The sequence below is a fragment of the Neltuma alba genome, unplaced genomic scaffold (genome assembly GCF_004799145.2).
Source record: "Neltuma alba isolate B1F8T4 unplaced genomic scaffold, ASM479914v2 tig00011337_pilon, whole genome shotgun sequence".
NCBI classification, from domain to species: domain Eukaryota; kingdom Viridiplantae; phylum Streptophyta; class Magnoliopsida; order Fabales; family Fabaceae; genus Neltuma; species Neltuma alba.
The window spans coordinates 324,829-454,802 of NW_021636039.1; the positions used below are offsets into that span (position 1 = coordinate 324,829).

At 33.0% G+C, this 129,974-nt stretch overlaps 5 protein-coding genes and 2 pseudogenes across 8 annotated transcripts; 2 read left to right on the top strand and 5 right to left on the bottom strand.

Annotated features, from left to right (window-relative positions):
* Positions 1-4,125: 4,125 nt before the first annotated feature.
* LOC114712135 (probable LRR receptor-like serine/threonine-protein kinase At1g56130) lies at positions 4,126-20,366 on the bottom strand. Its single transcript, XM_028896605.1, has 21 exons — positions 20,240-20,366; positions 19,953-20,133; positions 19,767-19,838; positions 19,548-19,619; positions 18,484-18,555; positions 17,733-17,804; positions 16,372-16,443; positions 16,225-16,296; positions 16,012-16,083; positions 15,652-15,726; positions 15,398-15,469; positions 15,222-15,290; positions 9,128-9,192; positions 8,575-8,939; positions 8,232-8,430; positions 8,006-8,137; positions 7,050-7,168; positions 6,725-6,935; positions 6,400-6,628; positions 5,846-5,996; positions 4,126-4,494 (listed from the first exon to the last, which is right to left on the bottom strand). The coding sequence occupies exons 1-21, from the start codon at positions 20,364-20,366 to the stop codon at positions 4,126-4,128; spliced, it is 2,868 nt and encodes a 955-aa protein (XP_028752438.1).
* Positions 20,367-29,392: 9,026 nt separating this feature from the next.
* LOC114712157 (multiple organellar RNA editing factor 2, chloroplastic-like) lies at positions 29,393-31,687 on the top strand. Of its 2 annotated transcripts, none has more exons than XM_028896622.1 (4): positions 29,393-29,706; positions 29,808-29,905; positions 30,012-30,077; positions 31,417-31,687. In XM_028896622.1, the coding sequence occupies exons 1-4, from the start codon at positions 29,624-29,626 to the stop codon at positions 31,581-31,583; spliced, it is 414 nt and encodes a 137-aa protein (XP_028752455.1). In that variant the 5' UTR covers positions 29,393-29,623; the 3' UTR covers positions 31,584-31,687. The 2 variants fall into 2 exon arrangements, with proteins under 2 accessions (XP_028752455.1, XP_028752456.1); XM_028896623.1 differs by having other exon boundaries at positions 31,398-31,498.
* Positions 31,688-34,611: 2,924 nt separating this feature from the next.
* On the bottom strand, positions 34,612-35,927 carry LOC114712136 (probable LRR receptor-like serine/threonine-protein kinase At1g56140). The gene is made up of 3 exons (XM_028896607.1): positions 35,743-35,927; positions 35,480-35,630; positions 34,612-35,030 (listed from the first exon to the last, which is right to left on the bottom strand). The coding sequence occupies exons 1-3, from the start codon at positions 35,925-35,927 to the stop codon at positions 34,638-34,640; spliced, it is 729 nt and encodes a 242-aa protein (XP_028752440.1). The 3' UTR covers positions 34,612-34,637.
* A 1,548-nt stretch (positions 35,928-37,475) lies between these two features.
* LOC114712154 (metacaspase-5-like) lies at positions 37,476-40,132 on the bottom strand. Of its 2 annotated transcripts, none has more exons than XM_028896618.1 (4): positions 39,623-40,132; positions 38,317-38,778; positions 37,915-38,051; positions 37,476-37,760 (listed from the first exon to the last, which is right to left on the bottom strand). In XM_028896618.1, exons 1-4 carry the CDS (start codon positions 39,966-39,968, stop codon positions 37,476-37,478), a joined length of 1,230 nt encoding a protein of 409 aa, XP_028752451.1. In that variant the 5' UTR covers positions 39,969-40,132. The 2 variants fall into 2 exon arrangements, with proteins under 2 accessions (XP_028752451.1, XP_028752452.1); XM_028896619.1 differs by having other exon boundaries at positions 37,915-38,044; positions 38,313-38,778.
* A 7,167-nt stretch (positions 40,133-47,299) lies between these two features.
* On the bottom strand, positions 47,300-115,723 carry LOC114712150 (probable LRR receptor-like serine/threonine-protein kinase At1g56140). Of its 2 annotated transcripts, XM_028896614.1 has the most exons (24): positions 61,748-62,059; positions 59,686-59,860; positions 59,516-59,587; positions 59,284-59,355; positions 58,896-58,967; positions 58,484-58,555; positions 57,807-57,878; positions 57,647-57,718; positions 57,007-57,078; positions 56,864-56,935; positions 56,672-56,743; positions 55,846-55,917; positions 55,687-55,752; positions 55,195-55,260; positions 52,984-53,028; positions 52,224-52,288; positions 51,220-51,596; positions 50,423-50,621; positions 50,152-50,313; positions 49,621-49,739; positions 49,201-49,411; positions 48,853-49,081; positions 48,589-48,739; positions 47,300-48,036 (listed from the first exon to the last, which is right to left on the bottom strand). In XM_028896614.1, the coding sequence occupies exons 1-24, from the start codon at positions 61,893-61,895 to the stop codon at positions 47,644-47,646; spliced, it is 3,126 nt and encodes a 1,041-aa protein (XP_028752447.1). In that variant the 5' UTR covers positions 61,896-62,059; the 3' UTR covers positions 47,300-47,643. The 2 variants fall into 2 exon arrangements, with proteins under 2 accessions (XP_028752447.1, XP_028752448.1); XM_028896615.1 differs by lacking the exons at positions 59,686-59,860; positions 61,748-62,059 and adding an exon at positions 115,679-115,723.
* LOC114712137 (multiple organellar RNA editing factor 5, chloroplastic/mitochondrial-like) lies at positions 69,363-71,675 on the top strand (annotated as a pseudogene).
* LOC114712138 (probable LRR receptor-like serine/threonine-protein kinase At1g56140) lies at positions 72,350-89,210 on the bottom strand (annotated as a pseudogene).
* Positions 115,724-129,974: the final 14,251 nt, after the last annotated feature.

A 129,974-nucleotide genomic window follows, 5' to 3' on the forward strand; every position in this document is an offset into this window, starting at 1 on the left:
TTTATTATGTTTAGTGACGTTATATATTAATTTTATAAAAAAATTTTTATTGAATATGATAAATTATGAACATTGATGGATATAATTTCAATTATTTAAATTTAAAATATATTTAAATGAAATTGTTCTCATTTTTTATATATTAATTATTTGATTATATACTTTTAATACCAATTTATTAATAAAAGTAAACTCTTACGAGTTCACGATTCGAGTTTATATCATTATCACGAGTTTGTTTAAACTCATGAGTTTGACGACCTTACTTCCCTTCTCTCCCTCCCATGCCCTTGCCCTCAAACCAAACAAGTTCTTATAGAAACCAAATAATAGATCACCTTAGTCCTTCATTGACAATTTTTTGTTTTTGCTAATTATTTCTGAATTCTAAATATGAGCTCACTCTGATGATTTACATTGGCTTCCATTAAAACGAGAAGAATGTCTTCACTAACTTCTCTCTCCATTTCCTCTCCATTTAATTTTTTCATCATTGGATTAACTTCCAATAGTTGAGATTTATAATTGAGTTAAAAATATTATTATAATATTAAATATAATAAAAATTTATCATGTTAAACTATTTATATCAAATTTTAACACTTAACAGTATAAATTTATTTATATTTTTTTATTTATTATTTAATATTTTAATAACATTCTTATAAAATATATCTTAGCTGTTGAAATTTGATCTAATGATGAAAATATTAAGTGGAGAGGAAATGGAGAGAAGAGTTAGTGGAAACATTCATCTCCCTCCATTAAAGAGGATTTTATCCTATATCAAGATTTTACTGGACATATTATAACCAAATTTTGGTATATAGTAGGCTCGTTGGAATTTGGAAAAAAAAATAGAATACTAAATATTGCTGAAAAAGTATTTTAAAATAATAAATGCACCAACAAGTACTTTAAGATATTGATATTGGATGCTATTAGAAAAAAAAATTGTAAGGAATTGAAAGTAACTTAATTTTTTTTAGAAAAGGACAAAATGAACAAACAATGAAAAATATAGAAGCTCGAGACATTATGGGCCACATTCTTCTTTGTCTTTGTATCTCAGCCCAGCACAAAGCCCAGACATTATCATATGATAATAAATATTTTTCTGTTTCGTATTTTGTGACAAATTATGTGTCACTTAGTCAGCGTCTACACTAGTCATGATTAATGGATCATGATTTGCAAGTGTAGGAACTAATAACTGGGGGAAAACTGAAAAGGATTAGCAAATTATTACTATTTTTAAATAAAATCAATTATCTAAGAGAATCGAAACAAATTTTTTGAATTATTAGTTCCAGTTTATTTTTTAAAAGTATTAGCTTGAAAGTGCAATATGTTGTAACCCAGTCTTCCCGTTTATCTTTTCTTTAACTCTTTTGTGATTAGGCTACTTTAGGCTTATACTTCGGTAATCATGTAAAGTGGCTTATTTGTACTTGTGTTTTAATGAACTCGTCTTTTTATTAAAAGAAATTGTCAACAAGTTAGTTCAATTAGTAAAAAATTGGTTCATAACTTATAAGATCATTATTTCGAATCCCGCTACCAATGCAATGACCTTATTGGCAAGCAACTGTAAGCATATCTCTAAGCGCACTTGTCTTAACCTTGTGAGTCTTAGACCCAACTCACCTAAACTTTTTTAGCAAAAAAAGGGGGAAAATACCCCATAAAGAAAAGAAAGGGAGACAAGCCAAATGCAAGACCACAAAACCCTATCTGATCATCCTCTCTCTCTGGAAATGGCACGCGCCCTAGCTTGAGCTTCTTGCTCTTTTCCTGCTTCCTTATCTACCTTCCTTCCCAGACACCTTACCTCCACAAATTAAATGTCCATCACCTGATCCCCTCTTATCCCAACCACTCTCCCTACTTGCAGATCTGTCAACCCACTTTCTCAAGCATTACGCTTGCTTACTCTAGTTTGTTTCATTAAGGCCGTGCAAAAAAACCTAAAACTCAGTCTATCCAGTCGACCTACAATAAGTTGGTCCAACCTGGTATGAAAAAAGCTGCCTGTAAAAAAGGCTGGACCAATCGGTTCAAACTAGAAAATTGGGCAAGAACGGGTTTAGGATTAATGCTTTGGACCATTTGGTTTGGCCTCGTCCAGGTAGATTTTTTTTTTTTGCCCTCCTCATTTTTTCATCTATGTCGTGACTCTTTCCTATCCTCCTCTTCCTTCAGCTTGCCACTGCTACTCCTTTCGACTCGTCATCTTCCCCCTACTCTCATCTCTCCATATTCACTCAAGCTTCGATGTTAGCTTCAACTGCACCTCTTTTGTACTCTTCATCTCCACTCAAGCTTTAGTGTTGCTACTTGTTAGTCTTTCCCTCTCCACTTAAGTTTTGGCCTTTCAGCTTCTTCACTCTCCTGGTAATAATTGACCCCATCCTTTTCACTTATAAGTTTTTCACAAAGATTTCATATTTATTTTTAGTTTATCAAACTTTGATCATATCTTGGATGATTTTCATGCTCTTCCATGATGGGTCTGTAGGGGTGATTGTTGGGGCTAAACTCCATTATTGGTAGTGGTGGAAGAGAGTGAGTGTTGGGAGAAGGAAGGGGAGATGAAGATGGGTTTGGAATAGTTTGATGATTGTTGTTTTGTGAACTTGAAGATGGGTTCTTGAGTATTCACTATTCACCATTCAAATTCAGAAATCAGAGGGAAGAAGGGTGAGGGCGTAAGGCTAATGAGCAGAGAGAGAAGGAATAAAATGCATTTTAAAATATAAAAAATATTTTTATCAAACTATTTTATTCTAAAGGAAATGGGTCTATGTCCTTGTGTGTATTAAGAGAAAAAATGACAGCTCAAATCCAAAGGTTTTTTTTTGTATAATCCTTTTTTTTTAAAGGAAGGAGCAAGGTTTGGTGGACTAGTCCAGTAACCTAGCAAACCAAGTCCAACGTAAGCTGGTCTTGGTCTCGAGTTCAATCAGATTGGACAAGACCTCAAACCAAATATTTCAACCTGGTTTTTTTCAACCAAACTTCATACTAATGTTAAACCTGGTCCAACCCAATCTTTGTGTAGCCTTGCATTTCACTATTGTTTGATGCCAGGTCAACTGATCTAGCAACTTGGCCTACTCACCTCTCAACTCGGGTTCTAACTTCAATGACCGACTGACCACAAAGATGGCCCCACTATTTCCTGGTTGAGACTATGAGCACTGGCTTATTGTCATGGACAAGCCAAGTGGAGAGGGTGCTATCAAACAACAGATGATTGATTATTGTATACAAACTCTTGCTAAGGTTGTCAGAAAGTATACTAATTTTTGTTGCTACGTTGATTGAGAAAATGAAAATTTCCCTCCTAGCTTTTTGTTATTCATTGTACTTGATTTTCAGTTCTTCTCACTTTTCAGTGAAGAGGAAGCTAGGAAGAGGATTTATAATGTTTCTTGTGAGAGGTACTTCAGATTAGGTGTGAGATTGACAAGGAGATATCTAATAATCTAGAAGGTTTGTTGTTGTTTGTATGCATGTTCAGAACCTTAGTTTTTCTTCTTTTCTCACGTTTGTACATATCATTGTCCTTTTGGGTCAATGGGGCTGACTGACGTACTGTTTGTCCTCCCCGGTTCATACGTTGACCCAGAGTCAAAGGATCATAGCAACAAAGGTTTTAAAAGAATAAAAGTGATGTTCAGTTTCATAATTCTATATCTGGTTCATTTTCTTCTCTTATTGATAATCTAGGAAAAATAATAACTATGATAAATAAAATAAATTGGGATCTTACATGTGATAGCAAAACAAAAATATATTGATGATGAGTATATAAGTAGGAGCTTGAAACTCATTTGGGGGTTTAGGAAGGTGGAAGAAAATGAATTGAATGGCCCAATGCTCCTACCATGTTCTATAATTATATATGTTACTCTAAAATTACGTAGTTGGTTTTCTTATAACACTATAACATAGTTTAAAATTACATCATTTCATAGTCATAAGATATCAAAAGTTTACTCATTTTATGTAGAATTTAATGATAAAAAAAAAATATTTGAGCAATTAGGGCATTAGAGGGCCTTTGCTGCCATTAGATAAGAAAACATGATCAATCAATGCTTAACAACCTTCAAAGAGAGTTTACTGAAGGATGGGTTTAGAAGCATCAACAGGTGATTGGTTTGGGTGGCGGCTGACACTGCTAGCACTTGTTGCTAAGTCGTATTGAGTTGCTTCTGATTGCTTTGCCACTCGACTAGTCATGAAGCTGCTCACATCATCAAATTTCCAGTCCGTCAGGTATCCAGGCTTTGAAGTTACAGTGCTCACTTCTATATCTCCAGAAAGCATCGCCACCACACGGGACATTGCCGGCCTTAACGATGGTGATGCCTGCGTGCACAGAAGAGATATCCCTACCATTCTCTTAACTTCTTCCTCATTGAAATCTGATAATAGTCTCAGATCTACCACTTCAACTGTACGATTCTCTTCATGCAGTTGCCAAACCTGTTGATGACTAGGAAATCATATATATATATATTGCTCAAAATCGCAAAGGAACATCAAAGAGACCATGGTTTCGAAAACCCAGCTTGAGGAGGGTGCTAAAGATCAACATATCTAAACATGATCATATTTGACATTATGACATTAGCTATTTATTTTTATTTTATATTTTCAGTTCTGCTCTGTGTATTTTAGCTGACTAAAATAGCCTTCTTTGCAGTGCATGAGAGGATTTAGTTTTCAAAAACACTACTTAGATTATAATAAATAAATAGTTACATGTTCATAGTTTATATACCTAACTAGAAGTCACTTCCTATGCTGCAGGGGAATCTGTCATTTTATGCAATTTATTACTTGTTAAAAATGACGTGAACAACGGTTTATCAGTAACTATTGATTCTGTTTATATATACATAAATTAATGATAATTTTTTAGGTTGATGATGAGAAAAGATTTTTTTTTTAATTAAAGATAGAAGTCCTAGTCCAAGATAACATAGGATTTGTTTGATTTCATTCTCTATTTTTATGTTTTTAGAACAATTTTGTAGAGTAATTTTTTAGAATAAGTATCGCAAGCAAAAAATTTTAAGCAATCTATTTGAATCATTATTTTGAAAAACATGAAAAAAAAATGGTGAAGAGAAGATGGAAAGAATTGTTTGCTTTATTAAAATTATTAGCATTAATAAAAATATAATGGTCTCCGCCTCTTCTTTAATTTTGTGGAACAAAAAGTAACAAAACGCCATAAAGATGTTTTTTTTTTTGTTTTTATAAAAGATTTAACTTTTTTAATTTTTCAGAACACATAACCAAAAACACATTTTCAAGCATATTTTTTATTTTGTTTTTCAAATTAAAATAAAAAACTGTGATTCAATAGGAAAACAAACCTGCCCTCATATTTCTCCATGTTTCATCATTAACTTTAATTCAGACTTCAACAATTCTCAAAATTTGAGTGGCAAAGTTTGTTGCATTCTTTTTACATGCCTATATTTTAGGTTCCACTATTTTCATTTGATAAAGCAAGTTCAATAAAACATGAATAAAAATGTGATATGCAGAATTTAGAAGAAAATATTTTCCATAAAATGAGTGGCGGCATTTTGTAATTTTGTCAAAAAAATTTTATGCTAATTTTCAATAAAGGTTCATGTTGTTAGCTAGAAATAGTAATAGGAACTTGTTGAAAGGTTTACGGTCGTTTAAGTCTCGTTCATAACAAAGAAAGCATATTTTTAACTAAACAATAAAATTTTACATGTCTAAATAAAGAATGAAAACTCAAAATAATAGAAACCAAACACATCCTAAGTCTACGAAACAGAAAGGTAATACATACCCATTCTAGAAGATACACCTTGTCTTCTTCCAAACTTGGCTCAGAATTTCGCCTCCCACTAACTATCTCTAAGGCCAAAACACCAAAGGAAAACACATCTGCTTTCTCTGTAAGGTGACCACGCAGGGCATACTCCGGAGCAAGATAGCCACTACTCATAATTCATGAGTGCTTATCAAGACAAACTTCAACGTACGTATATAAATTTTAGGAAGAATGATATATAGTTAGGTCTTAAAAGATTGATTTAATGATAGTTAGGTTCCCAGTAAAATTTTCGAAAAAAATGAGCTGCAAATATTGATTCAGACATAAACAAATTTAGAAGTATTATAGGAGGCAGTTAAATTTTAAATGTAATTCTCAGTTTACAACTATTATACTTCACTTTATAATTATCTGAGTCAATATTTGCAACTCATTCTTTAGAAATTTTTTTTCATGGACTTAACTATCACTAAATCTATCTTTTAGGACCTAAATATATGTTCCCCCTAAATTTTGTGCTGATATATTGAGTAAAAAAGCAAGAAAAATAGGTCTTAATGACTTACATTGTCCCAGCTACACCAGTGCTTATATGGGTCATTTTATCATCATACAACTTAGCCAAACCAAAATCTGATATTTTAGGGAGAAGGCCATGATCAAGCAGAACATTACTAGCCTTTATATCACGATGCACAATGCGGAGCCGGGACTCTTCATGAAGGTATGCTAAGCCTCTTGCTACGCCAATGCAGATATCATAACGAGTGGGCCAGTTGAGAGTAAAATTATTTCCTGTAACAAACAGGTGAATATACCCAGGGTATAATTAAGAGGAATAAAAGCAAGGCAGGAGAACATTGACATGTGCATAGCAGAAAATGATCTTACTAAATAAGGCGTTATCAAGACTCCCATTTTCTAGATACTGATAGACAAGTAGTCTTTTATTTCCTTCAATACAACATCCATATAATGTGACAAGATTACGATGTTGCACAGCTGATATAGTAGCAATCTCTGCTTTGAACTGATTGTTTCCTTGATGAGATTTTACAGATAGTCTTTTCACAGCAATTACTCTTCCATCATTAAGTGTTCCCTGGAATACAAAATAAAAACCTTTTATTCTCTATATAAAGGTTGCAGCTTTGGTTTTAGGACATCTGTAAATAAAACTTTATTCTTCAACAAAGTAAGAGCCTTATGTTTTCACCTTATATACAGGTCCAAAACCTCCCTCTCCCAGCTTCTTGCTAGGATTGAAGTCATTTGTAGCATTTTTTAACTCAGAATAGTTGAAAGTATACAGCTTGGTATCAATACCTAAAAGATCTGTAAATTGAACAAGAACAAGGTTATGGATTGTGCAAAGAAATTATTGCTAGAGCGTATTTGGTGCCCCTGTTTGCTGTTAAATTCAAAAGGAAAACTTGCACTCTTATTTGTACCTTGCCTTTATTTAAGATTGAAGAAAAGAAATAAGGTGACAAAACTCTACACTTGGCTTTGAATTTGTTTGGAGGAAAAGAGAAAATGGGAAAAAAGAGAGTGGAAGAGAAAAAATGAGGAGAAAATATTTTCTTTCATTAACTCTAGATGAACAAAAGAAAATATAGAAAAAAGAAAAATGACTAATTTGACAATGATAATAATATCTAATATCCATAATGAATAAATGAATTTTGAACTCTAAATTGTTGGAAAGATTTTCAAAGGCATGTTATTTTTAAAATTATCTCTACTTTTAAAGAGTGAACTTGAAGGAGAGACATGCATGTAGCTAGGTTCAAGTCTCTCTTTTCCACCACTTTGCGTTCATTCTTATTTTTTCTCACTGTATAAACAACAATATTTTTCTGTCATATTTTCTCTCCTCTAAATTTTATCCTCTTACTACTTCTCTTCCATCTAAACGTATGGTTAATCTTTTGGTTATCTCTAGTTGCAAAGCCCATAATTGGATTAAAAAAATGCCATCATGAAATTGGCAAATGTCTTGTCATTGTGGACAAACAGAACTGAAGTAACAAATTACTGTTTGAAAAAGGAACTGACTGCAATATTAAATTATTTTTTCCTTTTTTTTCTTTTACATGAAATGACATTTTTGAATATGCACGCTTAAAATTCAAAGGGATATATATAAACTTTTTCCCCCAGTTTCCTTACCATCATCGCCATCTCCATGATTCTTTCTTCTCCGAATATATAAAACCACAAGAATAGACAAAAAGCTTACAGCAGCTACGGTGGCAACAATAATTCCCACAGTTAGGTGGGTTCTGTTAGGAGGTCTGAAATCTATACAACACATAAGCAGAACATATCAGTCATATATATATGAAAAATCATTAATTGAACTTCTGGATTGTTGTCTATTTTTGTATAGTTTAACCTTTGGTTGCTTTGATGGCTGATATCAGAGGACCACAAGTATCAACTTCTGGTATGTTGCGAGTTCCCTTTGCAGCCCAATTAAGATGGACCTCAATATAGTTTTCTGTCACTTGAACCTGAAATTCCTTTCTTACAGGCCTAAATGAGGCCCCTCCTGCTTCCCTTCTTATGTCAAAATCCTTCAAAACATGGCTTCCCTAAAACGTGAAAAAAGAAAAAGAAACAAACAAAAGAAAAGGAAACCTCAGGGAATGTCAAATATGGATAATTTCAAATATCCATGCATCTTCCTTCTATTAAAAAACAGCAACATCCCTCCAAATTAAATCACATTTATATACCTGAAGATATATATCAAATACTCGTCTTCCTAGACTTTTCCATGTCTTATCATTGGGAAAAGATGTTTCTACAAAATCAAGGGTGACTTGGTAATCCCCATTTTGCAGCCCCAGGCCATAATATCTTAATGAATCAGTAGACCCACGGGCAGTGTGGAAGAGATCTGGGTCTATAGTAGCAGTGAACTGGCTAGGCAAAGAATTAGAGGCCGATAGAGTACGGGGGAACCCCACATTGCTAACTGCCCATGTTGAGTCAGTGACAACAGAAGTAGTAAGATCAAGTTCCTCGTCTTCACCTTGATATTTAGTTCCATCTGATAATGTAATTGAAGGACCACCACACTTGATTGCAAAATTGGAATCTACTTGGAAACAGTTAAAAGGACTATCTCAATAGATTTATGTAGAGGTTTTATGTCAACTAAAGAAAAGAGAATAAATTTAGAAGTTCCTCTCCTTGGAGTTTCAAAGGTTATGTAAGATTACTCTTTCTTTATGTACAGTTTTAATTCCTGTCATAGCAAACTAATCCTTAGTGTACGTTACTTACACCTTCCAGGACCACGATAACAGGGAAAATTTTTCTGCAGGCATTCGTGTCCAAAAGGAAGACCACTGCATGAGAAAAGAGCATAAATCAAACCATAAATGTGCATGTAACCTCCAATTATGTATGGTTCACTATTATTCAAGTATGTAAAAACTAAGGAATTAACTTGAAGTTTGTTTAACGAAAAGAAGCCTAGGATTCTCGATTGATGACAAGCAACAAATGGACCAAAATGAGATCAAGAGTTGCAAATTTTTGTGCAAAGTGGAGTGATATACAATAGGCTAATATGTATACATACATATGTGTGTGTATAAATATATATATTTGTGGTAATCATTCAATAAAAAGCATATAATCACCTGCTATTTGAATCCTGTATTGTGAAGTTGTTAGCAACCAAATTGCTGCATATCATACCCCATAAAGATCACCATGTTGGTTTTCTCATAATATATAAATATACATATGTATATAAAGAAGTACTATATACAACATATAAAGAGCTAAACCTCACTCCAATTATTATCTAATTTTGGGAAAATTAGGGACAGGACCTAATGGCAACAACACTTATAAGGAAAGATCTTAAAAATTGTATTTATTCAGAAGGACGAAATACTAAAATATAAATTTAAAATTACCAATTTGCCCTTAACAAAATCCCTTATATTATGTCTCACCACATCCTACAAATATCTTTTTTTTTAACAAAATCATAATTTTATTCAACTTAATTCAAACTAATTGGAATCACAAAGTTACTAAACAATTCTAACTAATTAAATTCAGTTAATACGTAATATTAATTAATTTATTTGTCCAGCATTTTAAAAAGAAAAAATCTCTTTTTTGAGGTCCTAAATAATGAGCCAATCAAAATCATATGGTTGAATTAAAAATTAAAAAAAGTTATATAATAATAAATACTATGTAACTTATTCATAATTAATAAGAATAAAAATATCATGTAGGTTTAAACTTGAATTTTCTTACTCAAACTATTACAGCTACTTTTATTATGACAAATATTTATTGCTATAATGAATTTCTTATGTGACTTTTTCTTTTTAATTTTTAATTTTATTAATTAAGGATTCAACTTATTCAGGTAAAATAATAATATGAAATGGATAACTAAAAATACGGAATAACTTTTTGTTCCTATGAATGGTAGAAATTTATTGTTATGCTCATTTTTCAAAAAGCCTGCACAAATTATTAATTAAAAATAATAGAAAAATAAATTAACTAGTGTTGGCTATTAATTTAATTAATTAGAATCAGTGTATAACTTAAAACTTTGAATTAGTTTGAATTAATTCAAATAAATTGTAATTATTCTACTAAATGATATGAAAATCATAGGAGGTGGTGAGAGAATATAGGAGTTATGGTGCGAATGGGGTGATTTCAGTCTTTTTAAGTTTATATTTTAATATCTAGTATTTTTAGGTAATTAAGGTTTTTTAAAATCCTTTCTAATAAATATCATTTCCACCTGGTCCCTCTCTTTAATTTTCCCTCTAATTTTTCAACAGTGACAAGAAAGCATGAACTCAGTTGTAATTTGCTTCAACAGTGATAATGAGACATGAATGTTTTATGCACTTCAGGAAAAAGTATTAAGGGAGAATGAAACTTTTTATAATCATAAAATTAATTAGTGAAAAAACTAAATAAATTCTATGGTGATAAATTACAAACCTCGTTTGGAGTTTGCTTGACGATGTCTTTCAGTTTGTAAATCTCATTCCAATTCTACAATGCACTTCATCTCGCATTTGTTTCATTAACTGTCTTGGTATTCATGTTATGAAAGTGATAAGTGTATCGGCTTAAGGATTCTGGACTCTTTATGGGGTACGATCAATTAAGGTTTAAAAATTTTCAAATTTTTCACGGTTTTTTGTATAATCAATTTTATTTATTGCTCCTTAATTTTAGTTAATGATCTTAATGTCATTGATTATATAGTGTTAGCGTGTTACATTCTCGGCTTACAATTTATATAGTTAATATTCTTAATGTCATCTTGTCTCTTGGTCCAAAAAAAAAATGTCATCTTGTCTTGTTAAATTTATATCGTTGCTTTTACTCTGTGAATGAGAGTTCTTTAAGTGGAAAAGAAATTATAGGAAATTAAGAAAGATTTGTTAATTTTTTAAGTGATTTGTTTTTGTGACTTTATTTTGTTTTCAGTTAGGTTTTTCTAGGTCATTTCCTATTTTATGCTTTTTTTTGTACATATTTTATGCCTTCTTTTACTTAAAGTTTAAGATTAATTTTTCTTGTTCTTAAATATAATGTGCTGTAATTATATTTATGATAAAATTCAAGTATTATTGAGTTGAAAAATTAATTGTAATAGATATAAGCAAATTGACTTAAATTTTGTCATAGAGGGGAAAAAAACCTATATCTAGGGGGATCAACTATCAAGGCGATTATATTTAGTGAAATCTTATTATAATTTTATAATTTTTACCATAATGTATCTTTATTTTTAAATTATAACAAATTTTGTTTATAATATTTTATTTATTTCAAATATGATTTTTATTAGTCATTAAAGTAAAATATACTGACTTTCTTCTGTTTTGCTAAAATTACATAGACATCCTTTCTTTATTTTTAAACTTATCCTTTAGTCCAATTTTATTTGGCGAAAAAAAAAGGTCCCGTTTTGAGCATAATTACAAAATATTTTATTAAAGATTCAAAAATACTTAATTTTATTATTTGTAACTCTTTTTAAAATTATTAATTAGCCCTCATAATCTAATTATTTAGTTTCTCTCGCCAATTTATATAAACTCAAATAAAAATAAATAATTTATAAAACATTGTGTATTAAAATTAATAAAAGTTAAAGAAAGATAAACATAAATTATATTAACTAGTTTATCCCATATTATATTAAATCCTTATTTCATTACCTTTTTTCGTACATAGGTGTTTGAAATATTATTTTAATCTGTTATTGAAAAAAAAAAACAACTTATGAACTTAAATTTTAAAAAAAATTACTAATTACATAAGTTTTCAACACGACAAAATTTAAAATGTGAATAAAAATTTAAAATATATGCATTGACTTTTTAGGTAACCTAGATGAGTTTTAATGGGTTGAGATATATCTAGGATCTTAAAGTATTTTTATAAAATAACTGAACATCCTAAAGTAATTTGCAGTGTAGTTTTACCCTCAAGGTATTTTTTAAGTATAATTTTATTCTTAAAGTATTTTGTTTTCCTTAGATATAATTTCACCCCATTGTCAACTCCCAAAAAATTCCTTAAGTGAAAGTGCATCTAGGTCCCGTAGCCTAAAGTATTTTTTAGTGACATTCAACACTATAAAGTAATTTCTTGATACAATTTTACTATTAGAGTATTTTTCATAACTATTTTGTCATATTTTTAGTACTCATCTTTAATATTTTTCAATAATTAATTTTTCAATTTTTTTTCATTAGTCATAGATATTTTTTAGACTTATCTTTCATGTTTTCAACCTTAATGTTTAATTACTTTAAATACTGAAAATATTTAGGAAAAATATAAAAGATGTGTACTGAAAATATAGAATTTTTTCATGAAATAAAATTCTCTCATTAAAATGTTTTTATGTTATTTTTTCAGCACTCATATTTTATATTTGCAAGGCAAACCTTTAACATTTCTATTGCTTACCATTTTAACTTTTCAGTATTCATCTTAAATTATTTCAATACTTATCTTTCATGTTTTCATCATTGAAAATAATTAAAAATTAGGATTGACAACATGAAAGATAAGTCTAGAAAGTATATAAGATAACTATTGAAAAATTGATTATTGAAGATGTTAAAGATGAATATTAAAATATAAAAAAAATAGTTAATAAAAATACTATGATGTGAATTGCTGCTACTAAAGTATTAGATACACTTTAATAAACTTTTTAGGAGTTAATGATCAAGACAAAATTACATTTGAAGAAATACTTTTAAATGCACAATTGTACCTAGAAAAATATTTTAAAGATAAAATTGCATAACAAATTACTTTATAGAGATTTGTCAAATTTTAAAAATAAAAAGGAGGTATCTTATATCTAAGATAAAATAGAAAGAAAGTCAGTGTGTTTTAGAGGAATTATTATAGACTTTCGTTCCACCTCCTTTACATGCTCCTTTGGTCCGCCCTAGGCTCCCAACTATTCCATGTAGGCTTGTATTCCCTTTAGCATGATTTTAGTGCATTCTATTTTTTGTCAAATGAACTTTTATTTTTGCTTTTCATTTCTCTCTCTCTCTCAATTATAAAGAGTCACCTTAGGTAAGGATGTGTGAAGACTAGACCAAACAGGGTTATTCATCAATATGAGTACAGGTCTAGACAAGACCTTGGGCTATAAAACACACCCCATGGTTTGGATTGGTCTAGAAAGAACCTGAATTTGGGTGACCGATCTAGGTAGTCAACCTATTTGTTGTTTCTTTTTCTAAAATAATTCAACTAGTGAAACCCACTTAATAGGCAACCAAAAATGGACAATGAGGGAGGAGGAACAACATTGGGCTTGAGTATGTGAAGGGCAGATCAAAGATGAGGGAGAAAGAGGCATAAACTGATGGAGAGGATGAAAACGAATAAAAAATCGATGCGTAAGAGGAAGATGCATACCTGATCTAAAAGTTGCAAGGTGCGAAGTCGATTGAGAAGACAAGTTAAAGGCTAATCAATGCTGGCAAACTGAAGGGGAGAGATTGAGGATGGCATTGATGCTGGTAAATTGAAGAGGGAGAGATTGAGGATATGGCAATGCGAACGAAAGATAGAGGAAATAGATTCTAGTCATGGAGTCGTTGCCAATAGTCACACGTAACGGCGTGGTTGTCGGTGATGGAACAAAAAGATCTTTGCTAATGGAACAAAATGGAGACCAAGGAAAATCAAGAAGATGATAGGGGAAGAAGAGACAGGTGGGAGGCTGAAGAGTAGGGACTGAAATCCATGATGGGGAGACTAACTTCTTGCTTCTGATTCTGAGATTGGGATCATAGATGGCAGATGGAGAGTTGAAAGTGGAAAGAAGAGAGATGACGAAAGAAGAAAGCAAGACTAAGGTTGGTGAGGTATTGGGGTTGATGACGGTAGGAGTGTTTCTCAGTGAGTCTATGCAAGAAGTGTTAGGTTAGAATTATTTTAATAATATATATGTATATATAATATTTTGTTCAGACTAGACCAAACCAAATGGTCTAAATGGCTGGTCCTAGGTCCAGTCCAACCCAAAAGAGTCAGTTAGTCTTTTATTTCATCAGATCAGCTGTTTTCAGATTAGACAGGATGGGGTTCACTCTGACCTGAACAGGTTGTACTAGACCATGGGTTTTTTTTAACTGTTCTAACTTTAGGTGCCTTTCAATTTCAAGGATCATGAGTTGACTATTATTTCTAGCATCTAGGATCGCAAGGAGGGCTTTCCAGTTTTCAGTTATTCATGGAAAGCAAATAACTCTAGAAATTAACAAAAAAATGACAAATAATTGGTGGAATAAAAGAAATAATAATAACATACACCATCAAACTACTTACTATTTTTCGAAAAACTCACGAGGTAGGCTCCCAGATAGTTTGTTGTAGGATAAGTCTCTGAAAGTAGTATTCATTCAAGTACAAGACAGTTAAGTAAATGCCGTGATATTGATGACGGACAATGAATACATGGAAGAATTAAGTTGTAATGCAACTAATAACATAGTATCAGTAGTTTAAGTTTGAAATTTACATTGTTATATTGGAGCAACTTCTACATATGCTCACAAGCACTATGGCAATGATCTTGTAGATATATGGATATAGACTTAACATATTATAAGAATATAATGTGGATGCATAGGAAGACACGCACAGCTTCCATCTAAGTTTGAAAATAGTAAAAACGTTGGAGTCTATAAATTCATTGAGATATAAGATTTACTAAGCATTATAATGATACATGCAGATATATAATATTACACACACACACACACACACTCTACATTCCATTCTTAATGCATTGGAATATTAATTGCGGAGTTGCAAATATTTCAAGAATACTCACATGTTTTTAAGAGTAGGCAAGATTATATGGGTAGGGATAGTACCACTAAGAGCATTATTCCCTAGGCACCTGAAATTGGAGAAAAATGAACCATGCTTTAATCCAATAATGAAAACTTGCAATTAATAAGGAAATCCTTAATTTAATTACTTAGGCACAGGATATATATTAATTACAATATTTCTAGTTGAGGCATGCGAAAAAGTGAATTTGGAATCTGTCCCATGATATTGTTGAAGCGCCAATCCCTGAAAGAACCAACACATGCATATATAATTGGGAAAAAAAAACTCAAGAGCATTGAATAAAACAAACAAGTACTATTACTACTACAACTACTATCTTGATGCCAATGTGAAAGTGATATTCTTCTAAGCATGCTATTTGACATATATGCATCCGAAGAGCCACGTATATGGCTAATACTCACAAGTGGGTCAACATCGGAAATAATTCATCCATATTGGAGGGAAGTGAATCAGAAATATTGTTATTCTTCAAATATCTGCAAGATTTATAAACAAATTGTTGTTATATACTAGAAAGAAATTGGAGTTTTTTTTGGGGGGGGGGAATATCTCTATCTAGCAAGCAAACTGTGAATTATGAGGGGAGCCATTGCCTCACAACTTACATCGAGGTGGCAGACTTCAAACTCTTTATAAATGCCAACGAGGAACTCCCATTATGCATGCTAGTTATTTCCTACATTTGATGAGTTATGCATTATTCAACAATTTACTCCTACGTATCAATCTGCAGAGTGCAATCAAATAGTTATGGTGCTTACAGCTTCCTAAGAGAAGTCAAATTGCCCAATGATGATGGTATTGAGCCTTGGAAAGAATTACACTGGAGCCTCCTACCAAAGCAAGTCTATTCAGTGAGTACCCATTCACCTTGAGACATTGATAACTTTTCCTTAATGATGAAAGAAAATACTATAACAGAAGGAGTCCTCCTAAAGCCATATTTTAATACTAAAGACCCAGCGTAGTCTTACAAGTCTGTAAGGTTAGACAAACTTCCTATGAAGTCAGGTATACTTCCTGCGTGCTCCAAGTCTGTAACCCATCTGGACAAACAGGAAAAATTTTAGTTATTGAATGCCAGGGCAAAAAAAAAAAAAAAGGTAGTATGGATATCTTACAGCATTTCCAGGTTTTTAAGATTAGCCAGAGTTGAAGGAATCGGACCACTAAATCCCGTACTATCTAGGAGGCTGCAGAGAAATATTCATTGAAATTTATAAGATCTTTGGATCACACAAAATTAATGTTATATATATATATATATATATATATATAAGTTTATACTACTTTTCATATATATTAAATTTCATAATATTGTTATTTGTTAACATTATATGTTTAATTGATTTATACATATATTGTTAGTTTCATTAATTTTACATTTTTATTTATTCTTGTAAATGTATTTTTTTTGCTTTTACTAAATAATAAATATTTAGGTTAATATCATCAATTGCATCTGCTTAATGCCCATATTTTTTTTTTTAGCCGACAAAGGAAATTTTCTATAATATTCAATTTTAACAATTGTGTTAAATAATTATTTTAACTATGCTATTATTTTTTTGTTTTTGGAAATTTTAGCTTATTAAAAGAACATCTTTAAAACTGAAACCAGAGCACATCTTGTGCTCATCACTCATCTGGACAGTCCAATTGGACGGTCCAAATTTAATAATTTAATTAATATATGTAAAATTTAAAATAAAAAAAATCTTATAACTATCACTTTTCAAAAAAATAATCTATCATTTAAAAAATCACGAATAAAAAGTTTTTGAATTTGGACCGCTTAAATTAGATTTAAATGGTCTAAATCTCATCAAAGTTTTGGACAAAACTTACATCTATTCTATTATATCTAATCTGTCCAGTTTTCTAATTAACATGTGCCACCTGGATTTATTTGACAGCTCATAAATACCGTTTCTCTTCTTCATCTTTGTTAACGAGTCACAAGCGCTACACACTCACCCTATTTGCCACTAAGGAGGCTCGACGGCAATCAATTGATTCCATTCACATGAAATAAAAAACATGCTAAATTGAATGAATTTGACAGAATTGAATTGGAAACCAGCTTAGTGCCCGATTATGAATTGATAAGAGGACTAAGAACCAGTTTGAACTGGTTTATAACTAGTCAAACCGGTATAAAATCTGCATATTTTTACTGGTTTACTCAATTTAGGGTTCATTTGATATAAAGGAAAATGAGAAAAGGGGAGGAGAGGAAATATTTTAATAAGCTCGATTTAAACAATTAAAAAAAATGGGGTTAAAAGCTTTTAACTAATTTTTATTATTCGTTTGTATTACTTCTTCTCTTTATTAAAATTTTAAAACCCACTTCTTTAATTTCTTAAATAGAGCTTATTAATATTTTCCTTCCTTTTCTCTCCCCTCCATTTCCCTCGTGCCAAACATTATATTACCTTAAAAGACATAGATATGTGGATAAAAGACTAGTGGAACTTACAGTTCTTTCAATTTCACTAGATTGCCTAGTTTGGAAGGGATAGGACCTGAGAAGTTGTTTGTTCCAAGACTCCTGCATAATTAATTCGCAAAGAATAAAGTGGATGCTGATAGTATCATCGTTCATCAATATATATTTTCCATAAAAAACATTATCTTCTTAAACACGATGGTCTTTGATTAACTCCTAGTTATTACTTATTGTAATTCATTAATATCAAGAAAACAAATACTAGCTTCCTTCGATTTTGTTAGAGAAATTAAATATAAACTAGGAAGCACGTATCAGGTCGGATCTAGATCATTCCTTTAAAGCTCTACAAGTTGATCTACCGATTCACACAAAATTTAGACTACTAGAACCCAAATTTGAGTGGCACAGCAGAGTACTGCACAAAAGAGAATATTAGAGAAGAAGGAGAGATAGTCGGAGAACTCAACATATATATATTTCTCTAATATATATTTAATTTGAACAATATAAATTAATTTAACTTATATTATAAGACTAGATTTGCAATTCAAATTATTTAACCTAGTCAAACTAATTATAATCTTCCTTGAAATATTTGATTGGAATATTCTCTAACATCTAATCAAATAATCCGGCCTATCAAGAGCTAATCTAAGCCCAAAATCCAACAGATTTTAACATACAAACTAGATCTTATATTAAGTACTATTTGTAAATAAAATGATGCAATCATAATCTATGGAAAATTGTTATAATTAAGGGAAAGAGGATAACATACAATGATACTAACTCAGTAAGACTTCCCAGTTCCTTTGGAAGCTTCCCAGATAGAGCATTGTCACCCAAACCCCTAATTGCGAGAAATTCATATAAAAATGCAAGTAAGTTCCTGAGGATGTATCATGACTGACAACAAGCAAGTTCCGGATTCTATCTATTTAAGATAGGAACATGAGTCATTTTGAACAAGTCTTTCCATCATATTGATACCAACAGTCTAAGTTTTTTCTTAAGAAAATTAATTATTTGATTCTTATAATTTTGATTTGATTGAAATTCAGTTGCTTAATTTTTGTTTGTCTTAGTTAAAACTTATTGTCTGAACTTTACCTTAGTAGAACTTAGTCCCTAAATAATTTTAATCATTTAAAACAATAGTCCTACATTTCAAAAGATATATAACTTTAGTTTACTTTCAAAAATATGGGGCCAACATTTTAAATAGATAAAAGGCATAAGGTGCTTAACACCCCAAAAATATTCATAGAAGAGCACCAAGTACTTGAAATTTTTTTTGGCTGTTATATGCTCTAAAAGTTTATTTTCATAGCATTTTTGATATGTACCATTATCCGTTGTTAAGTTTAACTGTTAAAAGCATTAGTTAAACCGCATAATTTTACAATCAAATTCAAAGGTGAATAACAACCTGGATATTTTTGCAATGAAATAAAACTTCTAGGGCATATAAGAGGAAAAAAAAAAATTTCAGGCACTGGTGCTCCTTCGTAGATACTTCCAGAGTATTTAAGCATTTTATCTCGGGCTAAAATCATGATAAATGAGTTGCACCAAGTCAAAGTTCATAAATTAAGTTTTAATTGAGTTAAAATTGTAAAGACCAAGTTAGCTACAATTAAAATTTGATAAATGACTCATAAATATAGGAATTAGTTGATTTAATTTTTTAATTTAATATTATCAACACATTAAAACTGTAGGTATATCCAAATTCATTGAACATTAATAAATTTCCTCAAAATGACCATCTTTTCCCGAACGGAAACTGAGAGGATCCCTAGGCACAGGAAGCATTATAACTTTCTGACTAATTGGCCTTACAAGGACTGCAGCCGACTTAGATTTCCGATGGCTGGAGCTACAGAACCCGTCAAGTAATTCCTGCTTAGGTTCCTGATAATGGCCATTTAATTTGAGGAAACATTAGAATAAATATGAAGCATGTATCCAAAATAATAATAATAATAAATATGAAGCATATGGATGCTTTTAAGTTTCTGGAGAAGCCACTGAGGAGGAGATAATTAAAAAAAAACATACAAATAGGTGAGGTGAGTGAAAGTCCACAGCTCTGGTGGGATTTGGCCAACAACGTCCTGTTGATAAAGACTCCTGCCAGAACAAGATCAACAATATATATATATATATATATATATAGGCAATAAGTAATTAACAACATGATGAAGAAAAATCAAGCTAAGTAGAGAGACATCAAATTATACGGACAGTGCATAAATGTGGCAAGTGGTGCCACTGGAACAGTCGCATTTGATAAATGGACTGAAGAAATCATCAATGGAGGTAGCGTTGTTGACGGCTTGTCCGCTGCATATCTCGCCGCTTATATTCCATACAGTTTCTACTGGCGATATATTCCATTTGTTGAAGATTGAATTCAAAGCTTTCGCTACCCAAATTATTAATTAAATGTTAATAATAATTCACCGTCCACTGGATATATAGGAGACAGATTATTAAGAGAGAAGTATCTATTAGTGAAAGCACGTAGATACCTTCGGAAGGATCTGTAGGAGGGATTTGAGCTTGTACTACCCCAGCCAAGCACACATAAAAAGCGGAAGCAATTGCAAAAACCAAGACCGGTGAAGCAGAAGAAGGAGAAGGAGACGACAGAGACATGGATGTGTGTGCGCGCACGCAATTGTAAGATATATAGCTTGCTATAATTCAGAAGCACAACAAACTAATAGAGATTCAGAGATATCAAAATGGATATACATACGGGGATTGCTCTAAGGATTTTGCAGAATATCTATATGTTAGTACATGCGTATACATATACATCCACAGACCAGGAGCCGAGTCTCTGACCACGTTCTCAAAAGCACAAAAGCCACGTGGAATATTACAACACCATATATTGGCAGGATCATCAATGTGCAACCTCCTAAAGTCTGAAGTCTAATGGCGTGTTTTTCTATGCTAGTAAATATGATTCAAAAGGAAAAAATTCATATCAGGCAAAGTTAACAACTGAATAACCTTTTCTTAATTCTATTAGGTAATTAGATGGGACTTATAAATTGACATTCAGATGGCTTCTGAATTAATTTTTTTTTTTAGTTTCAAATTTATTAACTACTCATATTTAGTTTTACCATCAAAATTTAGAATAGTTACGATCAATTTAAATATATATTTTATTTGTAATCATTTGTATAATAATATATCTATCAAATTTCCGTAAATTTTATAGTAATTTTAATATTTGAAACTAGTTACAATTTTGTCAATAATTAAAAATCGCACAATTAATTGTCTTAAGTCTTTCAATATTCAATAAATAGTGTGCATAGTAATCACATGGTAAATGATTGGACTAAATTTTCATTTAAGGAAATAGAAATATTTTCACCAAGAGATAGAGACCGAAGCAATTGACTGTGATAACCTCCCAACCCAATTCGATTTATAATCACTTGGAACATTAATTCATGCTCCCTTTATATTGATTAAAGGGAAAGCATATTGAAGAATTTGAATGTTAAGTCGTAATTATTTTTAAGAATCAATAGTATGTCCAAGAATTTGAATGTTGAGTCGAAATTATTTTTGAGAATCAATGTTATTATTAAAGTTTGTGACATTTAGATATAAGATGCTGAAAAAATTAGCATGGAATCTTCTCAATGACAAACTCAACTTATTCTAATTTTAGGGAACTTGAAACTTTAATTCGTCGGTGAACAGCGACATTTACCTAGAAAAAATTACTGCTTTCTAATCAAAACAATTGCCTTCTCAATGGACCAAACTATTACAATAATAACGGAAGTTTGATGTCCTTTTCGATCAGTTTGTGACATCATGGGTCCCCTGATCCATTATGGCTTTGAATGATTTATTTATCAGAGATACGTGGAGTAAGGAGGGCGGTTGGAAAGAAAATGTTGATAGATTCATTTGCTACTAGCAGTAATCAAGTGGACCAAGGAAGACTGGGGACTTGTGGGTAAACGCTAGGGACAGCTGTTAACTAGAATTGATGGTTTGAACTTTGAACAAGGAAAGGAGAAGCAGAACATGTTGTGGAAGTTTGGTGCTTAAGGAGGTAATTCTATCATAGGAAGATGTTCTTCGGTCACAAAAACTTAATGCAATTGATGGCTGCATAATACTGTCTAACTAATTTGATTATATTAAGAAAGTTAAAAGTTAGTTAATTATAATAAATATACTACATATTTTTTTTGAATACCCTAATCATCTTCTTTAATATCCTCCATAATTCTCTCTTCTAGTTGATTATAGATGATAGAGTATCAATAAAGTAATTTAAAAAAATGATAAATAGGATAAATAAGTCTTAAATTTAAGACCAAAATCAATTCCATAATTAATCCTACATTAAGGATCAAAGGAGCACTAAATGAACCCTAAACGAGATTAGAGTGTTAGATGTATGTAAGAAATAACATCATGATATTAGATTCCTTTTTACTCTTTTTCTTTTTAGGGAAAACTAATTTGGAAATCTTTATAATTATCTTCAATTTTGAATTTTATTTTTCCTTTATTGAGTCCTTTAATTTTCTATTATTGGATCCGTTGGTCCCAACAGTTAAGTAAAATGAAACACCGTTAATTTTTTTTTTAGTTTCAAATTTATTAACTACTCATATTTAGTTTTACCATCAAAATTTAGAATAGTTACGATCAATTTAAATATTTTTTTATTTTAATCATTTGTATAATAATATATCTATCAAATTTCCGTAAATTTTATAGTAATTTTAATATTTGAAACTAGTTACAATTTTGTCAATAATTAAAAATCGCACAATTAATTGTCTTAAGTCTTTCAACATTCAATAAATGGTGTGCATAGTAATCACATGGTAAATGATTGGACTAAATTTTCATTTAAGGAAATAGAAAATTTTTTACCAAGAGGTAGAGACCGAAGCAATTGACTGTGATAACCTCCCAACCCAATTCGATTTATAATCACTTGGAACATTAATTCATGCTCCCTTTATATTGATTAAAGGGAAAGCATATTGAAGAATTTGAATGTTAAGTCGTAATTATTTTTAAGAATCAATAGTATGTCCAAGAATTTGAATGTTGAGTCGAAATTATTTTCAAGAATCAATGTTATTATTAAAGTTTGTGACATTTAGATATAAGATGCTGAAAAAATTAGCATGGAATCTTGTCAATGACAAACTCAACTTATTCTAATTTTATAGAACTTGAAACTTTAATTCATAGGTGAACAGTGACATTTACGTAGAAAAAATTTACTGCTTTCTAATCAAAACAATTGATTTCTCCATGGACCAAACTATTACAATAATAACGGAAGTTTGATGTCCTTTTCGATCAGTTTGTGACATCATGGGTCCCCTGATCCATTATGGCTTTGAATGATTTATTTATCAGAGATACGTGGAGTAAGGAGGGCGGTTGGAAAGAAAATGTTGATAGATTCATTTGCTACTAGCAGTAATCAAGTGGACCAAGGAAGACTGGGGACTTGTGGGTAAACGCTAGGGACAGCTGTTAACTAGAATTGATGGTTTGAACTTTGAACAAGGAAAGGAGAAGCAGAACATGTTGTGGAAGTTTGGTGCTTAAGGAGGTAATTCTATCATAGGAAGATGTTCTTCGGTCGCAAAAACTTCAATGCAATTGATGGCTGCATAATACTATCTAACTAATTTGATTATATTAAGAAAATTAAAAAGTTAGTTAATTATAATAAATATACTACATATTTTTTTTGAATACCCTAATCATCTTCTTTAATATCCTCCATAATTCTCTCTTCTAGTTGATTATAGATGATAGAGTATCAATAAAAGTAATTTAAAAAAATGATAAATAGGATAAATAAGTCTTAAATTTAAGACCAAAATCAATTCCATAATTAAATCCTACATTAAGGATCAAAGGAGTACTAAATGAACCCTAAACGAGATTAGAGTGTTAGATGTATGTAAGAAATAACATCATGATATTAGATGCCTTTTTACTCTTTTTCTTTTTAGGGAAAACTAATTTGGAAATCTTTATAATTATCTTCAATTTTGAATTTTATTTTTCCTTTATTGAGTCCTTTAATTTTCTATTATTGGATCCCTTAGTCCCAACAGTTAAGTAAAATGAAACACCGTTAATTTTTTTTTTAGTTTCAAATTTATTAACTACTCATATTTAGTTTTTACCATCAAAATTTAGAATAGTTACGATCAATTTAAATATTTTTTTTTATTTTTAATCATTTGTATAATAATATATCTATCAAATTTCCGTAAATTTTATAGTAATTTTAATATTTGAAACTAGTTACAATTTTGTCAATAATTAAAAATCGCACAATTAATTGTCTTAAGTCTTTCAACATTCAATAAATGGTGTGCATAGTAATCACATGGTAAATGATTGGACTAAATTTTCATTTAAGGAAATAGAAAATTTTTTACCAAGAGGTAGAGACCGAAGCAATTGACTGTGATAACCTCCCAACCCAATTCGATTTATAATCACTTGGAACATTAATTCATGCTCCCTTATATTGATTAAAGGGAAAGCATATTGAAGAATTTGAATGTTAAGTCGTAATTATTTTTAAGAATCAATAGTATGTCCAAGAATTTGAATGTTGAGTCGAAATTATTTTCAAGAATCAATGTTATTATTAAAGTTTGTGATATTTAGATATAAGATGCTGAAAAAATTAGCATGGAATCTTGTCAATGACAAACTCAACTTATTCTAATTTTATAGAACTTGAAACTTTAATTCATAGGTGAACAGTGACATTTACGTAGAAAAAATTTACTGCTTTCTAATCAAAACAATTGATTTCTCCATGGACCAAACTATTACAATAATAACGGAAGTTTGATGTCCTTTTCGATCAGTTTGTGACATCATGGGTCCCCTGATCCATTATGGCTTTGAATGATTTATTTATCAGAGATACGTGGAGTAAGGAGGGCGGTTGGAAAGAAAATGTTGATAGATTCATTTGCTACTAGCAGTAATCAAGTGGACCAAGGAAGACTGGGGACTTGTGGGTAAACGCTAGGGACAGCTGTTAACTAGAATTGATGGTTTGAACTTTGAACAAGGAAAGGAGAAGCAGAACATGTTGTGGAAGTTTGGTGCTTAAGGAGGTAATTCTATCATAGGAAGATGTTCTTCGGTCGCAAAAACTTCAATGCAATTGATGGCTATATAGTACCTATCTAACTAATTTGATTATATTAAGAAAGTTAGGAAGTTAGTTAATTATAATAAATATATTACATGTTTTTTTAAGAATACGTTAATCATCTTCTTCAATATTCTCCATAATTCCCTCTTCTACTTGATTATAGGTGAGAGAGTATCAATAAGAGTAATTCAAAAAATAATAAATATGAGAAGTAAGTCTTATATTTAAAACTAAAATCAACTGCATAATTAGGTCCTACATTAAAGATCATAATAGTACTAAATGAACCCTAAACGAGATTAGGGTGTTAGATGTGTGTAAAAAATAACATCATGATATTAGATGCCTTTTTGGTCTTTTTCTTTTTATTTCAATAATTTGAGATGTGATTCCAATGAACCATGCAAACCTACGGTTCCAAACAAGTCAATAACTTCTTAATTTAATGGCACGGTATATTTCCTTAAAAGGAAGAGATTGTGGAGAGATGATTAGTGAAACTTTCTTTGTTTTCAATACTCGTTAGTCAAGCAAGCATGGAAATGGGCAGGGCACAACGGAAAACTTTGGGTACGCAACTTGAATGGGATACAATGAGATCTTCCTCCTGTATTTAAATATAAAAATTACTTAATTAAATTGGCTAAATTTAAAAAAATTAGTTGAATTACTTAATTATAATAAATATTACTTGATCTTCTTAAAATACTTTTAAAATACAAATATGATTTTTTTTAAGGTTGTTTTATTCTCATTATGATGCCAATTGTTTTAGGACATGTTTGGTGGATTGGAGGAAAAATGAGTCCCTCCCTTCATTTAGTTAGAAATTTTAGAGGGTTCCTCCTTACCTCCATTTTATCTTCCCTCCAAATTGGGGATTTTTGGAGGGAAGTTAAATTTTTGGACTATTTTATCCCTATATTTTTTGTAATATTCTATTTGTACCCATAAAATATTATTATAAAATTTATTTCAAATAAAATATATTATTATAAGTAAAAAAGAAAAAAAAAAATATTATTATACTTTAAAAAATATATCATGACAAAATTTAATTTAAAATAAAAAATATTATTACAAAATATTATTAAATTTTAATTAATTTTTTAAAAATATATTATTTTATGAATTAAAATATGTTTAAATCTAGAAGAAAAAGCATAGTAAAAAAAACAAAAATTTCATTTTTAAAGCATATAAAATTTGTTAATTTGATTATTTAAATATATTATCATATTAATTAGAGTAAAAAATTATTGTGCTGATTTGTTAATACACATATTAATATGACAAGACTGGATTTTCATTAAATTATATAATGTTAATTAAGCTATAAATTAATTCTATATAACATATAAATAAAAATACAAACTAACACGTAAGGGTAAAAGGGTAAATTAATTATTATTATCCATTCCTTCTTTCTTGAACTAAATAAGGGATCATTAAATATTCCTCCCCTCTTTTTTTAATCAAACCAAATAAGATAAGGTTAAAACTTTTCCACCCTATCTTTTTTTTCTTTTTGTCCCTTCCTCGAAATCAAACAGGCCTTTGGGAAACCAAATAATAGATCATCTTAGTCCTTCATTGAGATTTTTTTTTTCTCGCTGGTTATTTTCAGAATTCTGAATATGAGCCCACGTTGATGATTTACAGTGGCTTCTCAAAGGGGGTGTTATTGTATTTCAAGATTTTACTAGACATATTGTAACTGAATTTTGGCATAGTTAAGTAGACTCGTTGGAATTTTGAAAAAAAAATTTAGGATGTTAAATACTGCTGAAAAAGTATTTTAAAGTAGGGAATGCACTAATACAAATTTTAGGATATTAGGTGCTACTAGAAAACACTATTATAACGAATTGAATGTGACTTAATTTTTTGGGTCAATACAAACTCCAGTCTCTTAAGTTTGCTGTTATTTTAGTTTTGGTATCTCAAATTTCAAATTATAGATTTTGGTCCCTCAAGTGTTTTTTATTAATAATATTAGTCCTATAATCCAATAAAAACTTAGACCATTTTGTCCCCTGAGGAACTAAAACCTATAGTCCGAAACTTGATAGAACAAAATCAAAATGAAGGCAAATATGAAGGACCAAAATTTGTATTAACCTTAATTTTTTTTAAAAAAATGGACAAAATAAATAAAAATGAAAAATATAGAAGCCCGAGACATTATGGGCCACGGTCCTCTTTGTCTTTGTATCTCAGCCCAGTAGAGAGCCCAATCAATAAAATCTCATCCACAGACTTGAAGGTAAGAGCGCACGACGTGTCCCTTTTTTTTTTAAATTCATGAGTATAATAATTTTTTATTATGATGATAAAAAATATTTTTTTGATTTTTTATTTCATATTTTGTGACAAATTATATGCCGCTCAATCATCGTTTACATTAGTCATGATTAGTGGATCATGATTTGTAAGCATAGGAACTAATAATTGGGGGAAAACTGAAAAGGATTAGCAAATTATTATTATTTTAAATAAAATCAATTATCTAACAGAATCGAAACAAATTTGTTGAATTATTAGGTTCAATTTGTGGTTTTATTTTTGTTTTGCTTAGTGACTTGATGCTCTTTTTTTTTTTCGCTACAAGAAAGTTTAGGTGATTTGGATCCTGAAAACTTACTAGGGCCAGGCATGCTTCTAGACTAAGAGAGTGCTTACAGAGGTACTTATAGATTGTTTACCAACAAGGTCTTCACATGGCAGGGAGATTTGAACTCACGATCTTGTGAGTTATGAGCTGATTTCTTATCAATTGAACCAACTCTTATTGGTTACTTGATGCATTTTTGAATATATATAACAATGTTTTCTTCTATTTCTTTTGTTCTCCTCTTTAGGATTGGGCTACAATGTGCTTAAACTCTAGTAATCATGTAAAGTGGCCCAATATGTTGTAGCCCATTTTAATTGTGTTTTAATGAACTTATCTTGTTATAAAAAAAAAAAATTGCCAACAATAGTTAGTTTTATTGGTAAAAAGCCAGCTCAGAATCTATAAGGTCGTAATTTTAGATATTGTTATCAATGTGAAGACCTTATTAGTGAACAATCTACAAGTACATCTCTAAGTATGCCTTGCCCTAACCCTGTGAGTCTAGAACCCAACTCAGCTATTTTTTTTTTTTTAAACAAGAAGGGGGGATATCCCATAAAGAAAAGAAAGGGAGACAATCTGAACACAAGGCCACAAAACCTTATTTGATCATCCTTTTTATTGGGAATGGCATTCGCCCTAGCTCGAGCTTCTTGCCCTTCTTTGCTTCCCTCTGTTTCTTCCTTGCGAGTCATCTTCTCTTTGCTACTTCCATATCTATCACTCAATCCCCTCTTATCCCAACCATCCTTCTTCCTTGTAGATCTCTTAATCTGTTATCTCAAGCATTGCACTTGCTTGCTTCAGTTCTTTTACTATCATCTGATGCCACTGCAACTGATCCAACAATTGGCCTACTCAACTCTCAACTCAGATGGACTAGAGGGAGTACTAGTGAATTTTTTTTTAAGGAATTACATGTAACTTAATTTTCTTCGTTTTTTTAAATGGACAAAATGAACTTCCAGTAAAAAAAAGGGACAAAATGAACCAAAAAAGAGAATATTAAAGCCAAAGATATTATGGCCATAGTCTTCTTATATTTGCATCTCAACCCAATAGAATGGCCAATTCATAAAATCTTACCCTCAAAGGAAAGAGCGTTCAACTTGTTTGCCTCCATTTTTATTATAATAATTTTTAACTAAAATATCTATTTAGTTTTTTAATTTTATACATAATTTTAATTTTATCTATTAATTTTGAAATATTAAATATTAATAAAATATTCTCAAATACTCATATATAAGTTTAATTTTTAAAATGACCATCATTGTTAACAAAAATCATAATTTAAGTTTAATGATTTTAGGGTTAAAGAGCTAAAATATACATGTTAAAGTTAAGAGACTAAATTAAAACTTTATATGAAGTTAAAGGACAATACTTTAGCCTAATTTTTTATTATGATGATAATAAATATATTTTATTTTTAAATTTTTTTGTGACAATTTATATGCCACTTAATCAGTCATGATTAATGGATTACGATTTACTAGTATGTGAACCAATACTTACAACTGAAAGAAACTAATAAAGAAAAGACCAACCGTGATTGGATCTAGCGGAAGGGATTAATTTCTCACAATGTGACTAACTAAGGTTTAAATCTTTACTAGGAGAGGTACCCAGATACCCATGTGACGAATCAAGGTTCGAATCTTCACTGGGAGAGTCCCTGCATTTTGTGGCCGACCGTGAGAAAAGGAGACTGGCCAAAGGCAAGGTAGCAAAACCCTATCTGATCATCCTCTTCCTCTAGAAATGGCGCTCGCCTTAGCACGAGCTTCTTGCTCTTCTTCTACTTACCTATCTGCCTTCCTTCCCAGACACCTTATCTCTACCACTACCATGTCCATCACCTGATCCCCTCTTATTCCAAACACTCTCCCTGCTCGCAGATCTGTCAACCCACTTTCTCAAGCATTGCGCTCGCTCGCTCTGGTTCGTTTCATTGCTGTTCGATGCCGCATCAATCGGTTCGGCAACTCGACCCACTCGCCTCTCAACTAGGGCTCCAACTTCAGTGACCGACTGCCCACAGAGATAGCCCCACTATTTCCCGGTTGTGACTATGAGCACTGACTCATTGTCATGGACAATCCAGGTAGAGAGGGTGCTACCAAACAACATATGATTGATTGTTATATACAAACTCTTGCTAAGGTTGTCAGAAGGTATACTGATTTGTTTGCTGCGTTGCTTTAGAAAATGAAAATTTTCGTCTTGACTTTTCATTATTCACTGCACCTGATTCTCAATTCTTCTCATTTTTCAGTGAAGCAGAAGCTAATAAGAGGATTTATAATGTTTCTTGTGAGAGTTACTTTGGATTTGGGGGTGATATTGACGAGGAGACATCTAATAAACTAGAAGGTTTCTTGCAGAGTTGCTTCAATATTTGTCTCTGTATGCATGTTCAGGACCTTAGTTTTTCTTTATTTCTCACATTTGTATGTATCGTTTTCTTTTCGGTCAATAGGGTTGCCCGACGTACTGTTTGTCCTCCCTGATTCATACATTGACCCAGAGAATGAGGATGATGGCGGTAAGTATTAAAAAGCTTTCTTGTGTTTTAGAAGAATACCAGCCAGGTTCAATCTGATAATTCCACTTCTGTTTCATTCTTTTCTCTTCCTGATAATTTTGATTTTTCAATCATGTTCTTTTTTTTTTTGGAGTGATTGTTCATTTAAAACGTGTCATGGTATATGAAAGGAAGACCAAATGGATGAATAATGAATATCACGTGTGTGAAGTGAGTGGAGTGTGCACATGCATGTGATGAGGTGGTTACAAAGTTAGGTGAAAGTGAGTGAAGATATCAAGAGAAGAGGCTTAATGGAAAAAGGATGTGGATGATTTGTTTGATTTTGTCTCTGGTCCCATTCCTGGGAAATCTCTCTCTGTGGCTTTCTTCTTTCCTTCCCTTCGAATCTGTTTTCCCCTGTTACTAATACTTTGCTATGCCTATAGTTGTTACAAACTGGATTGAATATTAAATTTATTCTTGTTATTTCATTTGGATGAGATATTTTGATAGCAGTTCATGACACAATGTAAATGCTGCTGTTAATCAGAAATAAATGCCTCTATTCTATTTTTCTTTCCATAGTCGTGCTGGGGCATTTTAAGTTGTTTGATTTTAATCTCAGTTATCAGCTACGAATGCAAGGACCTTGTACCCCCACATAATATCGAAATCTTTGACAATGTTGTAAGCTCTTAATTTGCTTTGCCTCCTTGTCAGCAATCTATTATGGCAAAACTAATAGCTTTGAATGCTAATGGACTCCCATGAAAGTTGGCGCTCATCTTATTCTGTCACAATGCCAACCTATTGAGTTTCCTAATCATTGGAGCAGATACATTATACTACCTCTACTTAATATAAGAGCTAGATAACTAATTTGAGGATATTAAGAAAATTTGCTAGGTTAATTATTTGTCACAAATGTGTGTTGGTCTCCCCAAGCTATCCTCATCAATCATATGTATTGGATTATTCGAATTATCTCTTGGTGGGAGCTTTTTATAATCAATAGGAATATTTTTGGGAAAGATAAGAGATAAAGTGAATTGATATCTTATATTTAAGGCAAAATTCAATCCCTAACTGGTTCTTATATTAGGGACTAGAGGCGGTATGACATCAAGTCCTTCTCTGTACGATCCTTTTTCCATGGCAACAGTAATGATATTTATTAATTTTATGTCCTTTGAAAATTGGAATGGTTGTGCTACAATATTTCTTTAAGCTTTATGTGCAAGCATGCATTCATACTACATGTGAAGGTGGTCCATTGATGATGGCTTTCTTTCATCCTAATACCCTGATTAATTGAGTTTTCGAGCTAATTTGATGTAGCTGAATTATTTGTGAATAGGGAGATCGTGCAGAGATCACCTGAAAGACAGAGAAGGGTGGAGTCGCAGCCGTAGAGACACCAGGATAGACCAAGATACAATGATAGAAATAGGTATGTCCGGCGTAGGGAAGATCGGTGTTGAAGGGGCCATATTATACATCAATCGTATATTAGGATCATTTTAGTCCCCTTGGGATTTTGGATCTTTTTGTTCGATGGTTGTGTGTGCCGTTACCAACTTTAAATGGCCTTAGTAATATTTTGATTATATTAATCTTATCATCCCTTATTCTTCCGCACTGAATAAAGTATTATGCTGTTAGGTCATGAGAAAAAAATATAGATTGTTCTGTTTGTTTCATTCAATCATAACATCAGAACATAAAATTTTAGCAAATATAGACAAGCACGTGTGCTGACAATTGCAAACCAACAAGTGAAGCTGCCTGCACTGCACACCAGCACCCCAACCCAAATACCTTCCGAATGGTAAAAGAGGGAAGAACGTTTATGGGCAGGAACCACCTAAATAATTCATGAAAGCATGTCTGTTTAACTAGAAATGAAAATACAGGCAGTAGTGAGAAACAATCATACAGTATAACTAGGCTCTTTAATGTTAACGTCTATGCCAGGCTGCTGGAAAGAAGAGCTGGAGTACGGAACAATTTCCTTGGATTAATGGTAACTTTAAGGAGCAAGAATTATGATAACAAAGCTAACAATCGAGAGAAATTGTGGGGGTTAGCTTAGCTGGTAAGTAAAGAAGCCAACTTTGGTTTGATGTTTATAGGAAGTAGCTAGTAGTGAATTCAAGCATTGAGAGAAAGAGAGAGCAATGACGCTTGAGCATATCAAAGCGATCAGGTGCAATGAATGCTCCAACGTCAGTATCCAAGAGTACCCTGACCTCTGCCATTAGTGCAACAATGAAGAGCTGACGGAACTCTGGATTGAGTGTTCAGTTAACAGTAAAAAAGAGTTCGAAAGGATTTTAATAGGTGATGACAATGTTGCAGTAAACTCTTCAATCCTATACATATTTGTATTGTTATGATTGTCCAATTGTTTTTAGTGCACACATGTTAACATTTTTCAGAAGGATTTGGATATTGAGGACACCTTACTTTGATAAATTGAACACAATAGAATTTTAAATTTTTGTATTTTAGTTTGTTGAGAGGCGAAACCTTTTGGCATTTTTTTTAATACTTATCCTCAATTTTTAATTTAGTTCTTGTCTGATTTTTGTAATTAAGTTCTTTAATTTTACTTTGTAGCACAGTTAGTCGCTATAATTTTGCTAACCTATGTACAGTAGTTAATGGTGCAAAATTATATCAAATTAAAAATTAAGAGAAATAATTTTTCCTTTTTAAAATTAACATAATAAATAATAAAAGTAGTCTTTTGTAATAATTAACCTTTCAAATTTTGGTTTTTTACTTAAAAATTGCAATCTAAAATTTATATTTGTATGCCTTATGCAAGTGCTCTTTGAAACCTGACTTGAGAATTATTTCTATTAGGCTTTAAGCTCATTGAAAATCAAAACGCTGATTGGCCATTGCAGCAGACTCCTTGATGTGCTTGACTTGATATAATAAAAAGATAGTTACCATCAAATAATGATCGGAGTCAAAGATATAATAGGCATCTGGGTTCTCTAATTTCCTGCTGAAAAAGGATTCCTTGATGTACAGGATTATTACTGTTTTGTAACTAATACCCATGAAAAATTCTGCTTCTTTAATCAATCCCACAGTCACATTAGGATATTTACATTTAATAAACTATTTTGTAATCCAACTTTAAACTTTTAGCTGATAAAATTAATAAAAGTTCATCCCATTTCTTTTGTTGAATATTTTTTGATGACTCCACTTCCCTCCCTCTCCTTCAAAAATGGAGGCCTTCAGAGAATAGATTTCTAGTTAACTATTTTTAATATTATCCTTCTAATAAAGTTAAATTCTCAAATAATCCTTAATATCTTCCACCTCCCTTCCCCTTTGATTAAACCAACTAAAAGATCCTCTCTTCCTCTCTATTAAGCCAAATTAAGTGTCTCCAAAGAGAGATATTCACACTTGCTATGAAATCGTAAAATGTCATTGCAATGTCAAGAGAGATATTGACACTTCTCACAAAATGCTAAAATGTCTCCCATAAAAATCTCTCTCCCCTTTTATTGAACCAAATATAGCATAAATCTCAAATTTGTTCAAGAGAATTGCCCTTTGGTTGAATTCACAACCCATCTCAAATTCTATTGCTGCCCTTTTTTCCCTGGTAGTTTTGCGTGATATTTTTTTTATTCTGATAAAATGACATTTTATCCACTCAAGACATTTCAAAATTTAAGTGATTGTTAATTAACAATGAATAAAATTGTTATATAATGCAGTTTACATTAAATAATGATAAAAAATTTTCCGGATAAAAGCATATATATTGCAGAGTTTTCACGTTATTATTACATAATAAAATGTTGGTTCCTACATTTAAAAAAAATAAAATTATTTCATAGAGTTCGGAAACTCTTTTAAATTACTAAACTAGATGCAATGATATGATCTAAAGTTCAAAGACTAAGTCACTATTACATCACAAGTATAAGGATCAAATAATAAATTTTTCCTTTTTTATATAATATTACAAAGCCTGAGAAATGAATAATATTTTATAGCTTACAAATAGTATTTGTCAAAAACTTTATATCGATATTAATCAGTGAAATTTTTTTATTTACCCACAAATGAGGGATGAAGTCACAAATAAAGAGACTAAACATTCTGACGATACATTCCAAAGTAGAGGGTATGATATAAATAATAAAAGGAAGGAGAAAAGGGGTAATGGTGCACCTTCATTTTATTTTTCAGGTGTATTTTCAGTATTCTAATCTTATTTTCTCAATGCATCTAGTATCTTGATGTGGTTTTTTCAGTTACATCTAGCACCCTAATTTTCACAGTGCTGGATGTACTAAATATAAGATTATGGAGCTTGATGCAATAAAAAAGAAAAAGATTAGGATGTTTGATGCAATAAGAGGAAAAAAAAAAAAGATCAGGATGCTCCTGGCAAGTAATATCATGGTACTACCCGATACACTTTTATCCAAAAAGAAGATTGAAGACAGAATGTAGGAGCACAACCTCATTCTCTTCATCTCTTGTGGATATTGTTCATAGGAATTAGGAATCAAAATGAGAACACGCATGATCAATCAATTCTCATCTACCTTTGCCAAAAATGCGATGAAGGATGGGCTTAGAAGCATCTCCAGGTGATTTGGTTGGACCACTAACTGTGCTGCTAGTTGGGGATGAGTTATATTGACTTGTACCTGATGTTGATCCCTTTGTGGCCCTGCCAGTCATGAAGTTGCTCACATCATCAAATTTCCAGTCTGTCAAGTATCCAGGCTTTGCAGTTACAGTGCTCACTTCGATATCTCTAGACAGCGTTGCCTTGACACAGGACATCGCCAGCCTTAGCGATGGTGATGCTTGAGTGCACAGAAGAGATATACCAACATTCCTTTTTACTTCTTCCTCATTGAAATCTTTTGATAGTCTAGGATCCACCAGTCCAATTATACAGTTGTTCTCATGCAGCTGCCAAGTCTATCAACCTAGAAATAACTAAAACTACTTAAGCCAAGGCCCATAAACCATTGGAACAGACAAATAGAATGCTTTTTCCTTTAAGCTGTTAAGGATAGAGTTTTCAAAAAATGGAAAGATGAGAATCAAATGATGTCCTTACTCGTCAACACTTTGAGCTGGAGATTGGACAAGATTCTCTATGTTAAGTGTCACTGCTAAAGAATATGGAATGAAGTAAAGGAAGGGTAATTTGACGATGAGAACACATAAGAACTTATACAGAATAAAGGGAGCAATTCACAATCCCCATCAAGTGATTTAAGTATTATTCAATTGATATTGGATGCATTTAGACATGTTCCACTTAGTTGTTTAGGAATGTTTCACAATAGAGTATGACAACTGAAAATGTTTCCAGAAACTGAATGGATCCTAATACTAAGAGGAAACAGAGAGGTAGCACATACCCATTCAAGGAGATATATCTTCTCCCCTTCCAGGCTTGAATCAGAATTTGGCCTCCCACTAACTATCTCTAGGGCCAAAACGCCAAAGGAAAACACATATGCTTTCTCTGTAAGGTGCCCACGCATAGCATACTCAGGAGCAAGATATCCACTATTAAGAGTTTATCAAAACAAAAATATTCAAGTGTTAGCATAAACAAATAAAACATGCATACAATTTATCCAACCTAAAAGAACAAGGAATTCAAGTCTTGATGACTTACATTGTCCCAGCCACACAAGTGCTTATATGGGTCTTTTTATAGTCATATAATTTGGCCAAACCAAAATTAGATATTTTAGGGGTAACCTCATGATCAAGTAGAATATTACTAGCTTTTACATCACCGTGTATAATATGGAGGCAAGACTCTTCATGAAGGTAAGCTGAACCTCTAGCTACACCCATGCAGATATCATAGCATGTGGGCCAGTTGAGAGTTAAACAACAAAGTTAGAGTTTCAGTTCACGGTAGCATTTCCAAAGAGTAAACTAACAATTTGCTTCTTTAGTGGTCGTGCCAATCTAGCATAAAGAATTCTAAAGTTAATGAGTACAAATTTCTTAACCTGCACATTTGTTGATCTCAGAGTACTGAAAACTAAATTAGCCAATCAATTGCTAATTCACTCATTTTTGGAAACAAAATGAGATGTTAGGCCAAGAAATAAAATGAGATGAGGGTGATATTTTGGCTAAAAAGTGAAAGCATATGCAATATCTTTGGCTAAAAGGTGAAAGCACATGCAATATCATTCTACTAAGACCAAGACAGCTCAATCTGTCTCACTTGGACCAGCCAAAAGGTAGTGGCAGCTATCCTTTAGACATTCTGAAACAAGAAAATTGCAGCAAGTCATAATAGAATGAAGATTAACTTCACCACAAACACATATGAGGCCAAGATCATAATGTACCCGATTTAAGAGCTACTCGTAATATGGAAAATAACCTGCCCATTTTTGATATTGCCATGTCTTCTCTATGTTGGGCAATTAAAAGGAGCCCATTGACGAAGATATATCCTACAATGATTTCTTTTTCTCTTTTCTTCTCTGAGTTTGTTAATTGAGAAAATCCCACAGAAAGGAAACTGTAAATTATTAAATCTGAAATCAAAAATTTATACAAAAATGTGTTAGTATTTATAAGTCTAGTCAAAACCTGTTAAAATATGAAACAATCCTGATTTAAGATTTCATAATCTTCAGGTTCCTTTGGTGAGATTTTCTTTTCTTGTTAATTTCCATGAAACTTGTGTCATCATCTTTTTCTTTTTTCATTGTCTAAAATAAGAAATAAAGCTACCAGGAGGATGCAGAAATCATAACGTATTAAGTCAATTGTTATGCATTTTTCTTCTCAAAAAGTAATCTGGAGATCAACATTTCTTCTTATAAATGTTATATAATGCTGTAAATAAAATGACAAATTATAAACTGATAATTATAAAGATATAATTAATAGGTTTATCATAAGGAAGAAAACTTGCATTTACAAATCAAAGCCAGTGTTGCAATCCGTTAAATACAGTAACTTCGAGTATCTGACACATATTGAATACTTGTAACAAATCAATACTTTCAACTATATACTACCTTTACAATTCATTGTTAATATATTACCATCAATCATTATTATAAGAGCTAAATAACTAATTTGTGAAATATTAATAAAATTAATTAAGTTAGTTATTTGTAATAAATATGCGTTATTTGTGTTATTTTTTCTAAAATACTTTTGTTAATTATACGCAGCAAAATGAAAACTTTTTCATATGGGCAATCACAATGGGACTAGTTTGGGAAAAAAATAAATAAATATGAAAGACAAAATAAATTGTGTTATTATATTAAGGATCAAATTGAATCTTCAACTAGTTCTTATACTTAAAATAAGAGGTTGTATATGTTTCAATCGGTTTAGAACTATGATTTCGTTTTTGGTATCCTTTAGTTAGCACACAAAAGTGCGATGAAGATGGTGATCACTGCAATGGAGTCCAGGCTCCTGAGTAAAACCCTGACTCTTGAGCAGCTTCCTAGCCTTCAAAACCAGTTCTTGATTAGTGACTTGAGCATCGGTCTCCTGAATGATTAACTGAATTGCGTTGCTGAAAGCTCCATAGGCTTTTCCAGGATTCCCGGGAGGATTCGCATCCGCTGATTTTTGATCGCTCTGACACCCACTTATCAGAATTCCCCCACCTACAACCCTATCCTTTCCAGCTCCAGCATATACCTTGTAAATAACCAAAAACATCTCATGTCCAGATCATAATATAAATCTATAGGAAATAGCACAGTTCATATAAAGACATTTAATGGATAGGATTGACATCCAGTCTAATTTAAAGACAAAAAATGGATAAGTTGATATTGAGTGTTGAGACTACCTCTTGATTATTGGCTACATTTGTTTCCATGGCAGGTTCTGCATACTCTTCATTCTCATTCAGCTTTTGTTTCAGAAACTTTATGGCAAGACTTCCTACCATCTCCAAGAATCCACCCTCTTGTTTTTCACTTTCACCTCTTGATTAGTAAAATATGGAAATGGTAAGGGGAAATCACAGTTCTCAAACATATGGTGCTGAATCAATACAGAAATTGAATAGTCATATTTTTATTTTAGAAAAAACTTAATACATGCTTGGGAATTGTACTTAAGTACTTGATTTTTGTCCAATACTAGAGGACTAAATACCTAAATTGATACTTGATAACCAATCAATGCTAAATCACCCCATAAGAGATAAAACAAATAACTTTTCTCTCTCGGTTATTGTTTTACATACCTCCATGGTGTTGGAGCTTGTTGAAGACAAACTTGATGAACTTCTTCACTTTAGGGCTAGCGTCTTCCTTAATGATATCGAAAAGGGTGAGTCTTAATTTCCCAACATCTATATCATCTTTCCCGGTTTTCTGCTTGAGCATTTCAATCTCATCTTCTTCTTCTTCCTCCTCCTTGTCTTCTTCCTCATGATGTCGTCTTCTACGGTGACGAAATGCAGAAGGGATGTGGATTCCACGAGACTCAATTTCTTGCTCCATTCTTTGAAGAAGAAATCTTCTGAATCCAAAACTAGAGCCTAAATCTTGGTGATAATTGCCTTGTTCTTGTATCTTTGTGTTGGTGCTGTCTCCAATCTGCTCCTTCGCATCTCTTATGAGGCCACCACTGTGGCATGAATCTGCTACAATTTTGATTTTGCAACCTTCTGGGACTTCTTTCACAAATTCTCTGAAATCATCATCTGTTTATGCAAACATTCATTTAGCATTTTGACATTTGAATCTGTGTAAAGCTGGCCACAAACCGATTCTCTTTGGTGATTACTCTTCCCCCTTCCCTTTCACCACCATATCATATTGGTTAGATTTAAGCATTTCTAAATCCAACTGCAGGTAACTTTACTGTGAGTAGAAATAACTCTTTCAATATAAGAATCAATTCCCCCCCCCCCCATTCTGACTCGAGTATTGGGACTTTTTTTTCCTGGTGATTACTTTGAAATAAGCCATTGCACCCTTAACATGATTAAATCTAAGGATTCCGTCTGAAATTCTGATGCTTCTGTTTCTGTCTTAAAGCTAATGGGTAGCTCTGTCTCTGCCCTTTCCCCCCCTGTTTTTTCTTTCTCCGTTTTTAATACCTCGGTTGCTGTATTGGTCATATAAGATAGAATACATTTACATATTTCTTTTGTTATTTATATGCAAGCGGCAAAACTTATGTAATGTAATGATATTTATGCCTGTTTCTGGTAGAAATAGTTATGCAATATTGTGCACAATAATGAAAATATATTGCATCAATTCAAATCTTTGATCTAAAATGTAAAAGTAGCTATTTTATTTTTTATTTATCTTTTCTTCATAATCTAATTGTTTAATTTACATTAATAAATATTATTGAAAATTATGTGCATATGTACTTTTTTTTTTTTGCCAAGAGTATATGTCCATAATTTTAAAACATCAATATAAATCATCATATTAAGTAAGATGATGAGACCTGGCCAAAATTGTTCATTGTATAGTTTATTTTTAGTTGTCACCGAAAATTATGATTGGAAAAGGAGGGAAAGGTGAGGTTACCGATTATGAGATTCATATCGCAAGGAACAATGCACTCATCGTAACCGGTGTCATCGGCTTCCCCTGTCTCGGCGGGGAGGCGCGTGCCGTGGCCGCTGTAGTGTATGAACAAAGCGTCCCCTAGCTCCGCCGACCGTACCATCTTCTTGATTGCCGATCGTATGTTCTTCCCGGTTGGCTGGATGCAGGAGGGATCGGTGTCGATCAAGACGGTGATATCGTTATCGGAGAATCCGTAACGCTCAATCAGGCAATTGTTCATCCTCCTCACATCGTTGACGCAGCCTCTCAGCTCGATCTTCGTCCCTGGGTAGTTGCATCCGATCAACATTGCTTTCTTCGCCATGCCACACAGAAAGCACGATCAAGTACTTCCTCGCCCGTTACGTAACTCTGTTTCTCTCTAGCCTCCTCTGTTTCTGTGCGTTGACCTCTGGTCCTCTGGTATGTTTTATTCGATACCTAACAGCAAAACGTCATTAATTAGTTAAATTCCTCTTATTGTAATGGAAATGAAAATATATTAATGGAAGTTGGCCGCCAAAAAACAGAGAAAAAGAAAATATATTAATGGAAATATATATTGTATTTTGTAATTTTACTTTAGTGAGGTGAGAGTGAGATCATGAGACCTGTGTAGTTGTTGCTGGTTGTTGATGATACACAGTATAAAGCTATTTTATGTTTATTATTTTATTATGCAACACATCTCTATATTTTACCGATACAGAATAATTTATACATATATATAATTAAAGTGATGATATATAATAATATTAGAAAGTTGCAATGCATGTGGGGAACAGATGTATGGGTGGAAGAGGAGAAGGCTTAATGACAACTTGGACGGTCTTAAAGCTGAAGCAAAATACTGGGTCCATTCGAATCAGGGATTAGAAAAGTAGTTTATTAAAAAAGTAGTTTATAAAGAAATGAAGTTGGGTAAAAACTAAATTGGATAAGTTGAATTGTGTTTGGATTAGAATTCAAAAAAGCTAGTTTGTAAAAGTGAGATCAGTAAAAAGTTGTTTGAATTATGATTGAGTAAAAATAAGTTTGGTTATAAAATGACCAAAATGAGTATGAGTTTTAATAAATAATAAGGAAAACCATATTGGAGGTACCTATACTTTTTTTCAATTTTTAATTTGGTACCTATGTGTTTTTTGTTCTTAACTAAATCTTTATTTTTCCTCTATTAACATCATTAATCCTTATTTTTTCATTGGCTAAAATATCAATAGAACAAAGTTATAAGAGCTAATGTTGCTAAAAAGATAAAATTAAATGTTTAATTAAAGGGAAAAAACATATAGGTACCAAATTAAAAATTGAGAGAAAGTATAGGTACCTCCAATATGGTTTTCCCTAAATAATAAAACATGATAAAAAAAATGATTTCACATAATCCAATGAAATAAAAATAATTTAATATGAAGAAGTCAAATTTAATAAGTGAATCAAATTTTAAAATTTCAGAGAAATAATAAAAAATATTTTAAATATAAAGTGAAAGATGAAAAAAGAAGAAGAATTGAGATAATATAATGAAGAAGTGAAATTTATAGAGTGAATTAAAATTGAAAACTTTATAGAAATCATAAAAAATATTTTAAATATAAAGTGAAACATGATAAAAAAATGCATTGACATAATAAAATAAATTTAAATTAATTTAATATGAAAAAATGAAATTGATTGAGTGAATTAAATTTAAAAACATCAGAGAAATGAAAAAAATATTGCAAATATAAAGCGAAACATAATTTGAATGGATCAAAATGTTTTGAACTGCAATTTGCAATATTGTGACAAAGTGAAACGAAATAATATTACATAATTAATTAATTGATAAGCTATGGATAATTTGGTTTTTGATTGCATTACGAACGCGATTCATATACAATGAAGACTGTGATATAACATTTGAAGATGATTGTTGACTAGTTTCAGCCTGATCATGTTTGCCAACTATATTACCATTTTTAGCTTGTTCAAAAAAGAAGTCGGAGCTTGAATGTCTCCTTATAAGGTTATGAATGGTCATTGTTGCACAAATCACGTATACTTGTGTTTGGAAGTCGTAACTACACATGTTTCGTAAGATTTGAAATCTATTCTTCCAAACACCGAATGTTCTTTCTATTATGCATCTTAAACTGAAATGATAATAATTGAAGGCTTCGTTACTATTTCGGAATCCTACTTGTCATCGGAAGTCTAGAAGGTGGTAGCGCTCAGATCTGTATGGACCTAGATATCTATTTGGTGTTGGATATCCCGCATCAACCAAGTAATATTTCCCTAATGATTCATGAAACAATTTGAGAGATTGTGAAATGAATAAAAATATAAAATAATTAAAAAAACATGTGTGATTGGAACATATAAACATATACCTAGACGTGGATGAGGGAAATTAAGAGATGAATTTGTAATAGCACTGTCAAATATACGAGCATCATGTGCAGATCCCTCCCATCCTGCCAAGACAAAAGTGAAACACATATCCCAATCACATACAGCCATGACATTTTGTGATGGATTTCCCTTTCTGCCAATAAATTTGTCTCGTTTTGTAGTGGGGACAACACACTGTATATGAGTGCCATCAATTGCTCTAATTGCGTCCTTAAAAAATAGATAATAACGTGGATCGTTCTCAATTTTTCTAAGTTCCACGAAATGTAGGATATGTGGGTCGAATAAGTTCACTCGATAGGCTAAGGCAAGCTTGCAGTATATTGTGAAAGTGCCTACTTACAGTTTCCCCTGAATGTTGAAATCGTTCCTGGATCATCCTATTGTGTTGTCCATGAGCAACCGTGTTTAAAAACATCACGACCATTTCTTTAATTCCTAAGTACTTAGACTTTCGTAAACCATATTCCTCCCATTTAGTACATAAGAGGTGGAAAACATATTTATCCACTCTAAACATTTCTTGACATCGATCATCATGCCTCTCCATAATACCTTGTACCCATAAGTTTCCTGTCTGTTCACTAGTTCTGCAGGGTTGTTTAAACATATACATTTCACAACCAATGCACCTACTGCTTCATATTGTGTTAATTCATCATTAATCATGAATAACCGTGTTGAATGGTCATCTTCATTCCACCGTGAATCATCATTCCAATTCCGCAAAGTATCTTCATTCCATGGTGAATCATCATTCTAATTAGCTATTTTTGGAATTAACCCTGTAACTGTGATGACAACAAAGTGTAAGCATTATAAAGACTAAAATAAACAAAGTGTAAATAATTTTCATACTGCAAACAGAAAAACCAACACACATAGATGACAAGTAAAAATTAGCGTAAATATATTACAGTCATTAATAAAGTTCCTACAACAGGCCATATCAGTTCAGGTTAAAACAGTAATCAGTTCAAGTTAACAAATGCAATAACAACAGTGAAACAACTAAGTCCTAAACTAAATCCTAATCTGCAAGTCCCTTCCATGTGTCTGGGTCTTGTGCTGCTGGTATCAACCACCCCAACAACTTGTGTCTATCATGCATAAACCCCAAATAGGCTCGCCTAGCCCACCTCAACCGTGTAAGTATCTTGGCACATGCATAATATAGTTGAGGGTCATCATTAAGCTTCTCAAGGCTAGCTAGGTGTGCCAAAACCTTGTCAACTAATTGGGGATCTTCAACCAATGTTGCTGCTCGCTTGTCAGAAGCAGCTGCTATAACACTAAGGCTATCAGAAATTTTAATAGATGCAACAACTTTTTTCTTCGTCTTTGCATTAGACGTCTCACCCCTCTTCCTCTTTCCATAGCTTCCTGAGCCATTTGGTCCAGTACTCGCGGGGTTGTTTAAGTTGCAACCGGCGAAGTCATCTGTGACCCCTGCATTGGTTGTTGGGTCAACACCGAAATTTTCATCCTCACTGTCCCTCAACCCTTCCTGTTGGTCGAGCCCGACTCTATAAACATCCCCTCCTCTTCTGTGTCAGGCTGTGGAGCAAATGCTGGCTGAGGCTGTGAGGCTGATGGTGTGTACATATATTCTCCCGAAGCCACAACATCTTTGAATATTTTCATCAGATCTGATGCAAACATCAACCCCTAATGTCTAAATTTCTTACAATTGGGATCCACCTACATTAACGTAATTAGGCAAGTGTAAGCGATGACTAACTGATATTCAAAATTAAAACTCAACAAACGCAAATAGTTACCATTAATTTTCGTTGCCACTACTCATCGGAGGCCAACACCCTATTTGTCACTGCATCATAACCAATGCCAGTCTCCCCAGACATAAGTTTTTCCTACAATTTCCAATCCTTTCTTAAAATGTCAAATCTATTCTTAAGTTGCTTCCTGTCATACATTTTCTTGCTCCTTTCCTGAAAATTCTTTTCAATTTTGCTTCAACCGAGCCTTGTAAATGATGTTCCTTGGCGTTCATTGTGCACTATTTGCTCGGCGCAAATATCTATTGGAATTTTCATCATGTAGGGATCCCAAGTCGCTTTTCCTTTATTGGTGTCGATTTCTAGGTGGAAAATAATAGAGATAAGACTAACAGAAGCAAATTTAAAATTAAGAAGAAATCCCAAGACAAAAACGTGTTAATTTAAAATTTTGTTTTATTTTCTAATGAAACTAGCATTAAAGTCATTTCATACAATTTGAAAATCTCTTTTTAAATTATGTGACCTAAGTAAGAGTTTGATAAATTTAATAATTGAAATAAAAATTTGAGTTATTTAAATACGCTTTTAAGAGATTTTTTTAGTGAAAACAAGTTGACTGAAAAATTTGGAATGATTGAATGATACCTGTAAATATACAACATCAACTTAAGTTTTCTTTTTATATATGATATTGATAAATTTATATTAATATCAATTGATGATTTACATTGATCATGATTGTTAAAATTCTTTTTATCTATTTAAATTATATAAAGTCTATCTCTCCCATTGAATTTCATAATTCCTATTTCATTCTATTGCAAATGTTCCCTCACCTATAGTTCTTCTAAAGGATTCATCATCTATAGTTCTTTCAACCTCATATTTACCACCTAGACATTTGATTTTAGGCTTACTTGTCTTCAACGATTGTTGAATTTAATAATCACCGGAACAATCACTTTCTTATTAAAAATTTGCTAATAAATTATAAGTTTGAGCATATCACTGCCATCAACCACTTGTTCTCTTGTTAGATGAGGAATTTTAATTTTAACGCCTTTACAGAAATTAATCTTAAATTAAAATGATTATGAATTTGGAAAAAAAAGTTATAAATATAGCCATTTCCATACTAGATGATCAATAAGATTTATTAAAACAGCTATTTTGTACTAAATACAGATCACTATTTTATAAAACACAAATACTCCTTATGATTCGAACAACAACATTAACCTGAAGCTTCAAAATTCATATAGCACAGAACTCAGCAATTCTTTCTGTTAAATTTCTATAAACATTATAAAAGGAGTACATAGAATCCTGAAGATGATTCAACCTCAAATAATCAATCAAATAATCAATCATAACAACAAACAGAGCACTGAAACAAAGCACTGAATGACAGTAGGGACAACGACGAAGGGAGTGGCCTTGACCAACACTAGGGACGACTGCCATTTCACCGAAACAGAGCACTGAACCAGAAGGAAAAAAAAAACAGGACAACACGGTGGTGCTGTAGAGGAAGTATTTCCGGGAGGAAGGAGAATGATTTTCCGTCAATTGGGTTACTACATTTCCTTGCTTCCACTGGCGAAAGGAGTGGCCTTCACCGATAGCAGGGACAATGGCCATTTTAGGGAACAGAGCACTAAACTAGAAGGGAAGGCAAAAAAAAAAAAAAAAAGGGACACCACGGTAGTGTGGCCTTGACGGACAGCAGGCAAGACAGCAGTTTCAAGCAACAACAGGGGATGAAAACCAAATGTTCTATCAGCTCACACACAAATCAACACACACACAACTCCACATGCTTGGATCAATCACATATCACTGCCATATTCACTGAAAACCAACACAAAAATAGGAATCGACCAACCTATCATAGATCGGACTACCCGAAGCTTGCTAGAGGTAGATTGAACACTCTCTTCCACTAGGAGGCTAAGATCTCGATGCACACCTCACATGCACTGGTAGACGGCGGTGGCCTGGGTTGGAGACGCCGACAGTAGCTCGGACAAGGTTGAAGTCGCGATGAAGGAGCAGGCTCTCGATCACTAAATGCCACACCCGACATGATGACCTTACGGCAGAGACACGACGGAGCTCACGGAGACCAGGTGTCAGTGGTTCTGGCGAGGACACGACGGAGGATGTTGGGAGGCAATTCGTGGTTGTGGAGAGCTTTGAGGCGGAAAAAAAATGAAGAGGTGAAATGAGGGAATAGCCGAAGTCAAAGAAAAATAAAGCCATCTGACACATCACAATGGTAATAAGCTACAATCGCTGATCCAATAAGCCAGAAAATGTAGCTTCTCCCACAACGTATGTTTGAAAGCTTAAATAGATAAGCTCATTTTGGATTTAAGCCCAACCAAACACCAAGCAATTTTCCAACCAGGCTTGTAGCAAAAATAAGCTACTTTTCAACCCATAAAGCCTTACCAAACAGGCTCATAAAGGTACAGCAGAAGATGTCTCGAATACCTTCTTCTCCAGAAGAGAGGATGCTTTCTTTTTACGTAAGTAGTGAAATATATGCATGTAATGATATTTATGCCATGGCCACTATAGCGGATGAACAAAACATCTCCAGGCTCCACTAATGGTTACCATCCCCTTGCTAGTTAAGTTAGCATTTAGTGGTACTATTGACAAATCTTAAATCGCGGATTTCATTTTCATGCATCCTACAAAAAAATATGTTTACTTAGTTAAAATTTACCAGTTATAAATAAAATAGAAATATGTGAGAGAATTTTTTTTTTGAAAAAAAAAATCCGTGCCTGCTTTCAAAAATCATACACTTTAAAGTTTTATTTGAGTCGATGAGAAAAACTTGGTCTCTGGCCAAAAAATTAGTCAATGCATAACTGAAAGATTACCAAGATTTATCATTTTATGTATGGATGGGAATATAGGCGCTATTTAAAATCACATATAGAATCACTTATAGGCACGTTTTACTTAAGTCGAGACAAAACTTTACTCATATATTTATTTCGTATGCCGTAGATCACAATTGAATATAATATCAAGACAAAACTCATATTTACTTAAGTTGAGACAAAACTCTGATCTTTAATATAAGACTTGTTTAATTAGTTTGATTATATTAAAGAAGTTAGATAAGTTAATTAATTACAAAAAATGACATGTTTTTCCTAAAACACCATAATTATCTTTTTTAATATTCTCCCTCCCTCTTCTACTTGATTATGATTGAAGGAGTATCCATAAGGATGATTTAGAAAAAACTAACAAATATGAAAAATATGTCTTATATTTAGGACCAAAATCAACTCAATAATTAGATCATATATTAATGATCCGAAGAGTAACTCAATACTTATAATTTTAACTACTTAAAATATTAGTCTCTACAGACTACGATTGTATCTTGAGGTTCACATATAATGTTTTGGATGACTAAAATTAATGAAAATAATTTGTATCGATTTAAAATTTAAGAATTGAGTTACAACCAAATCAGAACTAGACCAAATAATCAATTTGTTTCCTTTTTTTAATATTATATTACACAGCTTGAGAAATGAACAATATTTCATAACTTACAAGTAATATGATTTTTCAAAAATTGTACATTGACATTGATGAATGATAAATGAAAAACTTTCTAATTACACATTAACGAGGGATGAAATCAAAAATAGAGGCTAAACACTTTGATGATACATTCAAATAAACGGGGTATGATATAAGCAAAAAAAGGGTAGGAAGAAGAAAAGTGAAGTCAGATTAAGAGCACAACCTCATTCTATTATGGATCCCCTTTATAGGAATTGGGACAAAAAAAAACGAAAAAAAACGTGCACGATCAATCAATTCTCATCTACCTTCATCAAGAATGTGACGAAGGACGGTTTTAGAAGCATCTTTAGGTGATAGATCTGCACCACTGAATGTGCTAGTACTTGTGGATGAGTTATATTGACTTGTACCTGATGCTAATCCCTTTGTGGCCACGCTAGTCATGAAGCTGCTCACATCATCAAATTTCCAGTCTGTCAAGTATCCAGGTTTTGAAGTTACACTGCTCACTTCGATATCTCCGGAAAGCATTGCCACGACACGGGACATCGCTGGCCTCAACGATGGTGATGATTGAGTGCACAGAAGAGATATCCCTACAATCATTTTTACTTCTCCCTCGTTGAAATCTTTAGATAGTCTAGGATCCACGAGTCCAAGTATACAGTTGTTCTCATGCAGCTGCCAAGCCTGTCAACCCAAAAATAATTGAAACTAGTTAAGCCAAGGCCCAGAAATCAATGGAACATAAAAGAAGAATGCCTTTTCTTTCAAGCTGTTTTAAAAAATAGAAAGCTGAGAATCAAATGATGTCATAACTGGTCAGCACTACGAGCCTGGAGATTGGACAAAATTCTAAGTTCTATGCCACTGCTAAAGAATATGGGATGAAGTGAAAGAAAGGTAATTTAGCAATAAGAACGCATCAAAACTCTTCTAGACATTGGCATGAAAACTCCCTCGTAAGTGGGAGGTTGTGGATTTAATCTTGTTTGTAATCTCAAGTCATTAATACCTGCCTCTTTAATTGAAAAAAAGAACTCCTCTATACAAAAAGGAGTTATTCACAATCCCCAACAGTGTGAGTTAAGTGTTACTTAATACCATATCACGCAATCCATATTGGAGAGATTTAGACATGCTCCAAGAGGTTGTCCAGGAATGTTTCTAGATAGAGTATGAAAACTGAAAATGCTTTTCAGAATCCGAATGCATCAAAGGAAATAGAGAGGTACTACATACCCATTCTAGAAGATACATCTTCTCCCCTTCTAGGCTTGAATCAGAATTTGGCCTCCCACTAACCATCTCTAAGGCCAAAACACCAAAGGAAAACACATCTGCTTTCTCCGTAAGGTGCCCACGCATGGCATACTCCGGAGCAAGATATCCACTATTTACGGTTCATCAAAACAAAAATAGGCAAGTATTAGCATAAACAAATAAAAACATGCATACAATTTATCTAACCTAAAAGAACAAGGAATTCAAGTCTTGATGACTTACATTGTCCCAGCTACACGGGTGCTTATATGGGTCTTTTTATCGTCATATAATTTGGCCAAACCAAAATCAGATATTTTAGGGGTAAGATCATGATCAAGTAGAATATTACTAGCTTTTACATCACGGTGCACAATACGGAGGCGAGACTCTTCATGAAGGTAAGCTAAACCTTTAGCTACACCCATGCAAATATCATAGCGTGTGGGCCAGTTGAGAGTTAAACAATTTCCTGTAGCATGCAAGAGACATACATTCTAAAAATAATAAACATGAATAAAAAGTAAAGGCATACATAGGCACGTGAACAAACACAAGAAGTAGAAAGGCAACATCATCATGACTTCATACCAAATAATGCTTGATCAAGACTCTTGTTTTCTAGATACTCATAGACAAGAAGTCTTTTATTTCCTTCAAGGCAACACCCATATAATTTAACAAGATTACGATGTTGCACAGCAGATATAGTTGCAATCTCAGCTATGAATTGGCTCTTTCCTTGATGAGATCCTACAGAAAGTTGTTTCACACCAATTACTCTTCCATCGTTAAGTGTTCCCTGGTATAAAAGAGGAAAGTGGTTATTCTATGAAATAAGGGCTAATGTTGTCTTCTAATGCCATAAATAAAAACTTTTTTCTTGACCATAATAAAGCCCTAAAAGTTCTTATTTATACAACCCTATAAATCCCATTAGTAACGTAAGTAATGAAGAGGCATACTACATGCAAAGCATTGTCATCCTAAATTCCATCAAAGAATATTCACCTTATAAACAGGTCCGAAACCTCCCTCTCCCAATTTGTTGCTTGGATTGAAGTCATCTGTAGCATTCTTTAACTCAGAATAGCTGAAAGTATATGGCTTTATATCTATACCTAAAAGCTCTGCAAATTAAACACGAACAAGGTTATGAACAGAAAGAGAAATTGATAGGGCACAATCTGTTGTTGTCCACGTCTTCTAACAAATTTAGTAGAAAAACTCACACTACCATGCCTAGTTTGCCACAAATTAACATCGAAGAGAAGAAATAAGGTAACAGAAACTCTATACTTGGACTTTCATGTTGAACTAAACTCATGTTTCGTTTAATCTTTTGGTTATGTTTAGGTACAAAACCCACTCAGTGTGATGAAACAGGCAAGTGTCCAGTCATTGTGGACAAACACAAATTAAGATATGCCTCATCATTTAATGAATTGCTGCATGAACAATCACTGACTACAATCTGAATAATATTCATGAAAGTGCACAATTACAATTTAAATAGTCAGGCATGTACAGTAGCTTTTTTACCTTCTTCACCATCTTCATGATGCTTTCTTCTCTGGATGATACAGAAAACCACAAAAACAAAAAGAAAGCTTACGACTCCAACACCAACAACAATGCCCACAATCAAACCGGTTCTGTTCTTTGTACTGCTTGGAGGTTTGTTACCAACTGTGGGAATGAAATCTATTCAACGAATAAGCAGACCATGTCAAGTTCATATATCACCCTTTTTCATTTTGGTAAATCAAAACTTCAAGTTCTCGACTACTGATTTTTTTTGTAAAAGTTTTACCTGGGGTAGCACTGATTGCTGAAATCACAGGACCATAAGTACCTTGAGCTGGTATGCAGCAAGTCCCTTTTCCAGCCCAAAAGAGATGGATCTCAAGAAAGTTTTCTGACACATGAACCTGAAAATCCTTTCGGACAGCTTTAAAAGAGGCACCCCCAGCTTCCCGTTTAATGTTAAAATCCTTCAAAACACGATTCCCCTGGAATGGGACAAATGAAAAAGGAGACAAATGAAGGAGGACGCATAAATAAGGGTGAAAAGGAAAGAGCAAGGATTTCAAATAGTATCTTTGGCAAATATCGACCATTCATTAATGTAGTGGTTTTGGAACTAAAAAAATGCAAGCATCATGACAAGGACCATTTCAACACAAAAACTTGAGCTGTTTTATGAGTGCCCCTGCTATTTCTTGGACATTTTATTTCTTAGACTTATGGTGCGTTAGTTAAGGAAAATTTAAAGTTAAACATAACTTCTGTAATTTCTTGTTTGAATATTATAAACATGGAAAGACAAAATGAATAAGGTCAGTCATTACACAAGTTCAAGACAAGAGAAGATGAATTCAATTATGTGTATTCGACAGATACAGTTAATGTAAGAATAAGTGTACAAGCTAGGTTAAAACCAGTCAGCTAATGATTAGTGGGTTGGGCTTGCATTGCATATACTAATTCTTCAACTTCACCTAATGCAAAAATAGAAAGATGGGGTGTTTCTTTGAAAAAGCTAGTGACTCCCATTTAGATTATTACGTTATAACATCTAGCATTGCCTTTAGATAAAATCATATGCACCTGGATATATATATCAAAGACCCGTCTTCCAAGACTTCTCCATGTACTCGTATCTAGAATAGATGTTTCGGCGAAATAAAGGGAAATGTTATAATCCCCATTTTCCAACCCCAAGCCATAATATCTTAACGAAGAAGCTGATAGCCGTGCTGTTTGGAAGAGCTCTGAGTCCACAGTACCAGTGAACTGATTTGATACAAAGCTTGTGTATTGAGGATTGTTTGTCCCAGTAAATAGCCCGACATTGCTAACTGCCCATCTTGTTGTATCAGTAACATAATAAGTTGCAGGACCAAGTGTCTCATTATCTCTTTCATAAGTAATTCTTTCTGATGATGTGATTGAAGGACCGCCACACTTGATTGCAAAGTTATAATCTGAATAGAAACATTAAGCAGGGCTATTTCAAGGCATGAATAAAGAAAGTAATTATCTTCACCTAATAGACTCCACATAGAGTTTAAAGTTTTCTCGCATGTTTTACAGTAGAGAAGCATACTTTCGTGTGTCAATGAAGTCTAATAGTTGCGATGCTGAATTTGGATCTAATAAATAAAGTTTATTCAACCAGTGATGGTGATGGGAAAAATTATTTGTCATCCCTCAATACATAAAATGCATCAAATATAAATAATTCCCTGAAGTCCTGCATTCATCTTATTGGTCCAAACTTGTAAATGAGTTTGCAACTTGGACAAATGGAAAACTTGAAAAAGATATACGCAGAGGTTTCATGTCAATTAGAGAAACGATAACGATTTAGATGTTTATCTTATTGGAGTTTCCAAGGTGAAAAATGTCTCAATAATAAGCTCAGAAAGGCTATGCAAGATTACACTTTTTTGTAAGTATTAACTAGATAGTTTACTTGAGAATTGCACAAAATATGAGGAATAAGAAGCATTATTTATCACTTTTGAATAGTCGTTTTGCAATAGATTTCATAGTTAATATTGATATATCGATGCCAGCAATGGCAAACTAGAGATAAAAGAAGTACTTACATATTCCAGAACCACGAAAACAAGGAAAATTTCGCTGTAGACAATTGAGTCCAAAAGGAAGGTCACTGCAAGAGAAAATAGCATTTACTTAAAATATGTACATATTAAAGAAATATTAGATAAGCCCCTTGAATTACATCTTGATCTTAATAAAAGAAAATACAAAGTAGGCATGGTAGGACAGCCCTAACAGAGGCACCCCCAGATTATCCACTCAAAGCAAATTTTATTTCAGAGGTTTGTACTTCTTATCACCAAGCCTGAACATATAATAAACCCCTTAAATTGCATCTTGATCTCTGAATCTCCTTGTCAAGAGCTAGTTCATCCTAAGAGTTTAAACTTTGTCGAGATATCCTAGGAATGATTTCTTTATCACACCCCCAACATGAAGGTCGTTAGGTAAACATGGATGTAGCAAAAGCCCACCATACCTTGTGCTAAAATTATTTAATTAGAAAATGGAGGTAGCAAGGATTAAACTCTTGATCATTTCGTAATAAAGCCCAATAATATCTTTAATAAATATCTTTAGCAATTCTATACATACATAACCAAGATTGATAGCAAAATCATGGCTTTGAGTAATAGGGTACTGGCTTTATGCTTGAAGAATAAATGTTTCAGTTGATAAAGAGGTCTTTAAAATAACACGCAACTGACTGATAACTCTTGATTCACAATAGCCAATAAAAGGACAAAAATGAGATTGAGTGACAATATTATGCAAAAGAAGAATGATAAAAGGCACAAGAATCACCTGCTATTTGAACCTTCTATTGTCAAATTGTTAGCAACCAAATTTCTGTTGACCAGACAGCATAAAAATAGCGGAGTTAGTATCACCTTAATATATAAGCAAGCAAATGTTCAAAATGTATGTTGCGAGAATGAAACTTACTATAACTACCTACTTTTTACCATGTTAGATTGAGTTTATGTGCACCATTACCCCATCCAATATCATGCTTTATTTGAAAGCACCTACTTTCCTCATTTAGCACCATTGCAGCAAGCAAGTCTTATTCCCTTAAGTGAGGTCAGCTGCATTGATCATATAATGTTATTTTGTTTGATCAATAACCAGATCTTTCAATATATCATTCATCAAGAGATCTTATTTAATAACTTCCTTGAATGTCTTTCTTCATTTCTTGATCCCCCTCTACACCTCTTCATAGGACTAAAGACCATTTGTTCAATTCTCCTCTTTGGTGGCTTTATCGACCTTCTTTGGACATGACCATAAACATTTTTCTGCCATTCTCCTCAATAGATGCCACACCAGCTTTTCCTCATATACAGTTATTGAGGATCTTGTCTTTCTCTATGTGACCAAATATGACACAGAGATAGATCTAGAAGCTAGAATGTGAGGGACCAAAAATGAAAATTTTCATCAAAGTGAGGAGAATTAATTTCAACACTTTTTACAAATAAAAATAGCAATATTTACAAGAAAACTTTATGCATGGGAGAGCAAGCACCCCTGCTTGAACCCCTATATATATCACTATACATATCTATCTCAACATTCTTATCTCTCCAACCCCAATTTTTTGCTGTTACTCTTGTCCTTCAGTGCCCAACAGTCACTACCATGTAACATCATTGATCTTATACAAGTTTGGTAAAACTTCTCATTAAGCTTAGCAGGTGTGCAAATGGGGAAGAAGATTTTATTTCTTGTATTTTTGAGGAGGAAGAGTACAAAACATATCCACCCAAGGGCAGTAATGGGGAGCCCAAGAAATATGGAATACAATAAATGGAATAAACTAGATCCTAAATCAATTCCTATAGCCATGGGTATTTACATCACAACTAGAAGAAAGTATTCTGGCATGAACGACAGGATTTGTATTTTGTAGTCACAATTCATAAATTACTGATGATGTCTTCTTCCATTTCAACCACCTAACCCCACTTGTATCTCATGCGTAACATCTCTGTCAATTTCACTGTCATCTTATAATATCAATCCCAAATACCTGGACTGGTAGTATGGTTTCAACACTAAGTTTTACCTCTAAATAATCTCTAACTTGTCTCTTATTAAATTTATAACTCTTATTAACTTTGTAATGCATATATTCCATCTTGCTCTTAAAGGGGAAGCCCTTCAATTCCAAAGCTCATCTCCAAAATTCAAGCCTAAAATGAACCTCTTCTTGTGATTCCTCAATTAAGATATTATCATTTGCGAATAGCTTGTACTTGGGGAATTTTCTTTTGTATGTGATTCAAAACCAAGTCAAACCATTAAGGACTCAAGGACGATCCTTGATGCAAACCAATCGTGTAAGGAAGTCTTGCCTCACCTTTAGGTGTTGGCCCCTCGTACATATCCTTTATAGCTCTATTGCATGCAACATGAACACGTTTCTTTTCCAAAGCTTTCCATACCACTTCTCTTAGTAATCAATATAAGCATTTTTTCAGGTCAACGAAAGCCATATTTAGATCTCTTTCTTTACTCCTATAATTTTCTATCAACTCTCTTGGAAGATAAATAGTCTCTATTATAGATTATCTAGGCATTAACACAAACTGTTTCTCAGAAGAAAACATTTTCATTTCTTAATATGTGCTCAATTACTTTCCCCCATCATTTTGTTATCTAGCTCTTAAGTTTTATCCAATAACAGTTTACATGGTTCTGGATATCTACGTTATTCTTGTATAGCTTCATTAAAGTCATCCAAATCTAGGTCTTTTGTTTCACTTTTTATTGGTGCATAATTCAAGGTCACAAGAGATACACCTCTTGTCTCCCGCTTAATCTCTCTGTTTTCTTCTATAAATAAAATATAACTTTTAACGAATAAATATACTAAATCTATAGCAAATATGATTTGTAGATAAAGAATTGCCTCAGTTGCAAGAGGACTTGTCAGTTAAAGACTTAAAGTGAAGCAAGGAACTTTTGAAATTATCAAAATGACAAAAAAGTGTAGGATAAGTTACTTACAGTTGTAAATTTTGTTTGTTCACCCAAGAGGGGAGGGTCCCTGATAGATTGTTGTAGGACAAGTCTCTGTAAGCATTCATTCAAGTTGTTTAAGTAAATACCATGGAGATGACGGACAATGCATTGAAGAATTAAGCCTTTAATTACAATTAGTGTAGTATCAGTTGCATAAGTTTGAAACTAACATAATTGCACTGACTTCTATGTTCATAAGCACCATGGTCATGAACCTGTTGACCTTAATCTTATAGGTATATGGATACCGAATTAGCATATTAGAATGCGGGTACCCCAGAAGATAAATAGTCACCCTCTATGTTTGAAAAAACAATAATGCTTGAATTCAGAAATACATCTAGGGCATAAGGTTTCTTAAGCATATATAATAATATTAATACATCTGTGCACAAAGATAAAATTAATATATTATATTATACTCCATTCTCAATGCACTACGATGCTGTAGAGTCCAAATATGTCAAGAATACTCACATATTGAGAAGAGTTGGGCTTATCTGAGTAGGGATTGCACCAGTGAGTTTGTTATTTCCCAGAAACCTGAGTTGGAGAAAAACAAATCATGCTTTAATCCAATCATGAAGGCATGCAGGAAATCCATAATTCAATTACTTAGGACAGCATATATATTACAAGTGTGTTAGCAAACTCAGATTGAAAAGTGATCCCGGAACCTGTCCTGTGATGTTATTGAAGCTCAGATCCCTGCAAGAACCAGCTATATAATCATCCAGATGCGGAACACAAACACAACTGAAGACTATTGATCTTTTTCCCCATTGAAAATAATAATATGTGTATGAAAGATAAGATGGATAATTAGTTGACTCCAACCGTTTTCTGCCACATAAAGCACATAATAGGGAAAATAATAAAAGAGAATTGATTATAGAAAATTAGTGAAGAATCCTTGGTAAACGAGCAAGTCATTTCGGATCCAGTTGCCAGTAGCACACACATTGAGTTCTAATGACAAATCACTCAGCTTGATGAACATTTCAATTTGAACGAATTAGCACTAAGAGTTGCCCTATAGTTAAGCAGTATAACTACTATACAAAAACTAAGGTATTTATTCAGGTTGGAGATATCCAATGGAAACCACTGTCTGATTTGCTTTTTCCTGGGAAGCAAGTTGAAGAACAATCGCAGTCTGTGCTTTTGTTCTTTTCATTACATCATTGCCATAGGCCACTATTTGAGACCATGGCTACATACCAGCTACTAGAATCCCATAAAACAAGAGCATTACAAGAAATAAATTTTCATAAAAGGGCAACATGACTAAGAAAATAAGAAATCAAGTAATAGGTTGACTAGATCCCCCAAACTCCCACCTCTAATTTCTAGGACAAAAGGACTAATGGCTAGTATTGATTGGCCTATATATCCAACACAAATTAAGATATCTGGATAGTTTATGCTTATCTGAAGAATTACATGAACAGGGAATACTCACAGCTGGGTCAAATTTAGAAATTCACCGATATTTGATGGAATTGGATCAGAAATATTGTTATTTCTCAGAACTCTGCAAGATTGTTAACCAAGTTGTCATGCTACATTCTAGGAAAAAAATAAATAAAAGGAAATATATTGATGTATCAGGAAGGCTATGAATTATTAGGGAAGTCATTGCCTTCCAACTTACAAGACAGTCAAAGATTTCATATTCCTTATAAATGCCAGTGAGGAGCTCCCATTAGATATTTCACTTATTCTCCTGCATTAGAATTATGCTTAGTTCTTATCAATCCGCAGAAATGCATACAAGTAAGTAGTGATGACACTTACAACTCTGTAAGAGAAGTCAGATTGCTAAATGATGATGGTATTGGACCTTCAAAAGAATTCCCCTGGAACCTCCTATCAAAAAGTACAGAAATTCTACTCAGTGAGCACAAACTTCTGGAACAGAAAATACCAAGTAACAAAACAAGTATTTATATTTCATATCTGAAAGAATTTTTTTGCACACAAGCTTTTATAAGGAAAGATTTAACTACATTTTATAAATAGGAAAGGAATTCAGTGATGAGAAAAAAAATCAATCCATTAGCACAAATAGTCGTAGCAAAACCATATTTTAACTAAAGACTTGTTAGCTCATAAGTGCTTTCCAACCCCTTTGTAAACCCACTAGGGGAGAAGCCTGAAATTGATCATAAGGAGGCTGTAAACTAATTATCTCTGATGATGAGACAGTAGATACTTCTAATTAATGCTTCTCAAATTTCATTCTAACCAAAGTCATTACATTCCTTGAAATGACGCACAGAGTTAAAGGACTTCATGCAGAGTAGCTGGATAAAATCAATGCTCATTAAACATCAAACACTCTATTCAGAATTACGCATACCACTTTAGAATGTTTAAGAGATCCAACGTACTAATTTCAAGGAAAAAGAAAACAGTATTGACAATATTGTCTTACAAGACTATAAGCTTAGACCAACTTCCTATGAAGTCTGGTATCCTGCCCGTGAGTTCCATGTCTGAAGCCCATCTGGACAACCAGGAAAACTTTCAAAGTTATTTCATTTTTAATATTATAATTATCATGTAACAGACAAGAAAAAGTAACAAACTCTTACACTGTCGCCAGGTTTTTAAGACTAGCAAAAGTGGGAGGAATCTGGCCACTAAGTCCCGAACTATCTAAATAGCTGTATAGAAATGTTTATTGAAATTGATATCATCTACTGATCACACAAAAATCAATAAACTAACATAATCCAGATTCCAAAACAAAGTGAATAATTGTAACTTTTTTGGCATATAAGGAGCCTCACTACATAGAAATGAAAGAGGAATGTCAGGAATGTTGCGAAAATAAATTGCCAATGCTACCATCAAATATATTTGAAATGCAGTATATAAATTCCAAACATAGGAAGAAATGATTCATTATTTTTTATTAATTAAAAATAATATGACAAACACATATTTGAGAAGCAAAATATAAGGCAAGTTGTTCATGTCCATAAGTGTTACTATAACCTACAAGTCTCAGACATTAATTCTTTGATCATAAGTATTTCCCGAAAATTGCCAACAAATTACTAGACAGCATGCTGTTAGATATCTTCTATATGATAATCAAACATAAATTAAACGTATACATGTCATCTGAAAGATTAATATTCATGGAGTTGAGAGAATATATTTTTCATAAGCCCGTCATTAGAAACAGAATCTCATGCTTCCAATGCGAGACTCTTTCAATTTGATCATAACAAAATCTACAGACGCAGCGTGCACTGGAGCTTACAGTTGTTCCAATTTCACGAGTTTCCCTAGTTCAGAGGGGATAGACCCAGAGAAGTTGTTTGATCCAAGACCCCTGCAGAATTAACAAATAATTAAGTAGATGGATAGTATCATCATGATATATGTCTCATGGAATCATAATTCTAATAAAACAAAATGGTCTTTAATTAAGCTACATAATTATTCAGCATCCTTCATTATCAATTCCAGATATTAAAAAAGCCCATTGAAAACAAAAAAGAAAAGAAATGAAATATCACTTTTGAATAATGTGATATAACTTGGGTACACGGAAAAGTAAAAATATCAAAATTGCCAGTTAAATCACCTGCAAAAACAGAGAAACAAAATGAAAGGACAGAGCAAAAAAGAAGGAGGAAAGAAATTGCTTCAAGGGGAAGTAGATGACTTACAATACAATTAACTCGGTAAGATTTCCCATTTCCTTGGGAAGCTCCCCTGATAAGGAGTTGATGCCTAAGGTCCTAATTAGGATAAATTTACAATAAAGTGAGTCCATGAGTATTGAGCACAAGGCATAACAAGCAAATCCAAATTCTCTCTAATAAGATGGGAAAAAAATTAGTCATTTCGAATAAATTCTACCATCATATCAACCTGAACGGTGTGAAACTTATCTTTTGCCATTTGAAATACACAAAACTGATGCTAACATATTTGAACTATCCAAATCAACTGAACAGTATCAATTTGCTCGCAATGACCACCTTTTTCCCATAAGAAATTGAGAGGATCCTTAGGTACAAGAAGGATTTACAACCGCTATCTAGTCAGCCTTACATGTACTGCATACGAGTGAGATTTCCAATGGCCGGAGGTAGAGAACCCGTCAAATAATTCTGACCGAGGTTCCTGATTGCAATTAGAGGAAACTTTATGAAAGCCAGAAAAATTAAAAAGAAAAAAATTCCATTCATTTAAAAAAATAAATAAATAAGAACTCTTTCGAGGATGTTTTGCAAGAAATTTTAGTAAAACCCAGCTTGGAAAATTAAGGAGTTAAAAAGCATACAAATTGGTGAGGTGAGTCAGAGTCCATAGCTCTTCTGGGATTTCCCCAACAACATCCAATGCATAAACCCTCCTGCCAGAAACAAGCGGGAAAAGTGCAAGATCAAGATCAACAATACATATAACAAAACAATATCAATAAATCAAGTTGAGAGAAGACAGATATTATACAGTGCAGTAATGTGGCAGGTGCCATTGGAACAGTCGCATTTGATAAATGGATTGAAGTCTTCGACCGCGGTAGTGCTGTCAATAGCTCGTCCGCTGCATAGTTCACCGCTTATATTCCATACACTTGCTGACGCCGATATTTCCCATTTGTTGAAGATTGAATTCAACGTTCTCGCTGCATAAAAGTTCAGATTTTGGATAAATTGCATGAGATGCAATAGAATTTCAGACTGAGTTTTCCATTCTTCCAAGGAAAGCACCGTGAAAAGAAAATCGAATCCCACAAATTAACTAGTAGGGTTAGTGGGAGAAGAATTAACCTTTTTTTTGGGCCGAAGAATTAACTAATTAACTGACAGGCCGTTGGGAGGATTAAAATGATAAGGAAGATGTAATCTTGTTTCTTGTTTTTTTTTTTTACCAGAAATCTTGTTTCTTGTTTTAGAAACAATTTTTTGTTTTTAATTTGTTTTTAGTTGATTGTTTTAAAAAATAAAAAACATAACATGTTTTTAAAAATTAAAAAACCAAAACAACTTTTATATTTTTTTGTTCTTGTTTTTGTGTTTTTTATTTTTTGTTTTGAAAAGTTTTGAGAAATCTTCTTCTTTTCTCATTTACTATCCACCACTTATTATTACCAGCGACAACTATCACATATCAAATGTGATTTTCTACGGTTTTTTTCAAACATGATTTTTTTAAAATTATTATCCAAACAAATTCTTTTGTTTTTTGTTTTCAAAACTTATTCTAAAAAATAATTTTATAAAATTGTTTTAAGAACAACAAAACAAAGAACAAAAACAAACAGGCTTGTAATTTTTTTTCCAAAAACAGAACTTTTTCCCTCTTTCAAAATTACTACGTCCGCTCGTAAATATAATATAATTGTTAGTTTATAATTTGATCCTAAATATAAAATTTAAATATATTTTATCTATAATATTTATCCATTTTTTTAAAAATAGTTTTTGTAATAGTTGAACATATTAATATTTCATCAAATAGTAGTTCTAACTAATATACATGTAACAAGAGTATCCTAGAGAAGATAACACCTGTTTATTACAAATAATTAATTTAAAAAATTTCCTTAATCTACTCAAATTAGTTAACTAGCTCTTATATTAAGAACTAGAAGTAATATAAAGTATTTTTTGAAATATCATGTTTAAAATTACTAAACATTTTCTGTCTTTTAAGTTGTAATTAATAAGATATTTCAAAAAAACCATTTTTAATTAGGAATGTAATTAATATAATTTTTCTAATTAAGACACTATTAAATGGGGATAAATATGAAAAAAATACGTAATTTTAAAAATCATTAACTAACTTATTAAAGGGTGCAGATTAATTAAAAATATATTATAATTCTAAATGGATAGAGTAAATATAAAATATTTTTTTAGAAAAATCAATAAAAAGAAATAAAAATATAGTTATTGTTAAAGGGAAAAAGAATACAAAAATCCTACAAAATTCTTAAGTCAGGTCTGTAAATAATTTCTTTGTACTTAACAGTAAACTTCTACTATGAACGTGAACTTGAACTTGCGTGAACATAATGCCAGCTTATATTACTAATAGTGTGCCATTTCAATGCTTAAAAAAGAAGTGTGATATTTCAACAATAATGCTTGATAGCAAAATTTTAAAAACTGGATCTCAAGTTCTAAGATTTACGGTACAAAAAAATCCATAATCTTTTTTTTGCCAACAAAAAAACTCCATAATAACATAACTTCGCTTTTTTTTTTTGGATCGTACATTCTGTGATTGACTGTTATTCACAAATCAATCACTCATATATACACAAGACTACCATTACATCTATAAGGAGCTTCAAAAGTTTCAAATCCACAGCATTATAAGATATTAATCATATTTACTTTATAGGTTAATTTAATATATCACTTTAACTGAAAATTAAGTTGGGGCACAAAGAGTAGGCAAAATCCAGGTTTATTTGGAAAAAAAATCAAATTTTAACAAACAAAAAGAATAATCATGTTTAAAAGTTCTATCGCAGCCAGAGCACACAGAGAGAGAGAGAGACCTTCAGAAGGATCTGTGGTAGCGTTTTGAGCTTGTGATACAGAAACGAAGCAACTGAAGAACACACAAACAGCAGAAGCAACTGCAAAAGCCATGGCTGGTGAAGACGACGACACAGAAGAACAAGAAGGAGAAGGAGAAGGAGCCATATGATTATATATGCAAACTGGAAGATATAGCTTGTGATGATCCAGAAGCTGATGAAGAAACTAATAGAGATTCAGATCGGAAAAAACGATGAATATAATCGGGCTAATTTGAAGGATTTTGTTGAGAGAATAATATTATGCAGCGCCACCATGCCCACAGTTTATATGCATGAATCATCATTTGACTTTTGCAATATGGCTTCAATTACTTAATGGGGTTGTTGTTGGTCGCCAAAACAAAAATATCCGAGTTGCCATGTTGGAGCCTCCCTTGTCAACTTGTATGAATAAAGTAAAATTTTATAAATGTCTTTTATGATTTTATTATCTTTACTTAACACGTTTTATTTTTATTATTTTGAAGAAAAGTACTACAAGATATATTCTTGTTGGAGGCTAATCCATAAAGGGGACAACCATTATAAATTGCGACTTGTTTCAGTAATTCATCAAGTTGATTGCTTTCACAAAAAACAAGATACTTTTCTGTTAGTTCTTTATTCATTTGTAATAATTACTTTTTGGGTACAATGCTATAATTATCATAGAGAGAATTACAATGAAATCCAAAAAAAAAAAATAATTGAAAAACAAATCCTAGAGGTTGTTATTCTCCATTGTAAAACTTGTCATTATAGGCTGTTGACGTTGTTATTAGGACCTTTTAGTAATTATTTCTCTTTTATAGGACTTAATTGTAATTCTCTTGTTATTATATTAATTATGCTAGAAAATATATGCTCCCCTTCAAATGATACCCTTTATTCTCAATCTCCTATATAAATCCATATAAATATGTTATATTTCTCAAAGGAATGTGATTTGTTTTGATAGATTTTTGACATTCTTGTTGTGAATGATGTGGAGTTTGATAGCGATGAATGTTTAAATCATTATTTAATGAGGGGGACCATATAAATTTGTATATATGTCTTGACAAATTGTCGTTGACTCGTAAAAGTTGGTGGCGAGGCCGACGCTCATTGCCATGCAAAGTTGACCATTCATGTGCCCCTCATTTTATTTAATAATTTATTAGTTAGTTTCAACTACTTTGTTAGAGTTTTTTTGAAATGCCTTATAAGCAACTTTTCAATCATAATTTAAGAGATATGAGATAAATATCTGAAGAGAATTTTATCTTTTTTTTTTTTGTGGCTACTCTGTATTCGCATGTCCTTTTATTCAGTTTGAGATTTGACTTATGTAAAATATATTTATAAGTGATTTTTAAATTGGATGGTAACAGAGCCTTAATTATTTTAGCCTCATCTTCCTCATAGATACGATGACCATTGATGCATGCTTGTGTAAAAGTTTGCATAATCATTGTTTGAAAAACATGTAAAACATATGAAAAGTGAATTAACCAAAATACTTTCAGTATTTTTCTCTGGTCCATAGCTATATATTTTTACAGTGATACAAGAATATATATGTTATAGAAAATATTTAAGATTCATTTATTTAACTATTTGCTAAATTTATTGTTTATAAAAATCAATTCATATATTGACTGCTTCATTGGCTTTTAATCTGACAATTTAGAACGTTATTATTTCGCTTTAAATTTCAAGGAGACATCAAAAGGCATAAAATATTACTATCTATGCTTTATATATGTGGAATTTTTTTCCCTTAGAAGTCAAAATAGGAAAATTGCAAGTGAAACACGTGCGCCTACTTGTTTTGAATTAGTAATTATTAATTACTAATATCCCACCAAATTAGAAATGAACTATATATATAATTTATTCTTCAATTATATTCTCTGGCCAAAATTATATTGGAAGAATCCCATTTAAATCCAATTAAAATACTGAAATTCAAAACCAGGTCTTCAGAACAAATTTTTAATTAGGCCAAGAGGCCTAATTAAAGATTTATGAATGTTGTTAAAAGAGCAAAATAGCCATCTATAATTAAAATGTGAAATGTTTCTTTTCTATTTTTCTCTCTTACAAATTCTTTTCCTAAAATATGAAAACACTAATCTGTAAGAAGTTTATTGTTTGAATAAGTTTTTACTATTAAAATGTAGGTGTATTTTATTAAAAAAATATGACTGTTTCATAAAAAATATGTGTGTGTATATTATTAAGTACATGAAGGATAGATCAATATTAAAACTGAACGAAAATTAAACCCATCCACGATTAAAATACTACTCCAGTCCTTAATATAGAACATAATTGGTGATTGTATTTTAGTCCTAAATATAAGACCTATTTCTCATATTTATACATTTTTTCTAAATTACCCCTATGAATTTTTCTCAACCATAATCAAGTAAAAGAGAGAGAAAGGATATTAAAGAAGATGATTATGGTGTTTTAGAAAAAAAACCTGTCATATTTCTTATAATTAACTAACTTACCTAACTTTCTTAATCTAATCAAATTAGTTAAATAGATCTTATATTAAAGATCGGAGAAGTATAACAGTAATCTACACCGTTATATTGATGGGGTGTTGGAGTAATTATTAATGTGAATAAAGGACTATATTGTAATTTTCTATCATCTACTAAAGATTTACTATTTTTAAATATCAAGAAAATCTAAAAAAAAAGTCAGAAAAAGAATTTGTGAGGAAAAAAAATATACATAAACAACTCATATTATAATTATAGGTTATTTTAGACTTTTAACAATATTTATAAATCCTTAATTAGCCATCTTAGTCCAACTAAAAATTTGTTCAAAGTGTAGGCCTAATTAATTTTAGATTTTGGTATTTTAGTTGGGTTTAAATAGGATTCTTCCAAATTATAATCTTATTAATTTATACACACACACACACAATAATATCCTCTAGTGGGAAAATGTCTCCAGGTAGCCATGTAAGGTGTCCATTTCAAAGTCGGCAATTGGCCGAAGCCGCCCTCCCGCCTCCGAATTCTAACGCAAAGAAACTGGTTGGTTGAAAATTAAATTTGCTGACAAGAATTTATTATGTTTTTCATATTTATTACTTCTTCAGTGCTTAATGTAAAATCTATTTAACTAATTTAATTAGATTAAGAAAGTTAAGTAAGTTAGTTAATTATAAGAAATATGACATGTTTTTCTTAAAATATCATAATCATCTTCTTTAATATCTCTCCTCATTCTTTTACTTAATTATGGTTGAAGGGTTTCCATAGGGATAATTTAAAAAAACTGATAAATATGAGAAATAGGTCTTATATTTAGGATCAAATTCAACTCAATAATTAGGGTCTATATTAAGGACCGGAGGAGTATTTTTTTATTAAATTAATTTGCCTAATTTACAAACTGATATATAATTTAATATTATACAAAAATATTCTAGAGAGATGATATCATATTTATTACATTAACTAATTTATTTAATTTTTCAATCTATCTATTTAAGAAGTTTTTATAATTAAGGATTTGAGGGAAGAACTGGTTAATTAATAATGCACTGCCAAGTTAGTGGCTATAGCCATCTGAACCAGCGGATATTAATTACATAATATCAAATTGAATAGACCAAGTCTCTTCTATTTTCTTTTTTGATTTTCAGTCTTGGGATTTTGATCCCCAAAATCCAAGAAAAAGAATAATTCACAAACATCTAGATGGATTTTGAAATTAACTTAGGCTAAACTTTATGGCTATAAAATCATTTCAATGATAATTTTTTATATTTGTAAGAATTAAATATAAAACCATGTCTTCTTGTTTTTTTTTAATCAACATATTCAATTATCTTTGTAAACCATGTATTTGTTTTTTTTTTTGACAAGGACTCTGAAAATAGTTAATGAGTGTAAATGTAATATATCTTTTTTGGTGATTAATAAAACAAAAGGGGAAATTAGTAAAAAGTATCTGGTTGAAAATTATATTGACTAAAAAGAGCTAAATTCGAATCGATATAACTATCTTCAATACGTGTAACTTTTTTTTAATTATGTGTAACAAATCTTCAATAATGTATAAATGACTTGCGTTGTAACTATTATTACACATAATTAAAGATAAGTTGCACAGAGCTGAAAAAAAAGTTACACCCACAAAAGATAGTTGTACTCCTTAAGTTTAGGCCCTGTTGACCAACAAAATTTTTAAACAAGGACTTGAACTCTTTGTGCAATTCTACTAAAAAAGAACTCTGAAAAATTGAAGGTGAAAATCCCACCAAGTTCATATCAATGCGCTTGAAATAGTTTGGCCAAAAAAAAAAGCACTTGGGATTTTTTTTTTGCCGAAAAAGCACTGGAATATTCATTCGTCCTACAATTTGATCTTAAAAAGATAAAAATAAATTTAAATTTTTAGGTGTAAATTACTATCTTATAAACAAGGAATAATTTAATTTAATATTATAGTAAGAAGTATCAGTATCAATTTTTTGGGGAAAAAATGATTCAAAATAGCTATCTTAAAATTTAGTAAAAACTTTCAGACCATCATAGAGCAAATGTTTTTAATTTTTAACTACATTCATGATTTTTTTTAATTATGGATATGTGCTTAAAAAGCTTAAAGCTTATGAATTATTTTCATCAAGTGAGGTCTGTTTTTATTGCTTAACACACTTAATGCTTCCAAGGTTGCACTAATAAATATGGCCAAGTTTCACGTAAATAAATTGAAAATGTAAATTTTTAAGTGCCTTATCCTGATATGGCTTTACTCTCCATTTGTCCTCATTTAAACTGTCAATGTGGTCTTTTATGATGCTTGTTTTTGGACAGGCACTACTGCTTAAAAATTTTGTATCAATTTTTAATGTAAGAATTATTTAATTAATTTGATTGAATTAAAAAAATTAAATAAGTTAGTTTTTTTTATGGGTCAACATCACTAGCTGCTCACATAATGTGGCAGTTCAATACATCATTCCTCAAGCTATCCAACATACCTGGAGGAGGTGAAAAGAAGCAGTTCATCCCTTGCATCCAGCAGAGCGCTTCCTTTGCCAAAGTATCTGCAACAGTGTTTGATTTTTTTTTACAGTCATTAGGTAAATTAGTTAATTATAAAAAATATTATATGTTTTTTTTAAACATCATAATAAGTTTTTTTAATATCTTTCTTTTTTCTCCTATTTGATTATAATTGAGAGAATATCAATATAGGTAATTTAGAAAAAAATAATAAATATGAAAGATAAATTTTACATTTAGAACTAATATTAACTTAATAGTTAGATTCTATATTAAAGACCGGAGGAGTGTAATCTTTTTTTGCCAAATAGTTAGATTCAATAGTTAGCTTGTTTTTATTCTCATTATAAGGTCAATTCCTTTATAGAAACCAAATAATAGATCATCTAAGTCCTTCATTAACGTTTTTTTTTTTTAACTTTGCTAGTTATTTCTAATATGCTCCCACTAAGTTTTGAACTGGCGTCTTACGTTGGCTTCTATTAAAAAGGATTTTACTGGACAAACAATAACGGTATTTTGGCATAAGTAGTTTTGTTGGAATTTGAAAAGAAATAAATTTAGAATTCTGAGTGTTACTAAAAAAAATATTTTAAGGTAGTAAATATACCATAAAGCACTTTAAGACATTAGAAAAATATTGTAAGGAATCAAATGTTACCTAGTTTTTTTTTATTTGGTTAAGCATAGGTATTCTTTTATTAGAAATAATCTTATTCGAGGCACTATCAGACACCTCTCTCAGTGGGAATTTGAATCTTGGTTCGTTATATTGTGAGGGATTAATCTTTTCCGCTAGACTCAACCTCCTGTTAGTTACTTAGTTTTTCTTTTTGGGAAAACCATTTTGTAGGTACTTATAGTTTTCCTCAATTTTTAATTTGGTACCTTTACCTTTTTTTTTTCTTTTTTCAAAATCCTTCAACTTTTCTCTGTCAGCACCGTTACCCTCTCTAGTTCAAAAAATCCTCTCAAGGGCTAATAGAATATTAAACGGCGTTAAAACAGAGAAACCTTCATCGATCATCTGCAGAGGAATTTTCTTCGAGGGCAAAGGCGATTTGCTTCCACAGAGTTCATGGATTTTTGGGACTAAGGGTCTAAGGGGGGATGAATCTTCTTATTTGTTTTGAGGGAATCGACTTCTACCATTCAATTTACTTTTCTAGTAGCTACACCTGTTCTCCCATTTGCTTGTTCCCCATCAAAAAGTGCTTTCTATTCGAAGAGGTGAGCTAATGTCGGTGCGATTTGGACTTCAATTCCAAAGTCTATGTACCTTTATTCACTTCTTTTGTTTACGGTTTACCTACTGATGATTTTCTGCAATATTAGTTTAGTTTTATTTTCTTCATCCTACATGTTAGACGCTTGAAGTCAAAACCGATTTTAGTAATTGTGGGTCATTCTATTTCTTTTTGGCATTCTAGCCTTTTCTTCCATTATATTGTAGCTATACTGGGGTTTGTTGTCACCATAATGCATTTTCCTGTGATTGTAGCTTGGTGATGGTCTTCATCTATTAAGCTCAATGAGTTATAGTTTTTTGTTAAAAATGTGATGTATAGTCAGAGATTGCATGTGTGATTTGTGAATGTTTCTTTAGAACATAAAACTATGGAAATAGCATGGTTGTCAAGTTTCAAATGTTTTCTAAAACAATAGTGGAAAGGTCATTGAATCAACCATTATAGCAGTTTTTCACATCTCTAATACTTGCTACTATAGACTGATCGAACTCGAAATCCTTGCTCAATCCCGGAAGAGAATGTTTTCTGCTTGCTTGCAATGCTCACAGAACAAAGGAGAAGACGCTGCTGCAGAACCAGTCGTGCGTTTGCGTCTCTACGTCTTCAGTCTTTTTTCCCCTCCTCTTTTCTACTTTAAGGCCGTTTAATATCCTGTTGGCCCTTGAGAGGATTTTATGAGCTAGAGGGGGTAACGGTGCTAACAGAGAAAGGTTGAAGGATTTTTTTTTAAAAAAATAGAGGTACCAAATTAAAAATTGAGAAAAACTATAAGTACCAGCAAAATGGCTTTCCCTTTCTTTTTTAAAAAAGGACAAAGTGAACAAAAAAGGGGAAAGTCCAAGATATTATGGGCCACAATCATCTTGAATTCGTAACTCAGCCCATTAGGAAGCCCAATCCATAAAATTTCACCCTCAAAGTTGAAGAGAGCAGCATTGGGGATTTACTGAAAATTATAGCCTCACGTTTCTCAGGAGATGGGAGCTGCTATGTTTCAATTGGGAAGTGGATTTAAAATTTATACCAAGGGACTTGCAAATTATAGCCTCATTCTTTGCTGATGGACATCCGTCCAGAGAATTTAGACACTGTTTGGTACATGGTATTGGAGGAGGTGGTACTAGCATTGGTATTGGGATTGCTCATTTTGTTACGTTTGGTAGGAAGACTTCAGCAATCCTAGGATTGCGGAGTACCACCTTTCATGAGATTAGCTAGTACCCCCCACCCCCTGGTACTGGAAAATCAGTCCTGGGATTGTATATTTTTTGGACCAACTTGCCCTTCACTCCCTCTCTCTCATCTCATCTTCATCCCATGATCTTTCATCTCTCTCTCTGCATCATCTCATATTCATCCTCCATTGTCGGCGACAACTTTCAAGTTTTAAGGTGCAACATACCCCTCACGATGCTTGCCTTTCCTTTTCTTTTCAGTTTTCACACCATTTAAGCAAAGCATCATTGCCCCGATCACTTTCACTATCCCAATTATACATCTATTTTACTCAAATATATTCATAAATAGTTTCATGCTAGAATCCCATTCTCTATTATTAATTCTTTCATTTGTGAAATGATGCCTGGAAGCACAAATTCATCTATTAACTTCCATAGCCATTGCTTTTCCTATTTTGATTAAAGGCAGAGATGAATGTTTACTTCAGTGCACTTCAAACGGCAAGGATAGTGCGCTTCATTCGATAGAACAATCAGATTTGAGAAGCTAGGGTAAGGATATTAGTGCGCTTCATTCGATAGAGACTCTTGTAGATCATGATTGTAATGGGGTTTGATTCTTTTAAGTTTTAATCCGGGCAAGTAGCCCACTTTTGTATCAAAAAGAAAAGCATTGGGCTTGTCTTTGTCTCCTTTCCCTTTTTATTACAATACTTTTTTATGATGATTAATAAATAAATTTTATTTGTTAAGTGTTTTATGGTGAATGCTAATTAAATGATCCGAAATAATTAAAAAAATTCAAATTTAGGCCTGTATTTTTTAATAAATTTTTAAACAGGCCAAGAGGTCTCATTAAAATTTTTTGAATATTATTAAAAGATCAAAATACTTCTCTATAATTTAAAAAGGAAGAGAACAATAATCAAGTTCTTTATATTTATTATATCAAGTTATCCAATAAATATAATTATTTGTCCTATTTTTGAAATATTAGGTATTTAATTATAAATTCACATGAAAAAAAAAACACATGAATATGTATTAGTAGAGAACTTGACATACTGAATATAAAGAACTCAACTTTAAGTTTTTTCTAAAAGAAAATTGAAGAAGCATGCGGGCCTAATTTTGATTATGATTATTTTAATTAGATTTAATTGGGATTTAATTACAAATTCCCAAAGCCCGACCATCCCGCTATGAATTTGTTTTTCTTTTCCCTCGATGATTGATCAATTGAATCAACGCTTCCTTACTTGTGGAGATAAATCCCGAACACCAATTTGTGTTTGAGCGGTCAACCTTTTCATTTTTTTTTGGTTGCGTATAAGTATTTTCTTATAGAAAGAAATTTTATTCAAAATATTATCAGATACTAAATATGAATATTTCTTTTAATGAGATTTGAGTCTTAATTCATCATGTTGTAAGGACTAACCATCATTTCTGCTAGAACCCGCTGCACCCACGTTGTTTTAGTTTCTGATTCCTTGATGCATTTACGCAGGTTGCAGCAGTGTTTTCTTCGTGTTTTTTTTTTTTTTAAATTTTGGGATTGGGTTGATAATCTCGGTGTGCTAGTGAACAGTCGATAAAAAAGAGAAAAGGAGATAGGACAAGGGTAAGATTGCAAACCCTCTCTGATCATCCTCTTCTTTTGGGAATCCTACTCGCCCAAGCTCCAGCTTCTGGCTCTTCTTCTGTTTCCCTATCTGCCTTCCCAGACGCCTTCTCTCCACCACTTCCATGTCCATCACCCGAGCCCCTCTTATCCCAACCATCTTCCTCGCTCGCAGATCCGTCAACCCACTTTCTCAAGCATTGCACTTGCTCACTCTAGTTTGTTTCACTACCTTTTGATGCCATGTTAACCAGTCTAGCAATGCGGGTGCCAACTTCAGTGACTGATCGCACATAGAGATGGCCCCACTATTTCCCCGTTGTGACTATGAGCACTGGCTCATTGTCATGGACAAGCCGGGTGGAGAGGGTGCTACTAAACAACAGATAATTAACTGTTATATACAAACTCTTGCTAAGGTTATCGGGAGGCATACTAATTTGTTTGTTGCGTTGCTTGAGAAAATGAAACTTCCCTCCTGACTTTTCATTATTCATTGCACCTGATTTTCAATTCTTCTCACTTTTCAATGAAGAGGAAGCTAAGAAGAGGATTTATAATGTTCCTTGTGAGAGGCACTTAGGCTTTAGGTGTGAGATTGACGAGGAGACATCTAATAAGCTAGAAGGTTTGTTGCCAATTGGCTTCAGTACTTGTGTTTTTATGTATGCATGTTCAGGACCTTAGTTTTTCTTTATTTCTCACATTTGTGTGTATTGTTGTTCTTTTGGGTTAATAGGTCTGGTCGGCGTACTGTTTGTCCTCCTCGAGAGACTAAGGATTAAGCCGGAAAGTATTGAAAGGCTTTCCAATGTTCTAAAAGAATAACAGTCATGTTCAATTTCATAATTCTATATCTGGTTCATTTTCTTCTCGTACTAATAATCTAGGAAAAATAATAAGTATAATAAATAAAATAAATTGAAATCTTAAACATGATACCAAAACAAAATCCTCAAACTAGCTAATTCCTATATTTTGGATGGAAGGGAGTAGAATCTTACCCCAATTTAGTTTTTCCCCCTTGGTATATGGTATATGTGAGGTCATTAAATGTGACTTGCATTTAAGACCCTGAGAGAATATTTTGGACTATGGGACTATAACAAATGATCTATATTAAAGACTAAAGAAAGCCTACATGTAGGAGCTTAAAAATTATTTGGGGGTGTGGGAAGGTGAAAGAAAATGAGTTGAATGGCCCCATGCTCTACTATGGACTATAATTTACCCATGGACAAGAGAAGAACTATGTTACTCCAAAATTATGCAGTTGGTTTTCTTATAACATCATAACACAATCTAAAATGACATCATTTCATGTCCGCAAAATATCAAAATTTCACATGTAGAATTTAATAATCAATAAAAAAAACTTATTTGGGCGGTTAGGGCTTTAGAGGGCCTTTGCTACCATTAGACAAGAAAACATGATCAATCAATGCTCAACAACCTTGAGAGAGAGTTTGATGAAGGGCGGGTTTAGAAGCATCTATAGGTGATTAGTTTGGGTGGCTGAAAATGCTAGCACTTATTGCTGAGTCGTACTGAGTTTCTTCTGATCGCTTTGTCACTCGACTAGTGATGAAGCTACTCACATCATCGAATTTCAAGTCCGTGAGGTATCCAGGCTTCGAAGTTACAGTGCTCACTTCCATATCTCCGGAAAGCATTCCCACCACACGGGACATTGCCGGCCTTGACGATGGTGATGCCTGCGTGCATAGAAGAGATATCCCTACCATTCTCTTAACTTCTTCCTCATTGAAATCTGATGATAGTCTGGGATCTACCACTTCAACTATACGACTCTCTTCATGCAGCTGCCAAACCTGTTGATGACTCGCAAATCATATGTGTTTGTGTGTATGTATATTGCTCAAAATCATAAGGGAACATGAAAGAGACCATGGTCTTGAAAATCCAGCTTAAGGAGGGTGCTAAAGATCAAGACATCTAAACATGACCGCATTAGCTATTTATTTTTATTTTATATTTTCAGTTATGCTCTCTATATTTTAGCTGACTAAAATGTCCTTCTGTGCAGTGCATGAGGGGATTTAGTTTTCAAAAACACTACTTAGATTATAGTAAATAAATAGTTACATGTCCATAGTTTATATATATATAACTAGAAGTCACCTCCTACATTGCAAGGGAATTTTTATGTATTTTATTACTTGTTAAAAAAAATGATGTGAACAACAGTCTATTAGTAACCATTGATTCTGTTTATATATACATAAATAAATGATAATTTTTTAGGTTGATGATCAGAAAAGATTTTTTTTTGAAGAAAAGACAAAATACGATTTGTTTGATTTCATTCTCTATTTTTATGTTTTTAGAATAATTTCGTGGAGTAATTTTTTTAGAATAAGTATTGCAAGCAAAAAATTTTAAAAAATCTATTTGAATAATTACTTTGAAAAACATGAAAAAAATGGTGAGGAGATTGAAAGAATTGTTTTCTTTATTAAAAGGATTATCATTAATAAAAATATAATGCTCTCCACCTCTTCTTTAATTTTGTGAAACAAAAAGTAACAAAACACCATGAAGATTTTTTTAAGGATTATCATTAATAAAAATATAATCCTGTCCACCTCTTCTTTAATTTTGTGGAACAAAAAGTAACAAAACACCATGAAGATTTTTTTTTGTTTTTATAAAAAAATTTAACTTTATTTTATTTTTCAGAATACAACCAAAAACACATTTTCAAACATATTTTTTATTTTTTATTTGGTTTTCAAATTAAAATAAAAAACTGTGATGAAATAGGAAACCAAACCTGACCATAAGTTTCTCTATATTTCATCATTAACTTTAATTCAAGCTTTAACAATTCTCAAAATTTAAGTGGCAAAGTTTGTTGCATTCTGTTTACATGCCTATATTTCAGGTTCCACTATTTTCAGGTGATAAAGCAAGTTCACCAAAACATGAATAAAAAAGTGCTAGGTAGAATTTAGAAGAAAATATTTTCCATAAAATGGGTGGTGGCATTTTGTAATTTTGTCAAAAAGGTTTTATGCTCATTTCTAATAAAGGTTCATGTTATTAGCTAGCTGGAAAGTAATAGGAACTTGCTAAAAGGTTCATGGTCGTTTAAGTCTCTTTCATACCAAAGAGGGCACATTTGTAATTAAACAAAACAACATTTCCAAACAAAAAATTTTGCATGTGTAAATAAAGAATGAAAACACAAAATGCTATAGAAACCAAACACATCCTTATTCTAGGAAACACATAGGTAACACATACCCATTCTAGAAGATACATCTTCTCTTCTTCAAAATTTTGCTCAAAATTTCGCCTGCCACTAACTATCTCGAGGGCCAAAACACCGAAGGAATACACATATGCTTTCTCTGTAAGGTGACCACGCATGGCATACTCCGGAGCAAGATAGCCACTACTTGTAATTCATAAGTGTTTATCAAGACAAATTTCAATGTACGTTTATAAATTTTAGGAAGAATGGTATATAGTTAGGTCCTAAAAGATTGATTTAATGATAGTTAGGTTCCTAGTAAAATTTTCCAAAAAAAAAGAGCTGCAAATATTGATTCAAACATATACAAATTCAGGAGTCTCACAGGAGGCAGTTAAATTTTAAATGTAATCCTCAGTTTACGACTATTACTTTACTTTATAACTATATAAGTCAATATTTGCAACTCATATTTCAAAAACATTTTTCATGGACTTAACTGTCACTAGATCTATCTTTTGGGACCTAAATATATATTCCCCCTAAAATTTATGTTGATATGTTGAGTAAAAAAACAAGAAAAATAGGTCTTAATAACTTACAATGTCCCAGCCACACGAGTGCTTATGTGGGTCATTCTATCATCATACAATTTGGCCAAACCAAAGTCTGATATTTTAGGAAGAAGGTCATGATCAAGCAGAACATTACTAGCCTTTATATCACGGTGCACAATGCGGAGCCGAGACTCTTCATGAAGATATGCTAAGCCTCTTGCGACGCCCATGCAGATATCATAACGAGTGGGCCAGTTGAGAGTAAAATTATTTCCTGCAACATACAAGTGAATATATCCTAAGTATAATTAAGGGGAATAAAAGCAAGGCAGGAGAACATTGACATGTGCATAGTAGAAAATGATCATACTAAATAAAGCTTCATGAAGACTCCCCTTTTCTAGATACTGATAGACAAGCGGTCTTTCATTTCCTTTAATGCAACATCCATATAATGTGACAAGATTACGATGTTGCACAGCTGATATAGTAGCAATTTCTGCTTTGAATTGACTGTTTCCTTCATGAGATCTTAAAGATAGTCTTTTCACAGCAATTGCTCTTCCATCATTAAGTGTTCCCTGGTATACAAAACAGAAACCTTTTATTCTCTATATAAAGGCTACAACTTTGGTTTTAGGACATCTATAAATGAAAACTTCATTCTTCAACAAAGTAAAAGCCCTATATATTCACCTGATATACAGGTCCAAAACCTCCCTCTCCTAGCTTTTTGCTAAGGTTGAAGTCATTTGTAGCATTCTTTAACTCAGAATAGGTGAAAGTATATGGCTTGGTATCAATACCTAAAAGATCTACAAATTGAACAAGAACAAGGTTATGGATTGTGCAAAGAAATTACTGCGAGCTAGGGCATATCTAGTGCTGAAACCCTATTTCTAAATTTAAATTCAAAAGGAAAACTTGTACTTTTATGCGTACTTTGCCTTTATTTAAAATTAAAGAAAAGAAATAAGGTAATAAAACTCTATACTTGGACTTTGAATTTGTTTGGAGGGAAAGAGAAAATGGGAAAAAAGAGAGTGGGAGAGAAAAAATAAAGAGAAAATATTTTCTTTCATTAAGCCTAGATAAACAAGAGAAAATACAAAAAAAGGAAAAAAAGAACTAATTTGACAATGATAATAATATCTAGTATCTATAATGAATAAATGAATTTTGAACTCTAAGTTGTTGGAACGATTTTCAAAACTTTTAAAGAGAGAACTTCAAGGAGAAAACATGCATGTAGTTTTATATCTCTCTTTTCCTTCACTTTTCGTTCATTCTCATTTTTTCTTGCTGTATAAACAATAATATTTTTCTGTCATGTTTTCTCTCCTCTAAATTTTATCCTCTTACTACTGCTCTTCCATCTAAACTTATGGTTAATATTTTGGTTATCTTTAGTTGCAAAGCCTATAATTGGATAAAAAATACCATCATGAAATTAGCAAATGTCTTGTTATTGTGGACAAATAGAAATTAAGTAACAAATTGCTGCTTGAAAAAGGAACTGATTGCAATATTAAATTTTTTCTTTTTTTTTCTTTTTACATGAAATGACATTTTTGAATATGCACACTTAAAATTCAAAGGATATGTATAAACAGCAGTATTTTTTTCCTGGTTTCCTTACCATCATCGCCTTCTCCATGATTCTTTCTTCTTTGAGTATATAAAACCACAAGAACAGACAAAAAGCTTACAACAGCTACAGTGGCAACAACAATTCCCACAATCAGACGGGTTCTATTAGGAGGTTTGAGATCTATACAACACATAAGCAGAACATATCAATCATGTGTACATGGAAAATCAGTAACTGAACTTCCAGACTACTGTCTATTTTTGTATAGTCTAACCTTTAGCTGCTCTGATGGCTGATATCAGAGGACCATAAGTGAAATCTCTTGGTAAGAGGCGAGTTCCCTTTCCAGTCCAACAGAGGTGGACCTCAATATAGTTTTCTATCACTTGAATATGAAATTCCTTTCTTACAGGCCTAAACGAGGCCCCTCCTGCTTCCCTTTTTATGTCAAAATCCTTCCAAACACGACTTCCCTAAAACATGAAAAAAGAAAAAGAAACAAACAGAAGAAAAGGAAACCCGATAGAATGTCAAATAGGGATAATTTCAAATATCCGTATATCTTTCTCCTGTTAAAAAAACAGCAACATCCCTCCAGATTAAATCAAATATATATACCTGGAGGTATATATCAAATATTCGTCTTCCAAGACTTCTCCATGTATTATTATTGGGAATAGATATTTCTGCAAAATCGAGGGTGACTCGATAATCCCCATTTTGCAGCCCCAGGCCATAATATCTTAATGAATTAGTAGACCCGCGGGCAGTCTAGAAGAGTTTTGGGTCTATAGTAGCAGTGAACTGGCTAGACAAAGAATTGTTGGCCGATAGAGCACGGGTTGCCCCCACATGGCTAACTGCCCATCTTGAGTTAGTAACAACAGAATTATGACCAAGTTCCTCATTTTCAGCGTCATATTTAGTTCCATCTGATACTGTAATTGAAGGACCACCACACTTGATTGCAAAATTGGAATCTGCTTGGAAATAGTTAAGAGGACTATCTCAATAGATTTATGTAGAGGTTTTGTGTGAACTACAGAAAAGATAACAAATTTAGAAGTTCATCTCCTTGGAGTTTCAAAGTTTATATAAGATTACTTTTCCTTTACTTACAGTTTTAATTCCTGTCATAGCAAACTAACCCTTAGGGTACATTACTTACACCTTCCAGCACCACGATAACAGGGAAAATTTTTCTGCAAGCATTCGGGTCCAGAAGGAAGATCACTGCATGAGAAAAGATCATAAATCGAACTAGAAATGTGCATGTAACCACCAATTATGAATGGTTCGCTATTATTCGAGTATGTAAAACCTAAGGAATTAACTTGAAGTTCATTTAACAAAAAGAAGCCTAGGATTCTTGATTGACGACAGGCAACAAATGGACCAAAATGAGATCAAGAGTTGCACATTTTTGTGCAAAGTCGAGTGATATACAATAAGCTTATGTGTATACATACATACATATGTGTGTGTGTATAAATATATATCTTTATGTTAATCATTCAATAAAAAGCATATAATCACCTGCTATCTGGATCTTGCACTGTGAAGTTATTAGCAACCAAATTGCTGAATATCATACCCCATAAAGATCACTATGTTGGTTTCCTCATAATATATAAATATACATATGTATATAAAGAAGGAAAATCTTTAAAATATTTAAAAATTCATTAATCTATGTACAACATATAAAGAGCTAAACCTCACTCCAATTATTATCTAATTTTGGGAAAATTAGGGAGAGGACCTAATGGCAACAATATTTATAAGGAAAGATCTTAAAAATTGTATTTGTTCGGAAGGACCAAATACTAACATATAAATTTAAAATTACGAATTTTCCCTTAACAAAATCCCATATATTATGTCTCACCACATCCTATAAATTTCTTTTTTTAAAAACAAAATCATTAAATTTTATTCAAATTAATTCAAACTAATTGGAATTACAAAGTTACTAAACAATTCTAACTAATTAAATCCAGTTAATAAGTAATATTAATAAATTTATTTGTCCATCATTTTTTAAAAAAAATAAAACTCTTTTTTGGGTCCTAAATAATGAGCCGATCAAAATCATATGGTTGAATTAAAAAATAAAAAAGTGATATAATAATAAATAATATATAACTTATTCATAATTAATAAGAATAAAAAATATCATGTAGATTTAAACTTGAATTTTCTTACTCAAACGATTACAACTACTTTTATTATGACAAATATTTATTGATATAATGAATTTCTTATGTCACTTTTTATTTTAAATTTTTAATTTTATTAAGTAAGAGGATTCAACTTATTCAAATAAAATAATAATATGAAATGGATAAGTAAAAATATGGAATAACTTTTTTTTTATGAATGGTACAACTTTACTGTCATGCTCATTTTTCAGAAAGCCTACACAAATTATTAATTAAAAATAATAGAAAAATAAATTAACTAGTGTTGGCTATTAATTTAATTAATTAGAATCAGTGTCTAACTTTAAAATTTGAATTAGTTTGAATTAATTCAAATAAATTGTAATTATTCTACTAAATGATATGAAAATTATAGGAGTTGGTGAGACAGAGAATATAGGAGTTGTGGTGCGAATAGGGTGATTTCAGTCTTTTTAAGTTTATATTTTAATATCTGTTCCTTTTAGATTATTAAAGTTTTTAAATCCTTTCTAATAAATATCATTTCCACCTGGCCCCTCTCTCTCATTTTCTCTCTAATTTTTCAACAGTGACAAGAAAGCATGAACTCAGCTGTAATTTGCTTCAACAGTGATAATGAGACATAAATGTTTTATACACTTCAGGAAAACGTATTAAGGGAGAATGAAACTTTTTATAATCATAAAATTAATTAGTGAAAAAACTAAATAAATTCTATGGTGATAAATTACAAACGTTGTTTGGAGTGCACAAGGATCATAGCCTTATTCGGGATTTACAAGACCTGATAAGAAGACATTGGGATATGCAGCTGATTCCAATTCAACGGGATGAGAACAACAAGGCCGACTTCTTTGCAAAGCGCTCTCTCTCTATGGGTATAGGCCTCCAAATTATTTCGGGAGATACGACGGCAAGACTTCTCCTGGAGAGTGGGATCACGTAAGCAGGATGCCACTCCCTGGTCCTTTTATTTAGTTTTATTTAGTTTACCAGCGTTGAGTTTTTCTCTTTCCTTTGTATCAAAAAAAAAAAAAATAATACACTTCATCTCGCATTTGTTTCATTAACTGTCTTGGTATTCATGTTATGGAAATGATAAGTGTATCAGCTCAAGGATTCTAGACACTTTATGGGGTACGATCAATTAAGATTTAAAAATTTCAAATTTTTCACATTTTTTTGTATAATTAATTTTATTTATTCCTCCTTAATTTTAGTTAATATTCTTAATGTCATTGATTATATAGTGTTAGCGTATTACATTGCCGGCTTACAATTTATATAGTTAATATTCTTAATGTCATCTTGTCTTGTTAAATTTATATCGTTGCTTTTACTCTATGAATGAGAATTCTTTAAAGTGGAAAAGAAATTATAGGAAATTAGGAAATATTTGTTAATTTTTTAAGTGATTTGTTTTTGTGACTTTATTTTGTTTTCAATTAGGTTTTTCTATGTTGTTTCCTATTTTATGCTCTTTTTGTACATATTTTGTGCCTTCTTTTACTTAAAGTTTAAGATTAAGTTTTCTTGTACTTAAATATAATGTACTATAATTATATTTATGATAAAATGCAAGTATTATTGAGTTGAAAAATTAATTGTAATAGATATATAAGCAAATTGACTTAAATTTTGTCATAGAGGGGAAAGAACCTATATCTAGGGATGGATATCAAGACGATTATATTTAGTGTAATGTTATTATAATTTTATAATTTTTACTATAATGTATCCTTATTTTTAAATTTAAAAAAATTTTTGTTATAACATTTTATTTATTTCAAATATAATTTTTATTAATTATTAAAGTAAAATATACTGACCTTTCTTCTGTTTTGCTAAAATTACATAGAAATCCTTTTTTATTTATAAACTTATCCTTTAATCCAATTTTATTTGGCAAAAAAAGGTCCAGTTTTGAGCATAATTACAAAATATTTTGTTAAAGATTAAAAAATACTTAATTTTATTATTTGTAACTCTTTTTAAAATTTTAAAATTATTGATTTGCCCTCATAATCTAATTATTTAGTTTCTCTCCCCAATTTATATAAACTCAAATAAAAATAAATAATTTATAAAACATTGTGTATCAAAATTAATAAAAGTTAAAGAAAGATAAACATAAATTATATTAAGTGGTTTATCCCATATTATATTAAGTCCTTATTTCATTACGTTTTTTCGTACATAGGTGTTTGAAATATTATTTTAATCTGTTATGAAAAAAAAGACAACTTATGAACTTAAATTTAAAAAAAAAACTAAATAAATAAGTTTTCAACACTACAAAATTTAAAATGTGAATAAAAATTTAAAATATATGCATTGATTTTTTTTGGGTAACCTAGATGAGTTTTAATAGGTTGAGATGTATCTAGTATCTTAAAATATTTTCATAAAAAAACTGAGTATCCTAAAGTAATTTGTAGTGTAGTTTTGCCCTCAAAGTATTTCTGAAGTATAATTCTTTTCTTAAAGTATTTTTCAAGATGCAATTTCACTCTCATTGTCAACTCGCAAAAAATTCCTTAAGTCAAAGTGCATCTAGGTCCTGCAACCTAAAGTATTTTTTAGTGACATTCAACACTATAAAGTAATTTTCTGATACAATTTTACTAGTAAAGTATTTTTCAAAACTATTTTGTCATATTTTTAGTACTCATCTTTAATATTTTTAATAATTAATTTTTCAATTATTTCATTAGTCATAGGTATTTTTTAGACTTATCTTTCATGTTTTCAACCCTAACATTTAATTACTTTAAACACTGAAAACATTTAGGAAAAATATAAAAGGTGTGTACTAAAAATATATAATTTTTTCATGAAATAAAGTTCTCTCATTAAAATGTTTTTATGTTATTTTTTTCAGCACTCATCTTTTATGTTTGCAAGGCAAACCTTTAACATTTTTATTGCTTACCATTTTAACTTTTCAGTATTCATCTTAAATGATTTCAATACTTATCTGTCATGTTTTCATCACTCAAAATAATTAAAAATTAGGATTGATAACATGAAAGATAAGTCTAGAAAATATACAAGATAACTATTGAAAAATTGAAAAATTGATTATTGAAAATGTTAAAGATGAATACTAAAATATTTTAAAAAAAGTTAATAAAAACACTTTATGATGTGAATTGCTACTACTAAAAAATACTTTAAAGTATTAGATATACTTTAATAAACTTTTTAGGAGTTAATGATCAGGACAAAATTGCATTTGAAGAAATACTTTTTGTTTACAAAAAATTGATTATTGAAAATGTTAAAGATGAGTACTAAAAATATAAAAAGAAATAGTTAATAAAAATACTTTATCATGTCAATTGCTACTACTAAAAAATACTTTAAAGTAGTAGATGCACTTTAATAAACTTTTTAGAAGTTAATGATACGGACAAAATTGCATTTGAAGAAATACTTTTAAATGCACAATTGTACCTAGAAATATTTTAAAGATAAAATTGCATAACAAATTACATTACAGAGATTTGTCAAATTTTAAAAAAAGGAGGTATCTTATATATAAGATAAAATAAAAAGAAAGTCAGTATATTTTAGTGGAATTATTATGACTTTCGTTCCACCTCTCCTAAATGCTCCTTTGGTTCACCCTGGGCTCCTAACTATTCCACATAGGCTTGTATTCCCTTTAGCATGCTTTTAGTACATTCTATTTTTCGTCAAATGAACTTTTATTTTTGCTTTTCATTTTTTTCTCTCTTAATTATAAAGAGTCACCTTAGGGAAGGATGTGCGAAGACCTTGGGCTAGAAAACGCACCCCATGGTCTGGACTAGTCTAGAAAGAACCTGAATTCGGTCGACCGATCTAGGTAGTTAACCTATTTTTTGTTTCTTTTTCTAAAATAATTAAACCAGTGAAACCCATTTATTAGGCAACCAAAAACGGACAATGAGGGAGGAAGAACAACATTGGGCTTGAGTATATGAAGGGTAGATCAAAGATAAGGGAGAAAGAGGCATAAATCGATGGAGAGGATGAAAAATAATAAAAAATCAATGCGTAATAGGAAGATGCATACCTGATCTAAAAGTTGCAAAGTGCGAAGTCGATTGAGAAGACAAGTTAAAGGCTAATCGACATCAGAAAACTGAAGAGGGAGAGATTGAGGATGGCATTGACGCCAGTAAATTGAAGAGGGAGAGATTGAGGATGGCAATGCGAATGGAAGATGGAGGAAATAGACTCTAGTCGTGGAGTGGTTGCCAGTGGTCACAGGTAACAGCATGGGTGTCGGTGATGGAGCGAAAAGATCTTTGCTAATGCAACAAGATAGAGACCAAGGAAAATTAAGAAGATGATGGGGGAAGAAGAGAGAGGTGGGAGGCTGAAGAGTAGAGACAGAAATCGATGATAAGGAGACTAACTTGTTGGCTGGTGCTTGTTGCTTCTGATTCTGAGATTGGGATCATAGATGGTAGAGGGAGAGTTGAAAGTGGAAAGAAGAGAGATGATGAAAGAAGAAAGCAAGACTGAGGCTGGTGAGGTATTGGTGTTGACGATGGTAGGAGTGTTTGTCAGTGAGTCTATGCGAGAAGTGTTAGGTTAGAATGATTTTTATAATATATATGTATATATAATATTTTGTTTGGACTAGACCAAATCAAATGGTCTAAATAGTTGGTTCTGGGTCCAGTACAACCCAAAAAGTTGGTTGGTCTTTTATTTCATCAGATTAGCTATTTTCAGACTATACAGGGTTGGGTTCACTCTAACTGAAGCATATTGTACCAGACCACGGGTTTTTTTAATGGTTCTAACTTTAGGTGCCTTTCAATTTCAAGGGTCATGAGTTGGCTATTATTTCTAGCATCTAGGACCACAAGGAGGGCTTTCCGGTTTTCAGTTATTCATTGAAAGCAAATAACTCTAGAAATTAACAAAAAATGACAAATAATTGGTGGAATAAAAAGAAATAATAATAACATACACCATCAAACTACTTACTATTTTTGGAAAAGCTCATTAGGCAGGCTCCCAGATAGCTTGTTGTAGGATAAGTCTCTGAAAGTAGTATTCATTCAAATACAAGTCAGTTAAGTAAATGCCGTAATATTGATGATAGACAATGAATACATGGAAGAATTAAGTTGTAATACAACTAATAACGTAGTATCAGTAGTTTAAGTTTGAAATTTACATCATTATATAGGAACAACTTCTACATATGCTCACAAGTAGCACCATGGCAATGATCTTGTAGATATATATTGACCATAAAGATATATGGATACAGACTTAACATATTATAATAATATAATGTGGATGCATATATAGGAAGATATATGCACAGCTCGCATCTAAGTTTGAAAATAGTAATAACGTTGGAGCCTATAAATTCATTGAGATATAAGATTTACTAAGCATTATAATGATATTAACACAAGTACATGCAGATATATAATATTAGACACATACTTTACATTCCATTCTTAATGCATTGGAATATTAATTGCAGAGTTGCAAATATTTCAAGAATACTTACAACTCTTCAAGAGTAGTTGAGATTATCAGGTTAGGGATAGTACCGCTGAGAGTGTTATTTCCTAGGCGCCTGAAATTGGAGAAAAACGAACCATGTTTTAATCCAATCATGAAAACTTGCAATTAAGGAAATCCTTAATTTAATTACTTAGGCACAGCATATATATTAATTACAAGGCTTTTAGTTGAGGCATGAGAAAAAGTGAATTCAGAATCTGTCCCGTGATATTGTTGAAGCTCAAGTCCCTGAAAGAACCAACACATGCATATATAATTGGGGAAAAAAACTCAGGAACATTGAATAAAACAAACAAGTACTATTACTACTATAGCTACTATCTTGATACCAATGCAAAAGTGATATTCTTCTAAGCATGCTATTTGACATAAATACTTCGAAGAGCCACATACACAGCTAATACTCACAGGAAGGTCAAGTTCGGAAATAATTCATCCATATTAGAGGGAAGTGAATCAGAAATATTGTTATTCATCAACTCTCTGCAAGATTTATAAACAAATTGTTGTTATATTCTAGAAAGAAATTGGAGTTTTTTTTGGGGGGTATCTCTATCTAGCAAGCAGACTGTGAATTATGATGGGAGCAATTGCCTCACAACTTACAAGGTGGTCAAATTCTTTAGATTCCTTATAAATGCCAACGAGGAACTCCCATTATACATGCCAGTTATTTCCCTACATTTGAGGAGCTATGCACTATTATTCAACAATTAGCTCTTACGGATCAATCTACAGAATGCAAGCAAATAGTTATGGTGCTTACAGCTGACTAAGAGAAGTCAAATTGCCCCATGATGATGGTATTGAGCCTTCGAAAGAATTACCCTGGAACCTCCTACCAAAGTAATTCTATTCAGTGAGTACCCATTCGCCTTGAGACATATGAATAATTTTCCTTGATGATGAAAGAAAATACTATAACAGAAGACTAAAGACCTAGTGTAGTCTTATAATACTGTAAGCTTAGAAAAACTTCCTATGAAGTCAGGTATACTTCCTGCGTGCTCCAAGTCTGTAACGAATCTGGACAAACCGAAAAAATTTTAGTTATTGAACGCCGGGAAAAAAAGGAAAAAAAAAGGTAGTAAGGATATCTTACAGCTTTTCCAGGTTTTTAAGATTAGCCAGAGTTGAAGGAATCTCACCACTAAGTCTCGTACTATCTAGGAAGCTGCAAAGAAATGTTCATTGAAGTTTATGATATCTTTTGATCACACAAAATTGACAAAATTAATGTTATATATATTAGTTTATACTACTCTTCATATATATTAAATTTGATAATATTGTTATTTGTTAACGTTATATGTTTAATTTATTTATACATATATTGTTATTTTCATTAATTTTACATTTTTATTTATTTTTGTAAATGTATTTTTTTTGCTTTTACTAAATAATAAATATTTAGGTTAATATATCAATTGCTTATGCTTAATGCCTATATTTTTTTTCAAGCTAACAAAGGAAAATTTCTATAATATTCAATTTTAACAATTGTGCTAAATAATTATTTTAACTATGCCATTGATTTTTTTTGTTTTTGGAAATTTTAGCTTATTAAAAGAACATCTTTAAAACTGAAACCAGAGCACATTTTGTGCTCATCACTTATCTGGACAGTCCAATTGGACGGTCCAAACTTAATAATTTAATTAATATATGTAAATTTTAAAATAAAAAAAATCTTATAACTATCACTTTTCAAAAAAAAACAATCTATCATTTAAAAAATCATGAATAAAAAGTTTTGAATTTGGACCGCTTAAATTATATTTAAATGGTCTAAATCCTATCAAAGTTTTGGACAAAACTTACATCTATTCCGTTATATCTAATCTGTCCAGTTTTCTAATTAACATGTGCCACTTGGATTTACTTGACAGCTCATAAATACCGTTTCTCTTCATAACGAGTCACAAGCGCTACTCACTCACCCTATTTGTCGCTAAGGAGGCTCGATGGCAATCAATTGATTCCATTCACATGAAATAAAACACATGCTAAATTGAATGAATTTGACAGAATTGAATTGGAAACCAGCTTAGTGCCCGATTCTGAATTGATAAGAGAACTAGGAACCACTTTGAATTGCTTTATAACTAGTCAAAACGGCATAAAATCTGTATATTTTTACTGGTTTACTCAATTTAGGGTCCGTTTGATATAAAGGAATATGAGAAAAGGGGAGGAAAGGAAATATTTTAATAAGCTCGATTTAAACAATTAAAAAAATGGGATTAAAAGTTTTTAATTAATTTTTATTATTCTTTTGAATTACTTCTTTTCTTTATTAAAATTTTAAAACCCACTTCTTTAATTTTTGAAATAGAGCTTATTAATATTTTTCTTCCTTTTCCCTCCTCTCCATTTCTCTCGTACCAAACGTTACCTTAAAAAATATAGATATGTAGATAAAAGATTAGTGGAACTTACAGTTCTTTCAATTTCACCAGATTGCCTAGCTCGAAAGGGATAGGACCTGAGAAGCTGGATGTTCCAAGCTGCCTGCATAATTAATTCGCAAAGAATAAAGTGGATGCTGACAGTATCATCATTCATCAATATATATTTTCAACAAAAAACATTATCTTCTTAAACACAATGGTCTTTGATTAAGCTCCTAGTTATTACTTGTTGTTGTTCATTAATATCAAGAAAAGGAATACTACCTTCCTTTGATTTGTCAGAAAAATTAAATATAAACGAGGAAGCATGTATCAGGTCAGATCCGGATCATTCTTTTAAAGCTCTACAAGTTGATCTACCGAGTCACGCATAATTAGATTACTAGAACCTAAACTTGAGTGGCAGAGCAGAGTACCACACAAAAGAGAATATAAGAGAAGGAGGAGAGATAGTTAGAGAACTCAACTTATATATATATATATATATATATATATATTCTCTGATATATATTTAATTTGGATAATATAAATTAATTTAACTTATATTATAAGACTAGATTTGCAATTTAAATTATTTAACCTAGTCAAACTAATTATAATCTTCCTTCAAATATTTGATTGAATATTCTCTAACATCCAATCAAATAATCTAAGCCCAAAATCCAACAGATTTTAAACTACAAACTAAATTTTATATTAAGTACTATTTGTAAATAAAATGATGCAATCATAATCTATGGCAAATTGTTATAATTAAGGGAAAGAGGATAACATACAATGATTCTAACTCAGTAAGAAGTCCCAATTCCTTCGGAAGCTTCCCAGATAGAGCATTGCCACCCAAATTCCTAATTGCGAGAAATTCACATAAAAGTGCAAGTAAGTTCTTGAGGATGTATCACGACCGACAACAAACAAGTTCCAGATTCTCTCTATTTAAGATAGGAATATGAGTCATTTTGAATAAGTCTTTCCATCATATCATATCGATATGAACAGTCTAATTTTTCTTAAAAAAATTAATTATTTGATTCTTATAATTTTGATTTGGTTGAAATTCAGTTCCTTAATTTTTGTCTTAGTTAAAACTTAGTGTCTGAACTTTACCTTAATAGAACTTACTCCTTGTATAATTTTAATCATTTAAAACAATAGTCCTGAGTTTCAAAAGATATATAACTTTAGTTTACTTTCAAAAATATGGGGCCAACATTTTAAATAGGTAAAAGGGATAAGGTGCTTAAATACTCCAAAAATATTCATAAAAAAGCACCCAGTACCTGAAATTTTTGTTTGGCTTTTATATGCTTTGAAAGTTTATTTTTGTAGCATTTCTGTCATGTACCGTTATCCGTCATTAAGTTTGACCATTTAAAACACTAGTCAAACCGCATAATTTCACAGTCAAATTTAAAGGTGAATAACAACCAGGGTATTTTTGTAATGAAATAAAACTTCTAGGCATATAAGAGTAGAAAAAAAAAAATTTCAGGTGCTAATGCTCATTCGTAGATACTTCCAGAGTATTTAAACACTTTATCTCTAGATAAAATCATGGTAAATGAGTTGCACCGAGTTAAAGTTCAGAAATTAAGTTTTAATTGAGTTAAAGTTATAAGGACCAAGTTAGTTACAATTAAAATTTGATAACTGACTCAAAATTATAGGAATTAGTAGATATAATTTTTTAATTTAATACTCCTCTGGTCCTATTTATAGGACAAAGAGAGAATGTATTTTTTGGTCTTATTTATAGGGCACTGAGAAAATTTTTTTGTATGGATGTACAATTTTACCTCCCATTTATTATTGTATTGACTTTGTTTATATGAGGCATAATGTATATTAAATAGGGATAAAGTTGAAAAGTCATTAAATTTTAAATAAGAGTTAATGAAGTTTAAGGTTTTTCTTAGTCTGTGCGAAACATGTTGGGAGTGCCTTATAAATAGGACCAAAGGAGTATTATCAACACATTAATTTCCTCAAAATGACCATCTTTTCCCCACAGGAAATTGAGAGGATCCCTAGGCACAAGAGGCATTATAACTTTCTGATTAATCGGCCTTACAAGTACCGCAGTCGACTTAGATTTCCGATGGCTGGCGCTACAAAACCCGTCAAGTAATTCAAGTTTAGGCTCCTGATGATGGCAATTGAATTTGAGGAAATGTTAGAATAAATATGAAGCATGTATCCAAAAAAAAAGAAGATAAATATGAAGCATATGGATGCTTTTAACTTTCTGGAGAAGCCAGTGAGGAGGAGATAATTAAAAAGCATACAAATAGGTGAGGTGAGTGAGAGTCCACAGCTCTGGTGGGATTTGGCCAACAGCATCCTGTTGATAAAGATTCCTGCCATAACAAGATCAACAATATATATATAGGACAATAAGTAATTAACAACATGATGAAGAAAAATCAAGCTAAGTGGAGAGACATCAGATTATACGGACAGAGCAGAAATGTGGCAAGTGGTGCCACTGGAACAGTTGCATTTGATAAATGGACTGAAGTCGTCTTCAATGGGGGTGTCGACGGCTTGTCCGCTGCATATCTCGCCGCTTATATTTAATACATTTGCTGCGGATAGATTCCATTTGCTGAAGATTGAATTCAAAGCTTTCGCTACCCAAATTATTAATTAAATGTTAATAATAATGCACAATCCATTGGATATATAGGAGACAGATTATTGAGAGAGAAGCATCGATTAGTGCAAGCATGTAGATACCTTCGGAAGGATCTGTAGCAAGGATTTGAGCTTGTACTACCCCAGCCAAGCACACACAAAAAGCGGAAGCAATTGTAAAAACCAAGACCGGTGAAGCAGAAGAAGGAGAAGGAGACGACAGAGACATGGATGTGTGTGTGTGTATATGCAAGAGTAAGATGTATAGCTTGCTATAATTCAGAAGCACAACAAACTAATAGAGATTCAGAGATATCAAAATGGATATACATACGGGGATTGCTCCGAGGATTTTGTAGATTATCTATACATTCATACACGAGTATACATATACATCCACAGACCCAGAGCCGAGTCTCTGACCACATTCTCAAAAGCACAAAAGCCACGTGGAATGATACAACACCATATATTGGCAGGATCATCAGTATGCAACCTCCTAAAGTCTGAAGTCTAATGGCGTGCTTTTCTATGCTCTTAAATATGAGTCAAAGGGAAAAAATTCATATCGGACAAAGTTAACAAGTGAATCACCTTTTCTTAATTCTATTAAGTAATTAAATAGGACTTATAATAAAAATACGAGGAAGTATATGGTCAAAATTTGTACTCAAGTCCTTCGATAAACTAAGTTAAACTCTTGTTGGTGACGGGTGTTTCGAGTTCTAAATGCTAATGGAGTTAAATTTGTCCCAAAAAAGTGAAACTCAAGTTTCGAATTCGAAAATCATTCATAAACGTATAAGAGGGTCTACGGGGAATGTGCCGACAGATTGTGAGACTTCTTTTTTTTTTTTGGTCAAATACAGATTGTGAGACTTAAAAATTGACATTCAGATGGCTTCTGAATTAACCTTTTTTTTTTTATGTTTCAAATTTATTAAGTACCCATATTTATAAGTTTTACCATCAAAATTTAGAATAGCTGCGATCGATTTAAATATATTTTTATTTTTAATTATTTGTATAATAATATATCTATCAAATTTCCTTAGAATTTATAATAATTTTAATATTTTAAACTAGTTACAATTTTGTCAATAATTAAAAATCGCACAATTAATTGTCTTAAGTGTTTCAATATTCAATAAATGGTGGGGATAGTAATTACATGGTAGATGACTAGACTAAATTTTCATTTAAGGAAATAGAAATATTTTTACCAAGAGACAGAGACAGAAGAGATTGACCTTGATAATCTCCCAACCCCACTTGATTTATAATCACTTGGAACATTATTTCATGCTCCCTTTATATTGATCAAAGGGAAAGCATATTGAAGAATTTGAATGTTAAGTCGTAATTATTTTCAAGAATCAATAGTATGCTCAAGAATTTGAATGTTGACTCGAAATTATTTTTAAGAATCAATATTATCATAAAGTTTGTGCTATTTAGATATAAGATGCTAAAAAATTTAGCGTAGAATCTTCGATATTCATAAGTCATTGACAAACTCTAATTATTCTAATTTTACAGAACTTGAAACGTTAATTGGTAGGTGAACAGCGGCATTTACCTAGAAAAAATCTACTGCTTTCTGCAATCATAACAATTGCGTTCTCAATGGACCAAAATATTACAACAATAACGGAAGTTTGATGTCCTTTTCGATCGGTTTGTTGCATCATGGATCTCCTCCACTGACTTTGAATGATTTATTTGTCAGAGAAACGTGGAGTAAGGAGGACGGTTGGAAAGAAAATGTTGATAGATTTACTACCAGGAGTGGTCAAGTGGACCAACAAAGTCTAGGGACTTCTGGGTAAACGCTAGGGACAGCTGTTAAGCAGAATTGATGGGTTGAACTTTGAACTAGGAAAGGAGAAGCAGAACATGTTGGGGAAGTTTGGTGCCTGAGGAGGTAATTCTACCATGGGAAGATGTTCTTCGGCCACAAAAACCTATATGTAATTGATGGCTACAGCACCATGAAAATAATATTGAAGTGAGACTTATTTAATTAATTAATTTGATTAGATTAAAAAAGTTAAGTAAGTTAATTAATTATAATAAATATAATATGTTTTTCCTAAAACACCGTAATTATCTTTTTTAATATCCTACATCCCTCTCTTACTTGATTATGATTAAAAGAGAATAAAAAAGGTGGTTTAGAAGAATAATTGATAAATATGAGAAATAGATGTTATGTTTTGCTTAGTGAAAATTTGTTTGTTTTCAATATTCCTTAATCAAGCAAGCATTGAAATGGGCACGGCACAACGAACACCTTTGGGTATGCAACTTAAATGGGATACAATGATATATTCCTCCTGTATTGGAATATAAAAATTACTTAATTAAATTGTCTAAATTAAGAAAATTATATGAATTACTTAATTATAGTAAATATTACTTGATCTTCTTAAAATATGTATATGATTTTTTTTTCCTTAGCTTGTTTTATTCTCATAGTAAGGTTTCGCTGGAGTGCAAGTTGGGGAAAGGGAGGGAAAATGAGTCCCTCCCTTATATGGTTAGAAATTTTGGAGGGTCCCTCCCCTACTCCCATTTTGACTCTTCTTCAAATTGGAATTTTTGAAGGAGAGCTAAATTTTTGAACCATTTTACTTTTGTATTTTTTTCATTATTATTACCCATAAAATATTTATTGTAAAATTTATTTTAAATAAAAAATACATTATTTTAAGTAGAAAATAAAAATATATTATTATAATTTAAAAAATATCATGATAAAATTTAATTTAACTAAAAAATATCATTACAATAAAAAATTATATGATTATAATTTTAGTTAATTTTTAAAAATATATTATTTTATTAATTAAAATTTATTTTAAAACTGAAAGAAAAAGCATGACCAAAAGAGAACAAAAATTTCATTTTTAGAGCATCTAAAATTTGTTAATTCGATTATTTAAATGTATTATATTAGTTAGAATAAAAAAATTACTGCAATAATTTTTTAATACCCATATTAATATGACAAGATTGGATTTTTATTAAATTATATAATTTTAATTAAGATGTAAATTAAGTTATATAACATATAAATAAAAAATGCAAACTAACATATAGGGATAAAGTGGTAAATTGATTATCACTGTCACTTCCTTTCCTCTTTTAAACTAAATAAGGGATTATTAAATATCTCTTCTTCCCTTTCTCTTTAATCAAATCAAACAAGGTAAAATTAAAATCGTCCTCACTATCTCTAACCCTACCCTTCCCTTCTCTCCCTCCCGTACCCCTCCCCTCAAACCAAACAAGCCCTTATGGGAACCAAATAATAGACCACCTTAGTCCTTCATTGACAATTTTTTCCTTTCACTGATTATTTTTGAATTCTAAATATGAGCCCACTCTGATGATTTACATTGGCTTCCTTTAAAGGGGATTTTATTGTACATCAAGATTTCACTGGACATATTATAACCGAATTTTGGCATAAGTAGGCTCGTTGGAATTTGGAAAAAAATTACAATTCTAAGTATTGCTAAAAAAGTATTTCAAAATAGCAAACGCACCAACAAGTACTTTAAGATACTGGGTGCTACTGGAAAAAAAAAAGAAGAACATTATAAGGAATTGAAAGTAACATATTTTTTTGGGAGAATTTCATTAACAGACTGCTGTAGGAATTTAATTTCATTCCACCCTAAATAATTTTGAAACATCACTGCAGTCTTTTAGGGTCAAAATAAAATTAACTTATCTAGTAAAAGGACCTTGTTGCCCCTTATAAACCCAGGTTGAAGCTCACTCCCTCATCCATCTCTGCTTTTTTTTTTTGCCTTTTTTCTTCGTCGCCACGACTGAAGTTGTATAAGATCCTCGTTTTCCTAATCTTCTTAGTCTATCATCGTCACTTATGACTGCTTTATGGTGCTCTTGTTACTTGATCTTTCTCTTTTACGCATCTTCAAGGTGTGAAGAATTTCTGGAGCTTCAATAAATCTGGGTCCTAGGCCACTCCCTTTGGGAAAAAGTTTGTTGCTCATGCCATTAAGTTGCACAACAACTGTGGAGCCCCTCTTCAAGTTTCTCCAGCGACTTTGTCATTCCCTTCACCACTACCTCACCTTGACTCTCACCCTCCGTCATGGTTCTTCAATTTCTTGTGTTGTGGATAGTGAATATACAGTGTGTTGTCTAAAAAACAATGATTTTGTGTCATGAAAATTCTTATTTGTATTGTAAATTCATGAATTTTAGTTGTCCAGATAAATGGTGATTTTGTATTGTGAACGTTCGTATTTCTATTGTAAATTTGTAAATTTTAGCTCTACATGTTTTGATGAGATCTTGCTGATAGAATAATAATCATTATGTGTTGGCTCATTTTTGATGTGGTATTTAGTGTCCTTATTAATGACACAATAATCATTATGTGAAGATGGTAAAAATTACTTGATGGAAGGTATTAAAGGCTGAATTTTGGGAACGAAACAAAGAGAAGATAAGTGAGATAAGACCAATTACAAATGCTACTTTAGAAGAGTGGAACAAAATGTTTGACATCAAGTTTTATGTGTCAATTCATTGCATGGTGGTGAGAAAATATCCATTGTTATATTTCAATTTGACAATTTGATCTAAGCTAGTCCAAAATGTGTTCAAATTTGTGTATATAGAATTCACACAACTTTCATTTTGATGGAATGAAATATATATATATATATATATATGACGAGTGTATTAGTCAGTTAATTCTAATATTTTATTTTTTCCCACCAATTTCTAAGTTTGGGAGGGACTATTCACAACTGGAATACACAAATTTGCAACATAGAAACATAGATTAAGAGGAGAAACACGTCCATTTGCAAGTAGACTAATTTAATTCAAGAAGTTCTACAATGTAATTTGAAGGTTTGGAAGCTACTATTCACAACTAGAATATGCCAATTTACAATAAGGATACGTAATTTAACAAGTAAAACACCTTGTTTAAATATTTACATAGTGCAGTACTTAGGACAACTTATAAAATTTGCAAATTTATAACAAAAACACAAAATTATAGTTTTTTAGGAAACACACTATATATTCATTATTCACGACACAAGAAACTAGAGAACCATGACAGAGCATGAGAGTGGTAGTGAGGTAGTGGTGGACGGAATAACAAATTCGCTGGAGAAACTTAAAGGGGGGCTCCACAGTTGGTGCTCAACTTAATGGCATGAGCAACAAACTTTTTCCCAAAACAAGTGGCCAAAATTGCACAAATTTTTTAAAGCTCTAGAAATTCTCCACACCTTGAAGACATGTAAAAGAGAAAGATTGAGTAGCAAGAGCACCACAAAGCATTCATGAGTAATGGTGATAGACTGAAAAAATTAAGAAAATGAGGACCTGGTACAACTTCAACGGTGGATGCGAAGGCAAAGGACGCCGCAGAGTTGGAGGAGGAAGTGAGCTTCAATCTGTGTTTATAAGGGGCGGCAAGGTTTTTTTACTACATAAGTTAATTTCATTTTGACCCTAAAGGACTGCAATGAGGCTTCAAAATTATTTGCGGGTAGAATAAAATTAAATTGCTGCAGCAATCCTTTAATGAAATTCTCCCTTTTTTTTAAAAAAAAGGACAAAATGAACAAACAACAAAAAATATAAAAGCCTGAGATATTATGGGTTACGGTCTTCTTTGTCTTTGTATCTTAGCCCAGTGTAGAGTCCAATCAATAAAATCTCACCCTCAGACCTGAAATAAGAGTGCACGACGTTTATCATTTTTTTTCTTTAATGAGTATCATAATTTTTTATTAAGATGATAATAAATATTTTTTTGTTTCATATTTTGCGACAAATTACATGTCACTTAGCCAGCATCTACATTAGTCATGATTAATGGATCATGATTTGTAAGCGTAGGAACTAATAAATGGGGGAAAACTAAAAGAAAACCGAAAAGGATGAGCAAATTATAATTATTTTAAATAAAATCAATTATCTAAGAGGATCCAAACAAATTTGTTGAATTATTAGTTCCTATTTATTTTGAAAAGGATTAGCAAACTTGATGCATTTTTGAAAATATATAATAATGTTTTCTTCCTGTTTATCTTTTTTTCCTCTTTTGCAACTAGGCTACGTTGGGCTTATACTCCAATAATTATGTAAAGTGACCCAATCGGTTGTAGCTCATTTTACTTGTGCTTTAATGAACTTGTCTTGTTATCAAAAAAAGAAAATCATCAACAAGAGTTGGTATAGTTAGTAAAAAAATTGGTTCATAACCTATGAGGTTATTATTTCATATCCTGCTACTAATGTGATGACCTTATTGGCAGGCAACTATAGGTACATCTTTAAGCGTAGTTGCCCTAACCCTGAGTCTTGAACCCAATTCACCTAAATTTTTTTTTGCAAAAGAAAAGGGGAAATGAGCCTGTTGATCTTAATCTATAGGTATATGGATATTGAATTAGCATATTAGAATGTGGGTACCCCAGAAGATAAATAGTCACCCCCTAAGTTTGAAAAAACAATAATGCTTGAATTCAGAAATACATCTATGGTAGAAGGTTTTTTAAGCATATATAATAATATTAATATATTTGCACACAAAGATAAAATTAATATATTACATTATACTCCATTCTTAATGCACTATGATCCTGTAGAGTCCAAATATGTCAAGACTACTCACATATTGAGAACAATTGCACTTATCTGAGTAGGGACTGTACCACTGAGTTTGTTATTTCCTAAAAACCTGAGTTGGAGAAAAACAAATTATCCTTTAATCCAATCATGAAGGCATGTTAGGAAATCCATAATTCAATTACTTAGGATGGCATATATATTACATGTGTGTTAGCGAACTCAGATTAAAAAGTGATCACAAAATCTGTCCTATGATGTTATTGAAACTCAAATACCTACAAGAATCAGCATATATATAATCATCCAGATGTAGAACACAAATACAACTAAAGGCTGTTGATCTTTTTCCCCATTAGAAATAATAATGTGTGTTTGAAAGATAAGATGGATAGTTAGTTGACTCCAAGTCTCCAACCTTTTTCTGCCACATAAAACACATTATAGGGAGGAGAATAAAAGAGAATTGATTATGGAAAATTAGTGAAGAATCCTTGGTAAACTAGCAAGTCATTATGAAGCCAGTTGCTAGTGGCAAGGACATTGAATTCTAATGACAAATCACTCTGCTTGATGAACATTTCAATTTGAACAAACTAGCATTAAGGTTGCCCTATAGTGAAGCAGTAACTACTGTACAAAAACTAAGGTATTTATTCAGTTTGGAGATATCCAATGGAAACCACCATTTGATTTGCTTTTTCCTTGGAAGCAAGTTGAAGGACAATCACAGTCTATGCTTTTGGTCTTTTTATTACATCATTGCCATAGGCCATTATTTGAGATCATGGCTACATACCAGCTGCTAGAACCCCATGAAACAAGAGCATTACGAGAAATAAACTTTCATAAAAGTGCAACATGATTAAGAAACTCAGAAATGACGTAATAGGTTGACTAGATCCCTCGAAATTCCACCTCTGATTTCTAGGACAAAAGGTGTCACATCCCAAAAATTTTTATCTGGCAATAAAGGATCAAAAACTGGGATGAGGGTCAATGTAGGAACTAGACAGGGAGATAAAACAACTTTTGATATGAAACCCCAAAAAGGTTTTGGTTTGACATTTTCATAATCATCGGTCTAGGAAGAGCAAAATGAAAAAATTTGAGAAAAATTCTAGAAAACCCCTTAAAAATGAGAAAAGTGTAGAGTAGAGGTTTTGAAAAATCGTTTGAGACCCGAAAGGTGGAATTTCAGTGAAAATGAATTATCACAGAATTTCTCGTAAACAGAGGTTTTTCGGTAAATTATTGGGGAAATGAAGGAAAATAATTGTTTAAATTAGTTAGAGGCCTCAATAAATTTGGAGATTGATGGAAAATTCATCTAAATGTTTATTTGAATTTATAAAATTGCTTTTAGGCCTTGGAAACTCAGGAATTAATTTGATGGAATTTATTTTCCCACGGCAACACCGATAGAGGCCTAATCGGAGAAAATTCAAATTAAATACCTAGAGATGGTGAAAAATTCTGAAAATTTTCAGGTCATATTCTCATATTAAAAGGTGAATTATCATGGAGAGAAATAAACTTTTGGAGGTCTGAAAAAGTTGTGAAATGTTACTAGTGAATAGTAATTGATAAAGTTTCTAATTGGTTTAAAAAAATTATTTGGTTTGTGGGATATCTTTTTGGACCAGCTCAAACCCTTTTGGGGGGCTCACATTGAGCCCATTAAAGGCCCAATTTAGTGCAGAATCTAGAGCTTCAATTAATTAAAGAAAAATACAAAAATTAAGAGATATTTGTGTGGAAAAATCTAGATTATGGCCACTTGGAGTGATCTGAGTATTTTGGACACTTGATGACTGCAAGATAACCCCTATAAGGTGTCCAATTTGGCCAAACAAGGAGGAGGAAGGGCAGATCAAATTTTTCTATAAATAACCCTTGAAAATACAAAGAAAATGTTGGAAAATTGGGAAAAATTAGGGGAAACCCTGTCACTGTTCATTGTGCCACCTTATACAAAATTCTTGAGAAGTTTTAGACAAGAAATCATCCAACAAATACCAAGGAAACAGTATGGTATGTCCAAGCATCAATATCTTTAAGTTTTACATTGATTAAACAAGGATTTTTGCTTGAGAAAATGCTGGAAAAATAGTAAAAAATTCGGTTGAGATGTGTGTCGCTTAGGAAAGGACAGAAACCTTAATAATCAAGTGGAATAAGCAAGATTAAGTGATGTATGGATTAATTTTTGGATGAAATCAAGGTTAGGGTTTAAGGGGAGATTTTCAGCCAGCCCTGTTCATGCAAGAGCTGATTGATTTTGCTTGATTTGATAATTCCAATGGCTTTAAAACATGTTTTTGTGTATGGATATGATGTTGGAAAGAATTTAAAATCATTAGAATCAAAAATAAAATTTTTGGAAAATAAATACCCCCTATCCGACCAAGAGGAGTTCATGGGCAAGGGGTTTGAATTTTAAAAATCTGATTGAACCATTGGATTCCTCATGAAAAGTTGTGTAGGATTGAGTCATGAGATGGTTGATTCTAAAGAAGGAATCAATTGGTTAAAAAACAAAGGAATAGGGGGGAAATTGTTGAGTTAATGTTTAAGTATTGGAATTAAGTTGTTTCGTGATTAATATGACCTATAATTATGCTTGGTTTAATAAACATTGAGAGGAGGAATTAAGGAGAAGCATTGCTCCTTGGAGGAATTAATTGGACAAGCTTTGTAAAGGTAGCTTTGAATTATAATTTGATTATTTATCTTTCTTGTTTGTTGTGATTGATGTTGCTTGGATTAGAGGAACTTTGTAGTAACCTTGATTGTTTGATTGACGTTGGTTATGCTTTGGCCAAATGCTTTGTGGTATTTCAATGTGATGTTCCTCTCCTTGCATGATATTTGATATGAATTCCTATGAGTTGAGAATGGTTTGGATTGCATGACATTTTACAATTAAACTTGTATTGATTTACATGATAATTATAATTTATATGCTATTGAGATTTCTTCGAAATCTCATTCCTCGTATGTTATTTTATGCACTAATAGAAAGTGGACCAAGCATGGATCAAAGGAAGGACTTGGCCTTGGAATGAATTGGTTTTGTAGATGTTATGCCATGTTGGAAACTTTTGCAATGGATAATGAACTTTACATGGATTTTGTAATAAGTTATGGATGACATTTGATATAAATTATATTGTTATTCCATGTTTCAATGTTAGAATTATGCTTGAGGCATTGTGGAAGGATTGTGGTTGAAGGAAATAGGGGAAATAAATCAAGAAAATGGTAATTAGAGGATAGAAATTCCCTAAAAAGTGCCAAACTTGTGGCACATAAAATAATGAACAATTGTTGGTTTTTTGGAAATGAAACTTTACAAGCAAATAGATCTCATTTTTAGCTATAAGACAAGTAGTGATTCATTAAATTTGGAGTTGTGTGCTAAGAGTTATGCCCTTCCAAATTTGGATAAATATACTGGAAATTCAAAAATTTACCAAATGAATAGTACACTTTGATGAATTTTTTGGAATTATTCTAGATGGAATTGGACCTAATGATTGTTTCTCCTCTGTAGAACTCTTAGAAAGCTTCACGTGACACTTCATTTTGATTTTTCTAGATTTAGTTATGAATTTTCAAAGTTGACCAATTTTTAGATGAACAGTGTACGGATAGGATGAATAGTAAAATCCTGAATTTCAATTTTTTTCATCGGGAAATGTTACGAAATGACTTATATTGGTTCCAATTGATGTATAATGGGATATAAAGAGTGGTGTGACACTTTTTGGTATCAGAGCAAAGGTTCTGGCTCTGTTTTTGTGCACTGTATTGACTGTTATGTATTGTACACAATGAATGAAAATTGTTGATTGATTGTAAACTATTGTTTGATTGTTGATTGAATGTTTCTAGTTGGATTATATCTAGGCAGAATGGTATGTTATAGACTGAGTTGAGTGTAGGATAAGCCATGTCCTGCTGTAGTGATGACTCCGGGGAAATGGTAAACTAAAAGATACCGAGGGAGCCGTTCCGAGATTGGTACCATCTACATATTTCCAACCTCGATGACTTGACTCCAACACCCGGATATTATTAGCATCTCTGGGAGATAGAGGACATATGTTCAGAAGGGGACTCCAACGACCTAGCCAGGTTAGAAAGGGTTGATGCTCAGAGCACTACAAGACCTCAGCCATATCTTGACGAGGCAGGTCCTAGTGCCATCATGTCAGTACCTATCAGAATGGTGAGGCCAGAACAGCTTAAAGCTAAGGATCTGCCAATCGAGAAGAGGCTATGGTTGATAAGAAAGGAATTTAAAGATTATAATAGTCTCTTCCAGGAGTTTATTAAGCTCGGTAGACATATACATCCGACTAAGAATTAGTATGTTATAGTCTACCAGGACTACTTCTACTACTTGAGATTATTGCATAATGAAGTAGTTGAAGGGGGTCAGTTTGTAGATGATGCTTTGTGGTGTTAGGTGCTATTAGATACGTTACCTACCACCTGAGTTTGGTAGACCTAGATCCAGCAGCTCTACAAACCCTCTATGCCCAGTAACTTCGATCGGCTGCTAAACGATTTAGAACTTTTTGTAGTTACTCTGTTTCCCTCTTCCTCTGTTGGGTTGTAAATATGGGATGACTGTATGCTATATAAACTGTGGTGGGCTGTGACCTTACTTTTGTTAACTGTGCCATGTATATATATTGAAAAAGTAATACAAGTAGTGTTTATGTAAATTAATGATTTTGTTCCTTTTGTAGTTGAGACGAAAATAACAAAATGGTAAGAGAAAGACGATGATCAAGAGGTAGGAGACCCGGTACTAGGAGAGAGTCGTCAAGACCCCCTGTTGATCCAATTGAATGGATAATGGAAAGGTTAGAGAAACAGCAAAGAAATATGGCTGAGATACAAGCCACACAAGTTAGGCAAGAACAAGAGAGGGATGCTGCTACAACTACAATGGTAGCGACAGCACTAACATGATTACAGCAACCTGGGCAAGGAGTAACCGGGACAAGCCAGCCTATACCACCACAGCAACCAAAAAAACCTGCTCCTGTGAGACCCCAACCTGCTACACAACCTGATACGCTGCAATAGTGGATTGTAAAGTTTACAAAACACAACCCTCCTACTTTTGAGGGAACTTTCGATGTTTCAGTAGGAGAGGATTGGATAAATCGGCTAGAAAAGATCTTCAATATCCTGGAATGTCCGTCTGAGAGGAAGGCTCATATGGCAATATACAAATAGGAAAGGGAGGCAGATAGATGGTGGAAGAACACTGAGTTGGTCCTTCAGGCCAACAACACCCACATTAACTGGGAAGTGTTCAAGGACCAATTTTTCTTGAAATACTTTCCCCGATCTGTGAGGGATGAGAAAGAAACAGAGTTTCTCACTATAAGACGAGCAGCACATGAACCCTTTGATGAGTACCTAGCGAGGTATATCAAGGTGTCCAGATACTCCACTTATCTCCAGCACATGAATGATGAACGCTAGTTTATAGAGAAAATGATTAGGGGGCTAAAGCTTGAATTGAGAGAGAAGGTAGCCCAGAGACAGTTGGAATTTTTCAATAAGGCAGTAAAAGTCTACCATATCATCGAGAATAGCCAAAATCATGCTGAGCTTGCTAAAGTAACCTTGCGAGCGAAGAAGCCAAGGGCAAGAGTGGGTCAGGAAGGCACTTCTTTTGGTGGTAGCTAGAAGAAAAGGAGATTTAACTGGAACAGGAAGTTGAGGTGAGGAGCCCGATAAGGAGACACAGAGAATGTCTGTTGGGGAGCAAAGAATGTTCGCTAAGAAAGGGAATGCGAGTGTTGTGGCCGGAATCATGGAGACAAACCGTGCATGATGGGTCAGAATGTGTACTTCAGGTGTGGACGACCCGGACATTTTGCTAGGCAGTGCCCATAAGGTGCCGACAGCACGGGAAGACCTCAGGCATAGGACAGGGTGTTTGCCCTCAGTTGGGAAGAGGCTCGTAAGTCGCCCGAGATGATCCAAGGTACAGTTACTGTGAATGGCTACCTTATAGATGTTTTGTTTAACTTAAGTGCCAGCTACACGGTTATATCATATGATTGTGTTAGGAGCTTAGGTCTTGCTACTGACACATTGCTGTATGATTTATGTGTTTCCACTCCTACGGGAACGAAAAATTTTAACTTCTACTGTTTGTTTAAACTGTATTGTCTGGTATGCCCACTGCTACACTACGTTAGACTTGATATGCATGCCTTTCTATGATATTGATGTTATCCTTGGTTTGAATTAGTTGTCCTCCCAAAATGTTCTCCTTGATTGTAAAAACAAAACATTGATGCTTCCTGCCTGGGAGTTAACCCCAATGGCAGAAGTAAAGTTGAATATGATTTCAGTGGCTTGAGCGGATAAATAGTTGAGGTAGGCTTGCCAGGGTTACATGGTATTTTTCTCAGTGAAGGCAGAGATGGAGGAAGGTGCCTTTCGAACTAGGTATGGACATTATGAATTCCTAGTGATGCTGTTTGGTTTGACGAACGCACCTGCCATATTCATATATTACATGAATAGGATCTTCTGGCCATACTTGGACCAATTGTTGTGCTATTCATTGATGACATTTTGGTGTATTCTAAGTCACCAGAGGAACGTGAATAGTATCCGTGAATCGTATTGGGCATATTACGAGAAAAGCAACTATATGCCAAGTTGAGTAAATGTGAATTTTGGCTAAATGAAGTGAACTTCTTAGCCCATGTGATAACCCGAGATGGAGTGGCGGTGGACCCAAGTAATGTAGAAGCCGTGTTGAATTGGGAGGGACCCAAGACAATAACTGAGGTGAGAAGCTTTCTGGGTCTAGCAGGGTACTATTGAAGGTTTATACGGGATTTCTCTAGAATTGCCTTACCACTAACTGAGCTCACTCGGAAGAATCAGCCATTCAATTAGGATGCAAAGTGTGAGGCGAGCTTCTAGGAGTTAAAGTAGAAGTTGACCTTAACTCTCGTGCTAATAATCCCTGATCCTACATTGACATATGTGGTGTATACATATGCGAGTAAGCAAGGATTAGGATGTGTGCTAATGCAGCAGGGTCGAGTGGTCGCTTATGCCTCATAACAGTTAAAGACTCATGAGGAGAATTATCCCACTCATGATCTTGAGCTGGCAATGATTGTGTATGCCTTGAAGATCTGGAGACATTTTTATATATGACCATCGAATTGTATTGTGATCATAAGAGCCTCAAGTACCTGCAAGACTAGAAAGAACTCAACATGAGACAGAGCTCAAAGATTACGATTATTAAATCAAATACCATCCGGGAAAAGCGAATGTGGTAGCAGAAGCATTGAGCCGGAAAACGGTACAGGTGGCATCATTGATGATAAAAGAACAAGAGTTGATTGAGAATATCTGAGATTGAGATCTTACCAGCCAGATAAAATGGCGAGCCAGATTAGTATTGTAAAAGTAGAAATGCAAATAATTGAGCAGATTAAGAAGGCCCAACAGAGAGACCAACTAGCCGACATTTTAAAAGCCAGAGTGCTGAGAAATGAGACGAAGGAATTCGAGATAACTCAGGAAGGGATCCTGAAATATAAGAGAAAGACTTATATACCCCCGAACTCAGAGATTAAAGGGCAAATTCTGGAAGAGGTACATAAGAGTCGGTACATCATACATCCAGGCATGACCAAGATGTATCAGGATCTAAAGGGATCATTCTGGTGGCCTGGTATGAAGAGAGATGCAACAAACTATGTGTCGAGGTGCCTCACTTGTCAGAAGGTAAAGACAGAACACCAAAAGCTGCCAGGATCCTTACAACCCCTGAGTATTCCGGAATAGAAATGGGAAAGCCTTTCCATGGATTTTGTGATGGGATTACCCCGTATATCATTAGGTTATGATGTGATATGGGCGATTGTGGATCACTTGATGAAGTTAGCTCATTTCTTGGCCATTAAGAAAGATTATCAACCAGAGAAACTAGCGCAAATATACATCTGGGAAATTGTGAGGTTGCACGAAGTACAGGAAATGATTATTTCTGATAGGGACCTAAGATTTCGCTCTAGATTTTGGAAAGCATTACAGGAAGCCATGGATACTAAGATGAGTTTCAGTACAACTTATCATCCTCAAACTACAGGCAAACAAAACATACCATTCAAATGTCAAAGGATCTACTGAGAGCTTGTGTCCTAGATTTCAAAGGGAACTGAGATGAATGCGTGTCGCTGGCGGAGTTCGCCTATAACAACAGTTATCATTTCAGTATCCAGATGGCTCCTTATGAAGCTTTGTACAGGAGGAAATATAGATCACCGTTGTGTTGGATTGAATTGGGAGAAATGAAGACATTTGGTCCTGATTTGGTAGAGCAAACCCCACAGCAAATAAAGATGATCTGACAGAGGCTACTCACAGTGCAAAGTTGACAGAAAAGTTATGTCAATGTCTGGAGAAGGCCTCTGGAATTTGAAATTGGAGATCATATTTTCCTAACAGTTTTTCCAACCACAGGTATAGGAAGATCAATCAAGGCCCGTAAATTGATGCCAAAGTTTATCAAATCTTTCCAAATCTTATCAAGAGTCAGCCTAATAGCTTATAGATTGGCCCTAGCCCCTAATCTCAGTTAGATTCATGACATCTTTCATGTTTCTTAGTTGAAAAAGTATCAGCCAAATCCCTCACATGTCTTAAAATACGAAGACATAAAGCTGCAAGATAACCTCACCTTTGAAGTGAAATTGGTGAAAGTGATAGATCGACAGGTTAAGTAGCTGCGGAATAAGACTATTACGATGGTCAAAGTCATTTGGAGGGATCTAACTCAAGAGGAGGCTATGTGGGAAAAGAAGGATGACATGAAGGCCAAATACCTAGAGTTGTTTAATTAAGGTATGTTTCTAAATTTTGAGGATGAAATTTATTTAAAGGGGGAGGAATTGTCACATCCCAAAAATTTTTATTTGGCAATAAAGGATAAAAAACTGGGATGAGAGTCAATATAGGAACTAGACGTAGAGATGAAACAACTTTTTATATGAAACCCTGAAAAGGTCTAGACTGACATTTTCATAATTATCAGTCTAGGAATGACAAAACAGGAAAATTTGAGAAAAAAACCAGAAAACCCTTGAAAAATGGGAAAAGTGTAGAGTAGAGGTTTTGGAAACTTAGTTGAGGCTCAAAAGGTAGAGTTTTGGTGAAAATGAATTATTACGGAATTTCCCGTAAATAGAGGTTTTTCGGTAAATTATTAGGGAAATGAAGGAAAATAATTGTTTAAATTAGTTAGAGGCCTCAATAAATTTGGGAGATTGATGAAAAATTCATCTAAATGTTGATTTGAATTTATAAAATTGGTTTAAGGCCTCAAAAAATCAGGAATTAATTTTAGGGAATTTGTTTTCCCGCAATGATACCAATAGAGGTCTAATTGGAGAAAATTCAAAATAAACATCTAGAGGTGGTGAACAATTCTAAAAATTTTCAAATCATATTCTCATATTAAAAGGTGAATTATCATGGAGAGAAATGAATTTTTGGAGCTCTAAAAAAAATTGTGGAATGTTACTAGTGAATAGTAACCTTTAAAGTTTCTAATTAGTTTAAGATAGTGATTTGGTTTGTGGGCCATCTTTTTGAACCAGACCAAACCCTTTTGTGGGGCCCAATTTTGTGCAGAATCTGGAGGCTTCAATTAATTAAAGAAAAATGTAAAATTAAGAGATATTTGTGTGGAAAAATCTAGATTATGGCCACTTGATGATTGCCACATAACCCCCATGAGCTGTCCAATTCAGCCAAACAAGGAAGAGGAAGGGCAGACCAGATTTTTCTATAAATACCCCTTGAAAATACAAAGAAAATGTTGGAAAATTGGGAAAAATAAGGAGAAACTCTGTCATTGTTCATCTAGCCACCTTGCACAAAATTCTTGAGGAGTTTTAGACAAGAAATCATCCAATGAATACCAAAGAAACACATAAAATAATAAGCAATTATTGGAGTTTGGACATGAAATTTTACAAGCAAATAGATCTCATTTTTAGCTTTTAGACAAGTGGCGATTCATTAAATTTAGAGTTGTGTGCTAAGAGTTATGCCCTTCCAAAGTTGGGCAAAAATACTAAAAATTTGAAAATTTACCAAATAAATAGTACACTTTGGCAAATTTCCTGGAATTATTTTGGACAAAATTGGACCTAACGATTATTTTTCTCTATAGAACTCTTAGCAAGTTTCACGTGAAAATTGGAACCACTTTGTTTCAATTTTTCTAGATTTAGTTATGAATTTTCAAAGTTGACCCATTCTCGAATAAACAGTGTAGGGACAGGATGAACAGTAAAATCCTGAATTTAAAATTTTTTATCCGGAAATGTTATGAAATGACTTATATTGGTTCTAATTAATGTATAATGGGATATAAAGAGTAGTGTGACAAAAGGACTAATGGCTAGTATTGATTGGCCTATATATCTAATACAAATTAAGATATCTGGATAGTTTATGCGTATCTGAAGAACTACATGAACAGGGAATACTCACAGCTGGGTGGGTTAAATTTAGAAGTCCACCGATATTTGATGGAATTGAATCAGAAATATTGTTATTTCTCATAACTGTGCAAGATTGTTAACCAACTTGTCATTCTACGTTCTAGGAAAAAATAATTAAAAGGAAATATATTGATGTAGCAGGCAGGCTATGAATTATCTTGGAAGTCATTGCCTGTCATTGCCTTCCAACTTACAAGACAGTCAAAGATTTCATATTTCTTATAAATGCTAGTGAGGAACTCCAATTAGATATTTTACTTATTCTCCGGCATTGGAATTATGCTTAGTTCTTATTAATCTGCAGAAATACATGCAAGTAAGTAGTGATGACAGTTACAACTCTGTAAGAGAAGTCATATTGTTAAATGATGGTGGTATTGGACCTTCAAAAGAATTCTCCTGGAACCTCCTATTAAAAAGTACAGAACAAAAATTCTACTCAGTAAGCACAAACTTCTGGAATAGAAAATACCAAGTATCAAAACAAGTATTTATATTTCACATCTGAGTCTTTATAAGGAAAGATTTAACTACATTTTATAAATAGGAAAGGAATTAAGTGATGAGAAGGGGAAAAAAAATCAATCCATTAGCACAAATAGCTGCAGCAAAACCCCTCTGTAAACCCACTAAAGGAGAAGCCTGAAATTGATCACAAGGAGACTGTAAACTAATTATCTTCGATGATGAGATAGTAGATACTTTTGATTAATGCTTCTCAAATTTCATTCTAACCAAAGTCATTCAATTCCTTGAAATGCACACACAGTTAAAGGACTTCATGCAGAGTAGCTGGATAAAATCAATGCTCATTAAACATCAAACACTCTATTTAGAATTTCCCATACCACTTCAAAATGTTTAAGAGATTCAACATCCTAATTTTAAGGAAAAAGAAAACAGTATTGACAATATTGTCTTACAAGACTGTAAGCTTAGACCAACTTCCTATGAAGTCTGGTATCATGCCCGTGAGTTTCATGTCTGAAGCCCATCTGGACAACCAGAAAAACTTTCAAAGTTATTTCATTTTTAATATTATAATTATCATGTAACAGACAAGAAAAAAGTAACACTGTCTTACACTGTCACCAGGGTGTTAAGGTGGGAGGAATCTGGCCAATAAGTCTTGAACTATCTCAATAGCTCCACAGAAATTTTTATTGAAATTGATATCATCTACTGATCACCCAAAAATCAATAAACTGACATAATCCAAATTCCAAAACAAAGTGAATAATTGTAACTTTTTTGGCATATGAGGAGTAGAGCCGGGAAAACGGGCCGAGCTCATCGGGCCGGCCCGTTTAGGCCATGAAATTATGAGGGCTAGGCTTGAAATTTTTTCCCTCAATGGGAAATAAGTCTTGGAGGGCTGGCCCTGGAGGGCTGAGAGCGTAAAAGGGCTGGCCCGTTTAGGCTCTTTTATAATTTTTTTTGTTTTTTTTTAAATTTTTATTTAATTCTAATATTATTAATTTTTTATATTGTTAATAATATTTCAAATGTTTAGTTATTATTATTATTTTAAAATTAAATTTTACAGAATGATTTGATTTATTTAGTTTTAGACAATAATTTATCTAATTAAATTTTTAAAAAATAGGTTAATTTGGACTTTAATAATAATTTGATTTATATTATATACGATGATATTTTTAAACTATATATATATATTTGATAATAGAGTATTTTTATACTCGTGTAAATAGTGATTCTATAATTTAAATTAGAAATTCATGAGTTTCAACAACAATGTTTCTCACATTAAAGTAAAATAATAGTTAGATTGCAAAATTTAAAAGTAAAATTTCTATAAAGAAGAAAAACTTGATATTTTTGTTACGAAAAAAAAAGCATACTTATGAAGAAGAGTAATTAATTATAGTGATGATGAAATTTCAAAATATTAATGATAATGTTTATTTATTGCACAATTGCACTATAGATAAAACTTTTGGATGTTGTTATCATGTTAATGAATGTTTTAGATGTTCTTAGATGTTGATGGATATTTATATATGATGATATTTTGTATTTGTGACTTAATTTTATTCATATTTATGTCTTTTATTAACAATTTCATTGGTTTATCTTTATTTTTTATAAAAAATATGAGAAATATAAAAAATAGTTTTTTTCCTTAAAAGAGCCAAAAGTCCGCAGGCCGGCCCTGAGCCTTGCAGCTTAAGTGTCAGGCCTAGCAAATTTGAGTATTTTTGAAATTTCAACCCTAGAGGGCCAGCCCTTTTAAGCTCGCCAGCCCTAAAAGACCGGCACTGGAGGGCCAGGCCGGCCCTGATTCTCACATCTAATAAGGAGCCTCACTACATTGAAATGAAACAAGAATGTCAGGAATGTTGCAAAAAATAAATTGCCAATGCTACCATCAAATATATTAAATGCAGTATATAAATAACCTCATGATTCATTATTTTTTATTAATTAAAAATGATATGACAAACACATATTTGAGAAGCAAAATATAATGCAAGTTGTTCATATCCGTGAGTGTTACTATAACCTTCAAGTCACAGACATTAATTCTTTAATCATAAGTATTTCCAGAAAATTGCTAGCAAATTGCTAGCCAACATGCTGTTAGATATCTTCTATATGATAATCAAACATAAATGAAACATATACATGTCATCTCAAGGATTAATATTCATGGAGTTAAGAGAATATATTTCTTATAAGCCCGTCATTAGAAATAGAATCTCGTGCTTCCAATGTGGGAGACTCTTTCAATCTGGTCATAACAAAATCTACAGATGCAGAGTGTACTGGAGCTTACAATTGTTCCAATTTCATGAGTTTTCCTAGTTCAGAGGGGACAGACCCAAAGAAGTTGTTTGATCCAGGACCCCTGCAGAATTAACAAATAATTAAGTGGATGGATGGTATCATCATGATATATTTTTCATGGAATCAGAATTCTAATAAAACAGAATGGCCTTTAATTAAACTATATAATTATTCAACATCCTTCATTATCAATTCCAAATGTTAAAAAATGCCCTTTGAAAACAAAAAAGAAAAGAAACAAAATATCACTTTTGAATAATGCGATATAACTTGGGTACACGAAAAAGTTAAAATATTAAAGTTGCCAGTTAAATCACCCACAAAAATAGAGAAACGAAATAAAACGACAAAGCAAAAAAGAAGAAAGAAAGAAAGAAATTGCTTCAAGGGGAAGTAGATGACTTACAATACAATTAATTCGGCAAGATTTCCCAATTCCTTGGGAACCTCCCTTGATAGAGAGTTGATGCCAAGGTCCTAATCAGGATAAATTTACAATAAAGTGAGTTCATGAGTATTGATCTAAGGCATAATGTAACATCCCAATTTTTGAGTCTAGAAGTACCAGAAATGGCCTAAATTGGACAGGCTACTAGACCCCTTTTAGCAGAGGTCCCAAAGATGTGAAAGAAAGTCAAAACAATTTTAGGGACTAAACTACAAAGTAAAAGTTTTTAGGGGCTAAAGTATAATCAATGTTAGAGGCTCTAGTAAAGTCTTAAAAGCCCAGCAAGAGAAAAGAGGTTAAATACAGGCCAAAAGTTAAGCTAAAAGCCTCAAAGAGATGGTTTTATAAGGACGAGCCCAAGTAGGGACAAACCTGTAAATTTAGAAAGTTACAGTGATTAAGGGTAAAAATGAAAAGCATACAGAAAATTTCAAGAAAATCTCAAAAAAGGGAAATAATATTCTCAGACTCTGTTGTGAAGAGAAATGACAAAAATACCCTTGAGTCAACTTAAAAGGAATTTATGAAGCTATGGGCTGTAAAAAGTATACTATTTGAGGTAATTATTTAAAATAGCAAGAGACATAAAAAATATACATAAAAATGAGGTTAAATGATTGAAAGGTTGTACTAATTTATAAAATTAGTCCTGCGATCAAAAGGCTAGTGGAATGGCTTTAATAAATTAAAAAGGCGATTATGCTGATAAAAGGGTATTTTAGTAAACGATTTTTATGCAAGGCTTAAAGGAAGTGTTATGGCCTCAGAAAATTTATAGATATTCTCTAAAATAAAAGAAAATTTATGGAGTAGACAGAAGAATTTTCTAAGCTCTGAAAGGCAGTCAAGAAAGTCAGAGAAATATGGGCCAAGTAAATTAGAAGGAAACTTAAGGATTAAGTTTTGATCCAATTGCTAGGATTTAATCTCCCTTCTCCTCCATCACATTTGTTACGCTTGGCATCTTCTAGAAGAATGATGTAAGAATGATGCAAGAAGATAATGTAATGATGATGCAAAAGTCCACTTAAAGTTCCAAAATTGCCCTTATCTTTTTTATTAGCCACCGAGGGTATTTTGGTTCATTCAAGGCCAAAGTTTGGCTATAAATAGAGCCTCTCCGCCCATTTTCAGCCAACATGAGTTTTAAGAGGGGAAACTCTTGTAAAATTGATTCTTAAAGCATAATCAAGAGGAAGATACCACTTTTGATCATCTAAGCTTGGATCTAAGGTTAGTAAGTTGTTCCCTCTTATTTCTTGCTTTGTATTCTAGAGTTTAATAGTAGAAAAACATGGAATTCCCTAAGAGGAGGTGCTAGCCAAATTTATATAAGTTTAGGGGAGGATGATTTGGATGTTATATCTAGTTAAAACACAATGGCTAAAGGTTGTTTCAAGTAGTTTTGTGTTGATATGTGAAAGATTTCATGATATGGATGCTTGAGGATCAATTCGGCCAAGTCTAGATCTATACATTAGGATGGGTTTTTAATGATTCTAAGGCTTCCAATAGATTTAGAATGGAAAATTACATGACAACAAGTTGAGACAGTGAAGTTGGAAGCATTAGAATCAAAAGTGAAATTTTAGGAATTCCAAGGTACTATTCAACCTAACTGATTTTTTAGGAAGGAGTTGGATTTTTATTAATCTAAGCTCATATTTGGATTCCTTGGAAAAAATTGTGTAGGATTGGCCTAAGAGCATAATTTTTACAAGCTAGAACATTAATCCAAAAATTAAGAGAAAGAGGCTAAGTTCAAAAGAGTTAGTCTTGAACCTTGTATAGTTTCTTAGTCCTAATGGATTGTCTGATCATTATGGCTATGTTTAGGACCTTGGAACATCCAAGATGATGTTTGATGATGTTGACCAAAGGTTCAAATGGTTGGGAAGTCAAGGGAATGAAAAGAAGAACAAGAGGAAAGCTTATGGTATAAGGTAATGAACTTACCTTTTATATGCTTGATGTGGTATGCCTATGTGTTGGTTTGTATTTGTTGATTGAATGATGTTGTGACATGATGATTGTCTTTGGAAATGCTATTTTTAATATGTCTGTCACATCCAGTAATATGACAACTAGGAATAAGGATATTCCTAAATATTTAAGGGTCAAAAGTGATAAGGAGAAATAGAAGAATTTTGGTAGAAAATAATTATTATAATTTTCCAAGCCAATTATGAAAGTTTGACTAATTGAGAAAAATTGGTCAAGAATAATTATGGAAAATATTTCCAAGCCTCAGAAAATTAAGAGAAAATAAGGACAATGTTCCTTGAGAATTATATGGAATTATAAAATTGGTTTTATGACCAATTTGCCCTTAGAGAAATTACAAAGGAATTTAAGGGCAATTTAAGCTAATTTAAGGTCCTTATTTGGAAAATTCCAAATAAATATATTTAAGAAGGATAAAATCCCAAGAAAATTCCTATGAAATCCCAAGAAATTATAAGAGATTATGAAATTAAAAGAAGACCCTCAAGTATCCAGGATTTTTCCCAATTCTTTGGAAAAGTGGAAAAATCACTAAAGAGAAGGAGAATAGTTTTCCTTTTTATTTAATTATTGGGAAATTCAATTTGAGACAAAGAGGGCAATTTGGAAAGATAAAAATAAGGAGAATAATTTATGGATCTGAGAGAAAATAATTACAGAGGCAAGAGCACTGTAATTATAGAAAAGAAGTTAAACCCGGAGTAAAAGTGCACCGATAAAGTGTTGATCGGAGCCTTGCACTTTACTTGGCCCATAAGCTACCACTTGTCAAGCCTTTAATGGATGATAATTAGAGCTTTCCAAGTGTCAAGCTACCAATGGAGAGGATCTTGACTTTGGAATTTAATTACAATGTGAATTAAGTTAATTAAAAAGAAAATGCAAGACTAAGTAGGCTTATGACACTTGGCTCTTCATTAATTGTGGTAGATGGGATATTTTGATAGCATTGATGAGCTCATCTCTCCCCTAAATCAGATGAAAATTTCGTGCAAGGCATGAAGAGAGGGAAAAAGAGAGAGTTTTGAGGGAAAACCAAGAGAAAGGCATCAACTTTGGTCATACAATCAAGGTTCAAGGTGAGTTCTTGGCTCTAGATGTGTTCTTGCCTTGTTTTCTTTCTCTTTTATGATTGAAAATATGTCTTCTCTCCCTCTTTTGATGCTGGACGAACTGGTTGTTTAAGGGGAAAGGGAGTTTTGCTCATCACACTTGTTAAAATACTACAACACAATTTAGATCCTAGTGTTTGCAAGTGACTATAGGTTGTTTAAAGCATTTTTCTTGGTTGTGTCACTTGAGACCCATTTTCGGCCAAGATAAGATCTGAACCCTAGGATGAGTTTTTCAAATTTTTGAGGCTTCCATTGTGTTCAAAATGAAAAATGGTGTAGGGTAAACCTAAAGAACAAGTGTTGGAAGCCATAGAAGCAAAGTTGCAATTTTTGAGTTTTAAACCCTAAGGGTTCGGTCAAGCTGAAACTAGAAGAGGAAAATTTATTTTGTTAAATCTAAGTAGATATTTAGAATCTACATGAAAAACCATGTAGGAAAAGGTCAAGAGGGAATTTTTAGGGTTTATGGAAAACAACTCTAAAAATTCAAGAAACAAAGATAGAGGCTTTAAGGGGTTTAGGAGCTTCTTGAGTTATGTGATTGATTTTTATGTGGAATGTTTATTAATACTTGCTGCCCTTTTTGGGGATTGCCATGTTAGGGTTTGGCATTTGTGGAAGCAAGAAAGAAGAACAAGAAAAATCAAAGAGCATTGGATTAAGGTAGTAAGATTTAATTAGCCTTAATGTTAAGTATTGCATTGATTGCTATGCAATTTCATGTGCTATTATGTGGTTGAACTAAATGATGATGATGATGATGATTGTGTAGCTATACTCCTTGCTTTATGTGCCTTGGCTATTGCATGTTAGAGTGCTACATGTATGAGGTAAAGTAGTTCCCTATTAATAGCAAAAGGTTGAAATGCTTGTAATTGATGCATGTAATGTTTTGGTTGATTGATCTTGCTATTGGGATTTTCAAAAATCTCATCCCCCAAAAATAATGTAACATTTTAGGGCTTGAACTTCTCAAGAGCAAGCTGCAGAATGGAGGCTAATTATGGTGTCATACCATAAAATTTTCGTGGACATTTGGTTATGTATAATTATCTATGGTTGGTGCTGTAACCCTTAAGCAGGATGTTAGTTTAGAGCCACGGTTTATTTAGTTACTGAACGAATTTCAGCACGAAATTTGGTATGCTTATAGTTGACGTCCTGAACTTCAGATTGATAGGAAGCACGTTAAAAATAGCTAAGTATACAATTTTTAATGATTTTTCAAAGTTAAGGTTTAGAATCTGGAATGAGGATTTTTGGCAAATGGATAATGTTACCTTTCACAAAAATCTGACACTTTTTCATAAGGAATTGGATAACGATATTATTTTTCCTTGAAATAGGACTTAAAGAGCTTTAAATATAATTTTGAACCACCTCATTTCGATTTTTATGGAATAAGTTATAAATTTTTGAAGTTGGGCTAGAAAACTGGATTTTTACCCGATGAACAGTAAAAATCCGAAAATCAGCGTTTTTCAAGAGTTTTTGAGCCCAAGACCATCCAAAGTGGTCTAAAATGGTTTTAATTGAACCCTAGGTGGTTGAGATAGTAAGGTGTGACAATGTCTCCATGGCCATGCATTTTTATACCATCCATAAAGCATAATGACATGTCACTAGTTAATTTAAGTTTATGGTAAACTACATACCATACAGTAGCATCCATCTTGTGCATGTATGTGGTAATGTTTGCTATTGAGATTTTCCTGAATCTCACTCATCCCTAACCAGATATTTAGGTCAATCAACGGTCGGTAATAATGGCATGAGAAGTAAGGAAAAGAAAGTGGAGAATTATTGATGTTAATGAATAATATTATTATTCAATGTGTAATTCTCCCACTTTGTAAATTATTTTATGGATGCAATGATGCCATGTAATTAATTATAATTTTTATGGGATGAATGAAAATATATGAGGATGATTGGGAAAGAATAAGCCCAATTTATGTATGCCAAAGAAATAGAAAGAATTAAAGTAAAGAGAGGTTAAGGGATAAAACGCAGTCATAGAGTAGTGAGCTTGTAGCTCTAGTTTAACCTATCAAATGAAAGAGTTAAGCCACGATATTTGGTAGGAATATAGTACATATCTCAAGCTTTAAAATGAGTGGTAGATTGCCTCAATTGGATATGTACACGAGGAGATATAAATTTCCAAAATTAAGGGACAGAATCTGGAAGTTCCAGTTTTTACCAAATGAATAGTAAAGTTTAACGAATAAACTATATGAATTGGGTAAGGATAAGTCCAATTGCATTTTTTTCCTTAAATAGCTTTCAAAGAGCTTTCTGTATAATTTTAGAGCATCTCAATATGACTTTTATAGAATTAGTTATGATTTTTTAAAATTGGACCTGTGATCTGGAATTTAAATAGTGAATAATAACCCAATTATTTATGTTGGAATTCTTAAATCCACGGGCTTGTGTCATGATCCGCTTGAACTATAATGCTTACGAATACGTATTCTGAGGAGTTAAAAGAAGGATGTTTCACATAACAAGCATATTCAAATTGTCTCTAATAAGATGAAAAAAAAATTAGTCATTTCGAATAAATCCTACCGTCATATCAATCTAAACAATGTGAAACTTTTTTTTTGCCACTTGAAATAAAGAAAACTGATGCTAACATATTTGAACTATCCAAATCAATTGAACAGTATCAATTTGCTCACAATGACCATCTTTTTTTGCAAAAGAAATTGAGAGGATCCTTAGGTACAAGAAGGATTTACAACCGCTATCTAATCGGCCTTACATGTACTGCATATGAGTTAGATTTCCAATGGCTGGAGGTACAGAACCCATCAAATAATTTTGGCTGAGGTTCCTGATTTTAATTAGAGGAAACTTTATGAAAGCCAAAAAAATTAACAAGAAAAACATCTATTGATTTTTCAAAAAAAAAAAATCAAAACTCTTTCAAGGATGTTTTGTAAGAAATTTTAGTAAAACGCAGCTTGGAAAATTAAGGAGTTAAAAAGCATACAACATAAACCCTCCAGCCAGAAACAAGCGGGAAAAGTGCAAGATCAAGATCAGCAATGCATATAACAGAACAATATCAGTAAATTAAGTTAAGGGAAGATAGATATGATACAGTGCAGTAATGTGGCAAGTGCCATTGGAACAGTCGCATTTGATAAATGGATTGAAGTCTTCGACCGCAGTAGTGCTATCAATAGCTTGTCCACTTGATTGAACTCAAATTATTCTTATCTTTTGATTGCATCATCCATGGTTTTGTTGCATTTTCTGGCTCTTTTGGCTATAATTGAGCTTATTTTAGATTAAGAGTCTATGCATTGAGTTAGTGTCTTTTTGAGGGTAAAATTTTCATAATTAGTTATTAATTGTATTCAATTAATTTTTAGGACAATTGATGCCTTAAATTGTTGCTCAGTGTAGGACACCTGAGATTGGAGCCAAGGTTGAAGACTCAAGGCACACAAAGCAAAAGAGGAGCCTCTGCCATGGTTCGCCGCGGCACACTTTTGCCTTCATCACGGTGAATGTCTGCCTTCAAGAATGAAGCTCTCTACCAAGGTTTACTGTAGTGAACCCACTGTTCGTCGTGACGAACTCCTCGTATCAGTATATCCAGACCCGACTATTTTGGAAAAAATTAACTTGCCCACTTTCATGAACCGACCCAGACACGTCATATTCGGGTTAGAAACCCTATTTTCAGTATGAATGAGGTCACACACTGACATCTAGCCACCATCCACGTTTTCTCTTCATCTTCTCTCATCTCTTCCACCAGAACCCTAATCCCTCACCTTCCACTATCGCCTTCATCCATGGGCAACACTGAGTCAATTTCGGTGGAGATGTTTCTGCACACCATGAATGGCTAGGCTTCTTCTAGCTCTTGAAGATGGATGATTGGCATGAGTTCTAAGAGCTTCAATAGGGGAGTTTCAGTTTCATCTTAGTTCTAGCTATGTATTTATGATTTCCTAGGTCTACGATTTGTAAATTCTTAGTGAGACACTTTGGTTGATTCTGTAATCATTGGTTAATGATTTACATTTGTAGTTTGAATTGGTTAATGTTGAATTTCATGCTTCAATATATGTGGTCACATATATGTTCTTTGTAACTCTCTTGATTCTCTTCATCTTGCATGGTCATGTTTTGATGATGAGGTGATTTTCTGTTGCATTAATCATTCTTAAACTACACATTAGGTAAGCTTAACAATGTTTTCATTAATGAAGTTTATTGATTTAAACATTGGACTCAATGAGTTATTGAGGTTGTTATCAAGAAAACCTAATGAATTTATAAAACTCCCAAATCTTTAGAGAACTATGATTGCCAAGAATCCATTTTCAAGAGGTTTTATCAATTGATTCAGTACTTGATTTCCATCCATTTCATCTTAATCTCCCAAAAATCCAAAAATACATTTACATTCTATTGCATTTTATCTTAATTACAAGTCTCAATGAAAACCCCCAACCTTTTCCAGCTCAATCTGCATTACCATGGCATTTAGTTAATCTAGGATCATAATTTTGGCTCCACAAGTGAAACGACCTGAGGTTGTGCCTATAGTACAATCCTTGGTTTAATTTTGAAATTGGCCCCAAGGTGTAAGCAAAGACAAGACAAGGTCAGCATTTCAAGTGGCGCCGTTGCCGGGGAGCTAAGAAATCGGTTCTCTAGGTTAGCTTGTGTCATTTGGTTGTCAATTGAAGTTTTGATCCTTTTAGGTTGCATTTTAGGTAGTTTAGTTGCATATTTGTTCATAGTATAGGTTTTTATCTTGCATAGCATCAAAATTTTTTGGAAATACAAACAAATATACTGATTTTCGACACTTTTAGCATTTTAACCTTTGCATCAGTGGCGTCCAGTAATCTAATTAGCTCTCTGCAAGAGTTCGCTGTGGCAAACCTGTCCCTTCGCCACTGCAAACTTTCTGAAAACTGAAGGATTCCTCTTGGGATACCTTCACCGCGGCACACTCCTGTTTTTGCCATGGCAAACTCTTTGCACTCAGCTCACAGATCGCCTCTGTCACCTTTCGTCAAGGTGAACTCTCCTGAAAAGTTTTGAAACTTACACGTTTTGCTTCTTTTTCTATGCATACATACTCATACTTACCCATACACTTTTATACTCACCCATACACTTGCATTCATCACATTGCATACTTTTAGTTGACTTTGTGTGCTACAAGTCAATTTTGTGATCTCTCTTGTGACTCTTTTCTTGCATGCCACGAAAAGCAAAACTTGTACCCTTTAACCCTGAGATTGAGAGAAGACTCAAAGAGATAAGAAGAGAGAAAAGAGTTGAGGGGACAAGCAAATTAGTGGTTGAACAAGAGAACATTTCTGTGGAATCTAGCCTATCAAGTAGTGAGAGTGAGCCTACTGATCAAGAGATAATGGCTGATTTACCACATAACCAACCTAATCCTAACATGAATGCTAATCAAGCGAGGAATGGTGGAAATAGTGAACAAGAAAGAGTAGGAGAAAATAATGGACACCCTAGGAGAAGGACAATTGAGGAAGCCACAACTTCTGATGTAAATTTTGATCCTGTTACTGGGGCTTGTCCAAATTTTGAGGTTAACTTTGAGATTAAAGGTTTATTAATTAACTCTCTTCCTACTTTTGATGTAAATTTTGATCCTGTTACTGTGGCTTGTCCAAATTTTGAGGTTAACTTTGAGATTAAAGGTTTATTAATTAACTCTCTTCCTAAATTTCATGGCTTGATAGGAGATCCATACCTCCATTTGCAATCTCTTTCCATGATTTGTTACAGTATGAAGCCTGTGGGAGCATCGTTGGACCAAGTGCTATGGAAGGTTTTTCATCTATCTTTGGAAGGAAAAGCTAGAGAGTGGTACATGAGCCTCCCAACACATATAGCTGATGGATACCACAGTTGGGGGAACTTAAGGAAGGCATTTCTAGAGAAATAGTTTCTGGCTTCTCGTACTTCATCAATGAAGAAGGAGATCTACTCTGCCAAGCAAGATTATGATGAATCTCTCTACGACTATTGGAACAGATTTCAAGACCTGCTTTAAAGGTGCCCACATCATCAAATTCCGGATGAACAACTAGTGCAATACTTCTATGATGGATTAAAGAATCAAGAGAAGGGCATGTTGGATGCTACATCAGGAGGATCTTTGATAGACTCCACTGCTAAGAAGGCCTGGGATTTGATTAAGAAGATAGCCCTAAATCATCAACAATATAGTGAGAGATACAAGAGGAGTGCATGAGTTGGGAGTTGCTTCAGTTCACAATAGAAGAATGGACACTTTGGAATCAAAGGTGGATTCATTGGAAGGCAAGGTGACCTCTCAACTGTCTGTAATCACTGCGGAATTGAAGAATATGAATGTGCATAGACCATCACCTCCTATGGACATTACAGCGCCCAGTTGTGAAACATGTGGATCAGTCATGAATATTTCTAGCGTTTGTCCAAACCGCTATGAGGAAGTATCTACAGTCTACCAAGGTCATCCAAATCAGAAGTGGGACCCTTATTCTAACACTTACAACGAGGGATGGAAGGCAAACCCTCGATTGTGCTGGAGGAATGATGATAGTAGACCTCCAAACAGATTTCAGAAGAGTGGAGGAGCTGGTCCATCTTCAACCCAGTTCCAAAACCAATCTCAAGCCCTAATCATCCCACCTAAGGATGATACCAACCAACTCCTACATAATATGATGGCCTTAATGAAGGAAGAACGGGCTGCTAACGCTACTCAGTTCAACTCCCTAGCCTCACTAATTCAACAAGACTCATCCAAGAATTATGCTAGATTTAGTGCTTTGGAAAAGAGGATGGAACAGTGGGAAACCAAGTCTGAAAACATCAACTCGTATGCAACTTAGTTGTCCAAGAACATGAGTGAGCAATAAGCAAGGAGCAGTGGCGCTATTCCCTCTAACACTGTTATCAATCCTAAGGGCTTGAATACTATTACTCTTAGGAGTGGGAAGCAAGTGAATTTTAGAGAAGAGGAGGATGAAGTTATAGATGAGGAAATCTTGTGTGATGAGCTGCCACAAGCATATTCAAAGGTCAAGAATTCTAAAAGCTCCAAGGAGACGAGGCTAAAGTAGAAAGAAGCCTCCAAAGAACATGATGGCAAGGGTAAAGCTGAGGAATCTGAGCCAAGCAATCATGGAGCCTCAAGCAAGGAAGGTAAGGAGGTAAACATCAATGAACTACCTTTCCCTCATTTTTATTTGAAAAATGTTAAAATGGGTAAAGAAAGGCAAGATCATGAGTTGCTTGAGACATTTAGGAAAGTAGAAGTGAATATACCGTTGCTTGACCTGATTAAAAAGATTCCTAAATATGCTAAGGTCTTAAAAGAATTATGTACTCAAAAGAGGAGATTTAAACCTAATGAAAGAGTCCAATTACCCTCTAATGTGTCTGCATTGTTTAAACCCCAAATTCCTGTAAAATGTCAAGACCCTGGATCTTTCACTATCCCTTGTACTATAGGACAGGTTACTATAGGGGGAGTGATGTTAGATCTAAGTGCAGCCATTAATGTCATGCCTAAGTCCGTATACACCTCTCTAGGAGTCAAGACCCGTAAGTCCACTACCGTTGTGCTCCAACTTGCTGATAGGACTATTAGGTATCCTGAGGGCATTATTGAAGACATTTTAGTCCAAGTTAAGGGTTTAGTGTTTCCTGCTGATTTCTATGTGCTTGACATGTCTTCTGAACTTGTAAATGACACTACACTCATCCTTGGTCGACCCTTCTTAAGGACTGCTAATACCATGATTAGCATGAAAGAGGGCACCATAACAATGGAGGTGGGTGATAACAAAGTTTCTTTTAACATGTATGAAGCAATAAAATATCCTTATGAGGACTATTCACTCTTGGGGGTTAACATGATAGACATTGCTGTTGAGGATGCTTGCTCTGAAGTTGAATTGCAAAATGACTATTTCTATTCTGATCTTTACACTGATGATTCTATTGATGAGGATGAATCTATTTCTTCCTTTTCATCTCTTTACTCTACACTTTTTACTTGTTCATGTGGTGGTGATGTTACATGCCTTGATTGTACTGTGGTTAATTACATGCTTTCTATCCCACATACATTTTCTGTTTCCTCCCTTGACTCCAAGTTGGACTGTGATTCCTCTATTGTCAGTGATGATTCCCTTGGCAAAAGGTTTCCTGTTGTTGTTTCAGATATGGAGGAAGATGTCATGGAGAAGAATCCCTCTGAGGCGGTTGCTGTAGGTCAACTAGAAGTTGGTTCAATGCTTAGAGAGGAAGTTAACTGCAAGGCTGAGGAACTATCACTGGTTGAAGGAAAGGGGAGTAATCTGTTCTCTCTTGAACTTCATAAATTGATTCCTTCTATTGTGCAACCACCTACACTTGACTTGAAACCCCTACCCCCTACTTTGAAATATGCTTTCCTTGAGTCTAATGAACAATTGCCTGTTATTATAACTGACTCACTGTCTGAGAGTGAGGAAGAGAGACTCTTGTCTATTTTGAGGGAGCATAGAAGGGCAATGGTTGGACTTTAGCGAACATACCCGGAATTAGTCCTGCTATTTGCACACATAGGATTCTGCTGAGTGAGGAATCAAAACCACTGAGACGACCCCAAAGACGATTGAACCGTCTCATATTAGATGTAGTTAAGAAAGAAATTACTAAACTATTGAGTACTGGGATAATATATCTCTGATAGTGAGTGGGTTAGTCCAGTGCATGTCATGCCAAAGAAGAGTAGGGTAACAGTAGTAAGGAATGAAAGGGATGAGTTAATTCCTACAATGGTTCAAAACTCATGGCGTGTGTGCATAGATTATAGGAGACTTAATGATGCAACACGTAAGGATCACTTTCCTATACCCTTCACTGACCAAATGTTAGAGAGACTAGCTAGTAAATCACATTATTGCTTTTTAGATGGCTTTTCCGGCTATTTTCAGGTACCCATAGCCCTCGAGGATCAGGACAAAACCACCTTCACATGCCCCTTTGGTATCTTCGCTTATTGAAGAATACCATTTGGGCTGTGCAACACTCCAAGCACCTTTCAAAGGTGCATGATGGCAATTTTCAGTGACCCTTTAGAGCACAATATGGAGGTTTTCATAGATGATTTTACGATTTATTGGGAGAGTTTTTATCAGTGCCTCAATAGCCTAAGGCAAGCTCTAAAGAGATTCATAGCCAAAAATCTTGTTTTGAACTTTGAGAAATGTCATTTCATGGTGGCTAGTGGCATAGTGTTAAGTCACCTCATCTCTAGTAAGGGGATTGAGGTTGATAAGGCTAAAATTGAAGTTATCTCATCTTTGCCTTACCCCACCTGTCTTAAAGATTTAAGATCTTTTCTTGGGCATGCAGGGTTTTATAGGCGCTTTATTAAAGATTTTAGTAAAGCTGCCTTGCCCCTTTCTACTTTACTTAAAAATGATGTTGAATTTAATTTTGATGAAAAATGTAGACATGCCTTTGATACTCTCAAGTCTATGCTTGTTTCACCTCCTATTTTGACTGTACCCAACTGGAATTTACATTTTGAACTCTCATGTGATGCTTCTAATTGTACAGTGGGTGCTATGCTTGGCCAAAAGGAGGAGAAGCAATCTAGAGTCATAGCCTATGCCTCTAAAACACTTGACCCAGCTCAAGTCAACTATACCACCACTGAGAAAGAAATGTTTGCCATTGTATTTGCTTTAGACAAGTTTAGACAATATCTAATCAATTCTCGAGGGGTTATGTATACAGATCATGCAGCTATCCGCTATTTGCTCAAAAAGCCACAATCTAAACTAAGATTGATCAGATGGGCTTTACTGCTTTAGGAGTTCGACATTGAGATTAAGGATAGACTCGGGGCAGTGAATCAAGTAGCTGATCACCTGAGTAGGCCACTGGAGGACACAAGGAGAGTATATTCTCCTGACTTGACTTGTGACTCTTTTACCGATTCAGCTTTATGTTCTGTGGTTACTATAGAGCCTTGGTATGCTAATATTATCAATTATCTCATGCCTGGACTCACTCCTCCCTTTATGTGTAGATTTCAAGCACAAAAGCTTCGTAGCGAGTCAAAGTATTACATATGGGATGCCCCTCATCTGTGGAGGATGTACAGTGACTAAGTGATACGGAAGTGTGTGTAGGAGGAGGATTTTGAACCTATTTTTCAGCTTGCCATTCCATGGTTTGTGGTGGTCATTTTAGTGCAAATAGGACATCTAGGAAGGTCTTAGATTCTGGATTTTATTGGCCTACGCTCTTCAAAGATTCTTTTACATTTTATAGATCTTGTGACAAGTGTCAGCGATTTGGGGGGTTGGGAAAAAGACATGAGATGCCTTAACAGCCCCTTTTGTTTTGTGAGATTTTTGATGTTTGGGGAATTGACTTTATGGGACCCTTTCCTTCTTCCTTTGGTTTTGTATATATTTTATTAGCTGTAGATTATGTATCCAAATGGATTGAGGCTATACCTTGCAGAAAAGATGATGCCCCAACTATTCATAGATCTCTAAAATCACACATTTTCTATAAGTATGGGATCCCTAGGGCTGTAGTAAGTGATCGGGGAACACATTTTTGTAATAGGATAGTCAACAACCTGTTGTCCAAATTTGGTGTCACTTATAAAATCTCTACTGCCTATCACCCCCAAACCAATGGTCAAGCTGAAATATCTAATAGGGAAGTGAAGCATATTCTGGAGAAAATGGTTAAGCCATCCAAGAAGGACTGGAGCTCATGTTTAGAAGAAGCATTATGGGCTTACCGGACTGCATACAAATCGCCCATTGGCATGTCTCCCTACTACCTAGTTTTTGGAAAGCCATGTCACTTGCCAGTGGAGCTGGAACACAAAGCATATTGGGCAGTTAAGCAGTGCAACATGAATATAGAGTCCTCTGGTATGGAAAGGAAGCTGCAATTGCAAGAGTTGGAGGAGATTAGACTTGAAGCTTATGAGAACTCCAGACTCTACAAGGAAAAAACCAAATTTGTGCATGATTGGAGGAGTGCTGTTGTACAAGGCTCGGTTCACTTTCAAGCAAGGAAAATTCAACACCAGATGGGATGGGCTATACACAATCACTAAAGCGCATAGTTTCAGTATGGTCGAGCTGCTACATGAGGAGACCGGGGCCAGATTCAAAGTTAATGGCCATCTACTGAAGCTCTACCATGAAAATCAAAAGCCTCCTTAATTCCCTGGTCGTTTCTTTCCTTCACTCATTTACATGTTTTTGCTTAATTATTAACCTTGCTATGTTTTTTGCATTGTATGTTGAATGAGTGTGGGGGAGAAACCATTTCAATAGTATAGTAATGTAGTTGTTGTTTGAATTCAATAAGACCCCCTGCAAGTTCTGATCTCTACCCTATCTCATTTTATGCTTGTTGGTAATGTGGTGCTTGTAATGAATTATATGAATCAGATTGAGAAAGCTTGTTTGTGGTATGCTGCTTAATTATGGACTTATTGAGCACCTTTTGATCTCTTTTGATGCACTTTAAAGTTTTTGAAGTATCCAGCTGCCTCTGTTATTTGTGTGTTGTGTTTCTCTGTTGTTTGGGTATTTTTGTGTTTTTCTGTGTGTCTCTATGACACTTCATCGCGGCAAACCTAAGCCTTTGTCGTGGTGAAGTGGTCCTGTGTCTCTTATGTTGCTCTCGGTGACCTTTCACCGCAACAAAGATCACCAGTTTTTTGGTGTTGCTCTCAGGATGGTTTGGCCGTGATGAACTTCTACCTTCACCACGACAAAACCTCCTTTTCTCCCTTTGCTTTTCGTCTCAGGAAGGGTTTGCCGTGGTGAACTTTGGCCTTCACTGCGATGAAGCCGTCGTTTCAGCGCTGGCCGGATTTCATTTTTTCCCTATTTTCCTTGTGAAATCCCTATTTTACCCTCCATTTCTGCCAGCCCACTCACTTCTCTTAAATCCATTTCTGTCTTTTCCCTTTTCCTTCCCATTAAACATCCCCTCTACCCTTTCAATTTTCAAAACCGTCAGTCCCCACTAACCCTCTCCTTATTCAGAAACCGTTGCCCCCCAACTCTCCATATTCAGCAACTGTCGGCTCTCAACATCCCAGCCTCCTCAGTCACCCTCTCCCTCTTTCCTCTTCTCCCTTTATCTATTCCCTCTTCAGTTTTCTAACCTCTTCATTACTCTCATTTTTCTCTTTCTCTTCCTCTGCTCTCATTCGGCATCCTCTGCTTCTATTTTCCTCCTTTAGTGCTGACTCCTTCTCTCACTTGTGGTATGATTCCTCTCTTCCCTTGTTCTTTCTTTTGTTTTAATTCTGTTTAGTTGTTAGTCTATTGATTTGTTCTGCTGTTGTGTTGTTGGGTTAGGTTATTTTGATGTCAGTTTGTAGTTACATAGCTCTTAGGCTATCTAATTATTCATGGTGCATTTTGTTTTTCTTTAATCTCTTTACTTAATTTTGAAAGTTTTTGCTAAACTGAAAACCTATGAATCATTATATAGCCAATTGCTATTGTCTAGGTTGTAATTCTGGTTTTTCTGGGGTAGTGTTCGTTGATCTCTATTTGTGGTCTTTGTTTAGTGTATTTTGTTTCTTGTGTTCAGCGTATGCCTCGTATTAAGAACCCCGCACTACAGAGTAATACCTTAAGCGATCTGAGTTTTAACCTGAGGGTCATCCTTGGCTGCATTTTGTTTACAACAATTTAGTCCCCACTTCCCACTTAGCTAACGTCCCCAAGCGCCAAGGCCTTTATATCTATCTTCTTATTACTGGCCGCTTAGTTGATGTAGCCGATGCCATTTACTCAGCTCTCCTGATTCCATCAACACCGCTAAACTCACCAACAGCATCCTCTTCTCTTACCTAATCACTGATCTTTTCCGTGCTGCTAATGTCCCTGAGTACAACAATGACAGCTACTTTGAGCCAGCCCCTTTGTTTCGATATGACCGCCTTAAACAGCCTATCATTGGACTACCTCCACCCATCCACCCTGTCTATGATGTTGGCGCAACGCATGCAGCCGGTGCACCAGCTCCTGAAGGCCAAGAAGGCCAGGAAGATCCAGAAGCTCTTGAACCTATCACCTTGGAGACCCTGGCTGATGATATCGATGAGTTGGTAGACCATGTCCACCAGTTGCGAGTCACCCTCCTCCGAGAGATGAAGAGGCAGAAGGACCGCGATGCTCTTTATGATCGAGACTGACATTACCGTCGTTGTGTGGATGCTCTGATTGCTGACCAATTGAACTTCCTCCTACCTCTCAAAAAGGAAGACCCTCATAGCCGAGCTGGGACATCTAGAGCGGGCACTTCTGGTGTAGGACCATCTGGGTCTGGGGCGGATGATACTAGGACACAGCAGTAGTTCTTGCTTTGTTTGCTTTGTTTCTTGTTTTTCTTTCTGTTTTGTGTCAGTATCGCTAGATACTTATTAACCTTTTTGGTGTTTTCATTACTTTGATGGATTGGATGCTGGTTTAACTATTTGGCTGCTAATGGCCTTTTTATTTGCTGTTACAATTACATTGGTCCTATCTGCTATTTTTTCCTTCGCCTCTTTGTTTTGTATGCAACCTATCACCTTTTCCCTTCTTTTTTGTGAATTCGATGTGTTGTGCTTCAATTTCTATTGGACTTCACAACTTCCAGTTCACTTTGTGACTGGTTTGCCTGTACCGGTTTAAACATTGAGGACAATGTTGTGTTTAAGTGTGGGGGAGGGACCTATTGTGGATTCTAGCAAATAATTCTCATGCATCTATTTGATTTTGAGGTATTTTTGAACTGATAAATTGGTTGAATTGTGAATATTTTAAACTTAGTTTTCTGAAGAGTTGAAAATTGCACTGAATACTGCTCTCTGTCATCTTTCGCCACAGCAAACATCTGATTTCGCCGCCGCAAAACCCTTTTGTCAGTGTTAAATTAGCTCTCGGCCATACTTTGCCGCGGCCAACTTATGTTTCGCCACGGCGAAGCAAGCCCTATCTCCAGGTTTTGCTCTCTATGAGCTTTTGCCGCGGCGAACCCAAAAAAAATTTTCAAAAAAAAATTTAACATAAAAAAATAATAATAAATAATAAATGCTTTGCAATTTCAATTGCTCTCCAGAAATTTTTCCTGGCTTAGATTCTTTATGCTCCTGCATCCTTTTAAAATTGATGGAAAGTTCAATTTGTACTTGTGCTTTTAGAAAACTTTCCATACTTTTAAATGAGGGTTGAACTTGGACTAGTTATTCTCATGTTTTTGACAGATAGTAAATGATTATATGCTTTGAAATTAGGACTATGTGGTTTTTAACCCTTGAGATTGATTAATTGAGATTTTAGCCTTGTTGGAAGGATTTTTGGGCCTTAAGTTATTAAATTGAGTAAATCTGTTTATTTCATATTTCTCTAGAACTTGTTTTAATTCTTAATCGAAGCTTAGTGAATCAATTTTTGTAAAGATGATAGAGGCATTTGATTGCAAACCCTCACTTCCCAAACGCAAACCTAATCATTTTACCATTGTAAACCCCCTTGGACCTTCATCTTGAGTACATGCATGCAATTATTTTGTCATTATTGTATTCTATTTAAAAAAAACAAGAAGAAGAAGAAGAAAAAGGAGAGTTGCTCCAATCGGAAAAAAGAAAAAAAAACAAGAGAAAAGATAGAGATATAAAAATAATAAAAGTAAAAATAAGTAGCTTCTCTCCTTATCTTTGTTTAGGTTGATTTTGTTTTAATATTTGTATGCTTGTACTCATTTCCGTTCTCATTCTCATTCCATTCATTTCATTTGGCCTTCATTCAAATTCTGACCCCTAAAAGTCCTCTTGATTTGCAAAGTTTGCTTCCCATGGTGGAGAGGAAGAATTATTACAAGCCTATGGTAGAAATTGGATTGACCAGACTTAGAGTGAAATACTCCCAAAACAAGTGAGTTAAGAGCGAAACAATTATCCATGAGATAGATCTCTTTTGATCAATCTTTTGCGTTAATTGTCCATTGTGCTCATTTTCTTAGCATATCCTTGTTTTACTGTTGTCAACTCCTGTAAGAATTTCTTACTAATCTTTTGCTTTCATCTTTAAGCATGGTAATGTTTCTCTTTGTGCTGGTATCTCTTTGAATTATTTTTTAGCTTTGTCCAGGAGTACAAAGGTCTAAGTATGGGGGAATTTGATTGAGCTCAAATTATTCTTATCTTTTGATTGCATCATCCATGGTTTTGTTGCATTTTCTGGCTCTTTTGGCTATAATTGAGCTTATTTTAGATTAAGAGTCCATGCATTGAGTTAGTGTTTTTTTTTTGGGTAAAATCATCATAATTAGTTATTAATTGTATTCGATTAATTTCTAGGATAATTGATGCCTTAAATTGTTGCTTTTCAATGTAGGACACCTGAGACTGGAGCCAAGGTTGAAGACTCAAGGCACACAAAGCAAAAAAGGAGCCTCTGCCATGGTTCGCTATGGCACACTTCTGCCTTCGCCACGGCAAACGTCTACCTTCAAGAATGAAGCTCTTTGCCATGGTTCGCCGCGGCAAACTCCTCGTATCAGCATATCCAGACCCAACCATTTTGGGAAAAATTAACCTGTCCACTTCCATAAACTGACCCAGACACATCATATTCGGGTTAGAAACCTTATTTTCGGTATGAATGAGGTCACACACTGACATCTAGCCACCATCCACGTTTTCTCTTCATCTTCTCTCATCTCTCCCACCAGAACCCTAATCCCTCACCTTCCACTGTCATCTTCATCCATGGGCAACACTGAGTCAATTTCGGCGGGAGATGTTTCTGCACACCATAAGTGGCTAGGCTTCTTACAGCTCTTGAAGATGGATGATTGGCATGAGTTCTAAGTGCTTCAATAAGGGAGTTTTAGTTTCATCGTAGTTCTAGCTATGTATTTATGATTTCCTAGGTCTACGATTTGTAAATTCTTAGTGAGACACTTTGGTTGATTCTGTAATCATTGGTTAATGATTTACATTTGTAGTTTGAATTGGTTAATGTTGAATTTCATGCTTCAATATATGTGGTTACATACATGTTCTTTGTAACTCTCTTGATTCTCTTCATCTTGCAAGGTCATGTTTTGATGATGAGGTGATTTTCTGTTGCATTAATCATTCTTAAACTACACATTAGGTAAGCTTAACAATGTTTTCATTAATGAAGTTCATTGATTTAAACATTAGACTCAATGAGTTATTGAGGTTGTTATCAAGAAAACCTAATGAATTTATAAAAATCCCAAATCTTTAGAGAACTATGATTGCCAAGAATCCATTTTCAAGAGGTTTTATCAATTGATTCAGTATTTGATTTCCATCCATTTCATCTTAATCTCCCAAAAATCCAAAAATACATTTACATTCTATTGCATTTTATCTTAATTACAAGTCTCAATGAAAACCCCCAACCTTTTCCAGCTCAATCTGCATTACCATGGCATTTAGTTAATCTAGGATCATAATTTTGGCTCCACAAGTGAAACGACCCGAGGTTGTGCCTATAGTACAATCCTTGGTTTAATTTTGAAATTAGCCCCAAGGTGTAAGCAAAGACAAGACAAGGTCAGCATTTCAGTGTGACTAGCTGAACCATTTTTTTTCTTTTTAGAGATACTGAAATTACAAAGTTTTGCACAAGTCACAGAACCTGTAGTGTCGCTATGGTATTGCTATTATGGTTATATTTGTTAAAGATGTGGAAACAATTTATGGCATGGAAGTTCATTTATCTATAAATAATGTTCACTATATTGGTTGATTGAATGGAGCAATGTAATTATTTTGTGTGGTTTGAGCAATCTGCAGCAATACATATTATAGCAGTAAAGTCTCATAATTACGATCCATTGGCCTTCTAAACAACTTTTAATGGTTTTAAACAGCATGGTGCAGAACTCTAAAAAGCTCACATTTCACATCCCTATTTGAGAAAGATGCTCGATGTTAACTTGATTTCCCTTTCTATCTGGGTGCCCAATGTTTGATTGAAAAGCGTATTGGAATTAGTGAATCATATATACCAATTTTCACTTGAAGACGAAACCAAAGGCACAAATTTTGAATTCTAAAAATAAGACCATTTCTTATATTTATTAGTCATTAAATTTTGTTTTGATCTAATACATATTTGATTTCTTCTTCTAAGCGTTTGAACAAGAAGAAGAAATTGTGTTGAAGATTTAATGCTTTGCGGTTTAATGATTCATTGTAATTGTAGCAAGTAGCAAGAACAAATTGTGTTAATTTAATAATTTCATATTTTTTGTTCATATTTTAGATAATTTAGGTGAGTTATTATAATTTTGAATTGATTTATGTATATTTGAAATTTGTTTTAAAAAAA

Bases quoted from the DNA above. Each gene is read 5' to 3' on its own strand.
- LOC114712136 (XM_028896607.1), bottom strand. From the start codon at position 35,927: ATGGGTGTAGCTAGAGGTTCAGCTTACCTTCATGAAGAGTCTTGCCTC. The intron at 35,631-35,742 runs GTAAGTCATCAA...AACTCTTAATAG, and splicing joins ACTTGTGTGGCTGGGACAAT to TGGATATCTTGCTCCTGAGT. The intron at 35,031-35,479 runs GTATGTGCTACC...CTAGGTTGATAG, and splicing joins AGATATATCTCCTTGAATGG to ACTTGGCAGCTGCATGAGAA.
- LOC114712157 (XM_028896622.1), top strand. From the start codon at position 29,624: ATGGACAATCCAGGTAGAGAGGGTGCTACCAAACAACATATGATTGAT. The intron at 29,707-29,807 runs GTATACTGATTT...CTCATTTTTCAG, and splicing joins CTTGCTAAGGTTGTCAGAAG to TGAAGCAGAAGCTAATAAGA. The intron at 30,078-31,416 runs GTAAGTATTAAA...ATTTGTGAATAG, and splicing joins AGAGAATGAGGATGATGGCG to GGAGATCGTGCAGAGATCAC.
- LOC114712135 (XM_028896605.1), bottom strand. From the start codon at position 20,366: ATGTCTCTGTCGTCTCCTTCTCCTTCTTCTGCTTCACCGGTCTTGGTT. The intron at 8,138-8,231 runs GTTAAACTATAC...TGTGTTGTATAG, and splicing joins AGCCATCAAAGCAACCAAAG to ATTTCAGACCTCCTAACAGA. The intron at 6,936-7,049 runs GTGAAAACATAA...TTTGTATTCCAG, and splicing joins GTTTTGGACCTGTATATAAG to GGAACACTTAATGATGGAAG.
- LOC114712154 (XM_028896618.1), bottom strand. From the start codon at position 39,968: ATGGCGAAGAAAGCAATGTTGATCGGATGCAACTACCCAGGGACGAAG. The intron at 38,779-39,622 runs GTAACCTCACCT...TTGCATAAACAG, and splicing joins CGATATGAATCTCATAATCG to ATGATGATTTCAGAGAATTT. The intron at 38,052-38,316 runs GTATGTAAAACA...ACTAATCAAGAG, and splicing joins CAAGCTCCAACACCATGGAG to GTGAAAGTGAAAAACAAGAG.
- LOC114712150 (XM_028896614.1), bottom strand. From the start codon at position 61,895: ATGGCTCCTTCTCCTTCTCCTTCTTGTTCTTCTGTGTCGTCGTCTTCA. The intron at 59,861-61,747 runs GTCTCTCTCTCT...ACTTTTATGCAG, and splicing joins TACCACAGATCCTTCTGAAG to CGAGAACGTTGAATTCAATC. The intron at 55,918-56,671 runs GTGAGTATTCCC...TGGTTCTTGCAG, and splicing joins TTTCTAAATTTGACCCAGCT to GGATCTGAGCTTCAATAACA.